Below are 143239 nucleotides of genomic sequence, written 5' to 3'. Positions count from 1 at the left end.
ATATTCAGAAACTGAAATTATGAATTTTGATTGCCAGCCATTCATTACTGCTATCTTTATTCTATCGTATATCTAGCATACGAACACAGAAAGAACAAGAAATCACTTTCCACTATCTGGTTTTGCTCCAGAAGTGATTAGATCACTTGATACCGTCATTCCATTGCTTCTATTTTCTACACCATTGGACCTTCCCCAGGGGAATACACAACCATAATGGTTTTCGAGAAATATTATCGACCTGGCCTGATGCTGAATGTGGCTACTACTGTAATGATGCCCTTGTCTGGTGTGTAGATGAAGCACAACTTAAAACATGAAAGTATTGCATTTGAAAGTAGGTTGGTCTGGTATTTTAGAGAGATTTCAGATGAGTCTGTTCAGAAATAAGCACCTGTTTCCAGTAAACTGCAGAGATAAAGTCTGAATTTTGTGTGCATTTTACTGGTGACACTAAGCATGTTTGATAAGCCCAGCTAGCTCCGATAATTTGTGTTTCTGTATTGTATGGTTTGAGTTCATACAGCTTATACATAGTCGTGTTAGAGGCATTTTTGCAAACTAAAGTTAAGATTGAAAAAAATAGATTGCATACTGTATATAATCAAATGAAACACTGAGTAGAAACTAAAATAAAAGCAAACATAAATCCACCTAATGGTACCTATTTATCAAGTTATTGTCAGTGTTGTTTATCTTTATTGTGAGAACAGTACAGGTCCTGCACTTGTACAGGATTTCTATGGTGGTTTCACCTCTGAGTGTTCAGGGATTAACAAGTAGCAGAATTAGCAATATGAGCTTCCATTAGCTTTACAATGTGCCTCTCATTCACCGCTTCACACTCACACATCCATGATAGTGAGCTACCATCCAAGCTGCTGGCTAGACCAATAGGATTGGTTTCAGTGTCTCACCCAACTACACTTTGACATTTGGACAGGAGGAGCTGGGGATCGAACTGCCACCCTTTGATCAGTGGATGACCTTATAAGTCACACTACCATAAAATTCATTTTGAAAAACCCAGAACATTTTAGTATCAGCTTTACAACACCTGACACCCATTTTTAGAAGGGAACCACAATACAGCTAAAATGAGAGTAAATGTTGTACTTAATACTTGTAAAGTGCCCACAAATACACCTCCAAATGAATGCTAATGTTTCTCTCTATCCACATTAGACGTTTATAAGGCAATAAAATGCCTGGCTTCGTCTGTCGGGTCACTGAGGAGGTCCTCTGCCCCCAGGAGACCAAAAGAAGAGAAAAAAAAAATACAGCTTTGATTTTTTGCAAAGTAAATTGTAGATAAGCTGGACTTATGGCACTGAGCTAAAGGGTCCAATCAGGTAACTATGGCTATATGAAAGCAACTTTAAAATAGTTGAAAATGTAGTTGTAAATAGATTTAGAGAAAAAGGCCAACCATTAAGCTGGATTTTACTGCAATACTAAATTGTACATCTTTTCACTGTTTTTCTGGCATTTTGTCTCTGAATCAAAGTACTATGTGAGCTACTGAATTTGCTATTAGTAATACTTAATCATGGAGCTTTGTAAGTGTCAGTGGTTACTGCGCTTAATGAATATTAGAGGAGTTCTTCAAGAAATTACATGATGATTTGTACTCCACTTAGTGCCCTGCCACATAAAGAGGTCTATGCACTGTAATAGGCTATTGGGACCTAGAAAGCCAATTATATGAAACTGAATCAAGGAGTCACTGTACTAAATGTACTAGACATAGATCTCTCCTGGAATTATGATTTCCATTCATGCCCTTGCATGATGCCCAACTAAATGTAATGAGCACAGCATTTTCTCTAACTTATTGTATATTGGAAGCATTACAAGACAGGCCTACAATGTACATTTGATGTGACTGAGAGCTAAAAGGCTTTCTTCATCGGTGGAAGCCCAACTGATGACAGATCCCAAGAACAAAACTCAATTTTCTTCTTGATCTGATTAAAAAAGGATGCTGCCATTGTCACTATAAAATTTAATGGATGCATTAAGGGTATCCGTTATGGCCTGTTTTCATCCCATTGAGAAGATGCTTTTATCAGGAAACACTTCACAGTTAGGGTACAAAGAGAGTCTTACATGTCAGCAATTTCAAGGTGCACAAGACACCAAGTGTCACAGAAAAAAGGGGGGAAACTTTATCTATATTCTATTTTTGTTAAAATGCACATCTTATCTAGATTCAGTTTTAGCACACACCTTCCTAAATCCCATTGTTCTTCTTCAACTAAAATGGTCATTGACTTGTTTTTCATAAAATGATAAAATGTAGGTCTATTCAGCAGCCACAAAGGTGAAATGATGGCAGATCAGTCTTTGTTGAGGACCAGCGCAGTGTGAAATTAAGTGTTGTTGTTGTATGCAACAGCATCTAATAGTGTTTATGCCTGCTAACCTCTGTTAGCTTATCAGGCCATCATAAACATTCTCATTTTCAATAGACGCTCTAATTATATAGCAGCATGAATATTCAAGAATTGAAATTATACACTTTGATTACTTAGTGTAACATATTACAAATGAGAACTGACCAGATGATGTGTTGTGTTAGTAAATTACAACGCAAGATGTCAGCTGTGATTCATGTGGGCCTTGTGAAGGAAAAACAAGTAGTAAATAACAGCAAAGGGTTCTTTCACATGTTCTCTTGGAGGAAACCTTTTAATGACTCTATATTATCAGCATTTTCACATTAGACTTAATTTCACCTTAATTTTATTCATCAACTAATCACCACACACTATATTAAATGGTGCTAATTACATCTCGAAGTATATGAAGAGTCCCCTAAGAGGCATTCACATATGGACACAGTAATTTTTAATGTGCTGCAAGTACTGTACTGTCTTGGATGTCAGAACAAGAAGTGTTTTCTACCTTGTGGTAATAATGTATACAGCAATTAAGACAGTTTGATCTGTGGGGTGTGTGTGGACTGTGATCAATGACAAAAAGAAATGTAGATATTCTTTTAAGATGAGCCAAGTGGATCGGAGTGGCTCTGCAGATCCTTTGAAAACTTCGTCATTATGTTGTAAATAATCACAGCGGCAGCTAAAGTGGCAGTCTGTGTCCATGCAAGCTCGGCACATCACATCCTTTTCATCTGGGAACTTCATATAGTCTCCAGCAATGATAAAAAGGGATAAAAAGATGCATATTCAACTTTTTATAGCTCAGCTGGTGAAGCTGTCTAAGCTCCTGCCATAAACATTATACCCAAACAAAAAAGGTTTAATGTGAGTAGAAGAGGAGGGGGCACAATATGCTGCACAGACATGGCAGAATAGACCTGCCTTCCAATTACTGCTAGTGTCACATCTTTCAGCACATTAAAGGTTAGAAAATAACACTTTATTAACTAAATTAAGTGGAATTTTAAATAAATAAACAGAATTGGTAAATTGTGCTGGGTTCAATTGGCCAGTGGTTGTAGCATCTTCACAATGCACAAGTCTAAGTTTCAGGCACCTCTGCTGTGAACCAGGTGCATATTTGTTTTTCAAATTATTCCTATCATGAAATGTATGACCATATTTGTATTTGGTGACAGCTTCTCCAGCTGCTGCTTGACAAGGGCCACAGTCACCTCACCGGTCATTGTGTGTGCTAACAATAGGTGACACTAGCTTTGTCTGAAAAGGCAAAGATGAAATTGTTGCCCCATGCCACAAGTAAGGGATCAGAGTCATGGTGAACCAGTGAGATCCCTCGTGTCAAGCAAAAAAAAAAAGAAGAGAAAGAAAGACATACTGAAATAGAGGCTTTATAAAGAAACATGTAGGAGAAAATCTGAGAAGCCACTGGGGGCTTGAAGAGTGGCAATCCACAGAGAAATAGTACATCAGAATGAAAATACTATATATACACACGGCACACATCTAGACACACTTACAAATATATATACACTGCTTCACATAAAACTTTGAATGTGTTAAGATCATACATACAAATATGCTCATTCTGCAGTCTTGAGAAGTGTCAGTCTCTATAAATCAAACGTACATCAAGACGTCGGTGCTTATCAGTAATGTTAGGGTCTGATGTGATTAGTTTTGGTGCTGTTGCATGTATGACCCAGACATGTAACAGGGGTACAGTCACACTATCAGCGACAGTGATGTCTGTAATAATAATGTTTCACAGTCTCACACGCGAACACACACACAGACGTACAGACTTGTCCAAATAGATAGACATATCAGAAATACCAGCTGGATGTGGTTTGTAACAGACTGTAAAAGTCCCACACAGATTTTCAAGAGACACGCTTATCTGACTGGCCATTGAAGCATTTATAACATTTTAATGGACTCCCAATTGAAGCAGAAGTGCAAAAACTCAGCAGCTGAACTGAACAACATATTCTATTCAAACAAAACAAGTCTAAAGTGAAACTATAAGATAGTAAAATACTGTGTACATAACAACTTTAAGAGAAAAGTCAACTAAGGCTTCCAAGAACTTGTGAGGTTGAAAACAAAAACATCCGATCACCATGCAGCTGAAAATTCTGCTTAACGCATACATGCTAGTAGGTTGATGCCAGACAATGACCTTAATATAATGTGTTGGGTAAATTTAGCCGTTTGAATCAATTTGATCAATCAATATTGGATTAATTTGTTTTTTCTTTACCTAAATGCATTGGTGACCCAAACATATGTAAGCACTGTTGGATTTGCTGCCATTTCACATAATAAAAATTGAAAAACTTGAAAATATTTTATATTTGCCTTGACATTGATTGATATTGTTGACTGGTTATTAGCTCTTCATTAGTGGCCACAGTCTTTATTCTAACATAAAGCGTGCGTCTGTGAAAGAAAACAGAAATGACTTTAAAGGGAGAAAAAGACATTTAAAGGAAGTAAATCTAGAGGCATTCGTCTTAACAGTTTTACAGCGAAAGGACAAGTAGGCAAACAGTAATAGGTTCTGTCCAACGGCAGCACAACAAAGGTGACACTAAACGCTGCCAAGCATGAGACTTAATACACCTGGGTCTCAATGGTCAGTGGCGTGAGTCTAATATATCAGCCTAACAAGCCCTACCGTGTGACTGTATTTGTAATAGGTTTCAACAGTTTAAAGAGTATTTCCAAAGAGCATAGTACAGTGATGACATTTATAAAAGCTTTGAAAGGTCAACAAAGCTGAAAAAAATAAAATATGTGCAGGAAAATATATAAGGGAAAGTTAAAGAGGAGTCAGTTGAAAAAATAATCAATAGTCAATAGTTCATTCTTGACATCACCATCATGTTGGCTTAAAATGGGCTTACGTTTTCTCATGTCAATAAAATATAAAGAATTTACACATTTTGTAGAAGATTTAGCAAAAAGGCAGTTCACTCTATTAATGTGACGCTTTCAGACCGTTAACTTTTACTTTTGGGAATGAATTTACATTCATACCACAACTCTTATTTTACTCTCACAACTTTTTTTTTGGTAATCCATCTGTTTTATTTCCCAGTTGTCATATATTTCAACTTTATTCACACACAGCTGACACATCAGTGGACGTCCACATAGGCACCAGCTGTTGCTGGAAGATTAACTTCAAAAGTTTCTATACATCTTTAAGGATCCCTTTTGCTTGTGAGGAGAAAACAAAAACAAACTGCTTATCCCACTGTGTTACCAGCAAGCGTCCATCCGCAGCATGCAGACGATGGATTGAATTCTTATCGGTAGTGGTGCATTCTGGTCTCTACGCAGGACCAACTCTGTGTCTAGATGAAAGATGTGTTTTGATGAAGGCTGTATGAGAATTTAATGAAGCAAGATGGAGTGAGCCTGAAGCTATGGACGCCTATTGATGTGAGATGTTTTAAGGGGATTCCTCCCTCTTTGCCTTTATGAGTTGGATACCCTTTTATGGGATTCTGCAACAGTCCCTGTTGCATCCCTGTACACACATTACAAATGGTACCAAGTGATTTTTTTTCCCAAGACATGAACTCTTTTGGATTTCCCTATGACCCTGGCTTGAACTGCTTCATAGCCATAATTTGACCTGAAGGACAACGCCACAGATAACAATAATCTAAAAATATCTTTGTCAGATAACACCATCACACCTTACTGAAATCCCCTGATTCATCTTTAGTTGAAAAGCGAGCAGGATTCAAAGGCATGCCTCAGGCAACGCATATCTGAAGTAAAAGAAAATTAGCTTCTCCGGCTACCCTTTGATATTAGGACACCCCACTGTAAGTCCTGGTTTCTTACTGTATTTATTAGTTGCTTTATCTTGATGGTCTCAGTTCAAAATGTAAAAGCGAGAATCCTCCTCATGGGTGAATATGTGTGTTGAATGGAGTAATGTCTTTTTCTAATGTGCTTTCCATTCACTTCCTTGCAGTCTTCTCAACATAACCTCTTAATGTCTCTGTCTGTATACAGGCATCCTCTCCAGTGTTCCAGTAACAGGTCTCCAAGAGGTCAATTAACGGTAATGAGGCAATAATGTGGCTTACTGCAAACCTAATAAGATTTCGTTTAGCCGATGGGTTCTCAGATGTCCCATGTAAGAGGCTAAACTATGCATATATATTTGTTTCATTTCACTTCACTTGGACTAAAAGTGGTTCTCAAAGAGGCAGCGGTAACACCCACCCATCAAAGATACAACTGTTTGCCTTTTAAGTCTCCATCATGTTAGTCTGTGATTGTTCACAAATCCCTGTAGTCTATGCTCACTTCTGTCTCTAACATCCAATTACAAGCTGCATCCTGATTTTCCATTACATGCAGACAGATGTTGATACCTTAAAATTCAGAAAATAATGTATGTTAATGCATTGATTTTAAACATTTTGGCCTTATTTTGGCAGCTATACTGACACCAACTGTGTAGGAGCAGGAAGCACAAGAATAGCCAGAATTAAGGAGTAAATCTCAGTTATTACCAAAGATTCGGTCCAGCTGGGGCAAGAGACAAAGTCACGAGCCCTGCTCTGGTGGTTTGATTCAAATAAATGAAGAGGTGGGTAGAAAAGTAGTGCTTTAATGCAAATTCAATCAGATGAAATATTACACAGTCAAATCTTAAGTGGCCTTTGAGGTCAATTGAGTGGCTGCTGAGTCGAAACGTGGCATGGGTGGTGTCCATATTTCACACGCCATTCCACCGCAGGGAACTTGTAAGTTATCACACGCGGGGAGAATAGCTTAGCTCCAACCCTATGGCCCTCAGGGGCAGAGTAACACACACTGCATCAGTCACGTAACAGCAGCAATGAGGTCTTCTTTTGGCAATTTGTATCACAAAAACATCTATAAGTTATAGGGGACCTGCAGTTCCACAGTGAACATAAATAATAAAAGAGCAGATGAATAAAGATATTTAGTCAAATTCAGTCTGAGCTTAATATCTCACTTATAGCTAATATCACATGTAGGAAATTACACGGTTGGGGTTCACAGAGTGTACAGTGAATTTTTTTTTAAAGTTGATGCTGTAGCTGAACTATCTCCTTTATTGTTGATTAGTTCCTCTTACCTCTTAACTTCCTCAGAGTGATTCACTGCTAAAAGATGAAAGGACAATTTCCATGTTAAGTGGATTGCTTCCCTGAATTGTGTCTGTGGAGGCAGAATATCTATATGTGCACATGTGTGAGCAAGGGGCTTTTCAACAACTCAGATTTGATAAGGATTTGCAACAGCTTCCATCTATTGGATTTCTCCAGCTCTCAGTGTAACTCTTCCAGCTGTACTGTGTTTAATACAGGCCCAACAATTACATTATTCTAACTGCATTAGGAGATAAAAATAGAATACTGTAATCCATGTGCATTGTTTATTAAAATACATATGTATGTTTTCGTTTGTTCAAAGTATCCTCAAAAAGAAAACAGATTGCTCGGTGTATCTGTGCATAATTTGATTCTTGTCATATCAAAACGTGTCATGCAGCATCCTCTGCATGCTCTCCAGTGACAGAAAAATGAAGAATATCAATTCATTTTCCTTTTTTTTCCATATTAAGGTTTTCCATCTGCTCCAGCAAAGTCGTAAAAGTATTAACATTCCTGGATGTGACAAGTAAAAAATGGCTCTTAGTTTTGGCTGAGGTACAAAGGAGGGGGATGGGAGGGGGATGCATGGCTCATGTTTTGTCTTTTTTCTTCCCTAGAAGCCTACTGTTAAGAACCAGAGAACTATTTTCTCCTTTACTTATTACAGAAACATTGCTACAGCAGCTACCACTTTTCAGAAGTGCACTGTGCAGAACACGTTTGGCCTTAATCTGGAACTTGGACTTCACGCTATTTCATCAGGATAAACTGATGCAAGTTAGTATCCCTCTCTCCTGCAGTCCCCAAGGGACGGTGTGTTTTCTTTATCTCCCACTTTCGATCTGGTGAGGACGACTTTAATCCCAACTGTGACACCCATTGTGTATATAACTATTCCTGCGGCTATAACGAACAGTACCAGCCTCCCAAATCCCATAGCAGATGTCAGGGGAAACAAATGATTCAGTCATACTGACAGGTTTATCTTTCTCTGTTGCAGTCTGTCAAAAAAGCCAATACTTGTGGGGTTCAGCATGAGTTGTTGTCTTACTTCTCTCTAAGTTAGATTTGTAACAATAACTAATGGACAGCTATGGAGAACTTGTGCCTCAAGGAAAAGAGTCAGCATCCCAAACAGACAGGCTATGCAACATATGCATAATATTTCTACATAATGTCCACATTTTCTGAATGTTATTTTTTTTAACTCAACAAGATGTTCGTGATTAAACTTAAAGGTGTGCATCAAAATATGGGAACTTTGGAAGCAAACAAAGTTTAACTTTTGACCTTTGAACCTTGGCCGAAGCACGACCTTGCTGACAAAGCCATTACTCTCCAGGAAGAGCTACTGACACAAAGAGCATAATTCATACAGCATGAGCCTGGAGCCAACTAATCAGTGTTCAGAGCGGGTGTAACACTGCCTCATACACATCAGGCATTTGCCGGAGAAACATTTCCCAAAGGAGAACTGCAGCACTCCGACTGTCAGTCACAGCTTTTCTGTACTATTACAGCAACATATTTATATAGCAGATAAATCTGAAAGACCGATATGTCACATCCATTTGTTTGTTTATATATAAATACTCTTTGGGAATACATTAGTTACAACAGCATAAACATGTCCGGGTACGACTTTATATTTCTTACATGCAGATATCACAAAGTTGGTAATATATTCCATAGCATTCCTGGTGTTCCCCATTTGCATTTTGCATCTAGTTAGAAGGAAGTCATCACTCAATATAGGCCGCTCTACTGATCCAGAATCATAACAAGCAACGTGTTGAGCATAAAACATGATTATTGTGGCTCGTCATGAATGTGCTACTCCAGTTTTCTCTATGCACCCAATTAACTTCAGCACTTCAGGCATTAACATTCTGCAAATAGCACTTCTTTATTTTAGGACTGACATGAAGGTACGAAGATTACGTCTTTTCCTCGTGATGAAAATGGTGGAGGAGGCATGGAGGTCTATCTTGTTTTGGAGTGGGGTTGGATTAAAACTAATGGTGTTACACTCAAATAAACAAAGATGTAGCAAATACAGACACGCATTCATATGCATCATTCATTTCGTAGCTGTGATGTAAAGTCAATAAATGCTGGTTGTCACAATCAAAGTTCAAGCAAAAATCCACACATGAATTTATGATCACTTCTTATTCAAATCAAGGAGCACAAAAAACCAAGTAGTGTCTCTGCCGTTCATTATTATCATGCCAAAGAACAAGGCTCTACTGATTTTCCTTATTTGACTTGATCAAATCCCTGCAAATACTGTAGTCAAATTGTATGCATTCGTTGTTCTACTAACAAAAGGGGGAGGATGTTAAAACAGTAAAAAGTCATGGCACATTGTATTTCTATCATACGACATTTTGTGCTGCATTTTGTGAAAGTAAGAGAAATGGTCTGATATCAGTCTGTGGTAGTCTTGAATATGGAAATATCTCATTTAACTGTTTTCATATCATCATTTTGCCTAAAGTAAAACTTGCCAATTATCCCTGAAATATCAATTAAAAAAATTCAAAGACTTGTCTTTTGTATTGCATATTTTGAATTCATTAGTGAAAACTCATACAACAAAAAGTGAAGGAGAAGTTGTTGGAAAAAAATATTTCTGCTACACTAAATTATGTTTAATTTCAGACTTTCCCCTAATCTTTGCTTTTTTTTTTTCCTTAAAAAATGCGGTAATAACTTTACTTCTGAAAATCATTCTATTTAAAAAAGGGGGAAAATGTTGCTGTCGGGCAAAGTTCAACTGTTTCACAACTAGAAAGACACGTTAATTTTTTCCCCTCCCACAGTAGAAGAAGAAATTAAATGTTCTGTCCCAGAATAAACTCAAGTGCACAATTCTTGTGCAGAGACAATGCTTTGTAAAATGATGCACTAGAATCAAAACTGACACCAAAACCGGGACAGATGTGGAACAATTGTAAAGATGTAAAGTAAGCCTGTAAGTACCACAGCTACATTAAATCACAGGAAAAGCTTCCAAACTGTGTTTAGATTCTTCAGATAACTGTTATGGAGTTAGTGCAGCCTCGATAAATAGATAGTTCAGACTGAATTTCCCCATCATCATACAGCCAGAGGTACAAATAAATATTGTGTTTAAGAAGGTTTACTGATATTGTGCTCAATTTTGCTAAAGCAGAAGTAGAGCATCTAGTGCACAGACTAAGTATAACACATAAACTATGTTTTTACAATGGCCCTTTTCCTCTGCAGTCCTCACATTCCTCCTAATTCTTTACCTCAGTCAATCAAAGGAACTTTGGTGCAACATTAATTGCAAGAGTTTGGCACAGCATAATGCAATTTGAGCACAGAAAAACAAAGATAAAGTGGCCATCAGAAAATATGGCATGTAATTGGCAGGTGATGTACTGCGCTCTGAAGACTGCAGTCAGATGAAGCATGACTCTTTCCTCAAACAACCTGTCGACAACCTCTCAGCCTTGACAGTTATTTACTCTAATGCACTGTTGACATTATAACACATTTTTTATGGACTCGGTTGAGCGTTCTGAATATAAGATGCTGACATTTATGTCACTTTTCAATCTATGATTTAAAAATTGTTAATCTCCATCATGCAGTAATACAGTTATATTGCTCTGTTACATTTGCATGTCTGGCACACTAGTTATACTGCAAATGCTTTTAGGCTAGCATTATCTATCTGCTACAGACAAATGGGAACATTTTATGTTGCACTTGCTTTGTATTGCTTTTAGCGCGCTTGCACAGAGTCGACACATGCAATTTATTTATGTAAAATATGAGAAACAGTCATTTTTCACATCCAGTATTTATGGAGTCTTTAAAATAAAAGTCTGTAATACATGCAATTTAAATTCCAAGTTATTTCCTGTATTGTAGGTCCGATACTTCAGTCAGCATCATCTTCAATGGATCATCAAGTGGAGGACAAAGCTGTTCCCATCTAGTCATAGTTCAAGGGCTTCTACTTTGAGGGTCATCTTGAGATTTCCAAGTAACAAAAAAAACGACTGTCTCCTAAAAAGAAATACATTTATTTATAAGATGTTGAATGGTTTTGCCTCATATGTGTTGGACAAAATATATTTGCTCTGTGGATTGTGTCTGCTGGTAAGATTTTTCCCAGTTAAAGGACTTTGCACTTTGGGAAAGTGCTGCAAAAAAAACTCTCTTGCTGTCAACTTTCTTATCACTGTTGCTCTCACTCCACTTACATATAACACCCATATCTAAAATCACAGCAGTTCTCTCAGGCTGCTAAAGGGGATTCTGGGAAATGTAGGTACTCTACGGTATATCTAGAGAAATAACACCAAAAGCTGAACATCTTACTACAACTAAAATAAATAAATGTCACTGTGTATTTAGATGTATGTATTCTGTTTATGTATGGGAGCAAATCCAAGGATGAGTTATTTTTCCATTAAGTTTGCATTTGCATGTAAAACTAACCTGTTTGCTGCAGGCACAGAGGACACTAAAATGACTTTTAAATATTGTGCGAAGCAGTAGAGAAAACTGCATTTACAGCACCACATAAATCAGATCTTATTTAAAAGTAATTTAGCCACAGTGCAGTTGTTATTTATTGTATATATTTGTTTGTGTTTGTGCCTTTTTTTCTTTGGACTAAAGAGCCCTTTCACAATTAAGTTAGCTTGTACATCTATGCATTTGTTCAAACTATATGCATCCCCTTAGGAGAGGAATCAGACAATTTGCTTGGTTATTCATTTTCACACGAATGACCTCCCTCTCTGTGAAGAAAGTAGTCTAAATTGGAAAGCGCCTCATTTTGGCCTCAAACTTCCATTCAGCTGAAAAGGGAAGAGACAGGAATTAATTTGCAGTGATTGAATGGGTTTTGACAGGGGGCTATTTCACCAGTCAGTGTCAGTGTTATCCTGGCTGTGCAATAATGCAATAAGGAAAACAATCAAACAGCGAGTTGCAAAACGTCTGACCTCAGATTCTGTTTTGATATAGAATTTAATTGCATCGTGCAAAAGACTTACACTGGCCTCTGTGTTCTGCTGATTTCTTAAAATAAGTTAGACTGAAGCGCAGTGCCAGAAGCATGGTTATTTTCATACTGCCTTTGTTCTGAGAGATCAGTCAGAATGTCTCCAACATGGAGAGCTAGTCCCTTTGAAACACATGGATAAACCTTCATCTTCGGATTGTTTCCCACTTCTCTCTCGCTTCCGCTTAACGCTTCCACAAAAATTTTATAAAGGCTAAGAAAAAGAGTGCATGTCATCTACTTTCTGCAGAGAGTTTTCATTTTGCTCTCTTCAGGAACAATTGTTATTCTATTTGGTGAAAATAAAAACTACTAATTGCTGTAATAATGCTGCATCAGCTCATCCACTGATTACACAAACTGAAATGCAGAGACATCTGCCGAAGGGTTGGGGTTCGATAGCATTCTATAAAATTTGCCAATTTATTTGTCATTTATGTCTCATTGTCATTTGACGAGCACTTTTGATGCAAAATACATCTCCAAGCATCAGAGACACTGCAGAAACAGTAGGTCTAAAAGTGGATTATATTCTTTTTCTGTCCCTCGCATTTCCTCTCTTAATCCAATCATGTCCCAATTATAAAAACCCATGATGAAGTCAGGGAAAGAAAGAAGAGGAGGACTCCAAATGTTAACTTGAGCTGTATTTGGGGGTATTTACACAGATCTAAGATGGAGCCGAGAAGTCAACTCAAGAAAATTTCATCAGGGCTCAGTAAAGTGCACGGTAAATACCATGAATGTGTTCCTGACCCGAAGAGTGCATCCCCCAGAGAAGAGCTTCTCTCTCTTTCCTACATTGCTACAGAAGAAAAAAACACAAGTACAAGCTCATCAAAAATTGTGGATGCTGCACAGTACCAATGTTTGAATTGCCAGATGGCTATGAACCAGTGGCGGACTGTGCATTTCACACCTAGGCCTTCAGTAGTGCTCCGTCTGAATCAATCCACCCCTCAAGAACTATTTTATGGTTAGAAAAACCATCTTATTATGCAGAAATACAATATAAAGAGCCGTTGCCCACCACTGCTATGAACACCCCAGATGGAAAACTAAGCTTTTTCAACAGTGATGCAGAGATCATTGACTGGTTTACAATGTTGTTGTCTTAACTGCAGCTCTAAACCATTAACTCTTGATTAATTTCATTTTTTAAAGACAAAGTTATATTGATTTTCAGAGGCAAAGATCCCTTGATTTAAAACAATTATCTATTATATCTATCTTAACTATCTTTTATGGGACCTGACAGACACCATTTGAATTGTTCTTATGCCTCAGTCAAAGGAAATGTTGCTTGACATAATAACTGAAAATTATTTTAGCTTTTTTTATTGGCCATATCTGCTCCAGGCAAAAGGATTTCTGCTCCTCTTTGTACATGTTGTACAACTGGCTACCAAACAACTTTGTGAAACACCCTCATCTAACATCTCACTAACTGTCTCATCTGTATGACAGACTTTCAATCTGTCGAGTTTACTGAGAGGTGGAAAAAATAGTTTACCTAGAGGGTATCGCAACAGAAACAAAACACTTCAAGTGCAAAGTGAGATTGACCACAGCCTTTGAGAATGAATAAAGTACGCATCTATCATTTTGTATTTCAAAACAAACATTATCAACACACATTTTTCACCAATTAACCAAGCAGTCAACCAACATACTAAAATGTATCCACCATGTTCTGACATCTGGTTCATTTAAGATTTATTTGTCAAGCTTTTGTTCCAGAATTCCAATAAATTACTCATTGCTGGTATATCCCAAACACTTCTATTATTTAATTACACAGTATTTGCTGCTACATGTCAGAGGGCAACCCCGTCTGACGTCTTTAAACTTCACAGAGCTCATGGGAAGAGGAAATAGTGGATGTTTGGGAGTTTGACACCTGGGACATGGATTAGGTGAGGTCTAGACCTCTAAAATACTTATGGTTAAGGAAAGAGTGTTTTAAGGTTAAATATTAAAACAGTCTTGTCATGAGCTTCAACTCAGAGCTGACTTTTTAAAACATTTAATCAAAACCACAACCTTTCCCCCACCTTAACCTTTGACTGCTTTTAGTTGTCTAAATGTAACTGTGAAGACACAGATACTGATGAAAACAAATGGAACACATTGATAATTACATTTGGCATTGATACATTCTGCATAAACATGTAGACTACCATATATATATATACATACTTTCTTGATCAATCAATCAATCATTTAGTTTACATCAAGGTCAAAACATTTACAATAATGCCTGTCCTAGTTTCTCAGAGCCCAAATGATGTATTCAAAATGGTTGCTCTGTCTGCCCAACAGGCAATTATATAAGCTACATATATTCAAGTTAATATCATAAAAGACATAAGAAAATCAAACCCGTGCAATTAAAAGCCAAAAATGACCAAAATCATCAACTTTTTTTTAATCAAAATAGTTATTATAGTCATTTTCTGCTGATTGACTAATCAATAAATTGTTTCAGCTTTGGGGCATAACGACGTAATAGTCAGCTATGTGCACTGAATATGTGCAATGATATCTGCCATCTATGCTACACTGTGTAAGATATATCTTACATATGCTCGTTTACAGCTGCACTGTTGTGAGGTTCAGTTATAGTGAACCTCCTGAACAATATTGACTATCTAAGCTGTCAACTTATCTTTGAAAAAAAGACACCAAGGAAAATTCATACTTTACTTGACACTAATTATTCAGTGTAGGAACTCGTTTCTTGGGTTTAATATAATGTGCCAAAACTTGTGAGGCATCATGGCCTTGTTGTACATCTGAGCCATTATTCCTTACAAATGAAGTTGTGAAAGACAGGAAGACGCTGGTTTATGTGCCTGGGGCCTCTTGTTGACCTGAATCATGAAATCATTCTGCTGCAGCAACAACAACGGTACACTTTGAGTGTGTGTGAGAGGGAGTGCTTGTGTGTGTGTGAGAGAGACGCTTAAAAAGGAGCCTTGGGTAGCACAGAATGCAGGTCAGTAATTACGGTGTGTTCAGTTGAGCTGCATTGTTAATCTGTATGTCACTGTTAATCTGCTGCTGTCTATATATGGATGTTGCTTCATCGCACCTGAAGGCACAACAATTACTCTTTTCCTTTACCTTTAAATTGGGTCATTAAGCATAACAGGATGAGTGTTGAATATTTCTACATCTTTAGCCTTGAAAAATTGTTTTCATAAGTGTGACTCATCCTCACCTAAATGTTATAGCTGTGTTAGAAGCCTGTCACATTAATGTAAAATTTCAGAAAAGCGCTTTCTGAGATATATCTGTGGCCAGTTTAGACAGCCACATCACTACTACACTAATTATACGCCTTCATTAGTGTATGAGACTGTGTCTTTCCAAAGCAACACTGAGGTAATCAGATTTAGAGCTCACATCTCTGACAGTTCACCGTTCACTCACCTACCCTCATCCCGCCCCCTTTTGTCTTTGACATCACCTCTTTAAAGATTCATAAGCCAGGGCAATTTACATAAAAGTTAAAGCGTCTGATTAGTAGTATTACAACCTACTCTGACCGGCGTGAACCCTGCAGGGACTGGAGGATTGGCCAAGGTTACAGCCGAGGCATGTGCTCAACAGCATGCGATGCGACCCACCGTGATGCCAAGCATGGGAGAGATTATGAATTTCTTTGAGGACAGAGCTACTCTAAAGTATTTCAGAGCCTCTTTTACCCTTATGTTTCCCCTAATTATTGATACTATGTGGGGACAGTTTAATATAACCATTGTTTGGACACTTTGTACGCAGAATTATTCCAACAATCAATTCACAATGTATTTGTGTTTATAACACTCATGAACACAATCATGAATAATAACAGACTGTGGTCATGTTCTCAAAAGCATAAATAAAGCTAGGCTGCTCTTTGAGGGACCATGATGCAATGGTGGAACAATGTCAGTGTTTTCATACACATAAAAAGGCATAAAAACGTTGAAATTGAAACTATTCACTGCAATTCAATTGAGGTCATTAAGTCAACATTTGCATTTAAATGGCAACATTAAAATGTTACATAGAATTGCTGAATAATGTGCTCATTCATACCAGTGCATCATAATTAATGGTTGTTTCCAAGGAAACCTAAGAAACCTAATTGCTCGCAGGGTGGTCTCATTATAGCAGCAACACAACACTTTGCACAAGTGTGGTTGACCAGAAGGCAGAGAGTGAAGTAGTTTATTAAAGATGGCTGGAAGGAATGCAATCAAGATTTTAAAAAAGTGTAATTCTTCTGTCCTCTGTATGCTTTATAGTATTTATATTCCTCCATTCGTGTATCTTGTCTTGTCAGCTTCTCTCTGTGCAGACGCGTCTGTCTTTTGGAATAATTCTGTTCTTTAAACGTGAGGTGTGTGCTGATGAATTTTGCAGTGGACCCTCGAGCCAACTGCTGCCCAGGCAACATCCCTACAGCTGGGCAGAAATGCATCAGGACTTATAATAACTGCCTCTGCTTGTTTCCCTAGACATGCCAGCAGCAGTCCACACCACATTCTACAAGGTTTAAGAGAAAGCCTCTGCAGGCCAATACAGACCTCTTTTATAAAAGACAAAGCAATATAGCCCTCTTTCACAGGTAAGGCCCTGGGGCATTCTTGCATGCATGTCTTGATAAGGAAAACAGTCATGCTTGACTGTAGGCTACAGGTTTGAGAGGTTTATTAGGGCAACACAAGGTCTTTTTTGAGGGTGATGCAATAAAACTCATACATAAAAAAGTACTTGATGTAAGAATACCAGAGACAGCTAGATAAAACTTTTATTTCTAAAACCTGCTTCAAAAAAGAAGATAGAATATACCACTAATATTGCATTTTCAACCCAATGCACTTTAGCAAGGGCAACAGAGCCTACGTTTGTCAGTCATCTCCCCTGTTACCTGTAATAATGCAGGCCATTATGGGCAAGGGGGGCAAACTGGAAAGGATATGGTGCTTATGGGAGAACTAGGTGGCACCGTTGCCATAGCAGTGACATTTTGTTGTTTGTTTTGCAGGATGGAGCAAGAGGTGAGGAAGGTAGCCATATGGTGGGTATTTATCAGCCGATGGCTGCCAGAGTGATTGAATGTGAGCTGAAGGTGAAGCTGCAGACAGTTGAGAGGGAGAGCAGGGCCTGAGGCCCAGGGTCTGGTACCAGGCTGTTCATCATCTCCCTTAAAGGAAGGTCAACAGTCCAATGAATCACACTCACCACCAAACTTACAGCTTGTTCTCTGTCAGCTTTACTGCATTTGCTGCAGTTCTCAGTGTTCAACTGGAGCCTAATCTACTCCCTGTGTCCCTTCATTCTTTTAAAGAGATCGGAAGATACAGAGATGCCAAAGTCTTTTAATTTTAATGACCCAATATTCTTAGACATCATCCAAAATGGCTTTTGACATCATTTAAGACAGCAACAGTACAGTATTGTGTAACTGGTGACTTGGAGTTATGACATAATGGACATAATGGAAAGAAAATAATCAGATCAGATCAGAGGCATCAAGTCTGTTCCAGGATTAGCCCTGATATCACCAGTACAGACACAAATGACATGTGGTACTGAGACAGTGAAGCAGTTCCACGATCACTTTAGCATGGTCACAGGGTCGGTGCCCACTCAGCTGAGAGCTACAGTGTAAAACCTGCAAATCCCAAGGCGCATAAAGTTTTTATCATAAAGTTCTCACTCAACCCTTTTAACCAAAACCCAAGACCTCACTAAACACATGGGAGGAATATACACAAGAGGCAGAGAGGGAAGGGATTTGGCCCAGAATACTGTAGACTATGCAAAATATGACAAGGGCACTCATGTTTGAAGAAAAGTAATCCCCCTCCATGTGAAATCAATGCGGAAAAAAACATGTTATACAAATTCTTCTAACTCCGTATGACACTAGTCTTACAACTTGGTTCAAATTCTGAAAAATACAGATGATAATTCCCATTTTGACTGACTCACTGAGAACACCCAAGGCAGATCTGGGCATCCCAGGGGGTCAGTGAGGTACATCCAGTTAGTGCTGCAGAGCCAGCAGTTTCAGACCAACAATGGGTTTAGATCCGTCAGTGCAAGTGTGACAGATTAGATAAATAAAACTGAGCATCGGCAATAATGTCAAAGGGAAACTGATCTGCTCTAGTTGAAAGAAGTTTGCTTTTCCCAGATAATTCACCACAAGGACAAATGCTGGTTTGCCATTGAGCAGCCAATAAACATGAAGGAAGAAGGAGGGGAAAAAAGAGGAAAACTAATCTGAGCAGGTCTTGTTTTTGATCATGTTAGCTTTTGATATATATGAAGAGACAAAGATTTTCAGGAAGAAATATTTCAGTTTGTTGTTGACATAAAGTGACACTGAAACATGGACATTAGCTGAGTGTACTTGTCCTGTGGATGTAAATATCCCAGGGAACCAAACGCTTGTCAAACAGAAATGAACATGACAATTGTTGCCTGTCACCCCTTCTCTGTCTGCTCTCTTTGCTTCTCCACTCACCACTTGTACACAATCTAATAAAAGTAGGAATGTCGTGAAAATATTATTCTAAAAACAGGACGCACTGATATGAAGAAGCATCGCTTTCATTTCACTTCGTATGACACTATCGCAGTAGCACAGAAGGCTTGTTTCATAGCAGGTGGTAAATACGGCAGCTCTCCTCCCAAGCAGCTCAGCCATCAGCCCCTGAGGGTACAACAAGAAGACTCACACTTTATAAGTATACACACACACACACACACATACACCATTTTATCTGGCACACCTTGGTGTTTGCTCCTCCAGATTCCTGTGTGACTAAAGCTTAAGTACAAATAATGCAGAGATAAAATGCGGTTACTGTTCAAGTAAATGTTAGAAGAGGTAAGACGTGTGTTTCAAGTGACCTTGAATGTGTTATGATGTTGAATCTGCCATTTCCAGCAATTGGGAAACAACCAAACACGGCCAGAAAGGGCTGCCCTCTGGACATGCAGTGAAGTTTACCAAAAAATTCTAGCCAGTGCTGGGGGCTAAAGTGCCTTGCTGATTAGAGATGAGGGAGAAAAACAAGACTCTAGGCTGGCTGCACACACACAGGGGGACCAGGTATGTAAATACCAGCTCTGTACAACAATTGTGTGCAGAGGAGCATCTCCAAACAAACAACTCATCAAGGATCGGAGTGGATCAACAGACAGCAGGAGATCAATTCTGGCTTCCAGCTATGAATTTGAGGACGGTACGGTGGGCACATGAGCACCAACGATAATCACAGTAAATATTGTAACACCAGATCAGTGTGTAGAATTAACAACATGTAGCCACATATTCACTATGTCAAAAGTGCCAGCATCTGGATGTCAAGCCGCAGTACTAGCGAAATGTAGTCTTGCTGACTTCAAGGACACAAGAAACACAGAAAGAACACAAGTCGCTCTGTGTCCTTGCTCTGTGTATTCATGTGCTGTTGTGGAGCTCTGGACATCCAAAACCTCAGTGTCAGCATGCTTGCTGACACTTGTCAGAAAATCAAAATGAGAACACAAGCAACAAGTAAACATGATTGCCATCAAAAAGATTACATTTGCTAGTCTTTCATGCATTAAAAGGCTGCTCTTCCCACAGCTGGCTGTCAAGTTTTGTAAGTTGGAGGGTCCCACAGCACATGAACGCACTACAGCACAAGTGTCAAGTACGCACACAGAGCAGCCTGCAGCAAACTTTCTGAACCAAATCTGAGAAGGCATGCAAAAACACAGGTACTGCACGGCGCTTGAGCATCATTATAAAAGATGCAAAAGCGAGGGAGAGGAAGCAGTGAATTCATCGCTCTGTAGCTAAGAGCTTAGGAGCACCAGGGGGAGGAGGTACACAGAAGTGAAGGGAGCAAAGGAAAGCTAAGTGCTAAATATGTAGAGTAAGTGCCATATTCAACTCTGCTCATACATGAGGGAAAAATGTAATGTGTCCCTCCAGATATTTGTCCCTTGTATTGGTAAAATTGTTTTTGGAAATAAATGTGATGTCCTTAGTGGATATTGGCTTTGTCTGCGGGGCTTCTGTTGTGGGTAATTATTTCCTTTTCTGGGCACTGAAATGGACATGAGTGAGAGCAAAAACGTACCATTTTGTAATAATTCGACGTGGCTGTGGCTTGGATGATTAATCAATTTGTCAATCAACAAAAAATAAATGGAGAACAATTTTAATTAATTAATTGAGTCCTTCATCAAGCAAACATATTGCTTGATGAAGGCCTTGTAGCCTTAAATGTGATGATTTACTGCTTTTCTGGATTACATTGTTGTCCTGCTGGACAATTTGAGCAATTTAAAGACATCAGTGTGGGAAGTTTCTGACATTATATCGAATACATCTATTGATAATTGATTAACAGAATAGAATAATCTGTAGATTAATAATCAGAATACATTAGGTGATTAGTTGAAAAGTTACTCTGGACTATAGACACTATAGTCTTTGCAGCATTGCCACCATCTTCCCTCTCTAAAATGCATAAATCCAACAGATAAAGCACCGTGTAAGTTTGCATGCTATGCCCCATGATCACAATGACTTTAACAGCAGGACATTAAAATGACTTTAGATCATATATCAACCAAAAAGTGCAGCTTTGGGATGACATAAAGTGGGATGGTAACACCAAAAAAGTGAGGTCAGAGTAGACCCACGTCCATGTGCAGTGTTTTCAGCACTTCTGAGTCAATGACTTGAAGAATTTAAATGGTTCTGGTGGAAATAGGATCCAATTTGGTGCTGGTTACGTGTCCTCAATAAAGAGGTTATGGAGTGTAAAATGTTTTGTGCATTCTGCCTAAATGCTGAGCTATGTTCGAGGGATCAGTGTTTTGTTCCAAAGAAAGGAAATTACTCTCCCCATTCTGTTGGATATATGCAAAGTCTCTGTCTCCCTTTCTCTCACACACACTCGCTGCCAGGTTATTGATTCCCAACCTCCCATTGTATTACATAGTGAAACTGACACCTAACTCACACCATAGATTATGCAGAAGTCCCTGCAAATGGCAAGAGTAAGAGGGATAACAGAAAGAGACAACAGCAAGCTCCTATCCCCTGTACTGACTCTACTTCACTGATCACCCGGGAAATACATAATATGGGTTTAAAGAGTCTTTTATTTGTTTTTAAAAGCACTGCAGTTTAAAACCCCTGATTTCCTCAGCCCCTATTTCACCTCCAGAACCGATCTATTGTACAATCACTGATCTTAATTCCACACACCCATGTAAAATCCAAGTCTAACAATATTCCCCTCTCTATTGAATCAATCCCCATACACACTGACATTTTGAAAACATGCATAAAGACCAATGATTTGTAAGCTTTATCTATGTTATTGTATCATATTCTGACTTTGTTATTGATGGTTTTCTACAGCATCTAGTACCGAGAGTGATAAAGTTGCAGTGCTGATGTATGAAATGGAATTATTTCTTTGTGTATATGTCAGTCAATAATGTTTGTCTGTATAGAAATGCAAAATAATTGTTTAAGGTAGTGTTCAGTACAGTGTCACCATTGTGTAATTTGTCCAACAGAGAGCACTTACAAGTTTATATTTCATTTGCAAAATTTATTGCTCACTCCACATCTAGGTTGTAGTAATTAAAAAAAACAAACAAACTAAATACTAATGTTTTTATGATAAGAAATTAATAGAATTGTATATATTTGATATCATTATTGGATTCTAAAATACCAATGGAGAAAGAATTGGACTGACTATTTACAAATTGTATTTTTACCTTTCTAATTATTTATTTTCATGTCTTTAGTTGTAATTTTTCATTTCACTGGCCTAATTTTCTCATATTTATCTATTTGTGTTTCTCCTCTCTTCTAAAGGCACAACTTTTCTATAACAGCACTTTGGCCAACATTTATACTCTATAAGAAAAAAACCCTGAAAATCGTCAGTGTTTCCATGCCACCTCGTTATGAGATCTCACTGTTGGTCTAAGCGGCCGTTTGCTACCAGCACAACAAAGTCTATAACCCAAACAAGACCGGGAAAAGGTGAAATGAACAAACTAGACAACAAGCTGATGTGCTTCATTTACTGGGGCCTGCACATACATGTGGATACAGCGGCTAAAAGGAACATCAAACATAATAAGGTATGATTCAAATATAACTGAAAATAAAATATTCAAGGAATACTAAATGTCCCAGTGGAAGGAAAATATCATGAATACAGTAGATACCTTAACATGCTATACATTCCTTCACACAGTTGAATAAGCATGGAGATGTTTAATGGTGATGGCATGCATACTTAAAATGCAGTTGAAACGACACACTTGACAGCACGTACTGAAAATTTACACAGGGCATGCACGTTTCCACATGTCTGTCATTTTTTCATGCATGGATCAGCAGGGACTAGCGTAACAGAACAATGATGAACGTTAGAGGACATTGCATATAGTAGCTTTTACGTGCGGGCTCACCATTGTTTGCTAGAATAGCACTCTTGCTTGAAAGCATCGAGATAGCAATGCATTTATGTACAGAAAAAGAAGAGTATGTCCCCGGCTGGAAAAAAAAAAAGGCAGTACAGAAGTTATTCAGCTATTACATCAGACTTCTTATAAAAGCAGAGTCTTAAAATAAGCCAAGCATCTATTGGTTCAAGAGCGGAGCAGATTTACAAGGAGCATTTGAAAAGAATTATCTTAAAATGAAACTTAAAAAAACAAAATGTTGTGTGTGAAGGTAAATCACATCATGAGTTACTGATGAAGTTGAACACAGTCCTTCCGTAGCTTAAAGAACAGTAAATGTTTCTGACGGCAAAATCATCTAGGTGTACATCACAAGGCACGAGGCACGAGGACAGCAAGTGCCCAAAAATGTGCTGGTGGATCTTTTGATTCTCATTCCCAGCATTCAAATTCCACCTCAGGGTGTATGCTGACAATTCTCCAACACACATAGTGTGGCTATGGGAACACTGGTGCAGAAAACTGGAGCCTACGAGTGAAACCGCTCCACAAATGCATTTGGACTGTAGGTGAGATATTGCCCCCTAGTGGCTTGTTTACCAAAAGCAGGGACGTCCATGAGAGCTCGTGTTGAGTGACGGTGAGGCCGAGAGGCAATGATTGGAAAACCTTAATTAGTAAAGCCCTAAACTGTAGATCATCTGTTCATTTTTGTCCACTATCACTGCAAAACAAACACCTAAGACAAACAAAACACTTTATCAGTGGTGCAATATAAAAACTTGATTCCTTCCCCAAGGTAAAACAGAGCAGGGCAGCACAAGGTTAAATGGTGGAAACATGAAACATGCTTGTACATCCAAATAGCTGAAAATTAAATATATAAAACCATACGGAGGTTGAGGATTTTCTCCTTCTGTGCTGGTAGAGAGCAGCTGTTCAGATACTGTGCCAACAACACACTAAGGTTGACTCACTTCCAGAAGCTGCTGTGCAGAATCATCCAGAGACTCCGGAGTCATCGGTGTTGGAGCTGACTGGCGCCCTGTGCTGATTTCTTTGTGAAAACCCAATAATGGTTTATAGTTGGAAGGATGAAAAGTATCCCTCACTGAAGAGAGGGCAGTGCTATGAGGGTATGTTCTTCATCTTAAAGTTTTCTATCCTCTTTCTTTTCTGACTAGATTCTAAGATTTTGGTCAATGCCACTTCGTTCAGTCGCATTTACTTTTTTAGAACAATCAAAACATTATGGTGAAAGATAATAATAATAGAGCTCAACAGACAATTCTCAATACAAGACAACTGAGTCAAGTGTTGTCATAAAATTAAAAGAGATAAAAGACACAAAAAAGACAGTAAAAACATTATTGACCAAGATGACTCTCAATTCTGCCTCTCCAACAGAAAAACAACCTTTATAACAACAAATACCAAATCAGAGCCTTTGAAACCTAAAATATGTTGTTGATTTTATATTACTTAGGTGATAATGATGTGATTATGATTATAATAATGATAATATATATATTATACATATCAAGAACTGAAAAATCATTTGTGTATTTGTCCCTTTTCTTTTCTAAAGAGGCAATAGCGAGAAAAATAGAAACCGTAAATGCCGACATGCTTGTCAGATCTAATTAGAGTGCAACAACAAACCGGCCCGGTGTCGCACAATCCTGTAAAGCCATCCATTTTGTTGCTAAGTTACATTTCCCATCATCTGAGCGACAACAAAATTACAAGTGACAATTGTCATGATCCCCTGGAAACTCTCAGATCAACTGATAATTGGATAGTTCTTCACAAGCAAAGAACAAACGCCATAGTAACATCACACGTAATTGCTCTGTGTCTCACGTTGAGGATTCATTAATGCTGGCTGGCTCTGCCGCCACTACGTTGATGGGTTCACTCTGTCATCACAAGAACATTTCCCATACTATACTGAAACCAGCCAAGCAGACAGTAATTGGAAACACAAGGTTCTTGTAGCACCGAGGTTTCATTGACAAACACAAAAACTTGATCCACAGACACAGCAACAAACTGCACAGCTTTCAGTTAATTCCACGACATCCTCTCCTTAAAAAGGAAACTCAATATGAAATCGTTCACAAAAACCTTTGATGGCAGGAATGTTGAGATCTCCTCAGTAAAGAGGGCACAATTGAATAAAAATAGGTTTCTCAGAGTGCTTTAGCTCAACAACTGTTTGTGTAATGTAGCATGAATAGTACAAATTGCCACAGAGGCCTGTCTCTTATCCTCACTATATTTGGCCAGTGCTTTTCTGAGCAGTCAAGGTCCTTTAACGCATATTCTCTTAGTAAAGTCTCATAGATGGTGAACAACCTCTCTCGCATGTCTCCTATCCATTCTCCCAGCAATCCACCTCGCATTTATCTTCAAAATAGCTGTTTTTATGTCAAACGTCAGCCATGGCAAAGCCAATTAACCTTTTGTTGTGCTCAAAAACGTGTTGTCTCGCGACAGGGAAGAAAGATTTTTTTGGGTAAATCAAGAAAAACACAGTTTGAAACTTGTTTCAAGAAAAATTTATGTGGAAAATGTGTGAGGAATGTTGTTCATCTGACAGACACACATACTGTGTAAAGAGAGACAAGATAGAGAGATTGAGTGGGAGGCAGAGAAAGTAATGTAGCTGTAATGGGGCAGCCAGGTAAGTGGTCGCACTGTCATGTCTGGCATGCTGCAACAAGTGTAGGGAGAGATAGATGTCTTAAATGGCCAGTTCTTAGTGACTTTATCGCTTTTAATTCCTATATAGAAGACAGAACCAGGAGTGGTCAAAGGCTGGCTCTATTCTATATGTTCCTTATTGTCAAGGCATCGCACAATCTGTTATGTATCAATCCACAGTTGAAAATAGTCCTCAATAAATTCACCATTCGTGTATATATATACATTAAATATAACATAAAATTAATCACCTTTTAGATCCAGGACTGAGGTTGCATGCTATACTATAATTACATCTTTCACAACGTATATTTCTATCTGCCGGTACACCTGAGAATCTGATCCGAGCGTTACTCTCTACAGAGCAAACATCAAGAGCGATCTAACAGCAAAGAGCTGCTGTGTATCAGAGAAAAAACACAGAGCGTGCACAACATAACAGCCGTCCTATAGGATCAACTGGAATTACAATATGTGCTCTCCACAGGGTGAAACAGCATCCATCTCCAGTGGGTACAAATCTGCTGCTGTGAAAATATGGAGGGAAGGGAAAAACAATCCAATTTGTGTAGGCTGTTAAGGATAACCTCTAATTCGGTGTTTCCTTCAATATCCAAAATGTAAAATGCAAATGAAAAAAGAGAGAATAATAAACGGAGCATGATAAGCAGGGGGAAATTGCTGATAAAGAGAAAATTGTTACAGAGACTAATGTGTTTGGAAGATGGCCAGTTATTTTAGTACGTCGCCATCTCATCTCTTTAGATGACCATTTGCTATTTTGATGGATGGGTGAGAGCATCATCGGCCGGAGTTTATGCTGAATGTTGAAGGAGAGAGGAATGGAACTGGCGAAACAGGGCAGCAGTTGGACAAGAGTATGATTCACAATTCCCAGCTCTTCCTGGAAACCCTGGCCTGATGGACTGCTGATGAGTAGTGGATGTTGTGGCGGATGAGTGGAGGACAGAGAGAACCCGCTGAGAGGTCAATAGTTCTGCACTGACCTGTGAAGAACTCCATTATACCTCGATCACATCTCTGACTCACTCCCTTTTTCCAGCTGGTGCAGCCAACCAATACTGAGCAGTAACAATATCATTGTTGCAAACTGGACTACAGTTCTGATTCAATCGCAGACCTGTACAGAAATATATCGCACAGTCGTCTCTTGCTTTCACCAAAAGTTTGCACGGAATGTAGCTTGCAGTTTAATGGCATTTTGGTCAATACTTTGCTCTTCTGTTTAATACCAAAACCTGCGATCACTTCAAAAATGCAGTACTTCAAAGAGTGGAAGATCTTTTGAAAGCACATCTTCACCATTGAGAGGCAGATTTACATGATCTGTTACAAACAAGCAAATGGTTGCCCCCTTACTTTCAGTGAAACAAGAAAAGGGGAGAACATAGCTGATTGAATTCCATTACACAACACCTTTGTGTGTTTTTGAGAGGAGCAATCTGTTATTGCTGAAGCTACACTTTGTCACTGCCATTACGGCCAAACAATTACATGCCTGATTATATTCACTTTGCCCTTACACACAGCCACTGCAATTCTTTATGCTCTTACAACTGACTGAAATGCTTTGCATATGCTACAGCTGCTAAGTTGCATTGTTCCATTTAGAAGCATAAAACTATAAAAACCTGCAGGAAATGAAAAGTATGAAAAGCGTGCAAGTACTCTTTATGTACTTTGTATTTTTATTCTTTATGCGGAGAGGTCCTCTCAGAGTGTTGCATTATTATCATATACACATTATTATGGGATTATTGTTATCGATGCATTATCCAGCTATTTGAAATACCTGGTATACTGTTGGGTAATTGAATCTATAACTGGGCCTCATGTTTTGTATAATTGTTATATGCTGCAAAGGCACATTTGAAATCTGGAATCTAACTAGTTCCAACAGCTGCTGAATGAAGCAGCATTCAAATACTCAAGTACAGTTTACTGAAGCTGTGCTCTGGTACAGTACTTTGACTGTGCTGTACTTTCTACTTTTGCACCGGCTGGTTGAAATTAATATCATTATATTAAGAATATTCTTCCTACAGTATACCACAGGTCCTTACGACCAATGTGTGACCAGTCTATGAGCCCCATGACACCAGAAGATGGACGGTCTGTCCTATAACAGGTCTTATTCGGCAGAGTAATAACAGAGACTCCTCTCGGGAGGCATAAAGAATACATGGCATGTTTTTAATATCCCCAGCAGCACACACAAAACGCCAGTCACAACAATTATCTCTTTCTGAACCTTTTATGAATAGGAAATTACAAACAGTAAACTGATCCAGAGATGTCTGTATAGCTACATGGCATGAGAGAATAGTGATTCATGGCGTTATATTTGGTTGTAGGGAGATGAGCCCAAGGTAATGAATGAGCCTTAAGGAGGGTTTGGCCCCCATCATTAATCTTATAAAACTGGGCTACAGAGAAACGCAGAGTCACTCTATTAACGCGAAAAGAAGACATCCATTCTGTTACGCTTTGTTGAACTCACCTAAGAAATACGCAGATTGCTTCAAAGCAATTATGCGATTTCGGTATGCCATTATATGGTCCTCAAGGAACAAATGAGAAAGCAAAACTACCTTAAAAAAAACATGAAAGATGGATAACAGGCAGAAGACATATCTGATTCAATTAGGATTCAGAGCATTTTCTCATGTACCAGCAGACTGGTAGAAAAAGTAATGAAAATCTGGACTAGAGTAAATGGTGCCGCTACTGAAAATGTTTGACTAGGCACTGAGCTGTTATAGCTGCCAAAGCAATGGTGCTTGCGGTTTTTGTCACAAGGTGATTGATACCACCATCATTACACACCTAAGCTTCTTTTGATGAAGCAGCTATCTCGGAAAATGTGTCGTTTTCCTGACTCACTGTGCTGGTTTTTTCAAGTCTCCCCCCTCTAGGCATGATGAAAAAACACAGACAAGGCTTTGACAACTTTCTTAAAGCTGTGAGACACGAGCATCAGATGCATTTTTCCCCACATCCGTTTTCATTGAGCGAGGCTTGAAAACTTTGAAGACTTTCTGAGGGATTCTCGAGGAGGAGGTTTCAGTTTTCAGGAAAGTCGGAATTTTCCACATAATTCCCAGTCCACACAGGCAGCTGTTTTCATTCATTCATTTCTTTTTTTTTCTGCCTAAGCTGCAATCCTGTGATGGGTCTTTGACTGTGCAGCTCTATAAAAGCTTTTATTTACTCATCAAGTGTTTTGATTCAACAAAAAGCGTGAAGTGTTGGAAAATGGTTACTCTTCAAATGTAAAATACAACATCTAAGACTTCCTTGTGGCAATCACAGACCTAATACAGTGCTTGCTTAATTATATAGCAGCTCCTGTGCTGTGTCTGTGTGCCCATGCCTTAAATTAACTGTTAGAAAATCAACCGTTTTTGATGGAAGCTCTGCTTTAATGACAAGTCCTTTGGTAGCTTCGATTTATGACATACACAGTGCATCATTTACCACGGGATCTATCACACTGTGGGCTATATTGGGTTGCTCACAGCATATAGCACATAGCTCAAAACCGGCAGATTTACAGTATCGGTGTCACATAGTCTCATATAGTGTATTTCAAACCTTTGATAAAGTACCATTGATTATCATTTTTTTCTGTAAAACTCATTTGACGTATTTGCATTCTGTTGCCTGTCTACACAAGGGATTCACAGGAGGCAATGTGTGGGCAGGTTTGCGGTGATGTGATAGATGAAAGCGTACATAAGTGCACACATAATGCACATAAAGCACACATAACGCAGAAGAAAACAGCAGCCAGTGTGAGATGACATTTTGAATGTCTTCTGATGTTTTTATTAAATCAGTAGGACTCTTCTCTGGCCTAAGATTGTTGGGCTGCACTGAACTATAGGTCTTGTGAATTTCAATGGAATGAAATAAAAGCACTACTTCCTGCTAACAATCTCAAATAGCTGTTGTTCCACTTGCATCTTTAGCTCAAAGGGATATTACATAAGGGTTTTCTTTCTAAAAACCCGAAGCATGTTTGTGGGATTTTATGTCCATACTCTAAAGTAAACTGGAAGTGTACTGGATGGTAATTATTATTTTTTCATTTTAACCAAGTAATTATTTTGTTGGGATTTAACAATTACACATCCAGTGAATGTTATCCATGAGCATGCTGTCAACACTTATTGCTTATTATGGCTTATTGTTGAATGCTAAAGCAGTTGTTGAAACAAATGTTTAATCATCACATCCTAATCGTGACAGTCTTTAGGTCAGTATAGCCATTTACTATCTAGTACAGTAGTAGTGCAGTAGCCCTTTAGCTTAACAAATAAGTATTTCATGGGCTCTCCCATTCCAAGTCTGTTTGTGTGAATGATACTGCTTGGCAGGAATCTCTAACGTATTATATTCTGAAAGGCGTGCATTAATGCTGGTACGCACGGTGTGTGTGTGTGTGTGTGTGTGATGCACTGAGACAACGTTAGTCAACATTTTGTTTTCGTCAATAAATCCCTTGATCATTTTTCTGTAATTACCATTTCACTACACTGGATAATTGCTTGAGTTTAATGCATTTCTGAGTATTCCAGCTTCAGTACCTTCGGTTTTCATTTTCCCCTCACTAGAACTACAGTGCATCTGTCACTAGCTTTGTCTTAGTCCGATTGGTCTACACTAGGGGCTGACAGTGAATTAGGGCGGTGAGAGACGAGCTCAGGGTGGAAATTGGTACAATTATATTCATCTTTTTAGAAGATGCCTCAGTGAAAGGTGCTCCCTGGGGAATTAATCACCCCAATATTTGAGTATCTTACCTGTTTCATAACCAATTTAATCACTTCCTCCAAAGGTTCACCACTCCTAAAAAGATACGAGCGGTTGATTTTTATTAACACACTGCGCTTCCATTAAAGGCCAATTAGGAGCCATGAATCAGTTTTGTGTTTGTGTGTGTGTGTCTGCTGTAATTCATTTGTTGTAAACAAAATTAGACAGGGCTATTGAAAGTAACTCAACATAGCTTTAGCCGGATTGGCAGTATAATTTACAATAACAGATACATAAGAATAAGAGGCTGCTGCTCATCTATTATACGTTACACAGCAATGGTATTAATAAGATCCGTCATCGTTGGTTCTACATTCCTGTAGTTTCTGTGCAGGTCTCACAAACTATTTATCCTCAAGTGACTTTTAAGTCTTAACATTCAAACCAGGTACAATGTTTAAAAAGGAGCCCTTCTCAAGGTCAATGGCACACTTACAACAAGCCTAATTGAGAATTTGATCTAGTCGCTCTAGGGGGTGGACAAAGTGCTGCTGTGAATGTTAAAGATGAGCTATCAGGATTTGATCAGAAGTAATCAAAATGCTGGCCTACTTTTAGGTCACTTCCTTCTTTACCACCAAACTGTGCAGCAGACCTTCTTTTCTGTAGCATTTGTATTCTACACAACCTCTGGGTTTTGAAAGCACAGGGAACATATAGAGAACTCCTGGTATATCAGCAGAGATAGATATAAATCACAAAATATATTTTCTGACATCTGGACAGTGGAGCAATAGTATATGAACAACTGTGTGATGAAAAGTGGCTTTTGTCCGCCCCTGCAGAGCCCAGTGGAAACACTGGTGTGCTATGACGATCTATACATGCATCAACAACATCAGATGTTAGTATTTGTGACTGCAAATTAAAAAGGGCAGAATGATTTACACCAAATTCAAATTTACAACTTGGATTTACAATCCAAATGGTTTCAAACTGAAATAAATTTTTAAAAAAGTAACAATACCATCAAGAAAATATCAACAACGACATGCACACTATAAAATGAGTGTTCATTCATGCACAATCAAGAGCATAATGTACATATAACAAGCTATAACAGGCTTTAGCTTTGGGCCAAATGCTAATATCAACATTCTATCGTGCACACAATAACAATGCTAACTTTCTGATGTTAAATTGGCAATGTTTGCTATGCTCATCGTCTCAGTTTAGTGTGCCAACATGCTATGTATTTCTGCATAGGATGACGAAGTGTATTTGTTCATTTAGTCTCTTCTTAAACACCCTTTTATAGTCGAGCCTTCCTGTGATCCTTTATCTAACCTTCCCACACCTTATTATGTTTTATTGCTTCTTCTATGTATTGCTTTTTTGATGCTGTTATCATCCTTGTGATTTGTATGAATAACACTCTCATGATTCCTGTTTGTTGGTTTTTACTCCACTTTGTGAAGCTTGTTTTGGAAAGGTGCCGTATAAATGAAGTTTATTAGTTGAGTTATAGAGCTCTATGAGAGCATACTGCAGCATGAAGCTCTCAGTGAAAGGCAGCTTGTTTTCAGGGAAATAAACTTTTTGCAGGGAATAATGCCGCTCTGCTCTGATTAAAGGCAGACACCATTCAATATTTCATTGGAGCTTCAAAATGAACTTGTGTTGTGAATGGCTTTGATATAAACTTGCCGTTTCAAGCAGCGGTGGCTTGTTTGACAGGCAGCAGTCACACACAGACGAAAACAGCCCAGAGTTGAGCGGGAGAAATGTGCCCCCCTTCTACAAGCTGGCAGAGTGGTAATGATTAGCTCTCTAGCAGGATTCTCCTAAGGCAAGTGATTACGACACGCTCTGCAAACTATGACACCTCTTACCTGGAGCCCAAACAAAGCCACCATCCTAAAATATTTCTAGAGCGCTGCAAAGAAGAGTTTGAGCTGAAACGTTGTTTTTTTTTTCCTTCTCCATGCAAAACTTTTGTGTTTATTATTCAGGCTGAAGACTTAGGGGGAAATTGGTTTTGCTAATGAAAATTACTTCCTGCAAAAGCAAATGAACTGTAAATGGCAGCCACAAGAGTTGCATACCTGCTTTTTTTTTTTTTTTGCTGGGTGCTTGAGTTGGATGAGAGCTGTTAAGTATGAATCATTTTTCTCAGTGTTTCGCTCTGTTTTGCCCCTTACCCGGGTTGCGAGCAGCGCTAAGCCTCCACGAGAGGAATAATCTGAAATGGAGGAACACTTCAATGTCGCCCTTTCCCCCTCTCCTCCACGAGTGATTATACAATTGATTTTTTTTCCACCAGTGGTTCCTGCTATAGGAGCAGTAATAACAATTTATCTTGGCCCCTTGTTCCATTACAGCAGAGCTGCAGCGAAACCAGAGGAAAAGTGCTGTGTTTTATGATTTATGGAGGCTATTTGACCTGTGCTTATTAGAGGGATCTACCGAACGTGATGCAGACTTCGGAAATAGACTATGAGCTTTGCTCTGTGATGAGGGTGTGAACATGGCTTTCAGAGAAGATGGAATGGGTGTACCAGCTGATTGAAAAACAAACATGACCCAGTCTGAACAGTGATGTTTAAATATACATCAGCCCTGCTGCCACACTTCAACACCCTATCTGTTACCGTGTGATTTCAATCTAACTTAGAGGTCAAAAAGAAGAAAATCCCAGCCTTAATCCCTCTGTCATTCCCAAAAGTGCTTGATATAAGTTTTACGGCATCATCAGTGAGTCGCATACTTCAGCCCCAGCAGTCTGGTGTAATTTGGCATGGATGGAGATAAGTAGGTGAGAGATAAGTTAGATGCTCATCGCCTTGTGTCCTCATCTTAGTCCTAGTTTTTGTTAGAGTGATGCCTGAAGGAAACCACCGCAGCCCTAAAGGGGCCCCTGGTTGTTCCTCATTGACTGGTGTTTATGGAGCCGTTTAAGCGTGGTGGCTACCTCCCTGCCTCCCTCCGCTAAATCCAGGTCTCTCTCCTGTGGCTAGCGATAATATTTAACTGCTGACCTTATCGTCTCTCCCCCACATCTCTCCGTCAGCGAACGGAAAGCATGTTAATGTCTGACACAGCTCAACATGTAGCATGCTAATCCATCTGTGGCCTGGCTGATTAAAGATGAATATCGGTGGGATGGTAAACACAGAGATGCCCCAGGCAGCTTCACCGATGACTACATCTGCACAGGACCATGTAAACAGTTACACTCAAACCAGCTTATAATATTACAGATCTTGAGGCTAGATGAATAAATCAAGGATTCCCACTTAACAGCAAGCAAACAAGCAGCAAACTTCTATTGTCAACTACATTCACCGCAGAACTCTCATGTGTCAGACATCCTCATTCTAATAACCAGCACATCGACCGCAACTTAACAAAATGTTTATTATGGTGTGTCACATACTTTGTTTTACCAAAAAAAATTTCACATCTAACCTAAGTATTGATAAAAGAAACTAAATAGAAGATGTAAAAAAGGCAAGATATAAAGAGTCACAAATGCACGGGCTGAATGTTTTGTGTTAAAAAGCTCAAGTTGATGTTTGAGGGATGAGATGTCTAAGGGGACGGCGCAATATTGGAGTACTGCAAGGTGTCTGTTAAATCAAATAAACCCTTAAATACATATTGGTTATGTGACAGTCAGTTTCAAAAGAAAGCAAGCCACAGATCATCCAGTTATTCGCTTTAATTCCACAGGGTTATGTACTATGGATAAAACCTCTGAGCAAACCATTACAGCATGCAAGAAATATAATGTAACTAAAAGCACCAACCTTATACCTACATATTATGACTGTATGTGTAAATAATGTTGTAGAAATGATTTGTAAATCTGCACCTAATTGCGACAAAAGGTTGTCAAGCCCAATTAAAAGTGCAAAGGTTTTTATTGTTATAGAAGCAGCCCAAGGCAGAATAAAATCTCTCTTTATTACATTATATTATCATTAGACTCAAATCTCCTTGTCGTCAAACACTTAACATTTAAATATCTCAAATATCTGCACTTGCACTTGCACATTCCGTGGAGAGGTTTACACAGAAAGATGTTTATAAATCTGTCCCAGGCAGTTTTAAAATGTCCTTTTATTCTTCTAGCACTCTGCTGCAAACTCATTTGATACAGCACACCCACTTTGAGGAGTTAAAGCGTTTATGAGTTCATAAAACACTCACTTGCGTGATAATTGGATGTTTTTTTTTTAAAGAGAGAAGCGCTATATATTTGTCTAGTTAAACACGGTAGTTGTTTTCAGAGTACCCATAAGTTCTTTTACATGCTGTTACAAATGTCTTCTTCAGCAGACAAAGACAGAATGTGTGCCGCCTTCAGCTGATCGATAGTGGACCACCTGAGAGTTGTGCCCTTTTTTGTAGTCAGAGTTGTCACCATTAGCTTGACAAGAAACACAAACTTGGGGAAAAATGATAATGTTGTTTGACAAGCTGCACAAAATGCCTTTGAAAACAACAGAGGAGGGTGAAAACTGTGAGCAATTCTATGAAAGTGATGGTTTACTTTACTTTATAAATATCATCAGAAGCAATCATTATCTCTGTAGTGCCAGGAGGGAGAGCACACTGCTCTGCTGGCATCATATCAGATGTAGTTCTCTTCTCAGACAAGCCATGGGGTGGCTAGACAGGAGAACCACAGTCTTACTCGACTAGACTACCAATGAATCTGGGGAGTTGTTTGCCATCACCCCTATGACTAGTTTTGGCTCGTGCCATCATTTTCCTCATCCAGACATAATACTTTGCACTGCAAAATTAAACACAATTTGACAGGCTTGCAACCTTCCCTCACAGAGGAAGCACAGTTAAAAGGGTTGATACTCTACAAGATATCTTAAATACTGCATGTTAATGATATGAGAAGAAAGACAAGGAAGAGACATCATCGGTGTGAATAAGGTTAAATAAATAAGTATGTCTGAGTAAACAGCATGAGACATATGCACTCGAAATAAAAACACTTTTCTTTACTGAGTTTGCAAATAGTCTGTCAAGGGTAGTTTGCTCATCTTATATTCAAGGGCAAAGCATTTTGACTGACATCTCAAAGCAACAGCAGATGCTGCCGTTTGGGAATTCTTCCAAGGAAACGTGTAAAAGGTTCTTCTCCACCAATTATCATTGCTGATTTTTGAAAGAGCAAACAGTGAGATACAGAATTACCCAAGAGTGATGACAACTTTAAGCCATGACAAGTATTTCTTTGTTTCAGTCTTTCATTTTAACCACAACCTCAATTTAACCTCAAATTTATTCTGAAAATAAGAAATGTATTTACACCATCTTTGATTGTTTTGCTTCAAACTTACTTAAAGGGATTCTGGTGCATAAACTACCAATGTGCATTTTGCCAAGACACATCCAAGCCAAAAATTCTGTCACATGCACCACTGGTGGAAGTTAAAGATAACGTAAAAAACGAAAAAAGTGTACACAGAACATGCTTTCAAATTCTGGATCATTTGTTGGGGAATTCAGTAACTATAGCACTGTGTGTTGTTGTCAGCTGTCATGGCAAAGCATTTTGAATTCTGATTTATGTCTCTGACTGATACCTTTTCCATGGATACTGCAGTTTTTAGACCCATCTGTACAGCCCAAATAATGGATATAATTTCTCAGAAACAAATAAGGAAATCAAATATTTAAAGCTGCTGGTCATAACATAAACATATAGGATTGTTACATCGCCGTGTTTCTATTTTCAGAAACACTGAGGAGATTGTTTAAAAAAGAAAAGAAATGGGAACAAAACACTCCCACAACCCAATTAATGCCCACCATATATCATGAACGGAGCAAAGGAGTCCCATTCATCAGGTTTTTAACATTACTTTATCAGCCACAAGAAAGTTGAGAGTTGTAATTTATCATTTCTGTAGACAGACACTCATCAGCAAGGTGAAAGGGATGTACTGTATTCAGTTTTATTTATATGTCATGGGCACTGCACATTAATCAACATTAGAATGTAAATGCGCCATAGCTGCCTAATATGTATTCGTTTTTATCGGCAGCCTCTTCCCAGAATGTTAAACTGGCCCTAACTGCAAGACCAAGAGTCTCACATATTATTTCCAGTAAACTGAGCAGATAGGAATGCAGTGTTTCACTCAAAGGCAAGTCAGGTAAACAATATTATGAAGCTTCACTTATCAATTAAAGTGGTAGTTTAACTTACTGAAGTTAGAGGCCTACGTCTTTACACGCTAGGAACATTTTCTCCTTGCATTTGCTCCATCCTAACACAGGGCCTACTCTGCTTCACCACTTTAGGCGGTGATGGCTTTCACCACAATAGTGTTTTCCAGTTCAAAAGTTCATAATATCACTTCAATTCCAAAGGCTGCACAGTTTACCAGCTGCAGCTGATGCTAGCTGTCACAAGCTATGCTAACTAGATTGAACTCTCATTGCAGAAAGCTAGTGAGTCTAGCTTGCTTAACTGCACAGGGCTATGACTTTCTCCAATCAGTAGCGCACCACAGAGGTTTATATCGCATCTCCTAGCAACTCTAAGCTAAGTCAGGTCGGCTGTTGCCATTGGAAACATGCACCAAAATGCTTGAACCTTTGATGCAATGTCCACAAGGTTTTATCCTCTTTTGAAAAAATGGAAAAAATATATACAATACCTGCAGTAAAATTTTCATTCATATATCCTCATGCTATTCGTGAGGAGGACCCGGATTTCAGTTCAACGTCGAAATAAATAATCTTCTTAAAATAAGTGAGGAGGATGGCTCTGTGGCTGCACATCTCTGTGAACCCCTAAAACCACTCTACAATGTGAATAATCTAAAAGCAGCCACCCTCCAGATACCAGCTGGCATCTGGAACATGCCCTTCTGTTGGTGTTGGCAACCAAACCAGCAGGCTTTTTCTGTTAATTAGCCTCTCCACCAGTAGGCCAATGAACAGCATCCATGGTGCAGCATTTACGCACTTAGAGCAACAGATCACACTGGTCCATTTTCATTTTATATTTCACGCCTGTATTTGCCGCACACACACACATATACACACACAAACACACACACACACAAGTCAAAACCACCAGATGCCAATATCTTCAGCCTCAGTTTGGGAGAAGGGGAGCAGCACATTAGCATAAATCAGGATTACTATGCATGACTGTCACTTCAAAGATAATCAAACAAATTAGAAAATTCTTCAAGTGTTCACGAATGTTGGAATGAGTCACAGATAATCAACTTTGCCTTTATTCATTTATTTATTTTTTTGTTTTTTTGCCAGTCAAGAGCATTTCACATGCTTATGTAACTTAGAGCAGCCTGCTGTTACAGGGCAGCAGCTGCAAAACACACGAGGACAGGAATAAAATAAAGAATGAAGAGGGAGCTACAGTGAACCAAGGGGGAAGGCGAACACAGACAAAAATCTAGACAAGGTAATGGATATGGTCAAAAGCTGATAATCAACACACTTCCACTGCCAAGCGGTCATAATTATCACCTCCAGATAGACCTAAGACACAGAGGTGGTGTCTTCAGACTGCCTTCACACATCTTGTTCTAAATAGTTTTACTCCTTGATCAATGGGCAGAATTGGTCAAATTAAATATACATTTTATGCTGTGACGCCAGCAATAAAACAAAAATACTAAACATTTCAGTCTTCTCAAATGTGAGGATGTGATGCTTTTCTCTGTTTTATATTACTGTAAATGACATATTTCTGTTTTTTGGGCAAAGATACTATCTCACCATATCTGGGGAAATTGTGATAGGACATTTTTCTGACATTTTATAGACCAAACAACCAACCAGAGGATCTGAAAAATGATCGATAATGAAAAAAATCATTAGTTGACCCAAACAGAACTAATCCATTACAGGCAGTTGTAGCCTGGAGATCAGAAAGATTATGAAAGGTGGGTTTCCGTTAACAGCAGTAGAAGTTATTGCTGATCCCTTAATCAATAGGCCTAACAGTTAACCGCTTGCCCTATTGCCCCAATAAAGCTGCTCACTCTACTGTACAGCACAGAACTGCAGGGATTTTTGTACGTGCACATGTGAGTTTAACAGGCAAACCTTCTCTAACAACTTCCTCCTCCGGGCTGTAACTGTCAACCTGCTCGATTAAATGTTTACTGTATATGAAAATGAAGAGCTAAAACTTCCATCCCCCAACACTGTAAACTAATGACATCATATCTAAGAGCCCTGGGCCTCATCAAGCAGCCATAAAGTTTAATAAAGCACAATGAAATGTGATTTTCACATGGTGCCATTCATTTCCATAAGCCCTGCCTTTACTACCCTCCCGTGTCGCCTCAGTGTCTCAGTGGGGTTGTAGAAAGTGGGGCTCGCGCAGGAGCGGAACACTTTCACAGCTCCATTTTCATTTAGTATCATTAGAAATTCAATTCCCAGCAAATGAGTTTTTTGAATTTCACAGCAGTCCCTTAAGATGTTCTTGCATGACCCACTTTTGTCTCAAGCAGCACAGGCTCTCCTCATCGCTACAGTTCACAATGTACATGCATATTCCTAAGCTGCATCTGAGTCCCTGTGTTCTTGTGCAAGTGAAGGTTTTTTTTTTTCAGGCTGCTTGCAAGGGCTGCCGGGGTCACTGCAGGGGAAACTGGTCATTTGCTTTCAAACTCCCACAGTGATTCAGGACTACGGTAGCAGCTGGCTATTTTCAGCGTGTACATAATGGAGTCTACAACCTTTGTGACTATGTCAAATATGCTTCAATGGCTAGACGTAGGATTTATTAATAATGACACAGCTACCTTGGGAAATATTTTGAAGTTCAGGTTATACCTATTCCACTGTGATTTTATAATTCTCTGAAAAAAGCCCTAATCCTGCTAACACTAAGATTTTCACCAAAGTATCAACATGAATTTCTCTGTGGTTCTGTTGATTGCTGACTTCAGGTGCAAACACATCGTACATCAACAGCATGCTCAGATTATGTTCTATGATCTGCCCCATCTGTTAAAAAGGCCGATGACGAAAAACAGCAGATCTGTCTCAGCTCTCCTTTGGAGTTAAGTAGGAAGTGGGTACAGCTGACACTTGTAACTTTCAGCATGAAATGACTGCACTCACTTTTCTGTCTCTGCAAACAAGGCTTAATAAAGGTGATGGGCAATAAATCTGGTGCCTCACCTTTTTCAATTTGCTGCTTCACTGAGCATCCCATGGAAGCAGGGGACCACTGATCCCCAGGAAATACCCCTACAAAATGACATCACACGTGTAGTAATGCGACACATATTAAAGGTGTAGAAATAGTGATTTCACACTAGGGGATTTGGGACATTGTCCAAAAGCAAATTAAATCATATTGAAAAAGCTGACATGGGCCATCAGCTAGAAAGAAAGTTGTCTAGTAGGACCCCAGAGGGAAGATCGCACTCTGGGACATTAAGTGAATGATGATTCTAACAGAAATCACTCTCTTCAGGTCAATGACACTGTTACCCTTTAAAAAGTCTAGACCTAATGGGGCTAATGAATGCTCTACTATTGAGTTTATGAAGCGTACATCCTTGAAGTGAAGTCCACTGCCCCCAAGTTGATCTTAAACATCATCAGTTGCGAGCATGCTGGCTCTGACAGGTGGTCCTGTATTGGGGTGCAATACCCCCCCCCCCCCCTCCTTCCCTCGATGCTGTCAGTCACAGTGACAAAGGTGACATTAGGAGCAGATCCCGCCATGATGGAAAGGGCACCTGCACAGCATGTATGTCTTTTAATAGCCTCTACCCAGATCAGACAGGCAGATAGAGACACGCAACTTTACCCACTTTTGAGTGAGTACACACACGGTCAGGTACAGACTCCCCCTCCGGTCTGAAAACACACACTACACACACCAGGAATGTATGAGTACAAGGTGTCCTCCTGAGAAAAGAGGACAAACAGTTTGCACTTGATGCAAAGAAGTAATAAAAAAAAGACTTCAGGTGGCAGACCACAGTGTCCTCAAATAATTTTTATTTTTATTAGTCCTTGGACCTTATTTTTTGTAGTGTTGGCTACCATTTTTATCTGTAATAATAACATTGTACTCAAAAGTAATTGCCGAAATCTGGATTTAAATAAAGACCACTAGAGCCGCAATTAAAGTTCATTTAATCTATAGATTATTTTCTCAATTTATCACCCACAATGTTTTTTTTTACCTGCAATTGGTGTTTACAACAAACACTATTCGCCTTGATTTTCTCTTCTCAATAAATTAAGGGGCTTGTTTAAGATTTGTTTTTAAAAAAGATGTCTAATAACCTGACAGCCTGAATTTCTCGTCCTGTCAGACTTCTTGTTCCAAGATGTCAGGAATCGCTGTTAGAAATGATGGTCACAGCTATGAAAATAACACCAAAGATGTGATAACAAGAATTATCATTTCAAATATTAGGAGCATGTTCCACTTTTCCCAATGCTACTTGGAGTGTTTACGTAGAAAAACAGAAAAAGTGCACTCCAGCAAAGATGGATTGTGATCGTGCTGAATCTTTTACAAACTCACTCTGAAAGTAACAGCCTGCTTTGAGGAAATGTGAAATGGCTGCTGTGTTGGAAAGCTCAAGAAGAGATACTGTGCAAGTCTGCACCACAGAACAAAATGGTTTCCCCTGAGTAATGCTGGAGACAAGAGCAATCACTTTCCTCTCTTGTTCTTCCTGTCGTCATTCTTCAGATCTGCCACTGTTCAAAAAACATACTTTGGGCTGTAATGGATGGCTTTTCATTGTTATCTCCACTAAGTGAAACAGAGACTGTGGGTAAATAAGTACATTTGGTCAGGCTAGGCTTTTTAACTCCAGTTAATGCACAGAGCTATTAGTCTGAGCATATGCTAGAGTCGAACTATAGTCACTGATTCAAGCAAGAGGGATGCTTCCAACATGGACAGTGCAGATTCTCCATGAAAACAGCAAATGTGAAAAAGAAGCAATGTCTTTGCTTTAAGGATTTTTCACATTTGCTCTAATTACATTGCCAAAGTTGATAAAAAAAAAAAACCCAGAACAACTAATGTTTCCCAGCAATCATGCAAGGGTGAAAACTCCAGTAGCTCAGGTTAGCGAAATGTGGTAATGGGAAGCAATGAGTATCGCTCAAGAGAGTATTTTTTGCCCTCTCATATGGAAAAATATCACAATTAATAAATAAAAGATGGTGGCATGTATAAAAGATTATTTGTGCATTATTCACCACTAATAATAGTTCTTTGGTGTGAGGATTGTCAGTTGCAAGTAACAAATCCAGATGATAAATTTCTATGAATATTTTATAAGAACTGAGCTGTGTCAATTATTCATGTTTAGATGTCATAGCATCTTGACACCAAAACCCAAATAACGTGTGTTGAGTTCTTCCAAACTTCCAAAGGTCTGAGTTAAACCAGACTTTAAAAAAAAACAACTATTTAGTAGCAGTTGTACAACAAAATCAACATTAGCAGAGCAAAAACAGATTTATCATAAAACTAAGAGGAGACAGTGTATTTACTGAAAACATTGGCCTTGAATTTAATCACTGTTCATGATTTGTTAAAGGATAAGGTTAGCGATATTCTAATTTTTTTTTTCTAGTTTAGCTTAAAACAATAACTTTTCATACAAGCAACTATTGTCTGTTGATATCATTCTGTTCCATAAACTACTGAAGCCTCCACACAGCCATGCTCCACCCACACAAGGTTCTGATTTGTCTGATTATACTTCTCAGGACTGCATGGGCGTGTATAAACTATGGTTGATTTACATCCCTCTTATTCTCTGATTAGTTTTGCTGCACCTGTTATGCATCATATAATTCACAACATTAATTACAAGCAGCAAAATTAGAGAAAAACCTCACGTCTGCCTCCGTACTGTAGATTGTATTTCTGTGTTGACAAATACAACATTTGTGACATTTTACACTTGCTGAAAGGAACCGTTAAACCTGGGAACATGGCTGCAAATGCTCCCCTGCCGACAGCTTTAACAGTTTGCTTGTATCTGGCCTCACTGATTTAACCAGCTGCTCTAAATCCATAATAAAGGAAAAGTTTTTGGAGCTACTCAAATGTTGTGGCTTAAAGGCCAGCAGTGGTGTAACCATCTAGGAATAATGTGCCCTGTCCTTACTATTCTGATGACATTTCACGAGTTTATTATTTTCATTTATACCTTTGTTAGTTGGTAATATCACAAAATTCCCAGCATACGTCCAACTTCTGCCTGACTGACACTGTTGCAGTGAGTGACATATTCCTTTATTACGACGAAGTAGTATACAGTATGTAGTTTAGTTTGAGTCAGTTTCACATATTCCACAACTGTTTATTAAAAGCTACAGAGCCCTGCTGTTTTAGGAAATAACTGCCTTTATTTGAAATGTATCTATACATTTATAACCTGTTTTTAAAGATTAGTAAACCATTTAAGAATAAAAAATTCTTATCTCCTATAAGGACTTGCACACATCGACTCATAAACCCAATGACCAGGATAAAATCCTTGGTGAATTTATGTAAAATCATACACAAAAAGGCAGATGCTGTCAAAAGCAAGGCGCTGTGAAAAATAAATGAGGTTCATGACACCCTTATTTTCACTTTTTAGTGAAAATTTATGTAGACTCTGCTCCAATTCCTTCCTGTGTCACAAAGAACAATTTTGCCATAAAGGACCAACTGAGAAAACACTGGCAAAGCAAGGACATCCACACAAGCTGCCTCAGTGCGAAGTTGATGAAATGGTTATACAATATAGTTAAACATCATCCACACATAAGCTACAACACATTTCCATATTCCATTCCTGGAGAAAAAAACACATTTGAATGAGGAAGGGACACATGGTGCATAAGATGTAGAGCAGGGAATGGAATAATCTAAGCTCAGTAACCATGCAACCTTTCGAAAATAATAAGGTGACTGGAGTTGTAGGTAGGCAGGAAGGGAGATTCGAAAGATTTTATCACATGAGGGCAAAGGCATATTAATCATAGTCCGGGCACACGTGAGCGTAACTGTAAGGAAAGAACTCAGGAAAGGTTAATGTGTGGAAACGGGTGTAATAATGTGCAGCGTTGGAATACTAAAATGGTACGTTCAATATGCAGCAAAGCAATCACTGCACTTTGTCACATGTCATTGTACATAAGGCAATGCTACGCATATATTGCTGGCAAAAGAATATGATGAAAAAAATGCACACCATCTGCCAAACAGCATGAATTTAACAATGAAAACAGAATTGTTTGTGTGTGGGAAGCTCAGCCGGTTCAGGCTGTCAGTTCGAATCTGACTCAGCCTTTCCTGCATGTCATCCCCTTTCTCTCATTTTTCCTGTATCTCTATATAGACAAATAATCTCAAACATCGCCTTAATCATCCTCAACAATTTACACTTCAGGCTAAATAATCCCTCACAAAACCTCTTCAGACACAAAGAGAAGACAAAGTGTTAACTATTTTTAGTTCCATTTATGACCTTGATAATGACAATAAAGAGCCACTGTGGAAGGAACAAAAGCAAAGCTGGCACAAAATAAATCCAAACTTGAGTGATTCAGCTCTGCTTTTTTTTTCTGACAGTCCAGTGGGCTTCAAGCTTTACATCTCTGTTTCAAATGCAAAATCAAAGAGACTGTGTACTCATCAGCAGGCTAGAGAGCCGACCATCTCCCTCATTGTCTCGCGGCATGGATGTCTTGGCAGCTGGCCCTGGTACTCATGATGCCATTGCTTCCCACTAATGAGTGCAGACAAGAATTCAAAGGCCATATTGAAAAGTAGCAACATAACTCAGCCATTCACTTTTCGAGACGTGTAATTTTGCTGACTCAGACAGCACCACTGAAAACACTGAGGGGAGCAGGGGGAAGAGATGACATGGAAAAAGTTTTTTTTTAATCAGGAAGACCATATCAAAGTCTGATCTCATAAACTAACCAATTTATGCTCTTCACAGCTTTTCATTTTAATAGCACCCACCATGTCATCTTTATGTGATCAAGGGTGTTTAACACAGATGTCAAAAATTTGATTCTGTTTGATCAGAGGGCTTTCAAGTTACCGGTTTTCATTTCATTTGAAAAAATAAAAATCCATCCACTTTTATGTTGTTTCAGAGAGCTCATAAGTGGAATCATAAGAGGACTGGACCTTGACTGTCGCTGTGCCTGCAACAGCTGCTTAAATCCTTCCAATCAAGCAGGTTTGCAGCATTTCAACCGACACAGCGGCTCAAATGTAACCACTTAGCAGCTCTGAATCATCTGAAGCAGGGGAGCTTGTACAGTCAGTCAGTCAGTCAGGGTCCAGAACCGTTCCACATGAAAGAACTTGTTCTTCAAATTCATTCAAGAAACATCCTATTATCTAAACCGCCTGTTTTCAAAAACATTATTCTTACTCGGAGACATGGTACATTTGCAAACAAATTCCCGAAAAGCAAATAATTTTAGACATTTGCTGAGCTCACCATCAATGCAAATCTGAGCCCCATAACATCAGCATAGCAATTTCCCTTTTCTCCAGTGAAAAGGTGTTGTAATAAGCATGTCGCTGGTTCCGAATAACAATCCTAGCCTTCCAACACGGTTTTGTGCAACATCCATCAGAACTGTGGGTACTAATGGAGCTTCAGTGGCCATCAGAGAAGGGCAGCCTACTGATAGATGAGGGAACACGGCACAAACAACCCCATGCACACCGAGAAATACACAAACACACTTCCCATCAGTCTGCATCCAAGTAATGATAATGTCTTATCAGAGGCATAGACGATCCAACCACAACACTGAGATCCACAGATATGGACAACACAGGAGTAATAAAATGTGTGAGACGAAGAAATATCTTCTTACTGTTTTATTACACTGAAAGCATTACTGGCAATCTTTGGAAGGGAAACTATTTAATTAGATCCCTATTAATCACAGTAATTGGTCATTCTGCATCCCAGGAGTGTAACTGGCCAATAGCTGTTAACCTTCTGTCTCCATCACTGCTGTTGTCCCACTAACTATTAATATACTGGTGGGCATCATTTCCAAATGACCCCTGGGAAGAATTTTCATTGGTCCTCAATAAGGGGTTGATTATCTCCAACTGTTTATTCATGCGAAGTGGATTATTCCTCAGAAGTACTTTGGTATCTCAAACTAACACACATTTCATTTATCTGTGCATGGATTACACCTTGCTTGCTAAATAAAGCCACATCTAATATTAAAGAGAGAAATGTCACAGAATAATTAGGTTGCTCTGTGTTTTTACCACCACGTTTGGTCAGATTACTGCAACATTATGTAAACTGTTCAGATGGAACATCACGAGTATGGCCTTTGTTAAGTACGGGGCCTGATGGAATTGGTTTTCATAATGTGGTGTAACGCAAGACTTCACATTATTTGCAACTAAATAATAGTTTGAGTGTTGAATCAGAGGTACATAGTGGGTACACACTGCATGTGTGCAGTCTGTACATACAGCTGGTGCCCTCACAGATTGGGAAATGACTGGAACACTAGGCCATCTGTCAGGAAGCAAAGAGCAGATTCAGACCCAAAAGGCCACCAAGACCAAAAGGGTCAACAGCAGGGAGGAAAACTGTGGCCGGAGATGGGTCCTAATGGTATTAACACCAAAACAGTACACTGAATGACCATGTTGATGATCATGTGGTTTTAGGTTGATCTCCAGTAAGGCAAAAAATTATATAAATTCTGCATTTAATATTATCTTAGACATTAATGCACAGGCTTTTAATTAGTTCTATATTGTATCTTCAACAAGATTGTGGCATTCAAAACTGAACGATTACAAGACTTTCGCCTCAAAAGATCAAAAAACTCTAAACAAGTTACATCATAATTCTAATCTTTTCAAGTCAGTGCCCTCATATTTGTCATCGAGTCGCTGAGCTGTTTGTGTGACTGATCCTGTCCCCATCCACTTCATCATTCCATTCTTTTAATTACTTGTGTGAATATTCATGCAAGATCATAGCAAGAGCAATCTTCTGCTATAACTGATGCATTATGAGTCAGATGTTTAGTACCCTGTGAGTAAAGGGTACTAAAACAGCTTAATCAAGTGCTCTTGCTAAGGGCCATAATTGTACTCTGTTTATGTGCCAGGGTGCTCTTCTCTCCCCCCTTTGAGTTCCTGTTATCTGGAGTATTTACATTGTAGCATCGCTATGTGAGCGATTAATTAAAAGGCTGTCGTTTTTTGCCCAAAAGAACACAGCCATCGAGACAGCTCAGTCGGAATTGATTTATAGAGCCCTGCTTCTGGTGCTATACTTTTACATGGTTGCTCTATGAAAAGCTGTGATATATTATTATAGTCATTATTATTATTGTACAGAAACACTTCACTTGCCACTGATGAAAGTGCATCTCAAACTGCGACTTTCAAAATAATTTGCACAATTAGCAAAGCAGAGCTGATTAATGTTGAATTTACTGATGTAAACGAACAGCAAATACTAGAAACTTGTGTATTGGCTTTGGAAAGAGGGCTGCCATTTTGTTTACAACACATTGTGCCTATTAACAAAAAAAAAAACTTGCAGAGTTGAACTCATCACTCCCCAAAAGCGTACACCAGGTGCACCACAGCAGCAATTGGGGGAGTGATGGTAATGAACTTCTCCACCGTAAAATGCATTAAATGCTGAGCCCAAAGCCAGCTACTATAAAGAATGTGTGTGGATCGTCTTGTACCCACTGCATACACCTGTTTCTTTGCTTTGCTTAATGTGAAGCATGCCAGTGTGTGGCTTACCATGAAGTCACTATTACAGGAAAATAACTATGCGAAAGTGCTGTGTGCAAGACAGCAGTCGTGTTCAAAGCCTATATACAATTTAATTCTCTACTAGAAACCTTGTTTGAAGTAAGCAAGTAGGAAACAAGCCAAACAACAGCAGCAACCTTTCTAAATCCATCAATCCATCATGTGCGCAGCAGCAGGCTGTCGTGTTAGCACTGTGCCAAAAACACAGTTCCATTATTTCTTTCATTGAGACCACTGTTTTCAGTCTAAACGCCCGACATATCAGCTACGCAGCAGAACCTGAGCATATTTAAGTTACACAAATTCATAGATGATTTTCTCTGAAAGGTTATGTGGCATCATGATGAGTGCAGTGGAAAGATAAACCAAAGAACAGACGCTTACATGTAACTCCCTAACGATGTGAATAATAGTAAAGTGACAACTCATCCTCTGTGTAAAAGCCACATTCAAGGGAAATAACTAGGTGTGTGAGGAGGCTGTGCGTGAGGTAACAATCATTGTTTACATCCCTACAGCAACACTGTCTTAGCCTCTGGGTATCTGCCCAGGTGTACAATGAGGCAATACAAAACCTCCACAAAGGATGGCAACAACTTGCACAGCCTCTCCAGGTTATTCTTCACTCCCTCGTCCAACAATGGCATGAAACCTCATAATACACATTCCTGACCAATAGAAAACAAAAAAAAAGACAGAAACATACTCAGCCACGAGAGGGACAAATAACAAACACCATGACTTTGCTAACAAGCAGATATGGAGGATAGCAAGATAACAGCTAACACTGGCTGGACACTGACTGCGGCTCAGATGTATTAACGCAAGCATAAGGCACTTACCTTGGCTTGGCATTTGTTTGGGAAGAGTCAAAGGTGTTTTGACTTAATAATGTCCATTTATTGTATTGTATGTATTAGATTGGATGAAAACAATTTCTCAGTGTATCCTTTTGTCATTTTTGTAACAGCTGTCGTGATTTCCAATCCCACTAATCCCTGAGAGAAGTCATCTTTGTTGCAGCTACAACAAGCAAGGAATGTTACATGCAGTATTTTTTATATGGGAGATTGTCTTGCAGCGTTTTTAGAAAAAGATTTTAACTAAAACAGTTAAACCATGTATTTAAGCCTCCGGTGCCTCATTACTCTCAATTTACATTGTTTATGTGGCCATTTTCGGTGAAGCTTTTGACCAATCTGCACTCTATATGTAATTAAATTTGTATAAATTACAAAAATAACCAGGAGCATAACAAATGTCATTTCATCTAATGTAGCAGAGCCAAGGTAGTAGAAGTAGCAGTTGCCAGGGGAAGTCGATTCTTTCTCCTTTCTGTTCCTTAACCTGAGTAACGGATTTCATTGCCCTCATAACTACAGAGGGAGGCTTAGCTCATTATGGTCTATAATCCAATCTGTGAGCTCCCTGAATTGGAGGTGCAATGACATATCAATATTGTCCTTGGTAGAGAGAGAAGGTGGAAATGTAACAAAGTGGAGCAGTGAAAATGTTAACAAATCACTTCAAGAGAGAAAAACTAAATTTCTGTCTGAAAGTGAGCCAGCAGGGAATACAACATACAAGGTTGTACCGGTGTTGCCTCGGTAGTCATTCAGTTTGGCGTGCCCATTCCTGTATAAAAAAATGCCACCACTGCTATCAAAGTTTGATGAATGTTAAATACCTTGAATTCTATTAAGTAAAGCTCAGTAGTTTAAAAAGCAGTTCAAGAGCGCTGAGACAGGAGACAAAAATCCAACTAGCTGCAACGCAAAAAAAAAACCCAAAACAAATGAACCACTGTGCTGTTGTGTACAGCTACACATGAGACATAAGGCAATTCAGGGTTATCCTTAGGCTCTTTCCACAGAAACACACCATGCATTAAAAGTGTTGAGAGACAAATCATGCAAACCACGACACCATATAACACTGAGCACACTCTGAGATGGCATGGAGACGTTCTGCCAAGCTGCAGGCTGTGTCAGAAACATTAACTTTTTGTTGTCCTGTGACATATATGCTTATATATTCATCTCATTTCCCCCTGACTGTCAGGAGCTTTAGAGAACATTCATCAGAGGAAGCACTTACCAACAGTCCCCGTGTAACCGTAGCAGAATCTCACATAATCTGTCTTGATGTGGAAAAAGACATTTTGTAAACAGATTACGTTTTATTAAAATTTTATCAGCATTTGCATCATTTGCCTTCTTGCCGTTTGGTTCAAAAGATGCCACATGCCTTAGCTGCCAAGTGCTCCCTGCCCACATTAAGACACACTCCTGACACTCCTCTCACCTGCCAACCAGCTAAATCCCATCCACCTGTGATTTAGAGTGTCAATAATTCAATACGGCGGTGATTTTATGCATTTTTGGAGAAAGATCATTCAATTAAGCTGCAAGAGCTACCCCAGGTCAGAAGGCTGATATTTGTTAGACTATTTATTTTAAAGTTCCCCTTTGAGCCTTATTTGTATTTTGAGTATTTACTTGCTAATAGGTGAATTAATTGCTCTAAACAAACAATATCTTTGAGAAACACATTTCAGCACTGCCCAGTACCCACATCCTTGAACAATGACAAGCTTTCAGAAAGGACAGAATTAAAATTCAAAGACAAGGCAGTTCATTTTAGTTCCAGGAACCGCTTTGTGAAAAACACTTGACTGATTTTAATCACATTCTTATTTATTTCAGCTTAGAGCTCGGTATGACTTTTTAAGAGCCAGTGGTGATTTTTGCTGCGTTATCATAGTGCAACAGCACCATCTAGGAGGTCTCTTTAGGTAATAGCTTTGCTCACTGAAGCCATTAGATACTCGCTCTAAAAGCCCTGCCTTCACAACGCAGCCGGAATAGCAAACATTTATTAGCAGAAAAGGTTTTTACTTAAAGTAATCTATCTCCGTGTCTGTTATACACTCCACTGAGTCAGGATTACTGTTGTCTACATGTGTCTGCACTGTTCCGTCAAGACCGCCAAAGCAGGAGGAGTGAATCACAGGATGTGATTGGCATTAGGCAAATACAACAAAATCTCTGTCATTGCAGTGTGCTACTCAGAGATAAAAGTGTAAACAAAATTTGCATTAAAATAGCTTGCATCTTTGAGAGAGATGACCTTGCTTAGGAGTCGTAATGCAGTGACTTCTATAATTGTCACGGTCTATCGTGTAATCAGTTCGTAATGAAACATTTGACACTGAAATAACATTGAATTGCATTGAATAAATCACTAAATTAAGTGTTTTGTTACATAAAATAATAGATCAGGTAGAATTCAAATCAGCACAGGTTACTTTTTGAAGTATTAGTATCAGAGCACTGAGCATGCTTCTGTAAGACCTTTTACTTTATCTGAACTTAATTCATAGAACTAAATTATGGTTTTGTGTGCAAACCACAATATGCGCTGATTAAATACAAACTATGATGCACTGGTGGTATCATGTAAGATGTAAGTTTCTCCTACTCAAATACAAGCAGGGGGAGCCTTAGTGTTAACAAGAACAGCAGAAGCCATAAAGGAGATTACTGCAATAAACAAACAAAATATAACATGCTCATTTGCTATTTTCACCTTTGGACGGACCCGGACAGGCCGTCTCCACAAGCTCAGCTGATCATATCCTGGCTTTATATGTAATGAACAGATATGAGAGTGGTACTGCTCTTCTCCTATAATGATACAGGAAGAATGTGAATAAGCACGTTAAGCAAATTGTCAAACTATTCCTTTAAGTAAAAATCTTAACTCAAGGTCTACTTACTAGCTTTTTCTGGAAGGTTCAGCCACATCTCTTGTCTTCATCTGAGGCAACTCAATTATTCTCAGTAATGTACCATACTTTCACTGACAAATCCTGTGGGAGCAGCTATTATAATACCAAAAAAGCACCTTATGGTACCATCCAATAAAGTGAGATATTTAACATCTTACATCTTACACTTTGCATTTCTTCATTCCTATTCAAAGTCATAATGCTGTTATCTTTGTGTGGTGCTTAAGCTGCTCTTACACATAAAAAAAAGCCAAGTCTACATAGTTCTCTTTACTCTGTGACATCAATAGTTATGGGATCGTCTCTCCCTCACGTCGCTCTAATGAAGCCATTTATAGTAGTGACAAATGTGATCATCCTCCTTTCTTTCTTCCTGTCTCTTTTATCCATTTGCAGCGGGTGTTCAGTGTGGATGTGTGTGTGTGTGACCATCATTAAAAATGTAAAGCATCTCTCCAAACAGTGTCCTGACAAGCCACTCATGCTCATTGGATATCAGTCATTAAAATTTAGCGAAGAGGGCAAAGCGTGGCCTAGTCGGGTATCAGGTTCCTCATTCAGGCTGTGGATGAATTTTTCAAAGTCCTGTTACCTCCACAGGCACCACTGCTGACGTCTCAAGGCTGTGCGCTCTGACACGGCCGCTGTATGACTCTGCTGGTACTTTACTGAGGTGTGACAAAAGCCGAGACAACAATAACAACATGAGTCTTAAGGTGGCTATACTGATCCATTTACTACTGCTTGTTGACAAGGCTGATTCAAAAAAAGGTGAGTTGTTATTTGTTATCTTGATGGAGCAACGCTTAAATTTGATGGAAATGCTTTATCTTGCAGGTTATGTGTATACAGAGAATGTTGGGTCTCAGTTGTTCAATGTCAGTTTGTAATAACCTTTCAGAGGTTGCGACAGGTTGCCAGAAAATCGTCAAATAAATAAATAAATAGGGAAACCTTTACTCTGTATCTTTTTTTTTTTTTTTTTTTGAGCTGAAATTAAACTCTTCCAATTGTAAGGTGTCAAATGTGGAGGAATCCTCTCTGCTCCATCTGGCAATATCTCCAGTCCAAACTTCCCAGGCCTGTATCCCTACAACATTGACTGTTCCTGGCTAATTGTGGTGGCAGAGGGTTCCTCCGTCCTCCTCACCTTTCACCACTTTGAGCTGGAGTACCACGCCAACTGTGCTTACGACTACATCAAGATCTACAATGGCATATCTGAGGATGAGGGGAACCTCCTTGGGATATTTTGTGGTGACATCTCCCCGCCACAGTTCACCTCTTCTTGGAACGTCATGTCCATCATCTTCCATTCAGACCGCCATGTGGCCTACAGGGGCTTCAGTGTTGGCTACAGAAAAGGTGACTTGTTACGTTTGATGTAATATGACAGAGATCAGTTGGCTAACTGTCCAAAACTTGAGTTGATTTTTTTTGGCAATACCGTATCTCATGGCTTTTAGCTAAATCTTTTTTGGTCTTAGCCTTACTAGAGATATCATAGAAAACAAGGCCAAGAGTGGACAGCCATGCTGGTGGCTGTTTGCAGCTGTACACAGGAAGAGCAGGGCTCTCAGTGAATGAATGAAAAATGATAGTGCTAGTATGTTTAGCTGGTATAATGTTTACCATGTGTATCATCTGAGTTTAGCATATTAGCATGCAAACAAAAACGAAAAATCTAAGGTGCATCTGAGGTTGACTTCTATTCCCTACAGATATGTGTGGTGGAGTCCTGACTGGCCTGTCAGGTGTAATCTCCAGTCCAGGCTACCCTCAGGAGTACAGCAACAATGCCGACTGCTCTTGGGCCATCCACGTGTCCAACACCAGTGTGGTCACCTTGGTCTTCTTGGACTTCCAGCTGGAAAACAACGAGGGATGTAATTTTGATTTTGTCGCCCTGTTTGATGGCCCGACAGTCACCCACCGTCACCTGGGCAAATACTGCGGGGCAGATAAACCCCCAAACATAGTCACCACCTCCAACCAGCTTCTGGTAGTCTTCAAGTCTGACTTCAACATTGGTGGACGTGGATTTAAGGCCTATTATTACTCAGGTAGGTGGTGTGATTAGTTGTATTCCTAAACTACACTCTTCACACCAGTATGCAACATAAAGCGCTTTCAGTATTTGACCCCTTTGACTTTCTGTGTTTTTGATGTAGCTGCAGGAATTACAAATGGAAAAACCGGACTTTAACACATACTATTCACGTTATTACTCCAACAAAGAGAAACTTTTATTTGCAAAAATCCTATTCACTCACCTATCAAGAACAGAAAACCTGCCATGAAATCCCAGATGTATTTCATAGTGAAGAGCTATACATCTACAGATGGACATAACAATAGGAAACAATATGATCTATTATCAGACTGATGTAAGTGCTGAGAAGAAAAAAAACCACACTGTATCACACTGAAATTATCAAACAGGGCACATGAAAGACCTAGAACATGGCACAAAAGATCCTGTCATCTGATGAAATGAAAAACACCTTGCTACAGTGTAAAGCTCTATCTCTGGGTAGAGCAGAGCTCGTCACTTGTCTCATACCATCCTGCAGATGAGAAAAAACTTGATTTTCAAAAGTCCTTGAGTGGTCTAGCCGAAGCCCAGACTTGAATCAAATTGAAAAACTGCAGACTTTCCCACAGCTGATCACAGGATGTCCTCATTTGACCTTGTCGAGCATAAACTGACTAGCAAGAGGATGAAAATCCTACAACACATTTGTAAAAGGATGCTGACAGAAGTAATTTGTTCACATTGCATTTTATGTTGATTCATAACAAAACCTTCAATGTGTTCTTCAAGAGTTATATGATTCATACCACTGTCTGTGTCTGTGCGTTCACTATGAAGCTACAGTCAGCAGCTGATTAGCTTAGCACAGCTTAAAGACTGGATACAGGGAGCAGCTAGCCTGGCTCTGTCCAAGGGTGACAACATCCATCTATAGCTCCACTAAAGCTCACTACAATGTTGTACTGTTTCTTTGTTGAAACTGAAGTGTTCTTCGGCCCAATGCAGTGACCAGGTTAACGGTTCCCATTTTAAGCTAAACTAACTGGTGACTGTAGCTTTATACATATTATACATAAATGAGATAGGCATCGTTCCTCTTAATTCTTAGCAAGAGAGCAAATAAGATCTTTTCAAAAAAGTGGGTACTTTTCCTCTTCACTGTGAATGAGTTCTCCAGTGTCATTACACTGTGGCAAACTAATATCATAATTAAAGTTGACTAATTTATCTAATCAACTGTACTTAAACAGGTGAATGCCAGCAGGTCCTGACAGATGTAAGTGGCAATTTTAGCAGCCCCCATTTCCCAAACATCTACCCAAACAACATTAACTGCCACTGGAGCATCACTCTGGCAGCTGGGTACCGCATGAAACTCTTCTTCCCCGTCATGGACTTGGAAGACCGCAACAGTTTGTCAGATAAGTGTGACTACGACTTCATTGCAGTTTACGATGGGGACAGTGAGACAGACGCCCTGCTGGGACGCTGGTGTGGCAGGGAGCAGCCTCCCTCTCTCGTCTCCAAGGGCAACAAGTTACTGGTGGTGCTCAGCACAGACAGAAATGAAGCTCATAAGGGATTCACTGCTTCTTATCTGGGAGGTAATTGTTCCCTACATTGGTATCTGATTCATTTTCAGAGTGGGAAACTTCACATGTATAGCCTATAGGGGTGCTAATTCTACTTATTATGCGGGGGCTGTAAGTTTAAGTGACGCACACCCTACAGTTAACAATACTCAGTCTAAATGTCAGCTAAATGTACTCTTGTCTAAATGCCTAAAAGGCTAACAGCTTCTCTGTATTCTGCTCTTCAACAAAAATGTGTTAAATGTCTTTTTTCCAAGTGGTACCTGTAAACGTTAGCTGCACGAGATCAGAGTTCACCATTTTGATACCCCAGCAGTCCTTACCTCAGCTGGACCGTGAGAGCATCTACCTGGGGAACCCAACCTGTGGCGCTCAGCTGACAGCCACTTCATACAAGATACTTGCTCAGTTTGTCAACTGTGGTACTGCTAGCCAGGTGATTAGCCCTACTCTCATATCACTTACTGGTACACCATAACAGTCAATGGGTTACTATACTTTAGATGCTATAGACATTGATTTGACACAGCAATTGTCATTTGCTTCTATTAATACTGCTGCTGATGATCCTTTCCAGAAATATCGGAACATCACCTTGCTGGTAAACAAACTCTACATTGATTTCTCTGATGGGAAGCAGCAGAACGTGCAAGAATATAAGGTGCAGTGCGATGCCCTGCGGAAAATAGCATCAGTGTCCATCATTTCAGCAGAGGAGCGTCGTCTGGAGGAGCAGGCCCAACAAACTGACAATGACCGAAGCGGCGATGTCGAGACTGTACATACTGAGCCTCATGACCTGAGCGACATTGTTTTCATCAGCATCTGTGTTCTAGCCGTTATTCTCATGGTGATAGCTATTGTTTGGCTGGTGCTGCTTTAGTCAAATATACACACACGTATATTCTGATCCAACAAAGAAAGGACTCTAATGCTTAAGTTTTCATATTTTGTATAAAAGAGTTCACAGTATTAAAACAGAGCTCCGATCAACAACAAAGAAAAGCTTCATGACTCCACTAATGGCATTTTCATCACCACCAACAATAAATTCCATACTTTTAACTGTGATTTACAAGCATTTATAAAGCAGTGTAAGGTTGCTGATGTGCCACAAAATGTAAGTGTTTTATATCTTCTTTACAGAAAATCAAGAAAATAAAAGTTTTTTTAAAAAAAGTTTAAAAAACACAATGTGTATGCATGAAAAAAGACTAACAAATTTCAAGTAAAACAACCAGAAGTCTTCAGCATGCAGCATGCAGTCAGAGACTCAGCCTAATTCATCGTCAAAAGTTATTTCTTGTATTTAGAAACCAGCTGGTTGACTGATATTGTGTTGTCCTTCACTTGAGCTCTGATCTCAGGGTTGTGTTTGAAGGCAAACACCAGCGCTCTAACAGTACGTCTGTATGAGCTGCTAACCAGCCGGGAGCTCTGGTGAAACACTTCTCTTTCAATGTTGTCTATTAGACCAGAATCCTCCTGTGGGTCAGATAATCAAAAAAAAAAAAAAGAAGATAAGCAAACAGATATATATAAAAAAAAAAAGACGTCAACCAGCACACCGTCATTTTTTTGGTAAGGACCACCACGGGGAGAAAAGCAAGTTTTTACATTTTTCTTTTACAGCTGTGAAACGTATATACATTAAATTAAAGCATTAAAAAAACAGAGCTGTGTGCTGCAGGGATCATATATGCTGAATATAAAGTAGTCCTGACTGATTTGGTTAAGATCTTTAAACATGTACATCGCATGACATGTTTTCTGATAAGGGATGAAACATTTAACTGCAAGAAGCTACAATTTGTGGGAGCTTGACGTGATTTTATCTGATGCCAGAGAAAAATAAAGACATGGTTTTTATACATTCATACAATTCATCTTTATCCATCAATTTATGTTCCCAAGATATTACTTTTTTCCCTTACATCGGACTTACAGGAGACACTCTCTCACCTTGACCTCCAGAGCTTCAGACATGAGTCGTCTCGCGTTGGTCCTGAGTCCTTCAGACTGTTTGTCGGAGCGCACTTCAATAGCCGGCTTATTGGAATTCTCCTCAATGAACGTCCTCCAGTCAGTGTAAACCTTTGCTGCCATTGAACTCACCTCTGGGTCCAGGTGCTTTCGCATTTTGTTTACAGTGTGACCTTAGAGGAAGAGGTTTTCATAATGTGTTGACCTAATTTGTGTAATTTGAATTTGACAAAGAGCCTGGTATGTATGCGGTAAGCACAATTTTGACAGCTGTTTGTTCATTTTTGTTCTACTGCTGCTGTAACAATGAAGTGAAGGTCAACTCGGGACTTGCAGAATATTCAACCTATGACCTGTTTTTTTTATTAGCTTAAATGGACTTAGTTGTTCTACAGTCTGCGGCACATCCTGAGCAGAAAGATAATAAAATGCAAATGCTTTCCACGCCATGAGGGCATTGTGTGAGTAGTTTACACAAAGATCTGCAGCAAGCATGTTGTAAAATAACATTTCAGCATGAGGTTTTTCCTCAGTCTACCTATTTTTGTGGACTTGAGCACCTCTCTGGATGGGATCTTCTTGCTCAGCTCTGTGAGGGCAGTCAGCAGGTTGTCCTTGTTCTGATCTGGAAGCTCCAACATCGACTTGTAGCGCATGATATCCTCAATCACAACCACCCTCTGTAAAAATAACACACACACACACACAAGGGCAGTGAATGGTTGAGTACATCTGTCACACTGGATCATTGACTTTGGCTCATGGTTCACATGTAGGACTGTTAGCTCACCCGTAAAGATTCAATTGTAGTTTGTTTGTAAACCTTTTCGTTGCTCTTGGATTTTGTAGGTGTCCCTCCTTTGGGAAGCTTCACTACAAACTTGTCCATCTTCAAACACAAAGCAGCAAGCTACCGAGTTGTGATTAAACAATTCACTTTTGTTCATTAAGCGAGAATTAGTCGCTGATAAATAAGTCAGAATTGAGGGTCCAACGACAACTAGTGCTAACTGCAATTAGCCTTTAGCTACCAATTAGCCTATAGCTACCAATTAGCCTTTAGCTACCAAGATAGCGTCACCTAGCTAACTCTAACCTCCGTTTGAAATTCAGTATATTAAACTCATCACTGGCTTGGTTCAACTCATTCACCCCTAATCCGTTCATGAATGGTTGTCTTTATAAATGCAGCTGTGTTAAATCTGTTTGGCAAAGCTAGCTGGACTAGCACGGTAGCAACTAATGACGCCTTCAGGTGCTGTCAGAAATAATACAAAAAATGTGGACCCGACCCAAAAGGAGATACTACAGTCAGTGGGAGATACAGTTGAAACCAGAAGTTTACATACACTGTATAAAAAGACACATAACCTTTTTTTTTTCTCACTCTGTTACACCAGTTCTGTCGGGAGGAATGGGATAAAATTCCAGCAAACTATTGTGAGAAGCTTGTGGAAGGGTACCCAAAATGTTTGACCCAAGTCATACAGTTTAAAGGCAATGCTGCCAAATACTAAGGGAATGTATGTAAACTTCTGACTTTGGAGAAAGTAATAATACATTCTCTAATAAATTCTCTCTTTCATTATTCTGGCATTTAGCAAATAGAAATAATGTTGGTAATCCTAACTGACCTAAAACGTTTAGTCTGATTTAATGTCAGGCAGTGAGAAAAAAAAAGGTTATGTGTCTTTTTATACAGTGTATGTAAACTTCTGGTTTCAACTGTACACATGGGCACACACGGTACAAAATTCAATAATTAAACAATCATATAGATAAATACAGTAAAATGAATAGATAATAATAATCTGCCAAATGAATGAATGCCCAATTATTATGATGCATTGCCATTATTCTCATTCTCAAAATGAAACACATGATTTATTTGAGGTATTTTTATATGCTTTTGTTCAGTCTTATCTCCAATTTTTTCCTTAAATACTGTCTTCAATTTCAACATGTGACAATATCTCATCTCGAATCCTTATCCATCTGCCAGACAGATGCTTTGGCCTCTTTGCAGGCTCTACAACTGCTATTGAATTTAGCTGAATATCTCCTGTTTACTCCAGTGCAGTTCTTAATGAGTGAAATCCTATTTTATATCTGTATTTAAGAGACGAACGGAGAGCAAAACTAGTGTTCTTCAGGTTTTTGCTTTGATTATGGAATAAAATAATATACAAGCAATATACTCGTGCAACTATACACAAAGCTAAGGAAAAAAGACACAGAACGAAAAATATAATGAGAATTAAACAACCATATAGACTAATATCAAACACAATGTAACACAAATAAGGTTGTATGCTAAGATGAAATAAAGGAGTTGCCCTAAAAGTGTACATAACTTAATTGCATAGGGGTCTAGCCTGCTCAAAGTCATGGCAACGAGAAACTTTCGTTCAAACGATCAAAAATAAGTTATTTTCTCACGGTTTGTTGTTTGATTATCTAGGAAATTTAGAAGTTTGCGAGGAGCATTTAAACGCAACAAAACATTCAGGAACTGTCTCGCGTGAAGAGTCGAATTCCCGCGATATTACAAGCCGATTAAGGAGGAGGAAGAACAGCGTGTTTGTTTGTTTAGGTTTTCGCAGGCAAAATGGGGACTCTTCACTGCTTTGTTTGTGTCTCGGGACTGTTCGCCCTGCTCGTGTGCACTTCGGCGTCCTCAGACGTTTTCGACAGCGTCCTGGGAAACACGGCATCCTGTCACAAGTCATGCGAAATGACATACAGTTTGCACACGTACCCGCGGGTGAGTGCTCATCTCGATGAGGAAAGTAATGTCTGCTAGCGTCAGCGAAGCTACAGCGGGCCTGTTTAGCGTGACTTCACTTTGTTACGACGCGTTGTGTTTAAATTGACATCGTGTGTGGAGGAGAGTGAACTATTTGGCGTTACGTAAAAGTTGAAAGTGCGTCATGTTCCCACACACACACACGCGCGCACGGTTGTTTCTCGATGCATTCAACTGGTTTGTTTTGCAGGAGGAGGAACTCTATGCCTGTCAGAGAGGCTGCCGTCTGTTCTCCATTTGTCAGTTTGTTCGTGACAGCGAAGACCTGAATCAGACCAAATCCGAGTGTGAATCAAGTAAGTCATTCCCTGAACCTTTGACCTGTTAAATAGCTTTTAATCACCTACATTAAATCTGTCATGCATGCATATGATCAGCTCCATGGTTAAACTCCCAGCTCCATAATAAGTGCATCCAAACGCACCTCTCTTGTCTGTTGTCTTTAATCCTATTTTACCATCTGTTACCTCCCCACTACCATAAAACTTCCCACAGCCTGTCGTGAAGCCTACACCCAGTCTGATGAGCAGTATGCATGTAACCTGGGCTGTCAGAATCAGCTTCCCTTTGCTGAGCAACGGCACGAGCAGGTACAAGTATGTAACAATCACTCAGTGGTCTGTATGCAAAATAAAAAAATCTCAGCTAAGGACGGTGTGCTCAGCGTTGTTTGTTTTTCTTCAGCTGGAGGCCATGATGCCCAGGATCCACCTGCTGTACCCCCTGACTCTGGTCAGAGGGCTTTGGGAGGATGTCATGAGTCAGGCTCACAGCTTCATCACCTCCACGTGGACGTTCTACCTCCAGGCTGACGATGGCAAAGTTGTCATTTTCCAGGTATGGTCTGATCTATTCTAACATTCTTTATGCGGACGTCGCTGTTGCTGTGCAGATGTAAAGAAGAACACTGTTAAACACCCCCCCCCCACCCGGTTCTGCCTTCTGTTTAACAGACTGAGCCACAAGTGCAGATTTTCTCCCAGTTTGAAGTGGAAAATGACGTTAAAGATGAGCCACAGAGGAGCTGTAAGCCTGACACTCACTTCTAAAAGTCCATATAAAAGATGTGATATTCTCTCTCTGCTTTTATTGTTTTCAAGAAATCTTACCAAAAAAAAAGCCAACAACAAATGTATCCCCACAAATATTTAAAATATGGTTAATCAGCCTCACCTGAAAGACATTCAGAATGTCTTGTAGTTTACGTGACAAATGACATGAATGAAATAGTAAGTAAATGGTGAAAAAGGGCTTGAGAGTTTAAACCCTGGCTTCTGTCTCACCTGTGTACAACTCACTAATAACATGAAGTGGGTGTGAAAATCAGATTGTGGATTTCACAAAGCACTGAAAGACAAGCAAACACATCGTTGGCCTTTCCATGAAATGTGTCGACGATAAGAAAAATACAGAATAATGCCAGCGTTATCCTTCAAAATCTACATTCTAGGCTGTTTTTAATACATTCTACACTTGTACATACACAGTGGAAATACACATACTAGTGGTGTGTGCATGTTAAGTGATTTTTGTGTCTAATTTTCAAGTTCCCGGGTTGAGCAGGCCAATTTACAAAGAATACCATCGCACTTTAATCCAGGAGAGGGACAGAGATATGACTGGGGACCGCAGCTACGATGATGAATACAACCTCTTTAGCTGTCTTTCAAGGTTGGTTAGCTCACATTTATCTACATTGTCAAGGAGATTAAATTGTTTAACTTGCTCAGCAGAGTATGACATTAACAACATGAAGGATCGAATCCCAATGGAGCCACGTAGGCTTAATATTTGTTCTTCTCTCCGCAGGAACCCGTGGCTACCAGGGTGGATCCTAACCACAACACTCATCCTGTCTGTGCTGGTCCTGATCTGGATCTGCTGTGCCACCGTCGCAACTGCCGTAGACCAGTATGTACCTGCTGAGGTATGTTTTTATTCATTTATTTATCTCAAGACAGATTCCTGGCACTTAGAAGCTCAGTCTACACATTTAAATATTTGTTACGTGTGATTTCAGGGTGCTGCATTTTTTTAATGGGTAATTGCTTGTACAGTATGTGACCCCAAGAAGTTGAAAGACTAGTTCAAAGTTTTGGGATTCACTCTCTTACTTGGAGTTGGATGAGAACATATTTGTGTAAGGCTGGAGACCGTGGGGAAGCAGCTAGCTTGGCTCTGTCCACAGGTGACAAAATCCATCTGCTAGCACCTCTGAAGCTCAATAAACACTTGTTTGTTTAATCTGTACAATCTGTCACTGCTGATTGCCTAGCAACTGTCTGCAAGGCTAACCGGCTGCTGAATGAAGCTTCATATTTACTGTACAAATGTGAATGTAGCATTTATCTTCTCATCCAACTTAGTAGCAAAGAGGCGTATTTCCCAAAATGTCAAATTTTTCTTTTAAGTATCCCACACTTGAAGGTGCTGAAGCTAAAGGCGTCAACTATAAAGCCATAATGTGAAACAGACTGTTGGAAATGCAGAGCATACTGCTTTTTGTCCTTTCAACATTTAACAGCCAAAACAATTGTTGTTGTTTTTCCCCTTTCAGAAATTGAGCATTTACGGTGACAGCGAGTACATAAAGGAACAGAAACTGACTCCGTATCCGTCGTCCTCTCTGCTGATCATCACCTCCAAAGGGCCAGAGGAAGAGGCCGGGCCACTCCCTTCTAAAGTGAACCTGGGCCAGTCCGACATCTAGAAGCCAAAGCTGTAGCAAAGAAGGAGAATGCTCCTTTATGCATACTGTTTAGTTTATTTTTAGCCCCTGGCACAAGACCTGTGCTTCTTGTGGTCTAAACAAGAGTAAATACTTTCAGAACATTTTGTATTACCGACATAATGTCTCGTCTCCCTTTGAAGCTTTTAAGATTGGAGTGATGAAAAAGGCTTTTTTTTCTGTATATTGGTATGATTGAGGCATTACAGCGTAGTGATGGCAAGTGAAATGGGTTTGGAGATTTTTCTTAATATTGATGTGTGCATTAACTGGAGATTGGTGTGCTTCTTTTATTGAATATTGTTCAAATGAACTATTTGTGACTTGAAGTGATACAGGTTTCACCCAAATCCCTCAACTTTTGGTAAAATAGATTGTGCTAATATTGCAGACTCTCCCCGTTTATTCTCATGTTTTTACTGCAGTGATTTCCAGATATTAAATTTTACGATAAAATCAGTAGTGATGGTACTTACAGTAGGTCTTTCCCGCTTCACTGTCGTCTGTTCTTGTTATGTTGGATCAGAATTAAATACAATGGAGTGACGTGGGTGTGACTCTTTGAATTATTTTATTCAGTAGCTAACTTGGGGTATATCGTCAAATTTAAATGTAGTCATTTAGTGTTTGGTTTTTTTTTTTTTGTTCCTGTCAGCAGCAAATTGTTTATGCAGTACTGCAGAGAGTGGCACTATTTTCCTGTGTGATGACACTCCAGAGTCTGCACTGGGGTAGTGAGCCATTTGAAGGCTTGCAAATGCAGTGATACACCATCGCATGACTTGTTTACCACCATTTACTGGAGTTTGAGTCTGATGTTGGAATCTAAAAATCCCCAGCTACCTTGTTTGAGCATGATGTGCCCATTTTTCACTTTCCAGGCAGCCTACTCAGCCAATTTCCTAGCTGGTAATTGTTTTGGTGTGATAACCTCAGATCTGGAATTTGGTTAATGAAGTATGTGATCACTTAAATGATTGTGAGGACATTTCGGAAGCAGCAATTACACTGTAGACAAAATGTGTAATTCCTGGGTGAATTAACCTGCTAGTTGGGCTAAGGGCAAAAGCTAGACCCCCTATTAACCCCCTTTTCCTCCCACTCTGTACATAGTGTAATTTTTTTCTGTATTGAAATACTACCTAGCCTCCATGTTTGCTTTGTGGTAATTTGATTTAGAGGGGCATGGAAATGGTTTTGCACATCAAAGTCTGTTTACAGGTATTGGAGCACTACTGCACATGAGTTTAAAAAAAAAAAAGTACAAGGCCTTCTGTGGCTTTAAAGTGAGGAAGTTAATGTCTGGAAAAAAAACATCTTAAAACTGCTTGAGGCTAGAAGGCTGAGGCCACAGTAGAAAAAACTTGCAAAACACACCTAGAGAGTGTGTGAAATAAAGATATTTCTGGTTCTGCTGCATTACTTTTGCTGACTTATAAAAACTGTCCACCGTGTGTGACAATTTTCTAGGATTGCAATGCTAAATTGGTGCAGTACTACTTCAACAAAGTCATTTAGAAATTTGCAACACAGTGAACACAAACCTTGCACAGGAACCCTCTTGAAAACAGGGCCTCAATATTCCCTTTAGGTCCATATCTGTTGATGTGCTTCAGTGCTGAATGTTCTCAGTTAAATTAGCATAAAACCAGTGCACAAACTGTAAGCATGGAGCTCTTGGGGCTCCGAGACAGTTGTCTACTTCCAATTTGGTTTGACGAGCACACAAACCAGCTAACTTGTGTTTCTAAATAGCAAATGACAAGCATGGAAGTGGACACATACAAAAACACTAAACTTTATTTATAAAAATACATAAACAACAGCGCCTGTATCCACAGAAAAAGTGGTACCTGAAAACGGACTCATGTTGCTGTTCTGTCCGTTGAATGCATACGTCAGTAGCTGTTCAACAGGTCAAGGTCCTCTGCGGTCAGAGTCGGTGAGGATAAACGTTTTGTTGGAGGGTCCTGATGTGAACTGTCACACCTTTCTGCTTGACGCTGCCTTTTTTTGATATTGTGCCGGGAAGGCTTCTCTTGGTGATTTCTTGTGGAAGGAGTCTGTCTCTCTGGGGCGTGATTGGCTGCTGCAGGTCTGTAGAAGTGCAGTCTCTCTCTCTTGGCCTCTTCCTGGCTCTCACATACCACAGGTGCCGCATTCAGTGCTTCTCTGACAAACTTCTGCCTGCCAACTAAAGAACAAAAACCCTTTCATGAATATCTTATGTTGAGCCTGACTTCCAATAATAGGCGATTACAATGTGAACTGAATATGACGTGAACTTACAAAAGCGTAGTGCTGATGTTCTGGATTCGTCAATTTTCTTCTGTTTAGGCATTTGTGAGCTATTTGTTTCCCACTGGTGTATGACCTGAAAATGAGACAATACGTTTGTATATGTGATGTCAAACTGCGCTACATCTGCAACATTTAGCCTATGGTTTAATTTAAATTATTTACCTGCTCTGCCCAACCTTCTGTTTTACATGTCAAGTGATCAAAGGTGTCCAGTGGTTCCTCTGAATAAATGAGCCCCAGCAGGTTCCATATGGTCGTCTTCAGTCCTGTGCCAAGCTGTAGGTATAAATGACGTGTCAGGATCACAATAAGCCACAGCCACGTGCTGCACACAACCATTATTGTCATACCCTGAAACTGGTCCCGGATGCATCAAGTTTTTCAAGTTTGGGAAGACACGTGAGGTATCTGAGGGCCCTCTCTGATACTGGATTATCTGTAGAAGAAGTAGAATCATATGATGGATGTCAACTTCCTCATTCTCTAAATGTGGAAGTAGTGGTATTGGCACTGCCACTACAAGATAAAAGCAGATAGTATTTTGGTAACTAACAGGAAACATCAAGGAACTGCAGACAGTCCAGTCCCTTCTTCATCATCCGAATAGGTGCAGTCAATCTTTGTAGGCCGACATCTGACAGACTGTTGCCACCGATGAAAAGCTGAATCAGGCTGCTGAAGAAGAAAGGAGGAAGCATTGGTGACACTTTTCTGTAAATTCTCCACAACTTTGTATTTTGGGACTGTTACCTTGCTAATGAGCTGGACGTTAGATGCAGGAAAATCTCGTGATCGTCACCCAGTCTGCAGCCAAACAGATCCAGAGACTTCAAACTATGAAAAGTTTTTATTTCATCCATCCTCTCGTGCAAGAGTGGAAATCTGCAGGAATAAAAATGGATAAGAAATGTTGCTGCATCTGCCAAAAAAACTTGGAGGCTGGTGATATATTAGCACTATACCTTACCTATTTCTTAGACAAAGGGATCCAAGCACCATCCCCCCATATGCATCACTGAATAACTGCAGGGCTTTTGCAGAAATGTCTGCGTTTAAAAATATGCGATTCTCCTCGACTGCTGCGAAAAGTCTGTCTCCTATTTGTTCAGGGAAACCCACCAGGGAGTCCACATGGTGAATGTTGTCAGCTACGAATGACAGGGTGATGTCAAAGAGAGACTTTGTGGTGTATCTCAGACTTCCCTCTGCATTGTAGGTGAAAATGAAGTGCTCTTTTCTCAGCACAAACGGGTTTGTCCTTCTGCATGATGACACCGGCTTTGGCTGAGCCAGGACGATATCACTGACACGACGGAGGCTGCCCCTCTCTCGGACATAAATGGTGCTATTGTCCATACTGAAGTCACGCTTATTCTTTTTTCCTGGCAGGTTTAGTCAGCTAGCTGCCCGAGCACCTGAAGCATTACAAAACCTCAAGGTGGCTCGCTAGCTAGCTAATCTCTGGTCGTTGGCTGAACTAAAACCAAGACCAACAGAAGCCCTACGCCTTATGTCGGACCCTTTAACTATCTGTTTTCGTTTCCCGTCATATTCCGCATATTACACCATGTTATTTGGTACTTGCGTGTTTGTTTCTAACAGGTATTAAGAGTTCCTTGTTGCAGCCTGTAAAACAACTCAACACAGTTGAGGTCTTTTGCTTGTTAACTTCAAAATAAAAGTCCACTAGTAACAGAAACTCACTCCGATATTCCTAAATTAAAAATAAATGGCACCAATATCAATTGAATAAACGTATAAAAACGTGATGTGTAATATACAACGACACGGTCAATGAAATGTGAGATTTAAAAAAAGGTCAAACCCTTACTTTGAAAAAGTTGAGTAACAGGAAGAGGTCTTGTTTACATCGCTAGTATTTCCTGTTACACGGAAGGCTAATTCAGCCGAAAGAGCTGACATGATTTTTATCGGTTTTGGAAGATAATTTGGTATGTATGCAATGTTTAAAGAAAATTATGGCTTGAGTCTTATGATACAGTCGAGGTTCTTGCTATTTTCTGCTCGTCTTAAGGTCACGTGAGACATTTACATGCTAATCGGCTGTTGATGAGCTGTCAAGTGATGACTTGGCGGCTAACTGAAGCTAACTTTTCTATTTTGCTTGATTGATGCTAGTTTACAACATTTGAAACCAGCATGTGGGGAAGTAAAATGATCGGCATGTAAGCTAAAAAAAAAAAAAAGGCTGTGTTTCTTCTCTTCGCAGTCGTTAGCGGAACATTAACTTGACGACAAGTTTCTGAGAGTCGAAGCTCATAACTTGAGAGTGAATCCGTGTAAATGGCGTCGTCGACAAATGACCCGTTTCAGTTTAAGGGTGAGTGTCCTCCACAGTGAAATATAGAATCAGGATGCTTCACAGCGGACTGTAACGTTACTTTCTCTTGCTGCAACGTGATGCATCGATAGCAAGAATACACAACTCAGTTACATAAACCTTCAGAGCCTTTGATTCACATGTTCATTTATCCATTTCATGAAATTAGAATTTGAAGAAGCTGGCAATCTGTTGGAAGTCAACAAAGATGCAGTCACCATAAGCATTGAAGATGGAGACATCAAGCCTGAGAAGCAGAGAAAAGCTGCTGGTTTCACTCCTGATGGTGATGATGAGGACCCACTTGTCAGCGATGACAAAGCAGAGGTGTGGACAAGACTAATAACTGCTGTTAATTCATGTGTGGATTTTCGTATAATGTGAAATGTAGTTGCATCAAATATTAATTTCTATTCATTTTTTTCCCCATTGAAGCTTCTGTCTGGGCAAAAGAAAAACGTCCCCTTCTGGACATTTGAATATTATCAGAGATTCTTTGACATCGAGACCCATCACGTAATACATTTACAGCTTATTTGAATGACTTTTAACCACAGTTTGTCCTGAGTGCTTTGGATCAAATGCAGCTTTGATTAGCTCACATAATTTAATGGTTATTAACATTTCTTTTAGGTGAAGGAGAGAATCATTGGATCAGTGATGCCATGGCCCGGAAAGAACTTTATTCATGTCCACCTTCGGAGAAATCCTGATCTTTATGGTAAGCAAACAGTTCAACATTCATTTCCTAAATTTGAGATTGTCAGACAATTCTTGGTTCGGCAAATCTTTTTCCTTAGTGTGGCTTAATTTTTGTAATGAATGTTGTTTAGTGAAACTAAATGAGCACACAGACTGAAGTTCTAATGCTTGACGTTTGTGCTTTCAGGCCCTTTCTGGATTTGTACCACTCTTGTGTTCGCCATTGCCATCAGTGGAAACATATCCAACTTTCTGGTGCACTCTGGCAAACCAAACTATAAATATACGCCAGAGTTTCGAAAAGGTAAGTGCTGTTATTCTTTGGTGTATAGGGCTCAAATATTCAGGTTGAATGCAAGAGGAAAGTGTTTTTTTTTTCTGAATTTGCTGTGTTTTCCAGTGACCATAGCTGCAACAGCAATTTTCAGCTATGCTTGGTTCGTGCCGCTTTCCCTCTGGGGTTTCCTGTTATGGAGAAACAACAAGATCGTGAACTTGGTGTCATACTCTTTTATGGAAATCGTCTGCGTGTATGGATATTCCCTCGTCATTTACATTCCAGCAGTGGTGAGACCTGAATTTTTTATCTGGGAGTAACAGGTGTAACAGTTTATAACATTCACTGTTATCACTTTGATTCGAAATGATTACACTAATGTAGTAAATGATGCTTTTATGAGTAGAAGTTTCAGCTGTGATTAATTAAACTTTTTGTGGTCTAATGACTGCTTATGGCAGAAAGGTGGTGTGTGTGGGATTGACTCAGAATAAACTACAGTTGCCAAGTTCATGATAATGAAGGATCATGTCACCTCAGTGTGTCTCAGTGATGTTTTTAATAGTTTTTTGACAACAAGAAGCTCTATGGGACAGAGGAATAAGATATATTGTTGGATTTGGTCTTTTTCTATGATTTGTTGACAGTAAGAAAAATATGACCTGCCTTATCTTCAACAGTCAAGTGAATAAAATATCATATTTGGCACCATTTAATGCTATTGAGACCTGTTTTAAAGTGGCCTCTCAGCTCAGCTGCATATACTGTGCAACAAAACACAAAAACAATGCTGTACTTTTCCATGCAAGTTGACTCTTGGTAGTTGATGAATACGTTGTTTCCCTGTATTGTGAATTCATTTAGGGGACTGATTGTGTCTTGTAACAGTTCTCATAAAATGATAGACACGTTTCCCACGTCAGGTTCTGTGGATTCTTCCTTATGAATGGCTGAAGTGGTGCTCCATCGTGGTGGCACTCTGCCTCTCCGGCTCGGTCCTGGTGACGACTTTCTGGCCTGCGGTCAGGGATGACCACCCCAAAGTCATGATAACAGTCATGTCGGCCATTGTAGCGCTCAACATTCTGCTTGCTGTCTGTTGCGAGGTAATTTTGCTCTTTATAATTATGATGCAGCTTTTACATAACTGTTTGGATTCATTACAAATGCGAGAGACCTGGAAAATAAATCTGCTTGGGGAAATACGATACAACATTCATTGACTTGCTTTGGCAAACTGCATCTTCACTAATCCAACCGATTCAAGCTGCCCGTCCATCGTGGTGTAGATAACAATAATGACTGACTCTATATCGTTTGTCCTCAATGATCTCAGTAGCATGGCCAAGCCTTGACCCAACTTGTCTATGTCAATCACATACATACAGTACGCTACACTATATGGACATTTTTGTGTTTCTCTCCTAGTTTGTTTCTGGGACTTGACTGATAGTGTCAAGTTAAGTCCCTCCGGGTAGACTGGCATCATTGGAAACTGTGACCGCATTTGCTAACTGGTGTGAGAACGGGCTGTTAGTGCTCTTCTTAATGTGAATACAGTCAGGTCCACGGAGGTATCATGTGTCTGGTCACATTCGTGTAATTAGTCTACAAAGTAAGCCTGTGTCTGAAGGCTGAGCAAGATGAATGGCTTGCAGGAATGCTGTATTCTCTCCAGTAACACTGAACATTTGCTGCACACTTAGACACAGACGCGCCGGCTTTTGATCTTGATCGATTAGTAGTTTCTCTCAGTACTATAACTGCTTCTTTGCTGGGTTGTTTTACCCTCTTTTCCTTATTTGTTTTTGTTTTTTCTAGGCCTATTTCTTCAGCACACCAGAACCAATGCGACCGAGCGCTAAGTCTGCTGCAACACAGGCGGTCAAGGCTCCGTCTTCGACATGAAAGCCTTTTGTAGGTCAAGGTAAACAATAGTGACACAGAAGCTTTTTGAAATATGATCCAATTTTACAAATACACTAATAACCTGATACATGTAGGTAATATTCTTAAACTTTGTACTTTCCCAGGGCCCTTTTTATATTTACATTCGATTGTATTGAGAATCATGACCTCCTACATTGTTGGCCTACTTTAGTGGCTTTGGCTCAAGCGTGCGTGTGTTTTTTTTGACCTGCTACAGCACATCATCTGACACCGGACTTCCTCTACATGATTTCTCCTTCCCAAAGCAAGTGTTATTCTTCTATAAATTGCAGGTTCTCCTGTTGCCTTATTAGAGAGAATCAGGTTGCTGTGGTGATGAAGTCATGGGTCGTCTGGATTTCACCTGCTCTCAGACATTCGGGCTGAAGACCTTAAAACCCAGTGTGTGTATGCTTGGTTCAACCAAGTGACCTCTGAAAATGAACACTGGTACGAAGTATGTTATTTCTAATGGGATGGGTTCTAAAAAGTTAAATGGGGTATGATGTTACAAAGCACAGAAGATCCCTTTTAGTATGGTAGTTTTCCGCTCTATAGTTCTTCTGTTGTAATATTCAGATAACCAGTCTATGCAGTAATGTTGGTTGCATCAAAGGTATTTGTATATGCATTTTTCATATTCCATTAATGGGAACTGGCTGGTATACTTTGTGTAAAGGAATTTCTGTATAAATCGCACAACAATTATAGGTGTTGGTAATATATTCAAGGGTTGAACTTCATAGGTACAAATGGAGTTACTGTGTTTCCATCCAACTGATATGACTTTAAGTGCCCTGAACTAACACCAAAGACCTATTTTAAATGTCCAAGAGATTTCCAACTTGTATATCTATTTTTTTTCTATTAATTTGTCTTATTGTCACTAACTGCATTTGATAATATGTATGAAATGTATTATGTCCATTCTCATTGAGTGTTTTATGGGGGGGGGGATAAGACATGGTCTTTGTGGGACCCACCAATATTAATATCATCATTGTTATGACAATGATTCATTTACAGTCAGTGTGGTTGTCAGTCAATCTGTTGTCAAGCACAAATTAAACTCTGTGAACAGATTCTTTGCACAATGCTTTTACCTACATTAAAGACATACTTTTTTGCAAATACGTGTATTTGCTTTTCTTGGCATAAGTTCCTGAAATCAGACTGACATGCAATGTGTTCATTACATAGACTGTATATAAGAAGTGGACGTTGGCTTCACTTTTCAGACCCAGAAGTTACATCCACTTCTTTTATACAGTCTTTGATTAATTAGAAAACTGTAGAGGTGCTAGATGACCGATTTTATTGCCTTTTTAACAGAGCCACTGAAATTCAACTCATTTTTTAAAAAAACAATCTAAAGTATTTGAACACTAAATCTTCCTTCTGCAGGGTTTGCTGATTTAGTAAGCATCTGGATTCAGATAAATTAGTGTGTCTGCCTAAAAAGTCCTCAGTGTATCATATAAATACTTACAATGCCAGGGAGATTTTTTTGTTCAGGTTTTTGTTGCAGTAAGCTTGAAGTTTAAGGTAGGACAACCTTGAATCACCCCACACGTGTGGGTAACGTGACCCTTCTCTGTCAGGCCCTGACAGCATTAAAGGCTGCCAGTGCATTTCAACAGTTGGACATTTTAAATATTTAAGGTAGAGGTCGTAACTAATAGGTATAACTTTAACATTTCAAAGAGAGCGTCTAACTTTAAAAGTGGGCATTTGGCCGCTACTACTGTTTTTCCAACTCATCCATCTAAACTGTCGTGTGGTTGAGCAAACTGATAGAATCTAGTGTGTCACTGTTTGGATGCACCGATCACCTGCAGTGGAAAATGTTACTTATCTATGTAAAGCCTCTTTCTACCAGCACAGTGTGTGGTCAGCACCTAACATGCAGGCTACCTCTGGCCAAGTCTGTTTAATATCCCCACTGATTAACAAGGGCAGAGTTTTTAGATTAATTAACAAAATAGAAAGAAAAAAAATTGTCACTTGAAACGGTGTCAATGGGATGGTGGCGCCCTAATTAATGGTCATTCTAGCCCCAGCTTTGAGTTACACAGGAGCTGCCTGTCAAACAGATAACCCTGTTAGAGGAATGTCACCTGCCTCAGTCTCAGGCATGAAAGTAGCTGCTCGTGCTTGTGAAGTGGATTTACCAACACAATGCCCAAGGACTATTCAAATAGCTTGTGAGTAATAACATTTTTTTTTTCTAGAAGAAAATGCCTTTTTAATGTATTTTGTTTTAACATTGTGATTTGGAAACCTCACTATAGGATGGCCAGCACAACTGGGAAAGGTGAAAAAGTGTCCAAATTTGAGACACTGAAACTTTTGGAGAAATGCAGAAAGGAAAGAGATGATGCCATGCACAGGGAAAGCAGCCTCAGAGAGAAACTCAGACAGTATGAGTCCAGGATGCGTTCAACTGAGGCTCTGAAACAGAAACTGAAGACCTTGACCATGGACAACAAGGAGCTGAGGAAACAAGTGAAGACTCTTCGTACTGAGATTGGACTGGAATGCAGCCCTAAGTTCAATGGAAAGACCACAAAGGACATAATCAATGACTTGCACGAAAAGGACCGTGAATGCAGTTCCCTGGTGGAGAAGGCTGGAAAACTGAGTCTGACCATTGATGATCTGACATCAGAGTTGGCAAATACGGTCACCTCTAAAACACTTTTGGAGGATCAAGTGCAGTCACTGCAGCAAAATCTCAAGGACATGACAAATAATCAACGGCGCCTGCTGAAGTTGTGGGAAGACAAGAAGGGCCAGAGGGAGCAGCTCGCCCTCCCTGCAATCACCCAGAAACCTGGACAGAAACCAGTCATCCACAAAGCAGTTCAAACAGAGATGTCCATCTGTTCATCTCAAAAGCTCCCCGTCAATGCCTTTGAGACTAAGCCTTTCTCTCGTGATCATGACAAAAAGACTATTTTGGATAAACACAGTTTCCCAAATTATGGAAATGGCTTTCACAATGACAAGAAAGCTTTCATGCATGATGAAACTAAAGGAATTCAGAACTGACTTGACTCATTGACTAATGGCGACTAAGAGCAATTCTTTATTGGACCACAGTTTAATGTACCTGTAAATAACAAACAAATTAGTAAAGAGATACAATTTAAACAATGAAAAGCTGATTCATGGCTTGTCTTGGTGTATTGTGTAATATAATTGTTAATGTTTTTAGTTTTAGTATTTGTGTTATACATTTGTAACTTTATATATCTGTTTAAATCAACATTTCACACACAGAGCATTTACTTTCTATTGTTTGTGAGCTCACTCCGTTTAACAAAGCTTGCATTGGCCGGAAAGTCCGAATTTATGTATCTGTTTATGTTGAACAAGCTCCTTAAAGTTAATTCATGTGGCGGTGATACTGGCAGCAGGCAGGAATACGGACAGCTTTAGTCGGGGTCCTTCAGAGGTCCTTTGAATGCATGTGGCGCGATATGGGAAACTGATGGAAAAATAGTTTGACAGCGGGAGAGCCTAAGTGATTATTATCGCCGTGTGGCTCTCCATCTATCCAAACAACATGATTTCTTCAGAGAAAAGTTGTTGGTTCGTCCGCAAGGTGAGTCTTTAAACTCATTTCTTCATTGATGAAAGAGAAAATGTTTCGCGTGTGCTAGCGTGCTAACTTCAAGTAGCTTGCCTGTTTATGCTAGCTTACTAGCTAAAACTTCAGCTTTAACTAAGTGACAGAAAAACACAAAAACAAGCCACACAAGGAAAGAAAGTGGCTAAGTTGAATAAGCTTGGCGCAAAATATGAGCATGGAGCAAGTAACGTCAATGTTAAAAAACAAAAACAAAAACGAAAGAGGTTTATCAAGAGCTATGCTGTTTTTTAGAGACAAAATAAAGTCATACAATAAGAAGATACATCAGGATAGAGTTGGTTAGTTTTTCTGCTAAACCTCGATATCATATCATATCACCTCGAGATTTAAAGAAAAAAAAAACAAAGCAGAAAAGGTGCGTCGTCTATCAGTCCACAATTACTAAGGTCCAGCAAGTGAATAAATAATTAATCTCTGAAGAAGATGTTGAAGTACATCTTCACCATGAATGTACAAGCAGATCTGGACGTATGTGAACACTGAAAAAAGTATAATGAATAAGTATCATAAGTAGCAGAGCAATAATGCTGTAAATAATTATTTTCTTTTTTGTTTTGCTAAAAGAGATTTTGTTGAACTTAAATTCCCAATGTAATGTAACAGGAATCACTAGTTAAATATTACATCAAATCTGGATCTTTTTTTTTTTTAAATCTTTGAGCAACAGGGTATTTTAATTCAAATATCATGATATTAATACCATAGAACAGAGGAGTAAAAATGACCTTTAACAGCAAAGTGGAATATTTTGTCAGTTTTAAATATCACGGTGGATGGTGTATTCATTATGTGTATAGTAATGACTCACTGCTCTGCTCAGGTCATCTGCTGGAGAGCTGTGGCCAGCATTGCTTGGGCTGTCCTGTTGTTGCCACCCATCACAGGAGTCTTTGCCCTCCTCAGCAGGTTCAGTCTCCTCCACCCCATCCAGACAATATCAGGTCAGTTACCATGTTTGTTGTGAGATTTGACTTAAAAGCAGGCTGAAGTAAAGTGAAGTTTACTGTAGACTGCTTTTTCCGTGCAGAATGCCTGTCCCTCTTAATGAGTGCAACAGCCATCTTCTCCTTAATCCTGCTGTGTGGAGTGATCCTCATGGTTGGGTTCCTGAACCTGGAGTATTATACAGGTGAGTGGCAGGACGATACAAAAAAAAAAGTGTTTCTTCAAGGTTGTTTTTGTTTAAACTTTGAATGAATCTGGATTCCTAAATGACAGACACCTCAAATTACTGGTTTAGTGGTCTTTCATTTTAGCAGAACAAAGACACATTGTATTAGCTCATCAGTTCAGGGTTTATCTACACAAGTCAAATCAGTTTGCTATATCAGGTGAATTAACCAGAACGGACAGCTAACTGGAAAAGGAAGTGAAGTATCTGCATATGAAATAATTTGCATAGGTCTAAATCATTTGACACTTTGTACTAGTGCATCAGTTTATTCAGTACAAATGGCTTTTGTGAGTTATGACAATTGATATTTAAAAACATAAAAGCAAGCACATGTTAGTTTGCGGTCGTAACTCTATTGTTTCTCTGTTTTTCTTCAGTCATACCAACTATTGCATGCTCAAAAATTGCCCTGTTGGGTCAGCTGCTCCACCCCCGTCAGTTTTTCAACTCCCTGGTCCACTGTATCATGGGAATAATCGTGGCTTGGTGTTGTGCCATCATCATCGGGGGCAGATATGAGACACTGGGCTACCCCTGCACACAGGGTGATGGGTAAGCAAAAACCCACACACAACTATCCCATTGAGCTTAACGTGCTTCAGCAGCAGTTTAATCGTCTGAATTTGAATTTCAGCTCCGACAGTTCCCCTGAGATGTGCCTGAATGAGTATCACCTCATCCTTCTGCTGGCTGGAGCCTTTGCTGGTTTATCTTACAGTCTGCTGGGTGTGATCTACAACATGAACTATGTCTCCTTCCACACTGTTCAGGTATGTGATATGAGTTCACTCATTTATCTGACTGATGATGATGCAAAGACTTAATATTTAAGATCTGTCTTTGCCTGAATGTTTTAGTCACAAATACAAAGACTGTGCCTTTTGTAGCCATTTATAATCGGCCTTCATTTACATTTACAACTCTGTTCAGATCTGATTTACATTTCTGCCAGTCAACATGTACAAATACAGGGTTCTTAAGCCCTGATATGGCCAACTACACAGTCTCACACAGAGGTTAGAACAACAAAATAACTAGCAGTATCCTTTATAAAAGGCAGTTTCTGGTTAGCATTGTGTTCACCCATTGTTATTCATTTTCCCCAGCAATACAAATACCTTCGCTTCAAGGGATCCATACATTTGGTGGTGACGTGCAGCGCCACTCAAGCACTTTACTCTGTCAGGAACTACATTGTTGTGTATTTCTTTTTGGGTAAGTGACCTCGGTTTATAGATGAAAGTTTAGAAACACGGAGCTTGGAATAAAAAGACAGTAGGCGCTCGTCTGTTTAGTGTTCAATTATTGCACCTGAGCTCTGTTTTTATTTTGCTGTTGTCCTTTTCCGCACTAAATTATTTGAAGTGACAGACAAGCGATTTCAATTTTGTGTTAACAGGATACGTTCCAAAAGCATGGATTTGTAAAACACTGAATCTTCACTTGAACAGGTCAGCAGGGACTCTTTTATTTACAGTAACAGTCATACTTTGTCTCCGCTGCTTCCAGGACAGCATTAAAACAAAGCAATGCAGTAATGTATTTGTGTGTGATCTCCACCTCCAGCTCTGTCCACCCTCTCGACAGCATAGCTGGACTGCTGGACCTCTCCCTGCTCTACCACCTGTGGATCAGTGCCAGCTTCCTCCTCTTCACATGGTACATCACACTGCTGCTCTTCAGGATCTTTGTCACTGAGGTATGACTATCAACAATGTACACGATCCCTAACTGTGCAAAACCAAAGGTCTCTCTGTGCTACTTCAGTTTCAACATTTTTTCTTTGGGTTTTCTTTCTGATCAGCATTTTTGACCACTCAGTGACCACTTGGCCAATTATCAAACTGCCAGCTGACTGTAGTGGCCACACTCGGCCCAGTTCTGATAATCAAATCAAATTGCCAGTTTGTAGCTGTGATTTGCTTACAAGTTGAGTGTTGTGTTTCTTCACTCTCCTGCTTTAATTATTTAGAGACACTAGGGGGCAATGTTGTAATTTTTTTTCACTGTTCAAGTTATCTGAGGAGGACCATAATATTCCAGTAGTCATGGTTAACATCCAAGGATTCATCTCAAGTGATAATCGAAAGTAACATTTGAGCTTGACTTGAATATGTTATCTGATATGCTGTTTTCTGCAGGTGTACAGTTTTCCAGTGCAATCATCTTTTACTGAGGATTCCCACCAGTGTCTTTCTAAAGTTCTGACTGACAAGCAGCCAATGATACTGAAGGTAGATGAAATGCATAATTTAACTCACGTTTCCTGTATTTTTTGTGCCTGTACTGATCATAAAATGTTGGTGTTTGTAGTTTCTAGCTCTGCAGGACTTGGCTCTGCTGTCTCAACACTCCCCATCACGACGCAGTGAGGTCTTCAGTCTGAGTCACCCAGGTCTGTTAAGTTGTCTGCACAGAAAAGAGGTCGTTGGTTGAACTGCGTCTGGTTTTTATCGTTTAAAAATAAATCTTGACACACTTCAAATATTCAGAGCGTACTTACAGTACCTTACAACAGAAGCTAAATGTATTCATATTTTCATTCTTGTTTTTCCCAGGCGGCCATCCTCATAACTGGAACGCCATCAGTAAGGAGTGTATGTCTCTTCTGACTGATCTGACACAGAGGCTTGTAGCCTATCACGACAGCGTAGCAACCAATGGCAGGGCCAAATCCCTGTCCAGTGGGAGTGAAAGGAAGACTTCATCTGAGACAACAGGTATGTTACTATAAGACATAATAAAAATTCATTCATCGTTTTATGGCCAATCCCCTTTACCCCATCTGTATCACTTTTTTTCTTTTCTTAAAAGTAACCTTGGGTACAGAAGATCTGATGAGCCCCCCGAGGCCCACTTTACTGATGAAGACCCCAGCTTCGGTCTTCGCACGCTCCATCGTTGGGACCCCACAGAGCCCTCTGACGGCACCCTTCACTCCAGACCTAGACAGCCCTTTTGCTTCTCCCGCCCTGCGGCGTCTTACTGCTCCTGTGGAACAATGCTCGCCGTGGTTCGGCACAGTTCAGAGCCCACACGTCATGAGGAGAGCCCCAAAACTCTGGTCCACCTCCACAGGTGAGAGAAGGGGAATGGAAGGTATCAGGTCACTCAGATCATACAGACACACACTTTAAGCTCCAATTTTAGCCAAATGGAGTTGACAGAAATGAATAGCAGCATTTGTTACTACAAGCCATTTTCACACAAAATGACCAAATAATGTATCTATACAAGGTGATGATGAACATGTCGCTTCCTTTAGATGATGGCAAAAGTTTTTTGGCCAGTAAGTTTCCAAGTTCACCTCATTTGATCTGTTCTTCATAGCTCTGAAACTAATGTAACTAAGTGTAAGTGTAATTTTCATGTTTTTATTTGTGTATTTTTTTTCCACCTTGAATGGCCAAACTAATGAACTAACTTCAGGTATTCCTAGAGGATTTGGGGTCATTGGGTCAGGGAATTGTTACATGAGCTTAGCAGTAGATAGACGAATGACATCTGTGAATCCATCTTTCTCGCCGATTCCCATTTGTGATTTAGCTTCTGTCTCTGTGCAGATTCACAGGTCAATGGCAGCCCCCAGCAATCCCCTTCCTCAGCTCCCAGTCCCAAGCAGGAAACCAAACCAAGTCTCCTGGCTCAGTTCCTCCAGAACAGAAAAGAGCAGGTACCTCAGACGTGTTAATAATACAAACTTACAGTTTAGCCATTATTATGTTTATGCAGCATTAAAAAATGGCTTTTCATACTTAACATTTATTAATAGTAGTCATAGAGAGGTGTCTGTCTCGTGTGGGTTTTTTTTTTTTTTTTACTTTCAAAAACCAAAAATCTGACTGTCATCTCTGCACCGTGCATTCTTTCACACAGTGAAATTAGCATCAAGTTTTTAACAAAGGCTAGTTGTAGCCTGGGTACTGATCTGTTTCACTGGTGATTACTTCTGGTTTATATCCTAGATTTGATGTTGCTGCGGGGATCCTAGCCAAGGGTTAAGTGTGAAGTGTGAAAAGCCATTATTCCTTCATTTGTGTCACATTTTCGTTTGTAGTTTTGAAAGCAAAACAACTTTACACTTGCCTGTCCCATTCAGGTTAAAAATTTCTTGGCAAAGCGGGTGCTGATAATGTATTTGTTTAACAAGGTAAGGATGTGTAGCATGCGCATGCTATCTTCTTTAGGGGCTCCCTGCATGCTCTCAACTCGCAGTAGTTGGTTTTACCAAATCTAACACCCTCCCCCTGCAGGCATCACTAATTTAGCTCCTGGTTTTGGGCTTAAGCGTGTTGACATTATTAATGTAGCTCTTTTCCATCCGTCTAGCTGTTACAATCAGTCTTACTAATTACTTAAAACGCTTGAATCAAGGAGTTGTGTAACACACTTCAGTCCTTGAGTGTTATTTGTACTAATCAAATGCTGAGAAATCCTGTCCTTGCGATCATATCAAAAGTATGACGTGCTGATAAGTTTCACAGCCAAATATTGTCCTTGCGTTGCACTATTTCATATTTGTAGAATCTAGTTTGGTTAGACTGCTTTGCTTTCTCCGGTTTATGTACCTTCCCTTGATCACCCATGCATGTTGTAGTGTAGTCTCACTAAAATGTGTCCACCCAACAACTCCCTACTACACGTGATCCTTTCTGTTCAGCAGAGAACTCGTACTAGTTAACATTGTCTCTAACAGCTCCCAGAAGCCTCCAGTCAAGCTCTGTTTGCAGACAGCCAGGCTCACATCTGGGCTTTAGAAGGTAGGTGGACTTTAATTTCATTTGATATGGATGAGACCTGTTGATACAACATCTACATCACTGTCCTCTAATGTTCTCCTCCAGGGCTGTCTTACCTTGTACAAGCCTCCTTCTCAGAAGACCAGTTTGGGGTTGTACAGACTACGTTACCCAGCATCCTCAGTTGCATGCTGGTCTTACAGGAGGTAAGCCGCCGTGGTTTACTGCAGCTACTCTGGCCTGAGGGGACATATTGGCGCGACAACAATGATTTAATGTGTGACTTGGCTTTGTGTAAGACTCTGTGGTTAAGTACAAGTCTTGCACTGAACTTTGTGCCTTGAAAACAAACAGAAAGCGTGCACGACTTTGTGCTCGCTAAGATTTGAAAAAGCTAAAAGCTCATCTAAATTGTGCAAAAACATCTTTCTTATATCTATATGGTGAATAGCCGTGTTTATCAAATTAAATCTCATGTTGTACTGGAATGAAATTTCATTGTTTGGTACAAGAACAAATTCAGACGGATGAGTCAGACAAGAATTTCTCTGTGTCTGTACAGCATTCAGTTGTTGTTGAAATTTGAGTTCTGAATTGTTTTTGCAGACAAGAAGTAGACAAACAGGAAATTGTACAGGCGTCTCACTTAAAGACAGACAAGCACACATGAGCGGGACATCATTCCACACACTGCAGCGTGGATGTAGGTAAAGCACCGTGACTGCACTGAGCGCTCACTGACGGCAGTCGTGTCCTGTCCTCCTTGTCTACAGGCAGTAGATCGCCACTTCAAGCTGCCTCACGCCTCCAGTAAGCCTGTCAGGTCAGCCAGCAGCATGGGAGACTGTACCCACAAAACACTGCGCTTTGCCCTCAGGGCCACTCTCAAGACTGCCATCTACAGGATAACGACTACTTTTGGAGAGCACTTAAAGTAAGTCCTTGTCTTTAAAATTGACTTTCTTCGACTAATAAAAACACATGCAGAGTATACACATTTTTCATGTTTGTTTTTTTTTTTTTTTTCATTCTCAGCGCTGTTAAGTTGACTGCAGAGCACCGGAAAAGATTGCAGCAGTTTCTGGAGTACAAGGAATAACACCTGACACTTGGCTCCCGTGCCTTCAGATTCTTATCAGCGTGATGGGTGTGTGCGTGAGTGTGTGTGTGTGTGTGTGTGTGTGTGTGCACATTAGCATAAGTGAGGCAACAAGTGAAAGCCCATGTGCCTCTTTTAATATTTATATCTGCACTGTGTCATGGCAGATTGTATTTGATAGGCTAGATCACATCTCCTACACGCATGAGGCGGGGGAAGGAAGCCCAGCCGATAAACTAAAGACTGTTTCCTCCTGCGTTTGGGAGATTTAAACTAGTTTACTGTATAGATGAGCAACTTATTCCAAAAGATATTTGTTTCATTTGTATTACGAGAAAATCCCATCAAGTAATCATATTTGATTTTTGTTCATTGGGATGAGTTGTAAAGGGCTATTTGTGCAAGTTTCACATTCCATCTGCTGTCTTCTTGAAGTAAAATTGATTTCAAAACATTTTGCATCAGATGTGATGAGGGAGAGAGACGATATGCACGATATGTCAGAGCTGTAAGCACGAAGCTGTGCTTTTCTGTTGCGAGATCTCAGTTTCACGGGTGTCCGAAGGTGTCCTGATGTGCGTTTCCATGGATCTGGTTTTGAGTTTACAGCTTTGCAGTAAATTCTGGTTCTCCAACTAGAAAATGCCCCATAATCGATTTACAAATCAGACACCTCTGTTTGTACATGTTAACTTTTCGGTTTTTTGTCGGTTTTGTCCATGTCGTTTATGTCAGATCATGGATGGATTGTTGGTGTGACTGGTTATAAGTCTGTGTGTAAATACTTTTTGTCACTGCCAACATGTATTGAGTTGAAACTCCCAGTCAATGACCTGTTGAATAAAAACACGAGTAACAATCACTTCTTCCGCTGAGTGGTGAATGAATTGAGTGCTTTTTTTTTACCAATAAGGAAGTGTGTCTGCTCAAACCCTCCATTAATACAATAAGCCTTTTCCACAACAGACATTGACTTGTCACTGTAGGAACAGCAAAAGTGCCATGAATGACTAACAGTTTTATTGAAGTAAACAGCTATGCTAATGACTTACACCTATCCTTTTCCCACTGTGACAAAATGGTTTAATAAGCCTGAAATAAGATGTTTTATATGCTTGAAATAAAACAATATCTTACAGACCAACTGTGTTGAGTTGAGTGAATTAGTCAATTTAAGGCCATTCAGGAAATGTTACTATAATCCATTGTTTGTAAAATCTTACAAAAGAAGTTTCAAGTCCTTAAGGCAATAGAGATGTTAACGTTATGGATATGCTGTAATTGTAAAGCTGTTGGATTAGAGCATGTTGGTTCTTTATCAAACACTAGATGTTCCTTTGTATCCACTTTTGATATGATAGAATATGACGCTGGCAGCCATAGAGTACTATAGAATACAAGCTTGACATTAAATGTAAGGACATGTTAAGGACTTTTAAGACTGCGGCACAGATTTTGACTATTATACTTTTAAAAATCTTTCTCATTTAAGTCCCCAAACTTTATGGAAGTGCAATAAGAAATCATTGGAGTGCCTCTTTGAAAAATAAATGCTGGCACAGAATATCTATCACTTTTGTCAAACTCTCCAAAGTTTACCTGAAGTCTCGACATAAACGACTGAACCTTTCATGTTGACTTGCGCCAAAAAAATAAATGAATCCATACAGTGAAAAAACACAAAGATTGAACGACACCATAAAATGACAAGATCAAGAGCACTGTTTTTTGTTTATTGCACAAATCGTACATATTTCCAACTGAACTGGTAGAACGCAAATATTAGGCAGTTGTGGAAAAGAAATTGTTCATCAAAAGCCTTATTACGGTATGTATACAAGATGCCAAAAATAGCCAGTGGGAAAATCTGGATATAACTGTTTCAAATGATGGATTAAGATCTAGAAAGGAAATACTGTTTTTGTTTTTTTTTGAACAAGAAAGAAACAAAACTTGAATACATGAAATGACAGCAGCTCTGCTCCTAACAGAGGGATGTCACTCATCAAAGGAAAAAATGAACAAAAATGATGCTTGAAGTCAACTTTTTTTTTTTCTCTGGATTTTAAAAGTACTTTGTCCTCATATAGAATATAAACCTCTGCATCGATACCAATCAAATATTTTGACATCTTTATTTTTTTTTTTTTAAGTCAAACAGCATTTGCTAAAGTTGATTTTTTTTTTTTTACAGTTTTAATATATATTTATATATGTACATATAAATTCAACTAACTAGAGTTCTCATAGAAAATGAGAAAAGCTGGACTTTATCGCTCTCACACAACAAATGACTGGCAAGCATATTGACCCTACCGCCCCCTCCCTGTCTTCCTCTATGAGCCAATGTTGATACAGCACAGACAGGAGTTTCCTCACAAGTGGTGTGCTGGCAGCAAACACGCAACCTGGTTCAAATGTTTGTCAGAAAAAAATGTTACTCAGCAATTGATTTGAGACTGTTCATCCACATCCACCACAGAGCGTTTTTAAAAAGGAACCACATGGGTGAGTGGAGTCCTTTAACGCTCCAATCTTGATTGGCACAGTGGCAGTCTTTCAATTGTGATTTGATCCAGGTCGGTTCTGGCTCTTTAAAACTACACTGTTACCCAACATCAGTCCTTGTATCCTATGCAGAACACCATCTACCTCTGCATTTTGTAGTTCACCGAGAGGCGTGAACAAAGATGGGCTGTCAAAGATGGGTGTCAGGATGGAGAGTGAGGGAGCAAGAAGAGGAAGGAAGATGGAAGGAAAGACTGGTGGAAGCAAAAGAAACCTCCTATTCCTTTGTCAGAAAAAACGCTTGAAGTGCAAAATATCCCACCCTCAAAAAACAAAAATCAAAAGAAATAAACTAAACTTCACTATGGGTTCCAATAAGAGTTACAAGACGACAGCTCTTTCCCCCCAAAATCACACTCTCAGTGCACATTTTGTCTGTGTCTCAAACTAAAGCATCCCTGATTCAAAGTGCACTCAGCAGTGGGGGGGCGCGATGGAAAGAGGAGGAGGGGGTTGCTGTGGGCAGCATGTAGGGTGATGCAGCATGTAGGGATTTTAGTAGTCCACCGTGAGAAAACGTGTGATGAATGCAACTAGCTGCACAAGCTGAGGGCCAGAAATCAAAGGGCGATGCAGTGAGGGGCACTGGGGTTTCCCTCTAAAAGTTCAAATCTTAAAAGGATGTCACATTTAGGGGATGGTTTGAGGGTACGATGCTACGCCCTCCCTCCTGAACCTTTCTTCATCAGCACAAGAGAGAAAGAGGTGTTTTACTAAGAGAGGGGGGGATTGTGTGCTGGTGATGTGTAGCTTCCTATGGGGTACCTAAAGAGGAGGCGCTTGTTGCCATACATGCACAGTACATTGTTCTGGCTCTCGTCAGAGCATATAGATCATGTATGGACAAGCAGGAGCCTCCACGTGGTTTATAGGGATGTAAGCACTCACTAAATCTCTTTGTACAATTCTCAAAAAAAAAAAAAATCTAGATTCTGGAAGTGTGTATAGTCTGTAGTCACCATTTGCACACTCACAACTGCTGGGAAACCAGGCGTTAAGCATCTCTGTCACTCTGCTTCAACAGTATGTTTAAGTAAATGTTTGTGTTGAAGAAAAAAAAAAAAAAAAACACACCCAAGTCTGTGGCTCGTCAGTGTTTGAGTGTGCCAGTGTGTCAATAGTGCTTGCCTATGTGCATCAATTCAAGGGCAATAAAGTGTGTATGTGTATGCGTGTGTGTGTGTGTGTGTGTGTGTATGTGTGTGTGTATGTGTATGCGTGTGTGTGTGTGTGTGTGTGTGTGTGAGGCTCAGGAGGACATGCACTGGACATGGTCTGGGCCTCCTTCCTCTTCATCAGAGGAATCTGGAGAGCTCCAGGACTCGTCTGTGTCTGCATCTGCACCCTCACGGCGGGCCTGCACCGAGACGATGAAGAGGAGAACAGGGAAGAGGAAGAGTGAGACTATTTTTGCATTGAAGTGGTACGCAAATGTATTAGCAAGCTGGTTCACAATACAAAATTAGCAGCAAATCCACACTAGAATGCTATTTTTCCCCTCATTTCCTTCCAGATGACCAGAGGGAGAACACATTTTCATGCTTATTTCCTTTTTGACCAAACAAAAGTTGTCAGCATTGGTACATTAAGTGTTTTTCACCAAAATACAATGTGTGTATCCTCGAGGCACAAACTGTTTAATGCATTGCCTTCAAAATAAAAGCTTGCAAAGCTGACTTTGTGTTATATTTTAAATCAGGCATCATTTATATTCATGTTTGCCAGCTTGCAGTGTTCCCACATTACAGTGTCCAACTGTCAAAGAAATAAATGTACCTAAAAGTTTCACTGAACCATGACCCGATAATCCTAGCATAATACTAACTGCATACTAAACTAATTCATTTATATAAAATTGAGGAACTCAACTGGATGTTTAGTCCCCAGTACAGGCCAAGCCCCAACAATGCTGGATGCTACATTTCCCATAATAGCAACCAGTTGGATCTTTTTGTAGGACCCTGCCTGCTGGGGAAATGCCCACGTCTTTTCAAACTCCACACCCCAAAACTAAATTAATACTGTAATGTTTGAGAGCTCACCCTCGGGGGCCGTCTGTTCCTCATGTGTCTCATCAGGAACCACAGCAGCTGGGTGTCGTACTGGTCACCATGGCGCACGCTGTCCTCATCGCGCTCCCGCTTGTTTTTCTTCATCACCTTGACAAACACAACAAATTGTTTATCACAGGTGTGAATGTGGGGAACACTGCAGGTATGTCTCTGATGCGCTTGAACGGCTTAATGTCTTACCAGAATCACCATATCAAATTAAACACAGCCTTTCATCACATAAGAAAATTCAGGTATACACTCTACAAATTTGGACTCAGGGTGGCCAAGTAACGGGAACTCAGAGTTGTGCCCACATCTTTACAGAGACCTGCATCCAGCACAACATCCAGGATCAACCACACTTGCCAGATGGACCCTGTTTTGAGCCGACAGAGCATTATGTTATTTTATCTTATTCTAAATCTAATTATTCATCTAAATGTGTGTGTGCGTAGCATGAAGGGGCTACAACTTTCATTTTGTTGTGCAACCCTGTTTTGTAACATGACAAATAAATGACCTTGCTCCCTTGATAACATTCAACCCAGCAGTGCCATTTCAGAGACTGAACTGCAGTAACACTACACACAACTTGATACCAGTCAGCTAGTCAGAACAACTAGACACAAAAGAAAATGTCAATATCAAAATGGCCCAGAATAGCCACTGTAAACATGTGTTACAATACATAGCTCCTGCAGCTGTTTTGCAATGCAATGGAAAATTATAGTTGAGATTTCTGGCAAAACCCTCATTTACACCGTTAAATAAATGGTTCAGACATATTAGTTACGCTGGTTTTGTGTCTGATGCACTTCTGTTGTGATATCATGCAAACCCTGCAGTGGTGTCACTGCGTCTTTACGTCTCTAGAAAGAAGTGAACATTCCCACAATCAATGGCCAAACCTATAAAAAGCAGAATAGAATGACATATGGCAAAACAGAATACCTCTTTCAGACCCTTGAGTCCTGTGGGGCTTTCAGCTGTGGGAGCCCACAGTTTGATGTCATGGTCCAGCCCACTGGTGGCCATACCTGGCAGATGGGGATGCGGCTCCAGACAGTTCACCTGTGGTCGTCGAAGGCAGAGGAAATGACACGATAACATGAAGATCAGTAGAGATTTTACAAAGACTATTCTGAGGAAGGACGTCTAATGTCTCGTTTGATGCAACTGAAAACAAATACTGGGTAATCACCACTAAGACAAAAAATTACATTAAACCCCCCCCAAAAAATATGTATATATACATATATTATTCTCTCTGTCTCTGTGACTCACCACTCCTCCTCTGTCTCCCTCCATAAATTGGACAATGCGAGCGGAGTGCTTGTCCCACAGGTAGATGTGTCCACAGTCGCTGCCACTGACTACAAACTCACTGCATGGCCCATAGAAGTTCACCCCCTTCACTGTGAGACAGAGGTGAAGACAAAATCAGCATGCATATCAGCCAGAGGAACGATTAGCTATCAGCCAAATACTTGTGAACTTGGGCTATAGTTGGTGTCCTTAACTTTGGGTAGATCCAAATTGCACTACTTTTATCAGTGTAATAAATTCTTGCTGGAACTGGAAGCTGAATTTAACACCTGTAGCATTATTGCGGTGTCCCTTGTATCTCCTGCGATAGTCAGCTCCATCACTGTGGTTGGAGTCAAACAGGTAGATGTCCTCGTCATTGTAACTAGCCAGGAGCTCTGCAAAGACAAAAAGTGTAAACAGTCATATTTCTAATTTCCTTTAAAGCCATGAAGGCAGAAGATGTTTTAATAATACAGAGATGATACAGACAAACTCAGCTCAATTGTTGACCTCAGAAAAATATTGACATTGATTGAACATAAGTAAAATTCATGTAACTGGTCCTAAACCTGACTTTTCTCATGTTCTGCAAAGATGAGAGCAAACCAACACTTTTTATTCAGTGAGAAAAGACCTCATTCTGTCTGAGAGTCACTGATATTGCATTACGGTTTCATCAGAGAGGCTAATAAGTGCAGAGGTTTTGGTATTTTAAGACAATGAATCAAGCAAGCGTCAAGTAGAGAGCTCATTATTTTTGATATTTCTAAAAAATGTTCATAACAAAATGAGTCATTAGGTAAAGATTGATCAAATTGAATTCCAATATAAATTTGAAACGATATCATGGAGGTTCCTTTTCCTGTGCTTTTTTTTAGTACTTTAAACTTTCTTTGTTTTCATTGTGCAAGTTTTTTTTTTTACCTGTGCCATCGTGACTGTACACAAGACAAGTTATGTTGGTTTTGGACTCGCTGGATACCAAGTGTGAAGGACAAAACTTTTTCAGCACACCATTGTTATCATTCTCATTAATCTTCCTCTGGTCATAGATCCTGAAGTGGTTGAGGAGAAGAGAAGGTGAGAAAAGTAAAGATAATTAACAAGTAACACCTTCGATACAATAAACAATATCAAATCTTATTATTCTGATTCCATTACATCCCATTTGCATTATAAGTGAAATTATCTGCATTAGAACTACAATCTGATTCATACCTCACATACTGATCTCTTCCGCCCACAGCAAAGTGCTGTGTCTTTGCTGGGTTGACAAAGATGGTGTACAGCCCTACTTTTTTGTCACCCTCCTTTACAACCACCAGTTTACTGCCACACAAACACAAGGACAAACAAAGGGAAAACATGTATTAGCTCTGGCAAGGGGGAAAAAAAGCAGACGTTCACCAACACTGACTGACAGATGGGATATTTGCATAGCAACACCAAAAACTAAGGCCTTAAAAGGTAAACAAGTTTTATCAATACATCTGACTGTATCAACAGAAAGTCAAACATTACTGTATTGTATTGCACAAGCCAGTTAGTTAAGAAATTCTACAGAAAATCCAACACTCGAGGTGGCTAAAGTTAAACTTAGCCAACTTTTATTAGTGGTAACACTCACTTGGCGGGACGGTCTAGACGCAGGTCAATGCCAAACACCACAGCATCCTCTCCAGCAGACAGAAAGGAGCAGGGAGAGTCCGGCTCAAGGGCCAGCTGGAACAAAAATAGATAGAAAGAGCACAGACATATCAGGCTGTTAGAGTCATGAATATTTTTAAACACAGCTTCAATTTATGGCACAGACACCTTAACACTTAGATTGACGTGTGTGGTACAAACATTCACCTTGTGTGCTGCTCCTTTATGCTGTGCTACACGCTTGGTGTTCTTGCAGCGTTGTGTGGCAGAGAGCTCAGCCACTCTGATCTGACCATCCCGAGCGCACATCGCTAGTGTGGAGTCCCCGCTGTGAGGCAGGAACTTTGCCTGTGTACAATAACAATTATCAACTCTACTCTTTAATCCATCTGCTTCTTTGTTCTCAAGACGCTAAGAGTTTTGTTTTCCCTCACCTGAAAGACATTGCTCTTGTGGCCACTGTCAAACTCCAGCTCAGCTTTGCGGATAGCCCAGTCCCAGATCACCACGCGCAGGTCATCGCTGCCTGAAGCCAGACGTGTGCCTGAGGGGTTGAAGTGCAATGTGTTGACGCAGCCCGTGTGCCTCTCCAGACGGCCCTGGAGCTCCAGCCTCTGCACCAGACCACGGGCCGCACACACGCGCCTCACAAACTGGTGCGCCTCCCTGCCGATCTCCCTGGAGCGCAGTGAGGGTACCGCTCGCCAAATAGGACCACGCAGATCACGGAGCTCTGCGCCCATATCCTCCATAACGTCATCATCATCGTCATCATCATCATCATCATCTTTCTGTTCTTCTTCTTCGTCCTCATCATCATCGTCATCTGAGCTGGTAGAGTGATTGGTGCCACCAGGTCTATTTCTCTTTCTAGCTGCCCTTTTTCCGCCATCTTTCTCCTTCGGTCTCTCCCGTCTGCCTCCTTCACTCTCTCTTTCGCCATCTTCAGTCAGGGAGTAAAGACCACTGCCATCCATGCTGTCTGTGTCTTCTTCTTCCTCCTCTTCCTCTCTGTTGGCCCCCATCTCTCCTTCCACATCTGGCATAAGCTTGTCTCCAGAGGCCTCTCCTGTTTCTTTGGGAGCTGCAGAAATAGGGAAAGCCAGGGCCATGGAGGATAAGGTTAAGACATCATTGTCTCAGTGGGAGATTCAACAAAAGGTGCTACATACATTCTACTACTCGCTGCAAGAAAAGTTCAAGAAAATGAAACTTGCAGAGTAATCTCAGCAATAAAGATGCATTTTATGTATCTTTATTATGTATACATTTGGGTTTAAGTACTTTTTAAGGAGCTCAGAATGGGGTTACCATCTTGAGTAGAGGACTGTGTTTGTCCCTCTTTGCCTCTTCCAGAGGCATCGCCCTCCTTATGTTGATCTTCTGCTGGATCTTTTTCTTCAGAGCCACCTAGTAAAACCAAACACGTCCTCTAATTAACTGTCAGCGCTGAGGAGCATGACAGCGCACACAGTTATGACCAGTATAAATGCTCTGTTATTTTCTTGCACTGATCCTTTACCGTTAAGCGCAGTGGATTTGCCCTCAGCTTCAGCCATTCTGTCTCCTTTGTCCTGCGTCGACCCGAGGAAGAACCTGCCACACACACACACACACAACAAACAATATTCAGCTTGTATATTAACAGTGCATCGACAGTGGCTCAAATTAAGAAGAGACAACTTGTATGCGTGAGTGAGCCGACATCTTTGCTTGCACTTGCTGAACTGTTGGTAACTACCACCGCTGCGCTGCTCTGCGTGCCGCGGGACACCAGTTACCTGTTAGCACGGTAGCTTCCACACTAACAGCCAGGCTAAATGCACCACCTACCCACCGCTGCCAGCGACGACATAAACAAAATAACTCGCCTGCTAGCTGGGTCACAGGCCTGACTAATGCCCGAGTTTGCTTTGTGATGTTAAATAGTGCATTGCCCTCTGCAGAGCTCGACTACGTGACATTATTATTATTATTATTGACGTGAGCTAATACTAGCTAGTCGGCGTGAGGCTGACAAATACGGAAACTAAAACGCTGCTTCTCAGTCCTGCATAGCAACCAAGCAGCTGGTTGTCAAAAAAAGCGAGCAAGCAGCGAGCGTTGTCTCTAATGGCTAACTAGCATAGCTAGCATTAACGTTACCTCTACTGGAAGGCCCGACGAGGCGCACTTCTTAGTTTAGTCCTAATCTTTATTGCAGATTTATTCTCTCCACCTCGCTGCTTAGCAATTGAGCTAAGTGCCTCGACTGGGGATTCTCCGGCGGTGAACACACGACATTAGGAACGCGTGCATAAAGCTTTTGGTAAAAGACAGACTATATAACGCAAGCTAGCTGCGTTCACACAAGGTTGACTGCTCTGTTTATGTTTTGACGGTTCAGCTTCTTATTTTAGTGATTCCATTTCCGGTGTCGTGCTCGCTTCGCGTTCTTTCCCCGGAAGTCGACAGAGAGGAAACACGAGGCCAAACAACAACAACAACAACAACAACAATAAATAATAATAATAATAATAATAATAATAATAATAATCTTCCCACCTAATTCCACGTCAATTAATTTTTTGTTAGTTTAGTCATTATATTTTATGTTATTTGTTGGCAGCCCCACATGAATGTGTACAGTGATTTAGGAATAAACATCATATTACTACAAGACTAATTAAAGATGGTCTTAAAACTAGATTTTTAGATGGCCTTCTCACAATTTTCAAACAGATGGCCCAATAATTACAGCTGGATTTGTCTTACATTTGCTTTAATAGATTTAGACTTAGACTTTAGACTTTTTCTTTATTTGATCCCCCATAGGGGGAAATTTTCATGTTACAGCAGCAACAATTGAACAGGGAGAGTGAAAAGAAGCAATAGTAGAAGAAAAAATAGCAATAGCAAAATAAATATAAATATAAATATATGGCTGTGAATGGGATATTTGAAATAAATATTTACACTATGGGATATTTACACTTGGTTCGGAAATGTAGAGGTAAGGACAGGAATGAAGGAATGAAGGAATGGAATGACATGGATGGAAAAACAGTGTATTAACATCAGCCAGTGATGCTGGTGTTAAAGAGTCTGATGGCTGATGGGAGAAATGACCTGCGGTAGCGTTCCTTCTTGCAGGGTGGGGGCCTCAGCCTGCTGCTGAAAGAGCTGCTGAGGGCCCAGAGGTTTAGACAGAGACAGATTTAGACAGAGGCAATAAAACAGGCACTATTAGACAACATGGAGAACTGGAGGCAGTGTGGCTCATCAGTTGCAACGTCATTTTGAAATTAGTAAAATCATCTCAGTCAGTCATCAAGTCAGTATTTTGTGTCAAACTGTTGATTTCTTTTAGTCCAAATCCGTGTAATAATCAAGATAATGTACAGCGAGCGGTGGTCATTGTTGCAAAACGATAAAAGACCTGCATCACCCTGTCGGAATTTGTTTTGTATTAATAGCTTGGTGTAGGTTATCCCTTACATAAAGTCGTTATGACAAACAGTTGCGTACTAACACATTCAGGAGATACAATTCCATGTAAGAGTCATTTAGCTGTGTCTCTGCCCACCTTATGAATAAGTCCAATATTCACACTCCTTTTTAGCTCTGTTTTTGGTCTCCACCACCTCCAGAGAGATATCTGCCTCTTTAGTATTAAATATAAACTCTTAAATATAAATTAATGCGATTTGAAATACATTTGATATTAGCTTAGCTTCTGTGTCGCTACCCCTTACCCCTATAAGAGAGCACTGACTAACAACACCTCATGGCAGAGACTGACTAAGTATGAATATGGGTTGTTGTCTTTAATTCAGTTTCAGGGACTGTGACCAGTACTGCATGTGTACTTGCATTGTATTATAGGGATTTTTATCAAGACAGCAAGTTTTCCTGCTTAACCTTCCAACTCTTATCCGAATTACAGTTTATGAGCCTGCTCAATGTGTAAGGAAACATCTGGCTACCTTAGTCAGGCTAAAACAAGATGGGATCCCTCAGCTTCCTTCCTGTGTTTATGTCATCGGTGTAACAATAGTGATCTATAGTAAATCCCATGACAGGAGGATGCTCTTCTCTCCATCCCGGTAAGATCCCTTGATTCTTTTTGTCTGGTTTAACTTATGACTATATTGAAACATAGAGATCACAGCTTCCCAGCATACACATCACAAAGAACTCAGATTATGGGCACCCGTCAAAGCTGTTTATAATCCACATGGAATGCTAGCTGAGAGTGGGAGAGCTTGAGGGAAATGGATTACCCTGCAGCACATACAATTATTAAGTCATATTCACTATCTTCATAACAAATGTTACAATCATCATTCACTATTCATTCCAGCATCTTTTCACTCTTCAGAATTGTACTATTGTCTTCTTGTTTACAGATATAATTGTTGTTTATATATGTATACATATTGCATGTCTATGCTGTATAGATACACTGAGATATACTTTATTAGATATACTTTATTAACCATGCATGTGGTTAATAAAGCTAAATCTGATTATGATGACATAAACAGAAATGAACTGTGTGGGAAAGACAAACTAAGTGCTGAAACCTGTAGTTTTAATTTGTTAGAAAACTGACAAAACACTAATAACTTTAATCACTTCAGTCATTTTTCAATCAAAGTGTCAAATATTTGCTGTTTGCCACTTCCCAAATGTGTGGATTTGCTAATTTTATGTCAATGAAATATAAATTGAATATTTTGGGGTTTGAATTGCTGGTCAGATAAGTAATCATAGGATGTCACTTTTGGCTGTGAAGCAGGCGGTTGCTTCACCATGTTTACAGGAATGACTTAGTGAATTCACGGGATTTATAGGAATAATCAATTTATGTGTGAATAATCATTAGTTGCAGCCCGTAAAACATCCAGCTATGTGAATGTGAAATGATATAGTTTTACTTGCTGCCAACAGGTGGACCTTGTATAAAATTCAAAAACTATGTCCAAACTGGACTATGAATAGGGAACACATAATACATAGAACTACAACCTCAAGATTAACTAGGACTGATTCAGCAGCTTTCTGGTTTTTCAGAAAACATGATAAAAAAAACATTATGTTTTATACATATATATGTGTGTGTGTGTGTGTGTGTGTATGTGTGTGTGTTTGATTTTAATGTTGTGATCCCCTCTGTGGAAAGATCACAGAAGAAGGAAGGAAGGGGAAGTTCACACAGCTGTGCAGCGCTCAGAGGTTGCAGCAGCTCTCTCTGTCCTTTAGAGGCCATGCTGGCGCTTGGAGAGACGAGCGGACGGCGCAGAGCGCAGCGATCATGCTGCGCGCAGGCTTAAGATAGGGGAAGTTTTTACATTTGGCATTATTAGACAACATGGAGTACTGGAGGCAGTGCGCGATGTGGCTCATCAGCTGCAACGTGCTGCCGGCGAACCACCGGGTGACTGCGGACACGGCGCAGGTGTTCGACTTGGCGCAAACCCTGCGAGACGGGGTGCTGCTGTGCCAGCTGCTGAACAACTTGAGACCTCACACCATCGACCTGAAGGCGATCAATCTCAGGCCACAGATGTCACAGGTAGACCGATCATTTCTGCGCTGCTTTCAAAGCAACTTGTGTTTGTAACTTGTGCAGAGGAACTGTCAAACTGCTGTGGAAGACTTTAGAGGCGAACCACATGGGTCAATGGGATTTTAAAGCATTAACAGCCATGAGTAAACCAGCAGTGTTAGACTTCCAGTCAGTGTTAGTTCATTTGCTTAATAATCAGTAGTAGTTCTTCTTGGTGGAAGAAGCCAAATTACTTATGCTCCTGAACACTGAATGTAAGATGTGTTGTGGTATGCATGAAGTTGGCAGACTTAAAGCCACATGTTGGCAGCTTCTTTTCCAAGAAATGACTGTAGGTGATAAAAGAAATAAAGCAACTCCACACAAAATGCCTGCAGCCAACACCACTAATTTGGATACAGAATAAAAGCTGAGCTCGGAGGAGTGTTTTCCATCCCACCATAATTTCATAATAGACCAGTAAATCGTCAGGATTTGTCACAAAAACACTGAGCCATCCTTTCCTCTCTAGCTCTGTGTCAAACTGATAAGTGTCACTGTAAACATCTTGCCCGCACAGCGACCTCTGACAGACACATCTTCATCACTTAACGTCTTCTAAATATGATCATTGATCCAAACTGATTTATTGTATACCTTCCTATAAGTCTGTATTTTTGAAATCATACTTTAAGCAATTTGAATTAACTGACTCAGTCCCTCAGCCTGTGAAACCCGAAGGAATGGTCCATGGCTTGACCTTTCTTAACCTATAATTCTTCCCTCTGCCACTGGAGAGGCCTGATAAAATCCTGGTTTTGATCCACCCATTAGTTAGGCCTGAGTTTGAAGCCGTACAACAGGAGACAATAGAACGCTTTGCGATTTCTTACACTTATGAATAGTCAAAGCTCAAAACACTGCACAATTTATTCAAGAATTTACTATCTCAGTAGTGTAATAAAACAAAAGAAAATACACTAGCATAATGCGGTGAAAGGCAGATTTATCATTTATATTAATATATCTCTCCTCAGGTGGCCACAAACTCAACTAACATCTGTTGCAGTTATCACAATACTCATTAATAATTGTGCATTCCCTTTTGTAATTTGTCACTATAAGAGCAAGACCTCCTGCACCGCGTTGTACTCATTCCCTTCAGGCAACATTGCAGGTGATTAGATCTTAATAAGCCCTCTTAAAAGTATGATGCATGTGACAAATGTATCATCTTGTCAGCCTCTGAACACGTTTGACAAGTTTTCTTTTTTGCCTCGTAACCTATTTAGGTGAAGGAAGTTGTTTTAAATAGATTTAAATATTTGTTACACAAATTCACATGGTTAGTTTTTGAGAGATGAGATTTTCAATTGTCGATGATTGAAATAATTAGATCAATTAAAGAATCATATTTTAATTTTAGCCTTTTTCCACAAATTGACGTAGATAAATGAATCTAGTCAAAATGACAGTTTTGCCTTCAAAAATCCTTGTTTCTGTAATAAATAAAAGCCAGTGTCCTAGCAGGGCACTAGATTGTGTTCGTGCTCTGTCGCTGCACGGCTGCTCATCTTTTATACTCTTGATAGACAGGGAAATAAAAACTCCAGGCATAACATGCTGAACAATGGCGAGCCATAGCCTGCAGCTGTAGGCCATCTGAGTACGGTGGAGAAAAGCATGTGTGTCATTGGGCTCCAGATTTCAAATGGCTCTTTCATTGTGCCCTGCTGACCTACGATCTTGGAAATGGAAGCAAGGGCATGAAGGTAATGGACTGGAGGACAAGAGTGCGGCGTACTGGAGTGAAAATGTGCCCGGAAGTGTTATTTATATCATACTGTAAATGTAAAACATGGAGTGTGATGCTAAAACTCTGAAGTACGGATCAAGAATTCATCAGGATTCATGCTTTTGAGAGTAAGAGAATAATTGACATTCAAAGAAAACCTTTCAAGAGAGACTTCAGCATCAGACAAGCCCAAATAATGAAATACTGTCAAAAGTTACAAATTAAAAGTTCAGTGGTCCAATATCAAATCAACAGGCACAGAATCCTGAGTAATCACAGCATCAAGCAGCCCTCTATTAACCTTCCTCATTGTGCTCCACAGTCATTTGAAACGTACTGTACCAAGAGAGACCTGTACTTTCACTTTATAGCCTCTCATCTGGGAATCTACGTTCAAGTATACGTGAGGAAAGCGAATATGCACTCGGGCTGTGACTGTAATCAGGAGAATGAGGCTGGTGGTGGTGCAAAGCCATCATGTTCATGCACTTCCTCTGCAGACAAACGGGGCCTCAGGGGACGGTGGAGTGATTACAGGCGTCTCTACGATGGGCTGACGCGATAACAGGGAGCCTATCTGTTCTCTTCCTAGTTATCTTCCTAGTTTAGTAATCACTTAATAATGTGGATAAAGGCAAATTATGTGGGCACAGCTGCTTACTGCTTGTTTACTGTATGAATACTTTACTGGGTGTTTTTATACAGCACTATTTGTGTGGAAGGATTTTCAGTGTAAGTGGCCCAGGCTTGACTCAGACCGAAACTTTGAATCCAAAGCTATAGCCATAAGCCATAATGTTCTCATGGAAGTTGCTTGACTGTGCTCTTCTCAATGAGACAGATCCTAAAAGGAAGCAACACCAAAAGAGCACATGCTGGGTGGTTTCATTTTACATTGTGAAACTTTCGGTTTTCATTTTCAGTTTGCTGTGCCTGTAAGTGATTCACCTTCACTTTTAGAAAAACAACTTCAAGCTCTCTGTTGTCGCATTATACTGTTAAAATGCTGTTTATTAAGGACAAACCAGAATGAAAGGGCTGATGTTTCCTCAGTGGAATCCAGCAGCACAGATAGTTAGCAGCAGTAGAAATCACAGATCTGTTTGAGATTTCTGCAAATGAGGAAAATAATTCTTATTTGTGGTGCTCAAAGCATTAAGAAATGATATGTAAAACTCTCAATGTTGCTGTTACTGAGTAATTCACAGGCCATGCTGTCTGTCATAGGGACTAGTAAGGAGACGATTAAGGGACTGCTGGCTGCTTGTTCACTGTTTCTGTGGAGAAATGTTTTATTTGAAATGTTTCAATGCAGTGAGCACTGAGTAATCTGAGACACAAAGCTCTCAAAACCTGGGCATTTTTTTAATTTGAATGAACCCAACCTTTAATTTTGCACCTGGTTCAGGTGGTGGTAGTCAAACAACACCACTTGAGTAAATAATGTGTAGAAAAAGAAAGAAAATGTAAATGTTAATGTGTGTAATTTTATTCTAATATTTACGGACAATTCAATGAGCACTTTATGCCAAACATGGTTCTTGAAAAATGAAAAGAATGAACGCACTTCTCTTGCAGTTTCTGTGCTTAAAGAACATCCGCACGTTCCTCACGTCTTGCAATGAGGTGTTCAGCATGAAGAAGAGTGACTTATTTGAAGCCTTCGATCTGTTTGATGTCCGAGACTTTGGAAAGGTAAGGCCACATCCATCACTCTGTTTTCTGTTTTCATACATTTGATGAAACAATCCTGTGTTTTCACATTCCCTCTGTTCTGCTCATGTCTGCTTTCTTCCATCTTTTAGCTGATTTCTTCTCTGGTTGCAATGATTTATGAAAAGTCTACAAGCTTTTCAGGATCTTGCACCTTTATATGCTGTTTTAGAAGGAAATCGGTTTGAGTCAGTGCGCTCTGTTAAATGAATGTGACATCTGTTACAGCTGCGTGATGGTTGTGATTGTGCTTGGCTGTGTGTCTACACAGTCATGCATTTTACCTTTTTTTTCTATTGTTTAGTTGTCATAGTTAGTATCAATAATGATTTATTAATTAATTATACTTTGAAAACATCAAATGACTGATGTATTGCCAAAAATCACATAATGGTGTTTCAATCCATTGCTGTAAGAAAAAACTCCTCAAAAAAGGAAAGAAAATAATAATTAGTAGTATTACTAGTACAACAAATCTTCATTAAGCTTTAGTCAAGCAAGCATTAATATTCAAAATTTCATTGAGGAAAAACTGGAGAATATGGTGTGAAATCTGCGCTCGGTACTTGTTCTTGTGTTAAAGGCTTTTGCAAAGTAATCTCTACTCAGTATGGACTGTGGGAAAAGTAAAGACTAAAATTACATTTGCACCTGAACATTGAAGAGAAATGGTAGCCCATCTGTCTGCGTGTAGATCCAGTCACACATTCAGATCAATGTGGAGAAGTCGTGCAGTGAAACATAATAAGAACCATGTGACACACAGACAGACAGAGGTGTGGCGTCTTTTCCTCTTATGGAGGAATGAGGAGAGTGTGTGTGTGTGTGTGAGCGTGCAATATTTGTCCACTCATTTCCTGGTCTTGCATTTCTCTGGTGCACTTCTGAGAGGACTGGGTGACTTCTTTTTATTGCTGTGTTATTGTGGGAGCTGGATTCTGTGTGTATACACAGTGTTACCAGGTCAGTGGGTTTGTAGTGCACTCCATCCTGTCCACTCAGTGGACTCTCGCTCGCAGCACAGCAGCCTGATTTAACTCTGTTGAAAAAAGCACACATTTCCCACATTTCCTTATTCAGTGCATAACTTTGCCTCGGAGCATTATGAGTTGTTTGAGCATCTCTGGCCTGCCCATGGAGAAACACATTATTATTTGTTTCTAAACCATTTAAATATTGGAATGCATTTTTGTTGTCTGTCCTGAAGAAATGTACGCATTTTATGACTCAGTAATGCCGATGAAGTCTGTAAATACTACTTCATGTACATTTTCTTTTTATAAATCAAAGTAAATTGTATGTATTTGGAATATTTTTTGCGATATTGCAAGTGGTTTCAGAACTTTTTATTAGAAAAGGGTATACCAAAAGACCTTTAGTAAACCTTATATACATGATTAAAATGTTAATTCACGTCCCTGCAGAGAATAAACAGTGGTCATTGGTTCTCTTTAGAAGTGTGAGGGATTGCATGTTGAGCTTCGCCCACAGTTTCCCACACAGACTCTCTTTTCTTTCAGTTCAGTGTGTTGTGTTCTAAAGAAGCTTCCAGTTAATCTGGCATCTGATAATCCCACAGGGGAGGTGCTGCCTGCAAATATGTACAGCACATCCAAGCCGGGCTGCATAATCTCAGTCATGTTCAGGGGTTGTCCATCAAACAAACAAGCCTCCGGAGGGGGAAGATTGCGTTGCATCATTACTTTTTTTTTTCATCATTAGTTAAAAATACTGGTGTCTGTAGGTTTCAGCGATTGGGTTGGATTAGCCCCGAGAAGAGTTGTACAGCCGAACAAGAAATCTCTTCCTTCTTTTCCAGAAAACATCCAAAAGAGAACATCTCAAATCTCAGCCACTCTAATCCACTTGGATTGAGTTGTGCCAACTCTGCCCGTAGACTGAGCATTAGTCCACTGAATATCTAATGAGAGCTCTCTAACCTACATTCCTCTGCTGGGTTACTACAGGCTTCACCCTGGGCAGCCACACTGGCTACATGTAACTGCCTGGAGGCCAGAGAGATGAAGAGAGGAGGCAAGCAATTCCTTCCCTCAACATAAAAGTGTGTCAATTATATTGATTATGAAAGCAAAATGTTTGCTTACTAAATTCAGATGAACAGAGAAGCATTTTATGTTGAAGGAATGGGTAGTATTTTTTTCTTTCTAAATACATAGCAAAGTGTTTTGGACTTACACAGAGTTAGATCAGAAGATTGATACCAGACTAATGCCAGTGCAGTAAATATGAAGCTATACCCAGAAGGTGATTAGTTTAGTTTAGCTTAGCTTAGCATAAAGACTGTAAACAGGGGGAAACAGCTAGCCAGGCTCTGTCCGAAGGTAAAAAGGCAAAATCCACCTGTTCTCTAAAGCTCACAAATGAAAATGTCATTTGTTTGATCTCCTGGACTTTTTGTTGGTTGTCTGCTTGGAAATGATTGTGCCTGGTCAGAAAATAGTTCAACACTTATCCCCCAAATAACAAAAAAAAGTGTTTTTACTTGTACAATTTTTGTACGGATTAAACAAATGAGATTTACTGTGTGTTCTTATAAATGAGACACTATGGACTTTAACTACATAATATGTATGCCTGTATAATGTAGATAACAAAATGAGTCAGACATGCACATTTGATTTTTAACATAATTAACATTACATTTACAATTTTTTTCCGTCCGTTTACTTTCTCTCTGCTCTGGGGATTTGAGATACACTTTGTAAGCAGGCCACACTCACCACGGTGGTTGGACTTCAGCTCAGCTTGTGGCTTTGCTGCTCAAGTCACATGTGACATTTGATCTTCAGACGTGTCAGGTGTGAGAACGACTTGTTTTTGGCCAGCCTATTCAGATGGGTTCTTCCTTCTCTCTTGAAGAACTGATATATTATTCTCATTACATGTCTTTGAAAAAAAAAGGTGACTGGTCCTGCCCAGCATCCCCTATCACTAGTGTTAAATCAGTTGTTATGTGTGCGGTAGAGTAACGTTTGCACTGATAGTGACAAAGTTCTTCCTTTTGCAAAAAATACCAGAGAAATCAAATCATCCATGTAAATTTTTTTTCTCTTAATACACAAGGCTATCAAAACAAAAACCAACAAGCGTTCCAATGCTGATTAATATTTAGCCATTTCATTTTCTTGAATCAGTTGCCCTTTAGTATGTTTTGGGTGTCTAGTTAACACCACATTCAAATACATGAAATCACCACATTTCAAATGCAGGATCTTTGTTTTATTTCAGGAGAGATATTATTTCAACTGCTGTAAATGATTTGTGAAGATTCAGAGGCTCTCACACTACAAACAGGACTCTTTTAAGTTACTTGTGCACCTGGGTTCAGCCAAAGCCACAGCACTCACTCACACAGGAAGAGGCAATAAACTGCAGATAGAAAGGTTGTAATGCATCTAACGCCATCAGCTATCTGTTTTAACAGAGTAGTTTGCATTAGTTTTTCGCTTGAAGCTCCTTCATACCAACCAGAGAAATTATAAACTTAAGTTAGTTAACTGGCAGATGAATCACTGTCCTCTGCTAATCTGGAGACAGAAGCATTGAATTACTGAATTACCTGTGTTTGTAATGACAAAATAAATGATAAAATACACAGTAGTAGTTGTAGCGCACTATAGATTTCGTATTTAGGTCAGATCTCTCTCATTTTTTCACTTTCTCTTTCTCCATATCACCCTGACCACGCACACACACACACACACACACACACACACAGTAAATCGACCTGATGTAAAGGTGTGAGAATCTGCGGTAACATGACCATTTCCTGCAGACCACGCTTGCTTTTCTCCGTCACTCTGTGAGTCGGCTGCCAGCCTCTCGTTCGATTTGAATTTTATTCATCGGTATGATCAGAATTGAGTAAAATTTTGCAAAACAGATTGTACAACATTTACAGTTGAAGTATAAGCAATTTTGGATGTGAGAAAAAGAAAAAAGACAAATGGTTTGCACATACGCAACATACATACACACAACAGAAGCTATATGTATAGTTAGATTTGGAAAGGACGTGATGAAGTTTCATGTGTTGTTCTGTCGGTTTTCACTCACAACCAGGGAAAATACTGTCTTTTTTTGTTTGGCCTGAAAATGGGTCCAATTCTTGTTGCTTGATTCTAATTTTGGAGGAGGAATCTGTTGTTGCTAGCTTTTTGTACATTAGTACTACCATCACAGCTATCACCACTTTTTGTTTTAATGTTTTCTACTAGTGTTAACTGCTAGTTTATGTCTTTATAGTGACAGTAGAGAGATGAGAGAGAAACAGCAAAGGTCCCCAGCTGGATGTGAACAGGAAACATTGTGGTTCATGGTTGGTATCTTATCTCATCAGCCTGAGGAGGGCTTCAGTTAAGGTGATTGCTAAATGGTTGCTAAGCTGTAGCTGCTATGGTGTTACTTGGAAATAAATGTGGTTTTCAAGGTATTTGCTAAGGTGCTACTGCATTTCGAAAGTGACGTCATATGGGGTGGGTTTTAGAGGTTGGAAAAATTCCTGTTTTTGATTTTACTTTACTATATCCATTAAATCTGAGTTTTGATCGAGATTGATCGATGCACTTTGGCTGATCTGATCCATGTCTGGTTTGTCTGGTTTTCAGGCACTACCTGGCATTTTCCTCTGTAATTAAGGCTTGGGTGGTGAATGGTATTTACAACTCAGATACTTAATTACAGCAGCTTCAATATGACGTTGGCATAGCAAGTCTCTCTTCCCGCCACTCCTTTTCACTCCTTTTTTATTTCACCAGGTTATGGACACTCTATCCAAGCTATCATACACAGCAATTGCACAGCAAAGAGGATTCAAGTAAGTCACCCATTATTATTGGAAAAAAAAACCTGCACTTGTACGTAACCACCATCTCTTGACTCCCTTATTGACACTGCAGCAACACTTTGCCACATCTCGCTTATTTCCGGATTCACCAGGTGTTGTACTTTATTACCAGAAATGAGAAACACCAGTTTTTTTCTTTCCATCATTTGTTTATTGAAACGTTTAAAGTAAAAAAAAAGTTCAACCACTAACAACAATATATCAAATGGACTGTAATATACTGCAATATACTAAAAATATCAGAGAATTATCAGAGAGAGTACTCACTAAGAGACAGAAAAGAAATAAATGAGGATATTTAGGATTCAGCTACTATATCTTTGCACTATCTAGAATTTTCTTTCATTTTTGGATCCTTGATTTTTTTAAAGTATTTTTTTATATTTGCATCCTTGATAATTTTTCAGAGTGGGAGTTGTAGACCTAGATCTTGACCCAATTGCTGTTTTTCAAGCTGCACTGATAAATTTGTGAACGTAATTGCAGCCAATCCCTGTCCCTTTTCTGCTATACAAAAGCATACTAGGCTGTTCTGGATTTTTTTTTAATTTATTTGAATACATTAAAAGTTTCCTGCCCTAAGTGACTCATTAATTATAGTATCCTCATAGTGATTTTTCTGTGAAAACACAAAACCTCATGCTGCTTTGCTGTCATTTTCAGGCCATTTCCAACCGAGGAGAGCCTAAAAGACGAGGACATTTACAATAATCTGGAAGACTTGATTGAGTATGTATGAGGCTCCTCTCTGTGGGCCCATTACTGGTGTTGATAGAACATGATTATTTCACTCAGTAGTAGAACTAGCTCTGCTCATCATCCATGCACCCCAGGGGTCTGGACACCCACATGTTTTGGTAAAAGGCTTGGCTCAGTTTCTCTGTTACTGTCAGAAGGAACGAATGAGTAATTCTGCATGTTTTTACCGAATGCATGCATCCCACCCACATCAAGGTTCTGGATGGGTGCTGTCGACAGCTTGATTGATAGATAAAGACAAAGGGTGATCGTATATGTGTAGAACAGTTTGTATTATTTCCCCATCACAGTTTAGAGCATGCCTTTTCAAATTGTGCATTGTGCCTTTCTAAAGTATTTTATTACATGCAGTGTTCAGTAATTAATGATGAGTAGAAATGAAGATTGAAGAGGCAAACAAGCCTCGACTCTTCATGTATCATTGCAGTACTTATTTTTAAGCATACACTGTGCAGAAAGCGTACTGCCTTTTGTTTACATCTGGTTATATTTCTTACTGTTTTAACATTGCGCTCCACATATAATTGTACACTATTCACTAAATGTTGCCTGACTTTTACAATGCAATAAGTAATTTCTGTGTGTGCACATTGTTGCGCGTGTGTGTGTTTGATAGTGAGAATGCCCCTGAGGATGAGGATGATTTGTATGCGGCGGTCTTTGGGCTGGAAGATGACTACACAGGTGGAGAGATCTATGAAGATCTCATGAGGACAGAGCAGAATCCCCCATTGGTACAGCACCCACACACACACACACACACACACACACACACACACACACTGAACTTTCATAAACTGTCCCATTTTGTTCCATAGTTATGTATGATTGATTAGAATACTAGAAATACTAATACAATTACAAGTATCATAAATACTGACAGTTCACATGTAATACACAGAAGAACAGAGGAAAGGTTATACTTGCATACTGCACTTACTGTTGTGTGTGATGTACACAGGAGGAAATGTGCACATGCTGCTTTTTAAATGATGTAGCTCATAAATAGTTTGTTTAAAAAACAAAACAAAAAAGATTTATCCAAGTTTTGAATAACTGAACAGAAAAAATGTATTGCTACGCTGTATTTTGACTATGTATTTTTAACACAACTACAATTGTCTTGTCTGCAGATAAACGTAGAAAAGAAAATCACATTGTCTCCATCGAGCAGGGATATCTGAGCGACACTTTGTAAGGTTTTTTGTCTTTCCAGAAGCAGGCAGAGGTTGATGTTCGGAGCTGCTGCCTCACAGAGATCAAACAGACGGAGGAGAAATACACAGAGACCTTGGAGTCCATCGAGAAGGTACGGAACCTCCTTTAATAGTCTCCTCTGCACTCAGATCACACATTATTAGATGCCACATGTTAAATGATGGATTCTTGGTGTCAAACGATTAAATCATAGTCTGATCATTAATGATTAACTGATATATTTTTGTCCAGTATAAATTTTTTTTTTACCACAGGGGATAACAAATTCAAAAGCAAATATTCTTCCACTATGTTTTTTATATTTGTATTCATTCTAATATTTGTTTTCTTTTGTCAATGTACTACTTTGTTTCTGCACCTTTTTTTTGTTGCTGCAACTAGTGACTTTCCCTGGTGTGGGATGAATAAAGTCTCTCTTATCTTATCTCTTATCAGTCCTGTCACTGATATTTCTATACTTTAATAATCACTCAGTGAGGGAATCTGAACATCTGAAGTGTTTCAATTGTTTCTTTCCCCAGTATTTTTTGAATCCCCTGAAGAAATTTTTCTCTGCGGTGGAAATTGACAAAGTTTTTGTCAACATTCCGGTAAGTCCCCCGAGTTTCCCTTCTTGCCACATGATATGAAAACAAAAAGTTGTATCTAGATACTAATTTCCTGTTTCTCTAATGCAGGACCTGGTTAAAGTTCACAAGAGCCTGATGGTCGACGTGCAGGACTCCATCTTAAACAAAAATGCCTTAAATCTCTACCAGATTTTTATTAGCTACAAAGAGAGGTATTCATGAACGCCATTTAATAACACTTGGTTGCAGGGAAAGCAAATAAGTGCACTTTTGTTTTCATTCACCTTTCTTGTGAGAGTTTCATGAGGTATGTTTATAATTTAAAAGGAACAAATGCACTGACATCTTTCAGAATGTCCTCCACTTGTGTTTGGTTATGTCTCAGTTATCAACTTAGCGTGTACAGAAGGTTTCATTTTAGGTTCAATAGACCACTAACATTGCGATGCATTGTCTTGCAGTCCTGAGGAAGACATGTGTACTTAATGTAAGTCAGATATTTTGAAATGTGGATCTGTTCTGCTGACAGGCTCTCAGCCATTTGCAAATTTTACATTTGAATTTTATGGCAAGTATCTGTGTGCGAGTTAAAAAGGCCCAGATTTTATGTAGTTGGCTCTATTTCAATTCTCTACAAATATCAGGATCATACTGACAGGGCTGCAAAGTGTAGTGAATAGATCTAGAATTTGACTGACACCTCCTTTTGAGAGTTGATCTTCCCATATTAGTGTAAGTGCCAGTCATATCGTGACGTGGTGTAAATGACTGCCTTGCAACAGATCACTTGATAGCATCTTTATCACCAGCAACGAGCATAGTAACGAACACGTTTCACTGCGATTCTCCAAATCATCACTCATCAGTCGCTCCTCTGTCTTTCCTCTGCAGACTGCTCATTTATGGGATTTACTGCAGTCGGGTGGAGATCGCCATCGCTGTTTTAGACCTCATTTGTAAAGAGAAAGAGGATGTTCGTCTTAAGCTGGAGGTGAGACACCTGAAGAAGCTGCTCCATCAGTAGCACACACACACACACACACACACACACATCCCCCCATTTACACAGATTCAGTTTTCCAGCAGCCCCTAGTGTTTATTTTGTGCACTGCACTTACATCAGCATTATTGTGTTATTGAAAAACTATATATATATATATAGGAATCAAAATAGCTGATTTTATGTGATAGATTTCAAATAACAGTAAATGTGAAATGAATATAAATGAGAAATAAACTGTGCACAGAAACATTACATAATCAATTTCACATGACAATTTAGTTTGTGACATTATTGGACCCCTTAAAAATGATAACACAAACAAATTGTGGCAAGCACATTGTTTTGGCTCATGGTTTGACCCATTTTTGTGAAACAGCCTCACTAAAACTAAAGAATAGATGCATTGTAGTTCATGAATATTGTACGTGTATGGTGTTTGTTTCAGGAGTGCTCGAAGAGAGCCAACAATGGGAAGTTTACACTGAGGGACCTGCTGGTTGTCCCAATGCAGAGAATCCTCAAGTACCATCTACTTCTTCAGGTGGGGGAGCTTTGACTCTACTAAGAGTGTCAAACCACATGTCATTTAAAAACTGCTCAGCAATTCAGAATTTAGCCCTCCATGGACAAAAGTGTCTCAGTCTGTGATGACATTTGTTTTCACACCCCTGATTTAAATTTATTTGGTCACTTTTTAATGGATTTACTGAGTGTTTGTTTTCAGTAATCCACTTGTGTTATCTCTACTTAATTATTAATTCATGCATTTAACGGTTTTAATTTGCAGCTCCATTAGAACACTTGGGGCTCATTGCCTTATCCTAGGACACCACACACACCATGACTATTTTATTTTACTACTTTTTTTCTATAAATAAGATAAGATTTTCAACCATATTTCAATTGACTCAACTTGTATGACTTTTTTTCATTTTAGTATAAAAATGGCCACTTGAGGGTGACATTCTCCGCATTTTTGCTCCATATTTGCCTTCCCTCACATGTCTCAGTGGATTCACACTGCAAAAAAAGACCCCATCTATTTCAACAAGTCATTCAGGTCTTGCGTTTAGTCTTCATGCCTCACCTCCTTTCAAAGAAAGGACAGTGAGTGAATAAAGTAACAATATTTCTCAATACATTTCACCTACCAGATTTTAGAGTTGTTAGAGTCGAACAAGTATTTTTCAGGAGAAGATCATTTATTTCTGGAGTGTCTGCCACCTGATTGCAAAGTAGATTTTGTCATTACCTTACTCATTGATTTTCTATGATTGCGCCTCTTAAAGTTAGACGCATGTCTTACTGTGTCGCTGCACACTCACTTCCTGTAGAAACTGCTGACAGTGTCTCCCCTGGTTAGTGCGAATCAGAGGTCAGACTTCATAGCAAGCAGAGCAGATGTGGACAATGACTAGAAAACTGTTAAAACTGCGGAGATTAAAGGCCTCCACGGTAAATGGTGGTGATCTTAAGTGTTCTTCGCTGCTCCCTGAGGAGAGACTCTGGCATGAATTGAGAGTGGATACAGCTTGGCAAGGAAGCAGCGCTGTGGAGAAATAGTTAATCTCTTCATTTTCGGATGATATCAGAGAAGTAATATGAGATATTAGATACAACAACAACTATTAGAATAATAATTTTTAGTATATTTATACTATACAAACTGTTACACGGCAAATACAGTGCAACATATATAGCAGGCAGAGGTGGAGTCAACATTAACTTTATTATAGGGACACTGCATTGTATTTTACTAACTGATCATATGGTTTGCAAGTAAAAAAAACCTGCAAAGTTATTAGTAGGTGTAGCTGCCGAATAAAGAAGTGAGGTTAAAAATACTCTTTCCCTCTGAAATGTAGTGGAATATGAAGTAGCATCATTTACTTCAAAAATGGTCTGTCTTCCAAATACAAGTGCAAAAAAACCCTGCTTTTTCTTATGAAAATTACATGGTGGCACTTAAAAGTAATCTTCATTATCAACTCAATAATCCAACTACTCATGCTAAATGACTTTTGTGTGTGAATGTAGTGAATCATTGCTTTTCTGTCACCCTCTAACAGGAGCTTCTCAAGCACACTCACGATGCCGCTGACAAGAGCAACTTGAAGATTGCTCTTGATGCCATGAAAGTAAGTGCAGTGCTTACTGAAAATGGGCTGTAATCGTTGTTATATCAACTTGTTACCAATAGCGGATAATTAAAAAGGTCATTTCATCCTTATTAGATGACAATGAATAAATCAAGATGTTTCTCCTCTAAAAATAAGTGCCTTTTGATAAAACTCTATTAGCACATTAGTGAGAGCTGAGTGGTCTCTTTGTTTTTCCAGTCCTGCGTGGAGCCAGAGCTTGATAGGAGGCTGATTTGAGGACTTGAGGAAGAAAAATGCAGGAAAATACATTGCCTTACTTTAGATAATGTAAAAGCTTGATTCATACTATAATATTTATGTGGTGTTTACCTCGCAGAAGTTCAAAATACACTCTACAACATAAACATTTGTGTGTAAAATGAAAGAAATACAGTGAGTCACCGCTTTGTGCCAAAACTTAGATGAGAGGATTGATGCCATGTTCTTCTGTCATATCTGTATGTTAAATATAAAGGTAGACGAAGTGGATTAGCTTAGCATAAAGACAAGAAAAACAAAATCTGCCTACCAGCATCTCTAAAGCTCACTATTTACATTATATATCTAGTTTTGTATTTCATAACAGTAATTTGTACCAAAAGTGTAAAAACAGCAAGTTGCAGCTTTTTCTTTCTCGTCTTTATGCTAAGCTATGCTAAGCTAAGCTAAGCTAGCCTAACCATCCGCACAGTTAGACACTAACTCTCAGCAATTGTTTATCTCAAAACTCATCATTTATATGTAAAGTACAGATTATCAAGACGTTTTTTTCCTCTAGGCTTTTCAAATAAATGCGACCCAACCCAACAAAATCTGAGTGTTTTTTGTGTCCTTGTGTGTCTGTGTTGTCAAGGACCTGGCTCAGTACGTCAACGAGATGAAGCGAGATAATGAGACTCTAAGGGAGATCGACCAGTACCAGAAGTCAATCGAAAACCTGGTAAACCAAGAATGTTTTCCTTCACCTTTCAGCAACTGTTAATGTACACTTTATAATCGTGCAAAACATGAGGCATCCTCTGACGCACTGCAGTGTACAACTCAGACAGGTGCAGCTCTTCACTGTGTTCACTGACTGAAAGGGTTAATGCAGGTAAAAGTGAAACATACTGGATTAATGTAATTTTGGCCTTATGCCATGTTATGCAAGTTTAGAGAGTATGTGATTAGCTGATCAATCAATTAGCTGATTGACGTAAAGTTAATCAGTATCTACATTTTAAGCAAAAATACTAAACATTTACTGTTTCCAACTTCTCAGTTGAGAGGAATTGTTGTTCTTTGGCATATATGATAGAAAATCTCTTAAGGTTTTAGACTGTTGATCAGATAATGAAAACAATGTGTTGAGAAGCTAACTGCAGCCTCACATATACAGGTAGGGTTCATGTCATTAAGGAATTCTTTTAGCATATTTTGAAACAATTTAGGTTTCAGCGTGGAGTGCAGTGAACGTAATACCAAGCAGAATCATATCATGTCTAAGGTAGAATATATGGAATATACATCATCCATAAGGCATCACCCTCCGTGGTAATGAGAGAGCAGAGCAGGGTGAGATGGTGGTGAATGAGGAAATCCGTTGACAGAACCAGTAGCAAGTCTGAAAACGTATGCAACCAGCAGCAGTGGCACTATAAGTGTGTCAGTTGTCAGGTCATGAAGACTTTCTCCTCGTCTCGATTGAACAAAATTGGTGAGTTGAGCAAACGTCAATGGTGATAATGGGCTGATGGTGCCAGAACTTACATGATGTTTTACTTGGAATACCTGAGAATATGCATCAATTTGGAGGAAGGAAGAAACTCAGTAATGTGTTCTGTCGGATCCCTCTGCCGAAATAAGTGTTTTTGATGTCTATGTTATATTTCTAAAGTAGCTGAGAGATTTCCTGTGACAAATCAGAGGGCATGTTGTGTAACATTACTGAAGTAAGTTAGCCAACAGCTGTTCATGAAATACCCAGATCTTCTTTTAAACAGCATAAATGATGAAGACGGTCTGGTGGATCCCAGGTCTGCGTCAACGGGTCGAGACACTGATTGTGCAAAAGATGTGTTAAAATGAGATACAGTTTAGCTGAGTTTAAATGATGCTTTTGAGCAGAATGGGTTAGTAATTGCTGCATTTATTTCATATATTTCATCACACCCCCCTCTTATTTTACTTTCAGAATCAGCCCCTCATCAGCTACGGTCGACCAAAAGGTGACGGAGAAGTGCGCATGGTCTCCAGCGTTGACAAAAGGAAACAAGACAGGTTGTGCTACTTTAACTTCATTGTCCTGAGAGTGAAATTGGGATTGCAGACAGGAAAACACACATAAGGACATATGGACTATGCCCCTGTGAGCTGTGCTTGGATCAGTTTTGCAGTTAAATATACAGTAAAAACAGTGAATATGACTTAAAAGCAAATTAAAGACATGACAAATCATTGCCACTTAAATCGCGGCAAAATATATATATGTATACTCGTATAAAACAAACTTGCTCAGACATACAGACGATATAGTTACTGTGTAATTTGAAAAATCGGAAAACAAATAAAACTCCCACATTTACCTTTAATTTGTTATAGTAAATATACAACAGTGTCACATCACTGCAACATAATATTCTGCCTTTTTATTTTTACAGACACATCTTTTTATTTGACGTGGCTGTCATCGTTTGTAAGAGAAGAGGAGATAATTATGAGATGAAGGACATACTTGACCTGAACTACTTCAAAGTCACAAACAACCCCACCTCTGACAGAGAGGGCAAAAAGGTCAGTTGGTTGCGAGGACAATAAAAATACACTGCACTTATATATTAGTATTTTAGTAGTGGTATTCTGCGCTTTGCATTGTATTGAATATTGGCTCCTCATGTCTGTCTACATATCACATTTTGCATTTTGATTAGTTTTCGGTTCATACGAATGAACTCCAGTGCTGTATGGAAATGTTGGTATTCAACATCTGTTTGGCTGCAGATTTTATTGCTAAAATAAATGTCGGCCGCGTAATAAGAGTAATCTAGAATAATTTTCCCTTCCTCTCTGGTGTAGGGTTAGTCCTGATTTAGAAGTCTGTGTGTGTGTGTGTCACCCCACACAGTTAATACAGAATGCTATTTTTTGCCTTGTGGGAACGTTTGCAGGCCGCATTGTAGTGGAGGGGACTTGTTGATGTCTTGTTGATGTATGCCCACAGATGGTGTCTTCTCACTCCGTTGCTGATTGCTAATGTGAAAATGACAGTGTGCCAGAATGGGGTGGCTCTGTGGTTTTTGTCAAAGGGATTCCATTATCATCTTCATTTACTCTATTGTACAATCAGGACGTATGTGTGTGTGTGTGTGTTTGTGTGGGACATGGGTATGGCAGTGATTGGTATTTAACATGCAGGATCTTTTTTTGGCGTTATTCAGAGTTGTCTCTAACATTGTGTTTTCTTCACAATCTTGCACTAAACATGTAAAGACAGATCCATCATTACATTTTACATTTAGCCTGTGCACACTCCCACATTTTGCAGCACAAAAAGACACAGAAAAAGACAAATTTCCACAGATACTGGGCACCTACATCCACCTCGACACACACCCACAAACACACGCACCGCAGCACAGGGATGCTAATATCAGGTGATGAATGGGTGCAGTCCTCCAAGGCTGCTTATAGCTATATATCATTTTCTGCTAAATGAAACTTCAGAGTGTGAATGTGGTGCCACCGAGCACCCACACAGTCATCAATGATTTAACGTTCAGCAGAGCTCTAAAACACTCAGGACTTTGCAGGGCTGGCCAATCACCGATGGGTAAACCCCACCACTTTTCCTATTATTAGATGTGACACAACAAGCTGGAACAGATTAGGGTGGCAAAAGCAAAGAGGTTTGGGAATTGATTGATAATCTGTCTCAAATATGCTCATCGGCAAGCCATTTAACTTGTAAGTGCTGCAGTGAAGCTGTGAACATGTTGCTGACGAAGAAAACAGGCGAGCAATAGTTACATTTCACACCCAGAATTTTTTTAAATCGATGTAACACCAGAGTTTAGGTCTTTGGAAACTGTGAAGTTTTGGAAGTTTTGATGGTGTTTCTAAATTTAGGATGTGTTGGAAAAAGAAAAGATCGAGCGCCATCTTTGTTTCCACTGAGGCAGATTAGCAGACTCTGCCTCACTGTCATCACAGCTTAAGTCCTCTCTGGGAAGAACTCTGGTTAAACTCCCATCGCTGCTGCTTTCTTGACGTTGTCAGAAAAAAACAGCAGCCAACACACTCTGGTTGGTCTGCGAGCCTGCTAGACACATGACCTAAAGCCGGTGAGGATTGACGACAGCGTTAATGGTTGTTCTGCGGGAGGGCGGCGTCTGGTGAAGTCATCAGCCTCTGTTGTCATTGTAGGAACTGAACAAAGTGCACGATGAGCATGGCTGCAACAGCAGTGACACGACATAACTGGTGTGACAGTGGCCAAGCAACTAGAATCAGGCTTCATAGTATTTTTTAATTGTTTTGAGATCTACATAAACCAGACTAGACTATGACCCTTAATGTGTCTTGGTCTAATAGGACACAATATATGTTTGACGATATGATGGATAGTGATCGATGGGGTGAAAGGGGGAATTTAGAGGGAATTTCAAAAAAGCAAACAACACCCGAAATAACAGTGAAATACTTTCAGTCACCGTATTTTCTTCTGCCATGCCAGACCAAACAAAATAAATCAAGTTATTGTTGACTAATTTTCTAGAACATTAGTGTGCTGGTGTCTTTGTCTGTGAAAGGTTTGGAAATGTGATAGATTGGAACTGGTAAAGTGCTACTACAACATCATTTATTACATTACAGTAGCGTAATGCGTGCTCTCAGTCTTTATGCTAAAGCGTAGAACTATTCTCAAACATTAGATGTGGCACTGGGAACAAAACAGTGTTTTCCCTCGGACAAATTAAAACTTGTGTGGCTCCAGATGTCTTCTTAACAGAAGTTGTATTAACTTAGAGACTGCAAAATTCCTGACGAGTGGAAAACTAGAATATTAACTTGTCAGACCAGTCACCTTGACTTATAAAACCACTGAATCAACCTGCAGTTACGCAGGCTTTATTGGGTATATTTTCCTTTCTTTTCCAGTTTTTACGTTTTTAAATAGCCACACCACAAATATCACTTAGCTTAGTAGCCGTCCTACATTGTTTGAAACATAGCACCTATTTATATAACTACCATTTACAGATAACAAACCTGCAAACTCAGTAAAACGAGCGACGGTCCAGTATTAACTCCGATTGTACTTGCTGTGAAGTAACAGTTCTATAACCACCGGTCTACTGTGCCGTCCACCATTGAAAGTGTATGTATGCATTCATGACAAAATGCATTCAGTTTGATTTCTCTCTCCTTTCTGACCTCCACAGTGGTGCTACGGATTCTACGTGACCCACCAGCAGGGGCACACGGGCTTTGAACTATTCTTTAAGACCAGAGATCTGAAGAAGAAATGGCTCGATCAGTTTGAAATGGCCATGTAAGTACACGTGAACGCCACAGTCACGACAGTCTGTAAACAGCACAGAAGACCAGTGGGTGTATCATAGGAAAAACAAACTGTGTACTTGTACGTGCACGTGCGTGTACAGTGTTTATTTGTCTTTGTTTGCGTGCATGTTATTCCAAGGCCGAGAGAGGTGTTGACTCTTTCATGTGCACTGTTTGATCAGGTCTTTGCTAAAATCAAGCACACACACTGCACAGTACGATAACACACACGCACACGCACAAGCACGCGCACGCACACACACACACCCACACATTAAATATAAACTATTCCAAAGAACTGCAGAACTACAAAGAAGTCAGTCTACCTCGATGTTCCTTCAAATCAGTGCTTTATGGAGGTATATCTGTTGTATTATTTTGTAACAGTGGGAGGTTTTTCTCAGCCAGATATCCTGTCTGCACCCTTTGTTATGCTGATTCGGGAGAATACAGTGTTGTTTTGACATTACCCTCTGATTGACTGAACAAATGCTTTTGTGTTTGGGCTGGATATGTATGAAAACATCCCTGATATGAATGCTGACTACCTGCTATGGCCTTCCTGAATACATTTTCACTTCTCATAGCATGCTGGATTATACTTGATATATGCACTGTAGCAAAACAATGCAGTGTATGGGGATGTATGTTAATGTGCAATTTAAGTGCTTCTCTGTGTCTAACTCGAACTGAAGTAGGCACGTATGTGTGATTCCACATCCCTGCATGACCGCCAGGCCCCAGACTCCTGCTCAAAACCACATGTGTAACATCCAAAATTTAAAGAAGGAACAGCCATTTTTCACACCCACGTTGAAACTGTTTCTTTTTCTCCACACATGCAGGGTTTGTGTCTGAAAACATCTATGTGTACCTCTGTGCATTGGGTAATGACACCAGAAGGGGGCCATTCACAAAGTGAAAATTGTACCTGTAAAGAGGTGTGGGCTCCTGATGAAGGACTCACTTATGGGAGCACTCAGTTTAAGTGGCTTCTGGATGCTGTGTTCAGTACAAAAAGACGTGGGTTTTTTTTGTGTCAACCATCTTTGTTTGCGTTCCAGAAAGGCTGCTTACGTCTGCTATGCATGTTTCCACTCTCATGTTTAAACACATGCAGCTTAAAATTGGATTTGTCTGGGCTGATTCAAGTCTCCCTCATTTACACATACGCATGCACTGCGGGTAAACTTGTTTTATTTCGGTCAGTTGAAGAAATGAACTGCAGATTGTTTTTGCCACAACAACGTTATTTTATTCAGTCGATAAAGAAATGATTAAGAATGTTTTGTATAGTGAGTAAATTGAAAGAAAATTATCCCCACTATTGAGACACACTTAAACTCAATTATTACGTTTTTTGTTTGTTTTTTCGTGCTGGAGGCATGACACTGTGGTAATGTTGGTCTGTCACACACACAGTAAACCATTTGGTCCAGACCGAAATATCTAGGGAAATATTGGATGGTTTGGCAAGAAGTTTTATTCAGACATTCAAGGTCTGCAGGGCACGAATCCTAATGACTACTACTAACGGCGAGCCAGCGGCTCAGAACTCTTAAAAAAAATCTTACCATCTGTGCGTTTTGTACTGACATTCATTTGTGTGTAATGCTAATTAGCAAATGTTAACATGCTAAACTAAGATGCTGACAATGGTAAACATTACGTAGCATTGTGCTGACATTAGCATTAAGCTCAAAGCACCACTTTACCTATGTACAGTGTCACAGAGTCGCTAGTGTGACTATACTCTTGATTTCATTGAATTATTGTCTGTTCTTTTTTTTTTTTTGTCTGTCTGTCTGTCTCAGATCAAATATCCGACCAGAAAAAGCCAACCACAACTCCCACCAGTTCAAGATGCACACATTCGAAGGGATCACTTCCTGCAGTTTCTGTCACTTCTTGCTCAGGTAATATTCAGGCGTGAAGAACAGACTCTTCTGTTTTAGCTAATTATGTAGACCTGATGAAGTCCCAGTGAGAGTGAAAATGTTTCTGTGTAGGATTCAATCCCACGTCTGAGACAGGCTGAACATGAATTGTAACTGCACACGCTGTTCTATGGCAAATCATCATGTGTTGTTGCACTGGTAGGGCGTTCCTGTTCTTATAAAAACACACTTTCAAATTAAGTTAAGTCAAATTTTATTTATTTAGTCCAAAATCATAAACCACAGTTTGTTTCAGGGGGATTTACAGTCTGCACAATAAACTATAGTCACTTCAGGACAGACAGAAGTCTAATAGAACAGACCAACAAAACTAACAACAACAAAAAATGTGTGAGGAATGTAAATGTAAGAAAGAAAGAAAGAGACACACAGCTTGGAGAGAAATGCAGCAGTTATTAAAAAGTTTACAGGACCATAAGTATTAGGGTTACAAGGGTTATAAGGGTTAACAGATTTGTCGAGACTGAGATCGACCCATCCGAAGGATAGTGGTAACAAGTGCGAGGCCTGAACTAATTGAAGAGTGTCTACTGATTGAAAGTTCTGTTTGAATTTAAAGGCCTCAACTGAGTCAGACTGTCTGATGTCAGCAGGAAGGTATTTCCAAAGGAAAGGGGCACCATAGGAAAAGGCCCTGCAGTCTGCTGACTTCTTTTTAAGTCTGGGGACAGAGAGCAGCCCTGTATTCTGAGAGCGTAGCGCCCGAGATGGGATATGAGGTATAATGAGATCAGACAGGTATAAAGGGGCGAGCCCATCTACAATTTTGTAGGTCATCAGAGGCACCCTAAAGTCTGATCTGACATGAGCAGGGAGCCAATGAATGATTCTAGCTGCAGCATTGTGAACCATTTGAAGACTTTAAGTGCTAACACGCAGCAGACCAGACAAAAGAAATATTACAACAATCAAGTCTGGATGAAACAAAGGCATAAATTGGGATCTCTGCATCAGCCATGGACAGGAAAGACCTAATTTTAGCTATGTTACTTGAATTGAAAAAGGCAGTCTTAGTGACTTCTTTAATGTGCTGATCAAAAGAGAGGGAAGGATCAAAATCTTTTTTCTCAGATTTCCTTCATATTGAAAGATATAAATGGAACAAAGTGACATTTTACATTTCAGTCTTCAGGCATTTTTCCTTAAGCACTTAAGGGAAAAGGAAGTTTTTTGAATTTAGCCTCTAACTTAACTGGAAATGGCTTCTTATATGTCTGGATTCAATTAAATAAATAGGGGCTACAGAGCCGTCTTAGTGTTCAGAAGACAGGATGGGTTATATGGTTTTGGAAAGCTGAAGGACATTTCTTATGTCATTCTAATCTTGAGACTTAGACAGATGTCTGATTTTTTAAAATGTCAAGGTGTTTCTCTAAAGGAGGCTGTTATACATGAATTATATCCCATGGCTTATTGTGTCCAGGGGCATCTTTAACCAGGGATATCTCTGTCTAAAATGTGGGCTGGGGGCTCATAAGGAGTGTCTGGGCCAACTGGAAGTCTGTGGGAGAACAGGTGAGATTTTTTTTTTTGCTTTTTGAACATTTTCGTCTGTAACACGTTATCTCGAGAAGTAACGGCATCATTTCCATGATATTTGCTGTGTATAGTTATGTCCCTTAGAGAACACGTCCTAATTTTTTGGTGACCTTTCTTCTAGCGTCACCATTAGGCCACAATTTCAACTTATACACACAAAATATCAAAATCTAAAAGGCAGATTGCCATGAAATTTACTGAGCACAGTCATGTTCCCTAGAGCATGAATCTTAACATTTTGGGCACTCCATGAGCTTTTTTCTAACACCACCCCGTCGTGCCAGATTACCAACCTTCTACATTAGATATCTAACAGATGGTATACTAAAAATTGTTATAAATATCTATCTATGTAAAAAAAGTAGCTCTCAGTGTGGTAACCCTTTGCCCTTCCCTACTTTGCTACCCACAAATGAAATATAATCTGTACATACCTTTATTTTCCCTTCAAAGAAAGTCTAAATTATTAGAGAAACTTTAAACAAACCAAAAAATTATACATGATACGTTTTGACTTAATAAATTCTTAACAGTAGTTCAATTGAAAGCTGTTGCCTCTCACTCCTATGTCAAGCTGTAGCTCTTTGTCACCAGTCTGGGGCTGTAGTTCAGGTACATTACCTTCCCTGAATACACAGACAGCTAAAGGCAGCTCAGCCGTTTGACAAGCCTTCTTAGCAGAAGCGCCGTGGTCTTTATGCATTCTGAGGCGTGATGAGGGCCAGCAGAGGTTGACAGTTGAGGTTGTATGTCAGGAAGCCACCACACATTGATATTGTATTCCTCTCACTGTGTCCGTCTCCCATCTGACTGCAGATTCTGCTAAGCCGAAGCCCAAGGTAAGACTCTCCTCTTTGACTTAGACACCAAAGCTAACATAATTAGTGAAGCACAACATCGCAGATATCAGACACACTCACTCAACTACAGACAAGGATAGGAAGGGCAACAATTGATGATGCTGGGGAATAGTTTGTACCTGTAGGGGCTTTTTAATAGTATAACATATTAAGCCTCTATATTTTTCCCCAAAAAGTGCTCTGATAGAGAAGTCTTAAATTTTTACTCAATTTTTATAAGTTTATCTTTCACTCATAAAATGGTTAGAGCACACTTTTATAGAGTAACACTCACAGATGATTGTATTTAAAGTATGATTCATTGTTGAGGTCAGGCTGATCCTGTAGTAGAGAGTTTATCACTCTCTTAGTCTCTCCATAAGTTCTCCTTCCTTCCTGCCTTGTATTCTGGTCTTTTTCTTTATCTTTCTCACTTTCTCCCTTAATCCACAGGAAAGCACAACACCACCAGACCCAGGTCAGTATGGCTTGACCGCTTTAGTGAACCTGCCAAGGGCTCTACGTAGTACTGCTTAAGTTGCTTTCATCTCGGTTCTGTAACAAAACAGAAACACAGACAGGATGAAAAGGAGGTGGTTAGTCAGAGGCCAGAGTGAGAACAGGAGGAGATAGATCGTGGTTGAGAGTTAACCCTAAGATATTATCATACCCCCATCTAATTTTTGATCAAATATTACTCAACTCTTTCTTGACCACCCCACCCTGAAAAAAAAATAACCCTGAAGATGTTTTCCTCGAAATGCACTGACATGAATCTCTCCTGCTCTCACACAGGGTTCAATGGAGGAAATGAGCAACAGCAGTTTTCTCTTGACAAATATATTTGAGTAAGAATAACCAATGAATAATAGGATGCAGACGGAATCAGATCAAAGTACAAAAAAGCCCTTTTCTCAAGGCATGCCATGATGCCTAAACCCAAGGCGGCATTTAGATGAATTGGAGTGGGTAGAATCATTATGAGGACAGCGGCAGGAGAAATGCGGGCAGAAAAACATTTCCAGCAGTCTATATGCCTGGGCCTCAACTGCTGAGCTGTGCCTTTGTGTGATAAATCAATTTACATAAGGGGCTTTATGAAAAAGACATCCGTGCTTATTGTTCTTATTAAAAACATGAATGTGATATTCCATTCATCTGAGGTCATCATCAGCTAATAGTGTCCTCGGGCTGGTTTGCAGGGGAGCCATGGCTGGAAGGGAGATGTGTCTGAGGGGGCTAAATGTGTGAGTCTGGGGAGAGTAAGTGGCTGTGTCTTTCAAGTTGGCAGGGGTGTTTAGTCTTAGCCTTAGCCGGATGCTTGTGGCTGTATTTGTCTGCCACGCTGCGGAAAGATTGGAGCTGCATCGTACAGGGATCGAAGAGATGAGTTTCCCCGCGAGAGTAAATTGCTGCTTTTTAGAAGGGCGCCGTTCTGGAGGTTTAGCCTTTAAATCAAGATGACTGTCAGGGCGTTTCTGTTTATGTACATGCTAGAGATCAATTGTGCTGGAAGCTTTGAGTAAATGACAGTAAGGGAATTTGTTTTGTATGCATGATTAGTCCAAGTGATGCAAACAATTATTGAAGCAAAACAGGATTTTTTTTTTCGTACCCACCTCTAGTGATATCTATTCATGCAGGTAGTCTTCATTTTATTTGCCCATATTTTGACATATCTGCCTCTGAGATTTCTGCTGTCCACCCAATACAATACGGACCATTCACATATATTTAAAGGGCATCTTCACTTTGCTAAGGTGATATGGAAGTGTGGTCCAGGGTGTGTCGCATACTGTGACATTGCTGTTGGCTTTGGTTACGGGAGAGCAAACGTCCGACCACACCCATCGGTGATGCCGGTTGCGTGGAGAGGTGCAACTTGGAGTATTTTTAATCAAACGTAGAAGTAATGATGAATTTGATGAGGATACACAAAGTATTACTGCTCTTGTACTTCTGTATAAGACTGTCTGTCTGATTAATATCTAAACTGTCTGACTATAAATGTGTTCGTGCTCCCTGTCCACCAGGTTTACCCAGGATGGTTGTGATCAGAGACTACAGTGGCATCCCCTGTCCCCATTGTGGGCCCCCACTAAGCATTCATGCGGGGGATGTCATTGAACTGATGTTTGCCGACCTGCACAGCTCCTGGTGGCAGGTGCGTGTCACTCAGCTCAGCCTCGTTTTATCTCAACATCTTTGACTCTGTGAAAATATAACATGTTACGGCTCACCGGGTTGGCTCGCTGCACGCAATGTCTTTGCAGTTTCATGGGTTTGAATCCGTGCTGTATGTCTGTTCTCTCTTTCCTGCTGGTTGTCTCACTATCTGACCGAGAAAAAAGCTTATATGAATATGTGAGTGGGGTGACAGCAACAATATCTCTCCCCTTGGCAATTATCGTTTATAAATCACCAATGAAATTGCGGTTGTTTATCACATTCTGTGTCCTGTCAGGTGAGCCATGAATATGACATTATGATGAGGTCAGTGTTAATTAGGAATATCAGTCGAAGATCTGTATGAACTCCACAGAACCCCGGTTACATTACAAGTGGGGTATCTGTCTTTTCTTTCACTCCTCAGATTGAATCACAGCCCACATCTGATGATCTAACCAATTAGTGGCTTCAGTTGATTAATTGAGTGCCACAATGAGACAATAAAACAGCAGATACTTCAGCCTCTGGAGGATGTTTTAATGGTGGTGCACAACCTCATGTACAGGCACATTTAGCAACCATCTCACGAGGTCAGCCAACAGTTGACAGTGTTTGACCTTATCTATTTTTGAAAGGATGGCGATTTATCTGGGGTCTTCCGGCAGCCTCCCTAGCTGTTTCTCACTCTGCTTTACGGCGGCATTAAAGCCTCATCCTCCTTCTGGTGCTGCTCCAATCAGGCTGCAGTCTTTGCCAACGGCACGGCTGAGAGTTGGCCGTTAGCCCGATTTGGAATGCTCCATGTTTCTCTCTGTTGTGACAGAGCACAAGGTGGTGGGTGAGGGCATGAATGCCAGGAGACTTCTTGTAAGCCGATAGAACAGCTAGCAGAATGTCATGCCACAGACCTGATGGCACTGCATTGTTTGCTTCCATGGTAACCATACATGCTGGGATGGGATAATTAAATGAATTAAATTATAATTCACGTTTTTGTGTTTTCCTGTCCTGTGCGTAATGATACTGTAATAATAATAAGCTATCCTGCTCCCACTTTGTTTGGATTATGTGTTTCTTTTTTTAGGCTGTTCACCTTTACAATATATTCAATATATTCAATGAATCTGCAGGTGAATACATTTAATTGTGTGATTAAAAAGTAATTTAAATCACATGGCCTCCACCAGTGCAAGAAGCAGGGATGACAGTTACTGATACTTTGCTAATGTAGATTTAGCAGGGTTAGCTTACAGTCTGTTAGCTCTACAGTGTCATTTAATTAACAAACTGAACATTAGATGTTGGTTAATCAAAAGTGGCATTTTTCAGTAACTGATATTAGCTAGGGAAAAATAAGTAAGACAATTTAGGTCAGGTGTTTTCAAAGAATTACATTACATACAGAGAGCAGTAATGCATGTCAACAGTGGGTGGCAGTAATGAGCCGCAAACTGCAGGATGCAGCAATAAAAGAGAAGAAAATTAAGAAGACTACAATTTGAAAGTGTACAAAATAATACTTTGCAAGTTTTCTACAATTTTGTTAAGTCTTACGGTCAAATACAATTCATTTTGGTGAGAAACACTGACTCTAAACAAAAAAACTGTGTTTGTTTACAATGAAAACGCCACAGGGTTCCTTTAATCTTCAGCGTCCCCAGTGGCGCCAGAGGATGGAATTACAGAACATTGAGAATTCATATCCCCTGTTACCCAGAAGGCAATTATCCCCCATCCCACTGGCAGAACAATACAATCAATCACTGTAATTTCATTTGATCCTTTGGCTGCTGCCTGTTTATGCCAACAGAGTAATAAGTTTAATCTTTATCATACGCTTATCGAAGGCATAACAAATAGAGAGGGCCTCTCAAAAAACCTTTGATGAAATGTTATTACACAGAATGAATCATAGAGATGGGTAAAGATTCGCTTTCCAATCTAGTTACTGCCGGGGCTTGCACGGTCCCAAAAAGCATTTCATACTCTAATAAAGAAGAGTGAGGAGGAAAGCATAAACAGGGCAGGAAGCTGAATGAAGAGCTCCACATGCCCTCAACACTCACTGTCTTCTCAGATTGACTCAATGGACTTCAAATTGACCTCAAAGTCACAACTGGAAGCTCAAATTGTCTTGAGCTTAATGTTGATATATATGTGTAATATGGTCTATAAGATAATGTACCTGATGGAGAATTAAGATCAACTGAACATCTGTGTTAGAGCAAGTCTGTTTAAAATTAAGCAGTTTGTTTAACCAATTCAGTTTATTTAGTTGGAGCAACAAAAAAAAAGAGTCTACACTGTGTTTGTTCAGGGAATTAATGATTTTCATATAAGGTTTGTGTTTGCTCGAGGCGGGTTTGCTGAAATGCAATTGTTAGTCTTTACTGCAAACCAGAAAGCTCATGCTGTTTGGATATTCAAAGACCAGAATAAGATCCATTATTTAGTGTTAAACGAGGCTCTTGTTTTGATGCAGTACAAATCTAACTGCCGGCAGAGTTTGAACCATAATTAACTTGGGTTGCAAATTAGATGCACTGCTTGTTGTGTGCTAATTGCTAAGGATTTATTTAAGCAAGTGTGGGAGGGGAAGAGAAAAGGGAGACAGAGACAGAGAGAGAGAGAGAGAGAGAGAGAGAGAGAGGTGTGTGTTGTTGCTCCCAGACATATATAATGCGATTAACAGCCAGTTGCCATTGCAGGGCAAAATTCTGGCGACAAGCAAGATTGGCTTCTTTCCAAGTGATGCTGTGAGGCCTTGCCCATGTGTAAGTGTGTATATTTTTTGTAATCAATAACGCACATTTAGTGTGATTACAATACATTCAGTGGATAATGGCTACTATTGATGTCTCTGCAAAGGAAAGTAGTGCTGCTCAGTTGCACTTTTTCGCCATTTTAGCCATTAGATGCGGCTTGAATTATCACAAATGACCTCCACCTCTCTGTATCGACTCCATTAAGACACAAAATAACCACAATTCTCTTTTATGCCAGGTTCCAAAACCTGTCGATTACTCTGCCCAGCTCTGGTAAGTGATGAAAACAAGTGACTGTAGATAGCTAACAATGACCACAAGTCATTCTTACTTTATTTTATTGGTTGTATTGACTGTTCTCATCCTCATCCATGTTCGGAATAGATTGCAGTGTGAGTGAGGTAGTTGTTCACGGGTGGTTCAGGTTTGCAGGGCCGATGGAGAGATACCAGGCTGAGGTGGAGCTTCTGGACCGAGGAAACAGCACCTATCTGGTTCGACACAGGAGTAAAGAGTGCACTGAATATGCCATCAGTATAAAGTAAGCAACGTGACAGCTTGTTTTCCATTTATTTCCATACTAGATCTCCAATTTTTACTTTCTACTGTTTACCAAGAATTGTGGAGTAAACAAAACACATGCAGGCAGCAGAGTTTGTGAGCAAATGAGTAGTAAGAGTCACTCAAGCAAACAAGATGCCCACATGCAAATCACAGCTCTGTACAACAATGGTGCAGTATCTGAAAACAAACAGCTCATCACATGTTGACATGGAGAAAGGAGATCATGCTGTGCTCCACTCATGTCAACGAAAAACAAGAGGTTTTAGTGACTATATTATTGTCAGCAGCCACAACTGAAGAATGGTGTGATGAATCACAGATGATACTGAAATGTAAGTGGTGGGGGACAGTTTAAAGAGTTGTTTCGCACAAATTGAGAAAAAAACACAGGGTGTCTAGCATCTTAGCACCAAACCCAGCGTTGCATTTAATCTACTTTTATTCGTCAAACATTGAGCCAATATAATCGTCAAGGCTTTGCAGGAATCACATTATGACCCTCATAATCTTAAAAATGAGCAATAGACGTTGTTAGAGAACTGGCATTCGGAATTGTTTTAAAGGGCGCAGTGCAGCGAGTCGGTAATCATAGGCTACTCGTTAAGTTGCTGGTGATGTAAGTTCATGTGTGAGCTAAACAGATAAGTCAGTTAAGGTTTTTTGGTACACACAGATACTCACAGATAGTGATTGTGCTAAACGGTGCATTTCACCAAAGTCTTAATCATCAAAGCTATCAGCAAAACCAAATGGTCAGATGTGGTATTTGCTTTTAGCTAATTAATAAAAAGATGGAACTCCTGCAGAGTAAACCTTAACCCTCATATCAGCAGCTGCTTATTGCATTTATGATTTGGTTTTTATGTCTGTTTTAGTTGATTTACCTTTGCAGTGTACTGGAACAGGAATTGTGCACCAGGTATCTAACATCATACCCTAACTGTCATACTGTCAATACATGGTACTAGTTTTAGAAACATCAGAAAAGGGACAGAATATGTGCCACAGATGTATATTTCAACTATTTTACCAATGAGAAAAGCAGTCAGAGGGTAAAAACCATTCCCATTGGAATAACAAGAAAGCAATCGATCAACTAGTTTTGTTTATGGTCAGAAAAATTTGTTGTTGACAAAATGTTTCCAGTCACTATTTAGCCTGGATAATCACCCGACCTGCCGCTGAATTTTTTAACACTCTGCGTATCAAACATGGTCCTGCCTCGATTATATTGAGGTCCTCAAAGTGGGTAAATTCTAATTTTGATTTCTAATTTGAGTATCTGCACTTCATCATACCTAATTTTAGTTTACTCTAATGGTTGGAGGCTGCACATCCTCAGTGAATGCAGCATGGGAAAGAGGTTCGATTGAATAATCTACTTTACCATCTTTCTGGTGTCCGTCAAGACACGTGTTCAAGGAAAGCCTGATAGCTTTGAATCACACTATTTGCTCTTCTTTGGTTATTACTCTTAGAAATGTGTTTCAAAAGAAAGCCAGCAACACACTTGAATTGCAGATAAAATATCCATTCCTTTAGGCCTTAATAAATGGCTGCTTTATCTGTAGGTTGAGTGACTCGGTATCCCTCTTTTGAAATACAACACTGTCCATTTCACCAGCGTATATCTTTCAGGCTACATCAAAGCTTGTTCAGTCTTTTAAAAAAAGAAAGAACTATCGAGTCCTCCCGACCTGGCATGACGGCTCTGAGAGATTATAACGATTGAGGGTGCACTGAAATAGTGTTTGGATGTTAAGACTATTTAGCCATTGACACACCATTCCGGCCCATTTGGTTTGGTGGACTCATACCGTCCCTCATTCAAAGCTTTGATGTACAGGGCCAGTTTCTGAACACTCCAATCCTAATTGCCTGTCTCACTGCTTAAGATCGTTATCAGGATGGCCGTTTGAGATAATGGAGCTTTATACAGAGAGCTGCTACTAATCAACTAGAACTGTCTAATGCTAAACGCTACGAGTTGTCAGTTTGTGTGTGTGAGTGTGTGTGTGTGTGTGTTGAGTGATGTTTGTGTGTTTGTACGTATGTGCAGCCATAGGAACCTAAAGGAAGAAAGAAAGACTCATCTGTCTGTATTTGTTATGCACCATATAACTCATAGCATTAATAATATATTATTCACCATATATTCATAATGTATCAGTGAATTTGCAACATGACCATATTCTTCTCATTTGTTATATGCTGCATTGGGACATTTACAACTTGCACATCCCCATATGGTAGACATGCAATATACAGCACTGTGCTTCAGATTGGCTTGACAGCTCATTCCCACTTGTGCCTTCAGTGTGCACGTACTGAACAATTCGTATGTATTTTCAAGGTTGGCCCACATTATTTTTCAACAAAGCGCTCAGCCTGAGCTATGATTCTCCCATGACATATGATTGTTTAATCACTTAATTAATTAGCCAGGCCTATACCATGCTCTCAAGTACTATGCAGTATGTTTTTTTACAGTCAGATGCCATATATTGTCTCATCTTAGATTAAGTGAGCACACTAAACTGCATCTTCCAGGTTAGGGGTGCTTGGTAAAATATTATTTTGGCATACAAAATAAACACAGGAGGGAAAAGGGAATCAGCTGCGATAATTAGGTAAAATCTATTCCAAAATACACATTTATTATTAAAAAAACAAGCTGAATGTGTTTCTACCTCATAGAGTAATAGAGACATACCTGTCTCACTACTCATTAGTGATTGGCTTGCTATACAAAGAAGATAGCTATGTCTCAGTTTATGTACATAATGAATTATCTTAATGAGGGTCAGATGACTTTTTTTTGCTTTGCACAATGAACACTGAGGAGCTGTTGACACCTAATTTAAAAACAGCTTATTTTACAGCAGATGGTTTGACATATCATAGCAGGAAATCCACAGTTAAATAATTTTAATAAGGGCTTCACTCCATTTAGCTTCACTAGCTTCAGAGCCTGCCACTGTGTATGCTGGCTCACTGACAAGGCTTAATGACACACACTTAAATGGAACAAATGTTATTAATTACGCCTGTGCTTTTCCTGCTATTAGTCAAAATGTTGGCTGTGAAAAGTGCCCATTATATGGCCCATTTATATTATTATATTATATGGTAGTGACAGCTCCAGGGACATCACAGAAAACAAAGAAATGATGCATTGAGTTTTGAAAGCCATTTTCTTTGTTGTTATCTGTAGGCAAGGCTTTTGTATCATTTCCTGTCAGTACAGAATAGTAATTCTTTAATAGACTATGGAATTCATATAGAAGAAGGTCCATAAGTAGTAAGTTGTTCCCCACACCTGGGGAATCATTTCTAGGTAGAACAAGAGTCCAAACTTTGGCAAATGTTTGGCAAAGAAACCACAAAACTTGGATTTAAATGAAAAAAGTGGATTTTGGAGACATTTTTGTTTTTCTTTAGTAGAGGATTTTTTAAAAAATAATGCCATACAAAACAATACATTATCCAAAGAGAAAACATACATACTAAGATACATAAGCATACTCTTGTGGATTCTGGTGAGTCAAAGAAATGTTTCTGTAACACAAAACTGTGTTTTTTCTGACATTTTCTCTGAACTTTTTCTAATTTCTTGCTTTTCTTATTAAATGTTAGATACTTTTAGCTCTTAATACCTCTAAGATTCAAATGAAACAATCTAAGAAGAAAAACTACTGTTTGTTATAACTGCTCACCAACTTTAAAGCATTACCTGTGATGAAGGATCACAAGTAGATATTGATTAATTAGAACCCACTGGTATACAGTATGTATTGATATTGCAGGCGAAGACAGGGTATTGCTGTGATGTTTATGTTATAATCTGACGTGAGTGAATTGGATCCGATTTCTTCAGCATGGTAACGGACAGACCTTTGTGATGCTTCACCGTAGAGACTGGATTGATGTGGAAGCATTTATAATTAATTAGCAACCCATGTTTCATTCATACTCTACAGGTTCAATGATAAAGTCAAGCACATTAAGATTCTGACCAAGGATGGCTGCTTTTACATCGCTGAGAGTCGACTGTTCAAGACTGTGCTGGTGAGGGTTTTAACTTTGTATGGATTTTTGTGCCCTATGAACTACTTCAGCATTAATGAGTATAATCATTTTGACATTACACTACTTTTTCAGCACTCTCTTGAGATAAACCCCCGAATGCAAGTTGAACATTTTTACATTTGTTTTGTACAATGATAAAAAATGGAGCAACTGGAAGCAACTGCCTGTGGTATTGTATGGCAGTTGCTAATATTAGCTTGTTTCCAGTGTGTACATGTGAAATGGGTAGATAGAAAGATATACTGTTCCCCAGTACTGGCTGCGGTTGTATTGTCAGGATCAAACAAGCAGCTACTTCCTCACCAACCTTCCCACATGTCTTTGCTCTCTTTTCTATTCATTTGTACACAATACCATATATATTCACCTGGGCTTATCATTGTTATTGTGCTTGTTTTACACAGGACTTGGTGGAATACTACAAGCAGCACTCTCTGAAGGAGGGTTTCAGCAGTCTTGACACCACTCTGCAGATCCCCTATAGGGAACTTTCCAATGGAAACATGCCCAGGGCCATTACCAAGACTGGCAGTGGTGAGTCTGCTTCACAAACATCCAGGTTCCCTAACTGAGACTGAGTCTGATTGGTTGAAATGCTGCCAGTTCAGAGCAGATCTTGATCCAGTTGTTGTTGAAAGTAATTCTCTGCATGTGTTTTGACCTGAGGACCTGTGGGTTCTCCTTCAACAACCCCGCCCAGATAAAATAAGGTGAGCTGTTTTTCCTGTGAAGCACCCACTTGTAAAGCTTCTCTACATGGCCAAAACAGTCTGTTGAAGCTAATATTCCCAAGGTGATCACATAGAAACAACAGAACAAGCTGAGGGCAGAAGCTGTTTGCTGGAATCAGTATCTCTCATGCTATAGTTTGTTATTACAGGCCAGCAACTACACTTTATGCTCTCACTTTGAAGAACTGTAGAAAAAAATGTCCCGTCTTACATCACAAAATTATGCTGACAGAGCATTTTGGTTTGCGTTATTAGACACTCAAGTCAAAACTGTGTCTTGATACTTGAGGCAGTCCTCTTTGACATTTGAGACATGCTAGAAATATTTAGCACAGCATAATGAGCTAACACGATTCCCGGCGGAACGGTGCAGCAGCAGCACTTTTCCTTGGGAGACATGCCTCCTCAGTTTTGCTTGGTTGATCCTCTTGTCATTATCATAACACAGTCAAATAGCACATGTATAAATTCATTTGCATTTGACTAACATACAATTTATTATATGGAATCTAGATCTCTGTCAAACTAAATGGTAATATGAAATGCTTGCAGTTGTTTTCACCGACGAGCAAATAGTGCTTCCTGCAGTTTGCTTCGGTTACGTAAGATGACAGTTATTTTAAAAAAATGTCAAAGCATTTTGATAAATTTGCTTTCCAGTAATACCATGACATAGGGCAATTGTGTCTCATGTTCCACAATTCATTTTTTTAAAAGATTGTAATCCATCATACTTGATAAATCAAATGCTATGCTGAATCAGAGGTGTTTGAATTCACTCTGTCAAACAATGCACCACTGTCAATTTACATTCACCATCAAATAATGTGACGCTGTAGTGGTTTGGAGCTCTTTTGATGAGATTAGTCGATCTTCATCAGAAATGCTTTTTAGTGAGAAAATAAAATTAAAATAATTGTCAAATAATTTTACAGACAGGGCTTTCATCTCACAAAGACACCTAAACGGGAAAAGAGGCAAGTGATTTAAGCAGTGCTGGTCCTCTGTGTGATTACTTTATGTTATCTATGTGTTGCTCATGTTATGTGGCAGAACCCATCTATCTGGGTCAGCATAACATTAGATGATTTATGGAAATACTGTTAAATGTGAGAACCTCTCACAAGGTCAGAATGATGTATGTACCCAGTATTGTGTTGTAAATTGTGTCATACTGTATAAGTACCGTCACTGTATGGTAAAGAGGTAATCCTTGGCCATAAGAGGTAAAGCAGAATCTTTGTTTTCAATGCACGAATAAATGTATTCTTGTGCTCTAGTTCAACAAGTCCAGGCAGTGGGTCATTAGAGACAGAAGCAGATGCTCATTCGCTATGGGGGAAGTGTGTGAAGGGCAAAGGGGCCTTGAGGAAGAAGATCCCCCCCCTCCCTATGAAAGTAAGGTTAGAAAGGGAGAGAGATTTAAAGTTTCAGTTTAAGAGGAGAGGTGGAAATGGGGGAAAAAATGACCGCACAGTCACAAGAGTGGTATTAAATCAGTCTTGGCAAGAAATAGATAAGTGCGTTTCCCAAACTATTCCTTTGAAAACGTGGCCAAAGTGTACAGATTACATTTTCATCTGGCAAAGATCCAATACAAACCAGACCACCTCCAGATGTGACCTAGCTGATCCAATCGTAGTCTGATCACAGTCTGTTTCAAGTGCATTTGCACCTTGAATTAACGTGCTTTTTCTTACCCAGATTAGATATCTAAATACAGATGGTATGTTAATGCCAGAGACATATGGTACAAAGGGAAGGTATGAGTAAGAGAGATGGAGAGAGAGCAAAAGACAAAAGAGGGAGCGAGAGAGACAGTGAGTGAAAGAAATAGAGAGGAGCCTCGGCAGCTCACCAGGCTTGGCGGAGAGGTCCCAGTTAGGGCCCAGTGCCCCAGGCAAGCACCAGGAGCCTGCTACTCCAAACGTCACACTCTGCACGCTGCTCAGCTCCGAGATGGCTTCACAATTTTCCTGACAGGACATGACATTTCACTTGGGCTGGCAGTGGAGAAAACTGTGTGACAGCCGCCTGCTGACACACTCCTGGGGGATACCCCTGGACCAACTGAGGGACTGCGCCTGTTTCCACAAAACTGGGAAAAGTTTGCAAATATGATCTGATGTAAAAGAGCAGAAAGCAGCTGGAGGTAAACTGTCTTAACTTAAAGAGAGGTGTGCTTGTAAACAACCACAGCCACTGTAACAGCAGCCGAGGCGAGCAGACGAACACAGGAACAAAGTCAAAGTTAGCCATTTGTGTCTGTTCGGATGTGAAATTCTGCTACATCCTTGTCCCTCTGCCTCCTTTGGCAGCATCGGTCTCCCAGCGCATCAGGCTTCAAAGCAGCTCTGCAAGAGGTGTGTTTGTGCATCGCTGCCATTCACAGCGCTTCCTTCTGTGAGAAAGCCTTGACAGACCCGCCGTTGCCTCAGTGCATTCTGGAATAGATTATTATTGCCTTAAGTCGTCCACCCCCATAGACAGACTTAGTGTGGGCACCGCGTTCTCTGTCTGGTAAACAGCCTCCGTAGAAAGACAGATGTCATGCCAAAACAAAAAGCACACACACACAAAATGGTTTGAATCTCAAAACAGACACCTCATAGGAAAGAAAACAGAATACAAGGCTGAGCAAACAATCACAAGATGCAGAACTGTCGAAAAACCATCAAAACTCTGGAGTAATTTGTTTGGAAAAACCCCAGCCAGCATCTTTAATTAAGTCTGTGTGCTCTTCGTCTGTGTGTGTGTGTGTGTGTGTGTGTGTGTGTGTGTGTGTGTGTGTGTGTCAACAGTCACACAAACGGCCCCAGTAACTACCCAAACCTCCAAAATGAAAGCCTGCAATTTTTAAGAATTGACATTTGGATTTAGATCATATTGTCTGCAATGTTTTATTGAAGGGGAGCAGTGGTTTCAAGAAAAAATCTTTAAAAGCTCAATGATTGCTCCTGATTTCAGGACAAGTGACTAAACCAAACCACTGTCCAAGGGTGTAGGTTTCATTAATCATTATAAAGAAATATTGGGCAGAGGGTCTCGGGGTCCCTCCCCTGGAAATGTTGAGCATCAAACACTTAAATTCCTACATTCTGGTGAATTGCTATGAAAATACAAAATTCAGGTGCCAGGTGAGAATTCAAAAGATAATGGAATATAATGCAGTGCGGCTCTCTGATGTTCTGTATTGCTTTCAAATATGTATTTTCCTGTAGATCAACATTTCTCATTTAGTTTTAGTCCTGCTGAGTCAACGCACATGTAGGCATAACGCACTCTTCTGTCCCATTTTGTGTCTTTTGTTTAGACAAGTAGCATCTTTAAATGTGCATGTGGCACCTATTCACATCAGTGATGAATTCATTAAAGGATGTATAATGACTACGCAGACGTTTGCATAACATTACGGGATTTACTTAAGTTTCATTTTGTGCACTTGCAAAAATAGCTAAAAGAAAAAAAATCAAGCCTATTGAGGCACATTGCATCATCTCTGATTCATCTCTGTGACATTTACTGTAAGGCAGCACAGTGCCTGCAATAAAGAACTGACATTACTTTTATTGTAATGGAATCTTGGTTTTACACTAAAGAGGTAAATAGATAAGATACTTTTACAAAGACAACAGTGACTCCAATTCAAACAAACAATCCAAACTGTTGTTAGTGATTTTTATGGTTCTTATATAATGAATGCATTGCCTCCCTGTTCTCCTGTGTTCGGCTTGATATATTTAGACCTATCCATCGCTATGTTGAAACAGCATTATGACACCGGTGTAATGGATTCATGAAGACTTACAGCTGTAATGCAACTATAGTTTCACCGGCCTACATGTACGTAGTATATAAATGTACTGATACTATTCAAAATCTCTGTCACAAAAAGATTAGTTAGAATTTATTAGAGAAACATCTGAACATATATCAGCTTCTACTATTAAATGGAAGTGCTAGTTTGTGGTTTTATGTACAGTGCATGTTTATTCATACGTGCATGCACACAGTATGTGTTTGTGTATACTGTATTTACTTCCTGCGGCTATGTGTATAGTTGTTTGTGTGCACTCTAGCCAGACAAACAGTTGACACATATTGGTCTGCATTTACTTATCCCTGTGGGGGACAGGAACAAAGCACGGAACCATACTGTTCTGATGACAGGAGGTAGTTTTCTCGGTGTGAGGGTCTGCTGGCTCAGATGGGATTATATATGGGAGCAGAAGTCACTGGCTCTCTGGTGTGGATTCCCAGCCTTTGCCTTGTCAGGACGCCGTGCTGTGCTCTGACGTATACTTACCCACATGCTGCTGCTTTGGCTCACCTGGTCTGAAGCTCAAAAGGTTGTTATGGCTGGGGGTTGTTGAAGCTGCAGTAAATGGCCAAAAGTAGGTAGACAGTTGAACATCTGATCTTTCCAACCAAATGTGTTTGTTGAAAAAAACCATGGGCATCAACATGCTGCTATAACAGCCTCAGCCCTTCTGGGAAAGCTCTCCCCGAGATCTTAAAAACCTGGCGGTGTGGATTTGCTCCCATTCAGCCACAAGAGCACCAGTGAGGTTGGCTACTGCTGTTGGGCAATAAGCAGACGTTCAGACTGAAAACAGCCATGTAGTAACACAACACAACACAAACAGGGTGTGTTGATTGGTACGTGTTGCTTCAGGTACAAGTGGGATGCTTGAAAAATATGATCCAGCAAGTCCAGTTTGAGTAACAGATCAATGAGTTTAAAGGCTTATCAGAATAAATACAGAGGTTTATAAAACTCTGAGCCAGGATTTTACAACTCTTCTTTCAACACTTTCAACATTGCAATGATAACGAGGTGAACACTGGAAATGTACCATGTGCTTTCAATCAACGATCCACCAGGAATATGTGATTGCATGTGTTTGATTGGCCACTGCAGGCTGTAAAAAGTTGGAAACACATCATTGCCTGAAATATCCATGTATGTTGTAGCGTTGAGATTTACCTCAAATGGGACTAAAGGGCATAACCTAAATAATAGAAAACTCCAGATCGAAATGTGCAAGCATGGATGTCTGTATACTTTGGGACCAAAAGTGTTTTAAGCACTCAATACCCACCTTCTATTGGTCAACATTACATAAAAGCCATGCGCCAGTAGAAATGACAGATTGTTTGACGCTGTCACTGTTTTGCCCTGCTCTCTCACTCTTCTCTCCCATCTATCCTTGCTTTTTGCTTGTTCTTTGACTTTGCCAACTTTTCCTCTGTCTCTCTCCTTTACCCCCGCTCACACTCTCTTTCTGTCAAACTTGTGTTTTCTTTGCTTATGTTCTCTCTTTGCTCCCAATACGGCCTGAACCCCCCATCACTCGCTCCGTTTCTCTGTAGTTCCTCCTGGCGGCAGCAGCTTTGTTCCTCCCTCCTCCTCGCCTTTCTGGTCAGGTACAGGTACAGCTTTTCTACTCTCTTTGTCTCTCCCTTGCTATATGCCCATATTTCCAGGTTGCCTAAGACTGACTGTCTTGCTTCTCCTGTCTCTATTAGAATTTATAGTCTAACGATGCCGCTTTTACGTCATATTGCACAGACTATACATATTGCCATGTGGGAAAAACATTTCAGCCTTTTGTAATTCCAAATCAGAAAATTCATGAATTTCTGACATATATATCTCCCACTTGGTAAAAATAACTGCAGAGTTGTCAACAAGACATTGGCAAAGAGTTGCAAAACTACTATAACTGGCATTAACATTTTATTAAAATTCAACATTCTTAGTTTGGTTAATTAAAAAAGGGATACACTTTTGTTTGTATGAGTTAAAGAACCACAAATAAAATAAAATAGCAAATTTAGGCTTAATAATTTTGACATGAACGCACCATAACTGTCTATTAAGATGACTTTGTATCTATCTCTGTCTGCATAAGCATACATATGCATGCATATATGTCTGGGCTTGAGTGTCTTGTTGGCATAATGTGTATGTGGATGTATTCCTTTCATCCCGAATATCCCCTAGTTATGTCAACTCTATATCCACAGATAAGATAAACAAAAATACACACTCCTGTGTTCACATGTGACATGAGCTCTGACCTACATGTGTGGGGATAGCCTTATATTTCTCCTCTGTCTCTCGTGAACATGATTTATTCATCATTTGTGCTCTCTGTGCTTTTGCTTCTACACAAAGTATGACTCTGGCCCAAAAATCAGGGCTCTTTTCTGACTTATCATCATTACAATATAGCCAAAGTCATTTTATTATGGATAATACATTTGGAAAATGTGTTTCATACCATTATAAACCTTGTAGAAAGAAGTTTAGTTGAGCTAATGTTTCCCTCTCACAGTGTTTGTAGTCTAAAAAAGCTTGTTAGTACTAATCCTAACTAAAAGTTCAAACCCACATTTGACTGAAATGGACCTTGAGTTGACATTTTTCTTGTTGAAGTTTCATTACAATTTGAAAATAACATAAATTTGGGGCAAAGTTAGAAGTCACTCGCCGAACATGTTTGCTGTTAGAAGTGCTCCAAAGGTGACAAATCTAAGGACTAAGAGGATAGCTTTAATGAAGTCCAGGATTGTGCAGAGGACAAAGTGGCTTGAAGAGACAGACACGGGTGAGAAGTTCACCAAACACTGAAAGACGGGGTGCTACAGACTAATTCATGAAGAAAGACAATGGGTTTTTTCTCTTCAAATTTAGTATTACAATTTTGAAAATAGTTCTGATTAAATTGTTGTATGGGGCGTGACTGATTTTGTGTTTGTGATAGTTCAACCAATGACAGCATGGAGCCTCATAACTACAATACCTCCAGTTTTAGTCCAAGAGTTGTTCTAAGGACATTCCTGAATCTCTGAGAGTATTTTTCAGAATATCTGTGAAATGTAATGGCGATGGCTCTCAATAATAAGACAACATCTCTTTGTCTTAGTGTTTTCTCCCAGGGTGGTGGGCATTGCAGTGGCACGCTATGACTTCTGCTCCAGAGACACACGGGAGCTCTCCCTGCTGCAGGGAGACATTATCAAGATCTACACCAAGATGTCCAGTGGGTGGTGGAAGGGAGAGGTCAATGGCAGGGTGGGTCTGCTTTAGGATCCTGTCATCAATGTTTTAATTCACCTTTACCATGTTGTTTTGTGTCCAGTATAGATACAGCTACTGTAGAATTTCTTTATAACATATATTCATACAGCACTTTTACATATATAACTGACTGGACAGTCCCCTCTTGAATATCATACATGAAAAAAAATGCATGATACTTGATTTTTTTTAAGAAGTCTCCCTGAGCGTTGAATTGTCCAAGCAGTAGAGTTTCACTTAATGTATTGAAATTAAATGGCCTGCAATTATTTTGGTGTTTAAACTGTCTGCATGTGCTACGCAACCTCTGTGAAGCTCTGCACTGTTAGCACCATGTGTAGGCAGAGTTTAGGGTGACTGCAGCATGAGGAACGTTCAATTCACCATTCAAATTGTGAGAAAGAGGGGGGAAAATACAAAACAGTGCATAAATACTATATATGCTGCCTCATATTTGCACAGTTGTGTGATGCTGCCTCAACTGTATCGTGTTTTGCTGCTTCTCAGGCGGGCTGGTTTCCCTCTACCTACGTGGAAGAGGAGGAATGACTTTGCTGGATGAGTGACGTCTAATTCAGCATCCGTTCAAAGCTGACCACCTCCGCTGGGCGCCATGCTGCTCTGCCACTCTCTGTGCCCTGTAAGTCAGATCTCTTTGATAAAAACCCAGAGACTTGGACTGAAGAGGAAGCGTCAGTGCCCTCAAAAACCTTCTCCTGCCCTCTGACAGACTCTCACACAGAGCAGATGTCAAATCACAGATTCCAGGAGCATCTCACCATATCTCGCCTCTCTGCGGCCCTGTCTGCCCCTGCGGCCCACTGAGATGTGCACGTGCTATTCCCAGATAACCCTCCCCCCTCCCTTCCTGCTCACCTTGTCTTATTATTGATGACTCTATTGGCTGTTGTGAGACTTGCCTTCACTGTCATCATGTTTCGATACCAGGAAGGCTCAGTCACCCAACTGGAACACAGATCCTGCTGACAGCGCACCACCCAGGTACTCTACCAAATTGAAATGCAGGAACTGAGGAGCTTCAACTTTTGTTGGAACACTATAGGCCTCATGGCTGTTCAGACTTTTGTGTTCAACTTTTTCTCAAAGACCCATTTTATTTTTAAAACTTTACATCAATGGACAAAAATAAACTATATGATATTTAAATGCAGTTGCTGGTTTGACGCCACTTGAAAAAAAGGACGGAAAGATTCCAGCACCACAGCGTGAGGGATTGAGCTGCCATTCACACGTGATGTGTTTGCAGTCACATGACTGTTGTCTATGACTATAACTTTGCGGAGCCGGACAAGATTTGGTCACATCATGACTGGAAAACTACACTACACAAAGTAGTTGATAAGGTGTTGAAATCCACGGCTGGCATGTTTCTATGCTTTGATTCCTATTTTGTTATCATTTCTTTCAAATAATTGTTTTATATTAATATGTTTTTTTTTAAATTAACCACCTCAAAGTCAACTTTCATTGTTCCCACCCACGGTAAAGCTACAGTCACACTTTTTGGGAAATACACTTATTTGCTTGAGCAAAAAACGATAGATGAGAAGATGAATCTGTCTGTTCAGTACAAAGCTACACCCAGTAGCTGGTTAGCGTAGCTCATCATAAAGACTGCAAACAGAGGGAAACAGCTATTCTCGCTCTGTCTGAAGGTAATAACATTTGCCTACCAGCACCTCTAAAGCTCACTAATTAGCATGCTGTATCTGCTTTGTTTAATCTGTAAAAGATAATCTGTATAAGAACAAATGTGGGGTTGTTTATGGGGCTATTTCTTGAGTGAGTTCCTGGAGTCTCTGCTGGTTGCCTCCAAAATGAATGAGTGAGCTTTGGAGACTCTGGCAGGTGGATTTTGTTACGTTCAGACTAAGCCAGGCTAGCTGTTTTTCCAGATTTCTAGTCTGTACGTTAAATTAAACTGCTGCTGACTGTAGCTTCATGTTTAGTGGTCAAACATGAGTGTGGTATAATTTTCTCATCTCATCTATTGTCAAAAAAGAGAAGCATATCTCTCGAAATAATGATCAAAGTCTAAAAACTGATTACAGTTATGGCTGGCCCGTAAAACTATGTGAATATGGTGAATCATCAAAAAGAAGAAGGATCTCACACTTGGATAATATTTCACAAAGTTTAATTGCACTAAAGGGAAAACAAATTATGCCCAGCTCTCATTTCAGTTTCAGACATATGAAGTCATCAAACAGACAAAAATGGACAAAAGGAATTATAAAGACAAATACGTTTTAAACGTGCATGTGATGTGGTGCATTCACTGTAGGCTCCTTCATCTTTTGATCATTCACTGTAGAAACCGGAGAGCGCTCTTACATTCCACTGATTTTGTGTTTACCTAAATTCTTTTTGGTTTCACAATGAATGATTCAAGGATGATGCAACAGCTGTTCACTGTAGAGCAAGGTAGCACAAGGGCATTAAGTGATGCTGTTTTCCTTCAAACGTTAACGTCCCGCTAACCATGTATGTGCCATCAATATTTAATAAAAGCATACTCTTTGAATTGAACTTTTGAAATTTAATAGGCTATTTTTTCCTTTTCAGAGAAATGTTACATTGCATGAGCTAAGGCTTTGCAGTTGCATCACAAATCACAGCCGTGTCTGACACGGTTGTGGAGGTGAGAGGAGAACTGGTAGTGCTCGTATAATTGCTTAACAAACACAACAGAAAAGAGAGACACCTAAAAGCAGTTGTGGTATAGGAACATGTGAGCTCAGTGAAGGTCCATGTTTTCCTTCTCAGTCAACAAGCTTCAACGATCTTGGGCCCCTTTCACCAAATTTGCAGTATGCAAAATGACATCATTCTTCTCGCATATTCTGGCACATTTCACTAATTCAAACAAACACCATACCTGCGATCCGTGCATGAGCGTGCAAGAGCCCTTCAGGACTCCCAAATTAATCTCAGCTTTGCAAGCGCCATCCGTTTGTGGAATGTGACGCTGACAATCCGCACTTTCTAGTTTCATCAGTTGAGCTGGTGCAGAGACCAACAATAACTTAGTGGTGACCTGACAAGAGTACATGTAATGCGTCAGACAGACGAAGAATGCCCCCCACTGAAGAACACATCATTCAGTGTCTCAATGACTCGTCTTTTACTTGACTTGACAGATTCTCTTCAAAGGGCCAATCTGACTTCTAAACTAGCTATCAAGCTCATCCAGTATAGATAGAAAGATTGTTGGAATACAGCTTTAAATTTTGAAATATCACAATAAGTAATGCGTGTACATCAAGGTTCTGTTTTGTGTCTTTTGACAATTTGTAAATCAGAACGTGCAGCTAGTAGCCACATTAATGTCTTTTGAACACATTCAGCAGATGCTTCAATAGCTCAATGTGATAAAAACCCGGTTAGCTGTTAGTATGCAGCTAGTTGTTGTCAAATTGCTGTATATTTATAAGAATAGTTTTCATACTGGTTTTTGTCATGTTGTCTTACAGTCTTCTGATGCTCTGGACATTTGTTCTTTATCACTGTACTGTGAGACATCTGTTTGTCAATTGATGTACTGCTTTATACACTTATATTAATTTATTACTTTGTGTAATTTATGTATTATAAAATACAAGATTCTACAGAAAAATACTGTGAAATATGAGAATACTTTTACACAGCAGTCTCACAATTTCAGTATTCTTGCAATGTAAACACTCCCTCAGGCTGATTTTCCCCCCACTGGTCTGCAGCCCCTCTAATGACCAAACTCAGCAGAGGGTGGGCTCTGCTGTGCTAACAGTAACCCTCCGTCACAAAGAGGCAGAAAGAATGGCTCCCCTAATACTCTCCCTCGCCTTAATCTGCCTGTTCCTGTCTTAGCCAAAGAGATGAAAGGCGACGACAGAGAAGTTGGACAGCAGCCAGAGAGAGAGGAATGGGTGTACAAGGTTGCGTGGAGTAGATAAAGTACTGAGAGAGAGAGAGAGAGAGAGAGAGAGGATGGTGTGTGTGGGTATGTGTGTGCACCTGAGAGAAAGAGAGAGACAAAAGGCAGACAGAGAAAGAGTGAAGGAAGCCATGCATCATCTTCATCTGTCTGAATGATCTCCTTAACCCCTGGTCTTTGCCAGTCAGCCCCTCTGGATCTCTATATGGGGTTAAAAAGGGATTTAGTAAAAGCTGAAGCTGCCCTCAAATACGGTGAGCTCTAAGTTCCTCTCAAAAGGGCTTGACTCTCCAAAAGACTTTATCTGTGAGATTTATATTCAACTGCTGACTTGTGACCAGCAACCCCTCTTACAAAATCATAAAACTACAACTACAGTGTTTTTTCTGTATTGACACAAGATACATCAAAAGCTGCCTGGCATGAGAAAAGAGGAAGATAGAAGAAAGCTATCCAGTCCATTTACAAAAACCCAATGGAGCTGTTGAAGCTGACATTTACTATTAAAATGGCCACAATGACCTGATACGATGAAATCAGGATTTGACTCGACGGGTCACTCAACCGAATCCTTAGCCAATGAACACAAATTCTCACTTAGGATCTGTAAGTCATCTCTCATTCTTCTCACCTCATCTCACTTTTATAGTGCCTCCATTGGGACTTTGGTCTGCACATATAAGAAAGTGAGACTACATGTGTCAGACAAACAACAGCACTGGTTGTTAAAACTGCCCATATTCACAGATGTTTGGATTCAGGAATATTGGCTAAAGTGGCAGGATGTTGTCCCGCTGCTGCAGAAAGTGTGAGGGAGACGGATGGATTGATGTACAAATCTGAAGCGGATATTGACAAAAATAATGATATTCCCTTCAGCCTGGACTTTATTTTCTCCTTGGTGCAAATGAGCAAATATTAGATTCCCAACTAGGGGTACACTGGTACACGAATCCATGGTTCTGTACGTACATCAGTTTTGGGGTTGACGGTTTGGTATGTTTTCGGTATAGCAACAAGAGGAAAAAAAACAATGAAGAAAATTACATTCTGGTTTTTTATTTTGAAAAATAAAACACCCAGCAATGGCTCAATGGCCATGAGCATTCAGAAAACAGTTTAGTTTTGCTGCAGTGGAAAAGGTAAAATACCTTTCTGTTTGTTGCAAGGAGTCAGGACACCTGCCTACAGCTATTTTATCCTGATTTATGGTCTAACTGTTTATAAAGTGGTTGAAACTAGCTCCACTTCCAGCAGCTACAACGGTAACATTCTGCTCCAACACGCTGACTCTGTGCTCCAACCTGAATGCTTCAGTAGTAATAATCTAATGCCATCATATACACTACTCACAAAGAGTTAGGGATATTCAGCTTTCAGGTGAAATTTCAGGATGAACCTAAAATGCATTCTAACCTTTCCAGGTGAACTTAATGTGACCTTCTCTAAACCTTTGAATGCACATGTCCAACTGTTCAGTGTTTCAGTACTTTCTGCACCAGCTGCTGTTCTCTAACAAGAAGCTTAACAGCAACATTCACAACAGGTTTGATCCATGAATCCACCAATACATTTCCTGCTTCAGTTAGAATTGGTATTTAAACAGTCCTCCTCATCCTGCTGTTCACATTCTGACATCATGAGACCAAGACGACACCTAACAGTTGATCAGCAGCACCTCAACACTGGAGGCTTCAAACAGGAAGTCCTCAGACGGAGGTGTTCACTGAGCTTAGAGGGTCACAGAGTGTCATCAGGAGGTTGGAACAGTGATACAGAGACTGGAAGAGTCACAGAAAGGAGAGGAGTGGACGTCCTTTGGCCACGTCCCAATTTATTGAGACACCGAAAATGTTTTGTTGTGGTATACCTACCACTGTTGGTAGATTTTCTTTCAATAAATTGTTTAAAATGAAGAAATCACCAGTGCATGCTTCTACTTAAATGCCCTACTTTCATGATATAATATCACTGTAGCATTCACTTTTTACATTTTCCATATATTTCACCTGAAAGTCGAATATCCCTAACTTTTTGTGAGCAGTGTATGATAATATATCAGTCACAGGGAACAAACCACTACTTTTACTTTCATACGTTTTTAACTGCCATACTCTTTTTTTCTCCCTCCAAACGTTCTGATGATGATGCTGTTTGACAGAAATCAAATGTTTTTATAGCTGTTCCAAATGGCTTAACTCGATTCGTAGTGAAAAGCCAACTGCCACAGAGAGGGGCAGTGGATGGCAACATGGTTTCACTATGGAGATAATGGTGCATATTTTAATAATAGTGTTGCACTTAGTCAGTGTTAAGGGTTTTGTTTGTGATTCAGATGGCAGCCACAGTGAACAGTATACAGGTTACAGGTTGATAGCCTACGTCAGCATGGCTGGCATATCCATGGCTGAATGGTGTACCGTCCAATCGCTCCTCAACTTGGAATAATTGGATTATTAAACTGTTCTGACAGTAATTATTTGGGTCATGTATGTTTGTTAGCATGCCGAAGGAAAGTCACGTACTGAACCGAACATCCTGCACCGATTTGGGACAAATAGACGTACCAGAACACATACCATTACACCATTAATGGTGTTAAATACCAGCATGGTAAACATGTTGTGTTTCACTCAAAGCACCGCTGTGCCAAAGTACAGCCACCCAGAGCTTCTAGCATGGTTGTAGACACTTAATCTTTTTAATCATTGATAGGAATACAGCCAAACAAGATTGCCCAGGAATTCAGAAAAAAGAAAGAATGAGGAAGGATGGTAAGGATAGGACCACCCTCCTCCCTCCTTGACTGGATGGTGTTGCTAAGTCTCTGTGAGGACTCTATTAGTGCTACCCAGCAATTAAGATCTCACAGATCAAAGCGGTATAAATGAGCTAATCCTCAGAGAACCACTGCTCTCCCCTCCTCTCTCTCGCTCTCTCACCCTCGTTACTTCCTCTTGACTTGTGGCTCCATGTGCTAGTTGTGCTTTGATGCTTGACAGCGGTGGGTCTCCTAAATATAAAATGCTGAATAAATGCGCATTAATGGGTAACACTTTTATATCCTTAATGCCAATTTGCACAGGCTGGGGAGCATGTTTGCAAAGGTCTTAAGATATAATTGGTGATCATGAATCTGTAGCTACTATCTGATGCCCACATGCAGCGCAACACAAACTTATGAAGGCCCCATCAGCAGAAAGACCTTTTGTACATTTCATAACAAGCAATATTAATACATCTACATTCAATTTTATGGTGCAACAAGCCACTTCTGAGAGTGGCGAGTTGGAACCAGCGCTGGCGTGAGACCGAGTGACAGCTTTGAGGTCAATAGTTGTTCAAAGGAGCGTGACGCCGCTAGCTGCTTAGCGAGTCGGTCATTATCATAGAAAAAGCAGAGCATCTGCCTGTGACTCCTGTGGACAGGTTTAACGAGGTGGCGCTGCTCATCATGGGGTCCACATTGGCAGGGCCTGTCTGCGTCTCACCCCTCCCACTCCTTCCCTCTCCACCCTCTGTCTCCCTCTTTCTCTCGGTCTGCCAAAAAGGGGTGTTCATGTTTACTGATGCCTCTTTCCATCAGGGAACCATTGTTTCATGGTGGGTTTTTGTTGATGAAAGCTTCTGTCTTCCATCCTCTATTTTATTTCTCCCCACTGTAACTTGAATCTCTTTGTTTCTGTGTGCCCTTTGTAGGCCTCGAAACTATTTCTTCTGGTGTCCCTGTCAGTCTGTCCTCCTGTGTGTCTGTTTCTTCTCTCACTGATTCTTTATTTTGGGATTTTCTGCCACCTGTGTCTCTCTTTTCTCCAATACATGCAGCAACAGTCCTTGGATTAACCAATGCCACTGTCAACACTGCTTTATAGAAAATATGGTACAATGCTTTTTTAAATTCACAGTTCACTACAGAAGATTTTAATTTTAAAAAAGTTTGTCATGGCACTATCACTAAATGAGTTAACCAATGGTGATTGAGAGTGTTGGTGGTGACGTTCCTGGGTGACGTCACTGTATGGATCCCTGGGAAGTAAGGTCCAAAAACACACCTGTGACTATTGTTTATCACCATAGGTGCTGCCAAAATAAAGAGACAGAGATCTTCTCTAGGTTGTTACTTTAATTGAATTACTATGCAGAGACGGCAGAGTGATGCTACATAGTCAGGCACTCAGAGGAGTTGGTGGTTCGGCAATTCCTGGGATGTGAACTGGCACTTGTCCAGCTACTAGTGGGACACCAAGAGTCCCGTACTGTGAGT

At 39.8% G+C, this 143239-nt stretch overlaps 9 protein-coding genes across 16 annotated transcripts; 6 read left to right on the top strand and 3 right to left on the bottom strand.

Moving 5' to 3' along the window:
• Window positions 1–51927: 51927 nt before the first annotated feature.
• cdcp2 (CUB domain containing protein 2) lies at window positions 51928–55780 on the top strand. Its single transcript, XM_070845227.1, has 6 exons — window positions 51928–51994; window positions 52241–52588; window positions 52945–53286; window positions 54509–54862; window positions 55108–55286; window positions 55428–55780. The coding sequence occupies exons 1-6, from the start codon at window positions 51928–51930 to the stop codon at window positions 55731–55733; spliced, it is 1596 nt and encodes a 531-aa protein (XP_070701328.1). The 3' UTR covers window positions 55734–55780.
• Window positions 55781–55812: 32 nt separating this feature from the next.
• On the bottom strand, window positions 55813–58048 carry tceanc2 (transcription elongation factor A (SII) N-terminal and central domain containing 2). Its single transcript, XM_070845228.1, has 4 exons — window positions 57624–58048; window positions 57372–57513; window positions 56813–57006; window positions 55813–56335 (listed from the first exon to the last, which is right to left on the bottom strand). The coding sequence occupies exons 1-4, from the start codon at window positions 57720–57722 to the stop codon at window positions 56147–56149; spliced, it is 624 nt and encodes a 207-aa protein (XP_070701329.1). The 5' UTR covers window positions 57723–58048; the 3' UTR covers window positions 55813–56146.
• A 1337-nt stretch (window positions 58049–59385) lies between these two features.
• Window positions 59386–62913, top strand: tmem59 (transmembrane protein 59). 2 transcript variants are annotated; one of them, XM_070844807.1, is made up of 8 exons: window positions 59386–59597; window positions 59830–59935; window positions 60135–60229; window positions 60324–60476; window positions 60593–60665; window positions 61187–61310; window positions 61449–61566; window positions 62197–62913. In XM_070844807.1, the coding sequence occupies exons 1-8, from the start codon at window positions 59442–59444 to the stop codon at window positions 62347–62349; spliced, it is 978 nt and encodes a 325-aa protein (XP_070700908.1). In that variant the 5' UTR covers window positions 59386–59441; the 3' UTR covers window positions 62350–62913. The 2 variants fall into 2 exon arrangements, with proteins under 2 accessions (XP_070700908.1, XP_070700906.1); XM_070844805.1 differs by having other exon boundaries at window positions 60135–60235.
• A 1284-nt stretch (window positions 62914–64197) lies between these two features.
• Window positions 64198–66309, bottom strand: lrrc42 (leucine rich repeat containing 42). Of its 2 annotated transcripts, none has more exons than XM_070845430.1 (7): window positions 65636–66309; window positions 65419–65550; window positions 65222–65343; window positions 65019–65104; window positions 64831–64944; window positions 64657–64741; window positions 64198–64561 (listed from the first exon to the last, which is right to left on the bottom strand). In XM_070845430.1, exons 1-7 carry the CDS (start codon window positions 66022–66024, stop codon window positions 64266–64268), a joined length of 1224 nt encoding a protein of 407 aa, XP_070701531.1. In that variant the 5' UTR covers window positions 66025–66309; the 3' UTR covers window positions 64198–64265. The 2 variants fall into 2 exon arrangements, with proteins under 2 accessions (XP_070701531.1, XP_070701532.1); XM_070845431.1 differs by having other exon boundaries at window positions 65222–65340.
• Window positions 66310–66569: 260 nt separating this feature from the next.
• yipf1 (Yip1 domain family, member 1) lies at window positions 66570–71042 on the top strand. Of its 5 annotated transcripts, none has more exons than XM_070844950.1 (10): window positions 66570–66620; window positions 66899–67009; window positions 67179–67336; window positions 67445–67525; window positions 67643–67730; window positions 67899–68015; window positions 68112–68278; window positions 68912–69094; window positions 69810–69905; window positions 70211–71042. In XM_070844950.1, the coding sequence occupies exons 2-9, from the start codon at window positions 66973–66975 to the stop codon at window positions 69894–69896; spliced, it is 918 nt and encodes a 305-aa protein (XP_070701051.1). In that variant the 5' UTR covers window positions 66570–66620; window positions 66899–66972; the 3' UTR covers window positions 69897–69905; window positions 70211–71042. The 5 variants fall into 5 exon arrangements, with proteins under 5 accessions (XP_070701051.1, XP_070701050.1, XP_070701049.1 ...); XM_070844949.1 differs by having other exon boundaries at window positions 69810–69915; XM_070844948.1 differs by having other exon boundaries at window positions 69810–69915; window positions 70135–71042.
• A 1167-nt stretch (window positions 71043–72209) lies between these two features.
• LOC139214206 (optineurin) lies at window positions 72210–72968 on the top strand. Its single transcript, XM_070844974.1, has one exon. The coding sequence runs from the start codon at window positions 72210–72212 to the stop codon at window positions 72966–72968; it is 759 nt and encodes a 252-aa protein (XP_070701075.1).
• Window positions 72969–73398: 430 nt separating this feature from the next.
• ndc1 (NDC1 transmembrane nucleoporin) lies at window positions 73399–81446 on the top strand. 2 transcript variants are annotated; one of them, XM_070844866.1, is made up of 18 exons: window positions 73399–73524; window positions 74393–74513; window positions 74600–74701; window positions 75124–75298; window positions 75381–75516; window positions 75853–75961; window positions 76146–76197; window positions 76313–76445; window positions 76888–76980; window positions 77060–77141; window positions 77305–77466; window positions 77561–77824; window positions 78310–78419; window positions 78846–78896; window positions 79443–79506; window positions 79591–79691; window positions 80259–80419; window positions 80521–81446. In XM_070844866.1, exons 1-18 carry the CDS (start codon window positions 73486–73488, stop codon window positions 80582–80584), a joined length of 2019 nt encoding a protein of 672 aa, XP_070700967.1. In that variant the 5' UTR covers window positions 73399–73485; the 3' UTR covers window positions 80585–81446. The 2 variants fall into 2 exon arrangements, with proteins under 2 accessions (XP_070700967.1, XP_070700968.1); XM_070844867.1 differs by lacking the exon at window positions 78846–78896.
• An 850-nt stretch (window positions 81447–82296) lies between these two features.
• dcaf8 (DDB1 and CUL4 associated factor 8) lies at window positions 82297–90534 on the bottom strand. Its single transcript, XM_070845148.1, has 13 exons — window positions 90307–90534; window positions 89684–89757; window positions 89473–89571; window positions 88596–89245; window positions 88369–88509; window positions 88142–88236; window positions 87733–87843; window positions 87439–87569; window positions 86802–86909; window positions 86491–86621; window positions 86158–86277; window positions 85195–85311; window positions 82297–84509 (listed from the first exon to the last, which is right to left on the bottom strand). The coding sequence occupies exons 2-13, from the start codon at window positions 89718–89720 to the stop codon at window positions 84402–84404; spliced, it is 1848 nt and encodes a 615-aa protein (XP_070701249.1). The 5' UTR covers window positions 89721–89757; window positions 90307–90534; the 3' UTR covers window positions 82297–84401.
• Window positions 90535–93495: 2961 nt separating this feature from the next.
• LOC139214426 (guanine nucleotide exchange factor VAV3-like) lies at window positions 93496–136336 on the top strand. The gene is made up of 27 exons (XM_070845274.1): window positions 93496–93718; window positions 97065–97181; window positions 101978–102036; window positions 102730–102795; window positions 103442–103559; window positions 104042–104134; window positions 104565–104633; window positions 104721–104824; window positions 105504–105603; window positions 106061–106156; window positions 107685–107753; window positions 108610–108696; window positions 109930–110015; window positions 110396–110528; window positions 113177–113286; window positions 115112–115213; window positions 116679–116770; window positions 117611–117633; window positions 118087–118111; window positions 119667–119797; window positions 122511–122576; window positions 122806–122840; window positions 122992–123108; window positions 127112–127199; window positions 127625–127754; window positions 134884–135032; window positions 135546–136336. Exons 1-27 carry the CDS (start codon window positions 93515–93517, stop codon window positions 135585–135587), a joined length of 2511 nt encoding a protein of 836 aa, XP_070701375.1. The 5' UTR covers window positions 93496–93514; the 3' UTR covers window positions 135588–136336.
• Window positions 136337–143239: the final 6903 nt, after the last annotated feature.

Source organism: Pempheris klunzingeri, chromosome 15 (genome assembly GCF_042242105.1).
Source record: "Pempheris klunzingeri isolate RE-2024b chromosome 15, fPemKlu1.hap1, whole genome shotgun sequence".
Taxonomy (NCBI): domain Eukaryota; kingdom Metazoa; phylum Chordata; class Actinopteri; order Acropomatiformes; family Pempheridae; genus Pempheris; species Pempheris klunzingeri.
This window is presented reverse-complemented; position numbering and strand designations above follow the sequence as displayed.

Bases quoted from the DNA above. Each gene is read 5' to 3' on its own strand.
- tceanc2 (XM_070845228.1), bottom strand. From the start codon at position 57,722: ATGGACAAGTTTGTAGTGAAGCTTCCCAAAGGAGGGACACCTACAAAA. The intron at 57,007-57,371 runs GTAGACTGAGGA...TCTTCCTCTAAG, and splicing joins GCTCAAGTCCACAAAAATAG to GTCACACTGTAAACAAAATG. The intron at 56,336-56,812 runs GTGAGAGAGTGT...TCTGACCCACAG, and splicing joins CTGAAGCTCTGGAGGTCAAG to GAGGATTCTGGTCTAATAGA.
- lrrc42 (XM_070845430.1), bottom strand. From the start codon at position 66,024: ATGGACAATAGCACCATTTATGTCCGAGAGAGGGGCAGCCTCCGTCGT. The intron at 65,344-65,418 runs GTAACAGTCCCA...TTTCTTCTTCAG, and splicing joins ACGTCCAGCTCATTAGCAAG to CAGCCTGATTCAGCTTTTCA. The intron at 65,105-65,221 runs GTTAGTTACCAA...CTTCTTCTACAG, and splicing joins GCAGTTCCTTGATGTTTCCT to ATAATCCAGTATCAGAGAGG.
- dcaf8 (XM_070845148.1), bottom strand. From the start codon at position 89,720: ATGGCTGAAGCTGAGGGCAAATCCACTGCGCTTAACG. The intron at 87,844-88,141 runs GTGAGTGTTACC...TTTGTGTGGCAG, and splicing joins CGTCTAGACCGTCCCGCCAA to TAAACTGGTGGTTGTAAAGG. The intron at 87,570-87,732 runs GTATGAATCAGA...CAACCACTTCAG, and splicing joins GGAAGAGATCAGTATGTGAG to GATCTATGACCAGAGGAAGA.
- cdcp2 (XM_070845227.1), top strand. From the start codon at position 51,928: ATGAGTCTTAAGGTGGCTATACTGATCCATTTACTACTGCTTGTTGAC. The intron at 51,995-52,240 runs GTGAGTTGTTAT...TCCAATTGTAAG, and splicing joins CAAGGCTGATTCAAAAAAAG to GTGTCAAATGTGGAGGAATC. The intron at 55,287-55,427 runs GTGATTAGCCCT...GATCCTTTCCAG, and splicing joins ACTGTGGTACTGCTAGCCAG to AAATATCGGAACATCACCTT.
- LOC139214206 (XM_070844974.1), top strand. From the start codon at position 72,210: ATGGCCAGCACAACTGGGAAAGGTGAAAAAGTGTCCAAATTTGAGACA.
- ndc1 (XM_070844866.1), top strand. From the start codon at position 73,486: ATGATTTCTTCAGAGAAAAGTTGTTGGTTCGTCCGCAAG. The intron at 75,299-75,380 runs GTAAGCAAAAAC...TTTGAATTTCAG, and splicing joins CCCTGCACACAGGGTGATGG to CTCCGACAGTTCCCCTGAGA. The intron at 80,420-80,520 runs GTAAGTCCTTGT...TTTCATTCTCAG, and splicing joins ACTTTTGGAGAGCACTTAAA to CGCTGTTAAGTTGACTGCAG.
- yipf1 (XM_070844950.1), top strand. From the start codon at position 66,973: ATGGCGTCGTCGACAAATGACCCGTTTCAGTTTAAGG. The intron at 67,010-67,178 runs GTGAGTGTCCTC...TCATGAAATTAG, and splicing joins TGACCCGTTTCAGTTTAAGG to AATTTGAAGAAGCTGGCAAT. The intron at 67,731-67,898 runs GTAAGCAAACAG...TTGTGCTTTCAG, and splicing joins GAGAAATCCTGATCTTTATG to GCCCTTTCTGGATTTGTACC.
- LOC139214426 (XM_070845274.1), top strand. From the start codon at position 93,515: ATGGAGTACTGGAGGCAGTGCGCGATGTGGCTCATCAGCTGCAACGTG. The intron at 93,719-97,064 runs GTAGACCGATCA...CTTCTCTTGCAG, and splicing joins TCAGGCCACAGATGTCACAG to TTTCTGTGCTTAAAGAACAT. The intron at 122,841-122,991 runs GTAAGTGATGAA...CGGGTGGTTCAG, and splicing joins GATTACTCTGCCCAGCTCTG to GTTTGCAGGGCCGATGGAGA.
- tmem59 (XM_070844805.1), top strand. From the start codon at position 59,442: ATGGGGACTCTTCACTGCTTTGTTTGTGTCTCGGGACTGTTCGCCCTG. The intron at 59,598-59,829 runs GTGAGTGCTCAT...TTTGTTTTGCAG, and splicing joins GTTTGCACACGTACCCGCGG to GAGGAGGAACTCTATGCCTG. The intron at 60,236-60,323 runs GTATGTAACAAT...GTTTTTCTTCAG, and splicing joins AACGGCACGAGCAGGTACAA to CTGGAGGCCATGATGCCCAG.